Source organism: Talpa occidentalis, unplaced genomic scaffold, assembly GCF_014898055.3.
Source record: "Talpa occidentalis isolate TD23 unplaced genomic scaffold, MPIMG_talOcc4v2.1 talOcc4.3, whole genome shotgun sequence".
In the NCBI taxonomy this organism is placed as follows: domain Eukaryota; kingdom Metazoa; phylum Chordata; class Mammalia; order Eulipotyphla; family Talpidae; genus Talpa; species Talpa occidentalis.
The window spans coordinates 34,775,040-34,919,218 of NW_023603184.1; the positions used below are offsets into that span (position 1 = coordinate 34,775,040).

General features: G+C 42.8%; 1 protein-coding gene, 1 long non-coding RNA gene and 1 pseudogene across 3 annotated transcripts; 1 reads left to right on the top strand and 2 right to left on the bottom strand.

Annotated features, from left to right (window-relative positions):
• Positions 1-23,153: 23,153 nt before the first annotated feature.
• On the bottom strand, positions 23,154-50,546 carry LOC119255547 (interferon-induced very large GTPase 1-like). Of its 2 annotated transcripts, none has more exons than XM_037522795.2 (2): positions 50,463-50,546; positions 23,154-30,605 (listed from the first exon to the last, which is right to left on the bottom strand). In XM_037522795.2, the coding sequence occupies exon 2, from the start codon at positions 30,601-30,603 to the stop codon at positions 23,305-23,307; it is 7,299 nt and encodes a 2,432-aa protein (XP_037378692.1). In that variant the 5' UTR covers positions 30,604-30,605; positions 50,463-50,546; the 3' UTR covers positions 23,154-23,304. The 2 variants fall into 2 exon arrangements, with proteins under 2 accessions (XP_037378692.1, XP_054555413.1); XM_054699438.1 differs by lacking the exon at positions 50,463-50,546 and adding an exon at positions 38,674-38,697.
• Positions 50,547-70,775: 20,229 nt separating this feature from the next.
• On the bottom strand, positions 70,776-117,280 carry LOC119254969 (interferon-induced very large GTPase 1-like; annotated as a pseudogene).
• A 20,519-nt stretch (positions 117,281-137,799) lies between these two features.
• LOC119255553 (uncharacterized) lies at positions 137,800-141,669 on the top strand. The gene is made up of 3 exons (XR_005127494.2): positions 137,800-138,000; positions 138,087-138,183; positions 141,477-141,669. It is a non-coding gene; the product is annotated as an uncharacterized LOC119255553 (long non-coding RNA).
• The last annotated feature ends 2,510 nt before the right edge of the window (positions 141,670-144,179 follow it).

Consider the following 144,179-nt stretch of genomic DNA (forward strand, 5'->3'; position numbering starts at 1 on the left):
ATAGAACACCTAAACAGACCAATTACAAGCAGCGAAATTGAAATGGTAATCAAAAACCTCCCCAAAAACAAAAGCCCAGGACCTGATGGATTTACAAATGAATTCTACCAAACATTCAGGGACAAATTAGTGCCTATCCTTCACAAACTCGTCCAAAAAATTGAGAAGGAAGGGACAATACCAAACACGTTCTATGAAGCCAACATTACACTAATACCAAAACCGAACAAGGACAACACAAAAAAGGAAAACTACAGGCCAATCTCCCTAATGAACACTGATGCAAAAATCCTCAATAAAATTTTAGCTATCAGAATCCAACAATGTATCCATAAGATAATTCACCACGACCAAGTAGGATTCATTCCAGGGACACAAGGATGGTTTAACATCCGAAAATCAATCAACGTTATCCAACACATCAACAAAAAGAAATATAAAAACCATATGATAATATCAATAGATGCTGAGAAAGCTTTTGACAAAGTGCAACACCCATTCATGATAAAAGCCCTTGAAATTCTTGGGATACCTAAACATCATAAAGGCCATCTATGACAAGCCAACAGCCAGTATCATTCTCAATGGTGAAAAGCTGAAAGCAATTCCATTAAGATCTGGAACAAGACAAGGATGTCCACTCTCACCACTGCTTTTCAATATAATACTGGAAGTCCTAGCCAGAGCAATAAGACAAGAGAAAGACATCCAAGGAATCCAAATAGGAAAAGAAGAAGTCAAATTATCACTATTTGCAGATGATATGATAGTATACATAGAGAACCGCAAAAACTCCACAGAAAAACTAATTCAACTCATCAATCAGTTCAGTAAAGTGGCAGGATACAAAATCAACATGCAAAAGTCAGTAGCCTTCCTATACACAAACAATAAATCTGAAGAAGAAGAAATAAAAAAAAAAACCATCCTTTTTTTATTGAAACAAAAAAAATCAAGTATTTGGGAATAAATCTAACAAAAGAGGTAAAGGACCTATACAAAGAAAACTATAAAACACTGTTAAAAGAAATAGAAGAAGACACAAAGAAATGGAAAGACATCCCCTGCTCATGGATTGGAAGAACAAACATTATTAAAATGGCCATCCTTCCAAAAGCAATATACATATTCAATGCTATTCCAATCAAAATTTCAATGTCATTCTTCAAAGAAATAGAACAATTATTGATGAAATTCATATGGAATCACAAAAAACCCCGAATAGCCAAAGCTCTCCTGAAAAAAAAAGAAGGGAATGGAGGCATCACACTCCCAGACTTCAAACTATACTACAAAGCCATAATCATCAAAACTGCATGGTATTGGAACAAGAACAGACATACAGACCAATGGAATCGAATAGAAAATCCAGAAATAAACCCACAGATTTATGGTCAACTAATCTTTGACAAAGGAGCAAAGACTATGCATTGGAGCAAAGAAAGTTTGTTCAATAAATGGTGCTGGGAAAACTGGGTCGCTACATGCAAAAGAATGAAGCTTGACCACTACCTCACACCATACACAAAAATCAACTCAAAATGGATTAAAGAACTAGACATAAGACCTGAAACCATAAAATACATAGAAGGAAATATAGGCGTAACACTACGTGATTTGCACATCAAAGACATCTTTACAGACACATCACCCAAAGCAGTGATAGTGAAGGCAAAGTTAAACAGCTGGGACTACATCAAATTAAAGAGCTTCTGCACAGCAAAAGAGACAATAACAAAAACAAAGAGAAACCCCACCAACTGGGAGAACATTTTTGCACCCAACACTAATGATAAAGGACTGATCACAAAAATCTGCAAAGAGCTGATGAGACTCAACAACAACAAAGAAAATAATCCAGTCAAAAAATGGGCAGAAGAGCTAAAAAGAAACTTCTCTGAAGAGGAAATGCAAATGGCCAACAGGCATATGAAAAAATGTTCAACATCACTTGTCATCAGGGAAATGCAAATCAAAACTACCATGAGATACCATCTTACACCAGTGAGAATGGCACATATTAAAAAAACTAGCAACAACAAATGTTGGCGAGGGTGTGGAGAAAAAGGAACTCTCCTGCACTGCTGGTGGGAGTGCAAACTGGTCCAACCACTATGGAGAGCTGTGTGGAGATTTCTGGACCTACTAAACATAGAGCTTCCATATGATCCAGCAATTCCACTCCTAGGTATTTATCCAAAGGACACAGAAACATCCATTCCAAAGAGCACCTGCACCCCTATGTTTATAGCAGCACTGTTTACAATAGCTAAGCTTTGGAAACAACCCAAATGCCCAAAAATAGATGACTGGATCAAGAAGATGTGGTACATATGTACCATGGAATATTACTCAGCATTCAAAAAGATAAACAAATGCAATTTGCAGCAACATGGATGGCGCTGGAAGGGATCATGCTCAGCGAAATAAGCCAAAAAGAAAAAGAAAAATACCGGATGGTCTCACTCATAGCAGGAATCTAGAAAACTTAAATAAGGGACCAGGAAAATGAATAACTATAAGAAAGTGAAAATCAAAATCAACAAAAAACTATGAACCAGAGACACTTTTTGGGGGGTGGGGGCGGGAGGTGAGGGATTGGGGTCAGAATGGGGGGGCTGCAATTGTATGGGGAATATAAAAATAAAATTTATTATTTAGAAATAAATAAATATATAAATAAATAAATAAATAAATAAATGGGCAGACGAACTTAAAAGACTTTTCTCCAAGGGGGAAATGCAAATGGCCAACAGGCATACGAAAAAATGTTCAACATCCCTTACCATCAGGGAAATGTAAGTTAAAACCACATTGAGATACCACCTTACACCAGTAAGAATAGCACATATCAAAAAAAAAAAAAAAGAAAAAGCAACAACAAATGTTGGCGAGGATGTGGTGAAAAAGGAACTCTCCTACATTGCTGGTGGGAGTGCCAACTGGTCCATCCACTATGGAAAGCTGTCTGGAGGTTCCTCAGTCTACTAAAAATCAAGCTACCATATGACCCGACAATTCCACTCCTAGGGATCTACCCAAAAGACACAAAAACATTGATTCGAAAGAACACCTGTACCCCTATGTTTATTGCAGCACTATTTATAATAGTTAAAACCTTGGAAACAACCCAAATGCCCAAAAATAGATGACTGGGTCAAGAAGATTTGGCATATTTATACAATGGAATATTATTCAGCAATCAAATAAAGATAAACTTATGCCATTCACAGCAACATGGATGAAACTAGAAGGAATTATGCTCAGTGAAATAAGCCAGAAGGGAAAAGAAAAAAAAATTGGATGGTTCCACTTATAGCGGGAATATAGGGGAACCTAATAAGACATCCCAATAAGACTAAAAAAAAAATAGTAACAGTATAAAACACAACAAAGCAAAAATGGAAATTATAAATCAGAGACATCCTGCAGGGGAGGAGGAGGGAGAGGGGATCAGAGGGAGGGAGGGAGAAGCACGGGGGTCTGAGGTGATGGTGCACCCGGGGAGCCTTGGGGAATGAAACTCTATGGGGACTACACCTGAGGGGGTGGGGGGAAGCAAATATTGCTTAAAAATGAACAATGATATAAAAAATTCAAAAAATTAATAAAAAACAAAACTAAACATACTTTTTTATAATTCAGCAGTTCTGCTCCTTGATTTTACCCAAATGATATGCAAACTTCTGCACTCACAAAACCCTATGCACGGATGTCTCTGGCAGTTTTATTCATAATTTCAAAACTGGAAGTAAGTAATATGTCTTTCAGTAGGTGAATGGATAAATAAACTATGATTCATCTAGACAATGGAATGTTACTCAGTTCCAAAAAGTAATGTAAAGACATGGCAGAAACTTAAATACTACTTAAATATTACTAAGTGTAAGAGCTAGACTGAAAGCTATATGGGAAGGTCCATTCAAAAGAAAGCACATTTTGAAGAATTATTCGGTGAAATTTATAATCTCCAACTACTTTACAAAGACTCAGTCTGCCTTTTTAGTACCCGATAAAACAAGCCGACAACAATAGCAACAAAGTCAGTAAATAGAGATTCAACAATAGGGCTAAAACATCATTTAACATTGAGAGCACTGCTTATGATATTGTTGTCATTGTGTCTGAAATGATTTAAAGAAAAGCTGATGCTGGGCACAAGGGAACTGAACATTTGGTCAGGGGCAGCCAAGTGGTTGGGGATTATTGGTGGATAATTAAGGTGAAGGGAGGAGGAGATGCTGAAGGTGTAGGTGAGGGCATGAAGACATGCCCTTGGAGAGCCTGTCAAGGGGTCAGCCTAAGACAGAACCGTCTTCACTAGTCACAACTCTCCTCAGGGTTGGATCGAGATAAGATGATTCAAGTTGCCCTCGTCTCCTGCTTTCTAAACTTCTTCATCCCTTTATTTTCTCAAGACACTTACCCTATTCAGTATTTTCAGCACTTGGGGTTTCAAATAGTAATTTTTGATTTCTGCCTTTAACTCCTTACAGACAGCTATCACAACTTCGTCTCGTATCCAATTTAAACACATTTCTCACTGGCTGTGTGCCAGGTGCTCTTGTGGAAATGGATTACAGGCATGAATAGGATATGGTCAGGGAGGGTCCTGCATCAGTCTAGGAGCAGGGAAAAGCATAAGAATATTCTAGAAGTTGTGACTGGAGCTGCTCTGAGTCTCAGATGACTTAACTTTCGGGTTCTACAGAGAATAGGGAAGCTCTACCCACCTTCCTGGAATCATGCTCTTCCATTTATCCTTTCTTTCATTTGTGTCATCAGTCTTGCTCTGCTGGTTGTTTTCATACCAACCTCTAAACATGCTCAGGTGCCCCATTCTAAATGCAGTCTGGTTTCTGTGTCCTTGGGCTCCCAAACCTCTTTATTCTTTTCACTTCTATAATTCCAAAAAGGGGTCCTTTCAAATCCATTCTTTTCCAAATACTTACCTCATGCTTTTCCTTAGAATCCAAACCCTGACACCTTCCTTTATTTTCATGGCATTTCTAGACTCTAAATGTTACACTGCATAAGGCTTTCCCCACTTTCTCTGCTAGGGGCTCTGTACCCCAGACCTAGCTCTAGTTTCTCCTCATTTATGAAGCTAGTAGTTCTCTTCTCTGTGCTTATAATGGCACCCATTACGTATTGTGAATCATAATAACAATTTTAAGCTTTTCCTCAGGTTTTTAACTCCTGGATAATAGTGGTGGTTAAAGAAATCCATGCACCCTGGTATGCTGTAAAAAACTGCTGCTGCATGAACCACACTTTCTCATGAGACATAGATGAAACTCTGCACTAGGGACTCTGCACATTCAGCATAGACTGTCCTTAAAGAGCCCTCCTGTGACCAGAAGGTCTCTGGAAAAAAATTCCCTGATGATTCTGCTCCCTCCCTAACCTGTTTTCTGAGCTGTTGGACCTTCCCCATAAAAGAAAATTCCTGTCTGGCCTTGAAGAAGATTGCAACTCTGTGACAAACTGTTTCCCCTATTGAATAATCTCCCCTTACTGCAGTAATGCTTTCAAATACAGTTTGGTTTTAAACCTGTCCCTATTTTTTTTTTTCTTTTATAGAGGCATGTTTTATTTATTTATTTGTTTGTTTGTTTCATTTATACATGCACTGGGTACAGTCAGAAGCGCGGGAGGGTGAGAGAATTCACCAGAGCCAGAGCGGGGAGCAGAGCAGGCAGAAGGACCGAAGTACACTGCTGAGGGGAGCAGCGGGCGGCAGGAGGGGTCTGCGCACCATGTGGGACCCTCCTCTGGTGGCCGGGGAGCAGCCAGGAATCGAACCGGCGCCGCAGAGGCTGCGGGCAGCTTCGCAACCCAGGGCTCAACCGCTGCGCCACCGGGGAGGCCCTGTCCCTATGTTTTGTTTATCTGTCTGGGTAGATATGTACACCTTTCCTCCCAGATTTGGAAATGGGTTTTGGAACAATGATAATTAGAGTCACTCTTACGTTCTAGTATGTCCTGCCCTGCCTGTGTGTCTTTTGCTCCCATGACAGTTTCCATCAGTTTGTTGCTATTTCAGTCTCAGAGTCTGCTGTTGTAGCTCCCTGTCTACCCCGTCTCCCTCCTTCCTCACCTACCTGTCTCCTGGACAGCAAACTCCAGACTTCAGCTTGATCCAGAGAGACCTGCCTGTAGAGTAGATTCCCTCAGAGTGTGGAGTCTGGCAGGCTTCTGACTCATGTAGGAAGCACAGACTTGGATTTGCTGTGAAAGAGGAACTGAGCTTATCCTCTGGGCAGGGAGTGGTTTGACTATTGTGTTTTGGGGGGGGAGGAGAAGGGGAACTGATCTAAAGGAATTGTGTTAGTCTGCTTATTTATTTTATTGTGATTTTCTGAGTTTTAATATACTGCAATTTGAAGACTAATATTGGTGTGCATGCGTGTTGGTGTGCGTGTGTGTGTGTGTGTGTGTGTGCATGTGTGCCAACGGTGGGGCTGGGGTGAGCACAAGATAATGAACATAGCAGAAACAGGATAAGGAAAGAATTTGGGAGAACAGACCTGGGCACAGAGTGTGTCTTCCTCAGGGAAAGCGCTTTAAAATGCTCCCCCACTGTTCGCCTTTTCAGGTCACCCAAGGACAAAGGGGGAGGCTCATCCCAGTGCTGAGACAGCAGGTTAGTCTTTATGTCCCTAAAAAGGGCCTTTTTACTGGAGGTAGCTCTTTTCCACAGTGGTTGTTTTGGAAATTAGCAAAGTTTCTATCCGTGTGTTGGCTGACCTGGGTGCTGTCCACAGGTAAAGTGAGAACAATCTAAGAGCATACTGTGTTTTTATGGCGGGAAAGTGAACTTCCCCATTCTCTTTGACTTTAGAAGTTTCTGACAATGTTATTTCTGACAGTTTTGCCTCCACCATACTTTCATGCAGAGCTTTGTTTTGTTGGTTACTGTCGTTCTCCATGTTCTTAGGCCTCCTGATGTTGCTTGTAGATCAACGCCCCTGCCCACGGTTCTGTTTCCACCTTCAGATGTCTACACACGCCTGCTTCCAGGGAGACTCCACTCTCACTTTCCCAGTTGCTCCGGAGATCCTCCCCACGCCATCTGTGTCCTGCTCCTACCCTGGGCACCTGCGTACCTGGCCTGTGAGGACCCGCCCTGTGCTCCTCTGTGCTGCGCTCCCAGAGCTCTCCCCTTGGTGCAAAGCCCCTCTCACAGGCCGCACTGTGGGGTTTGCGGGCCACCTGATGTCTCCAGGCCCCAGACTTTAGCCCTCCCGCTTTCCTAGGCCCTCCCAGTCGGTTGTGGGAGACTCTGTCTCAGTCATCATCACACCTCAGTTCCCACACGGTGCCTGCAACAGATGAGCAAGAAATGTGAGATAAGTGAATATGGACATGAGCCTGTCTGAGCTGGTTTCCTCCTGTGCCCGTGCATGCGTGGCTGTTGATGGGGTCACACGAATAAATGGGACAATCAGGAATGGGCAGAGTCTTACCAGTGAGATTTCCCTTAGAGGGGGAGCACAGGTGTTTTCTACTAAGCAGGAGTTTTCATGTCAGTCGGAGATTTAAATCTAGGATCCAACAGCTTTATTTATTTATTTTTATTATAAATTTTATTTTTATATTCCCCATACAATTGCGACCCCCTTATTTTGACCCCAATCCCTCCCCTCCATGCCCCCATCCTCCACAGAGTGTCTCTGGTTCATAGTTGCTTGTTGATTTTGATTTTTACTTTCTTACAGTTATTCTTTTTCCTGGTCCCTTATTTAAGTTTTCTAGATTCCTGCTATGAGTGAGACCATCTGGTATTTTTCTTTTTCTTTCTGGCTTATTTCGCTGAGCATGATCCCTTCCAGCACCATCCATGTTGCTGCAAATTGCATGTGTTTATCTTTTTTGAATACTGGGTAATATTCCACAGTGTATATGTACCACATCTTCTTGATCCAGTCATCTATTTTTGGGCATTTGGGTTGTTTCCTAAGCTTAGCTATTGTAAACAGTGCTGCTATAAACATAGGGGTGCAGGTGCTCTTTGGAATGGATGTTTCTGTGTCCTTTGGGTAAATACCTAGGAGTGGAATTGCTGGATCATATGGAAGCTCTATGTTTAGTAGGTCCAGAAATCTCCACACAGCTCTCCATAGTGGTTGGACCAGTTTGCACTCCCACCAACAGTGCAGAAGAGTTCCTTTTTCTCCACATCCTCGCCAACATTTGTTGTTGCTAGTTTTTTTAATATGTGCCATTCTCACTGGTGTAAGATGGTATCTCATGGTAGTTTTGATTTGCATTTCCCTGATGACAAGTGATGTTGAACATTTTTTCATATGCCTGTTGGCCATTTGCATTTCTCTTCAGAGAAATTGCTTTTTAGCTCTTCTGCCCATTTTTGACAGGATTATTTTCTTTGTTGTTGAGTCTCATCAGCTCTTTGCAGATTTTTGTGATCAGTCCTTTATCATTAGTGTTGTGTGCAGAAATGTTCTCCCAGTCGGTGGGGTTTCTCTTTGTTTTGTTATTGTCTCTTTTGCTGTGCAGAAGCTCTTTAATTTGATGTAGTCCCAGCTGTTTATCTTTGCCTTCACTATCACTGCTTTGGGTGATGTGTCTGTAAAGATGTCTTTGATGTGCATATCACGTAGTGTTTCGCCTATATTTCCTTCTATGTATTTTATGGTTTCAGGTCTTATGTCTAGTTCTTTAATCCATTTTGAGTTGATTTTTGTGCATGGTGTTAGGTAGTAGTCAAGCTTCATTCTTTTGCATGTAGTGACCCAGTTTTCCCAGCACCATTTATTGAACAAACTTTCTTTGCTCCAGTGCATATTCTTTCTCCTTTCTCAAATATTAGTTGACTATAAATCTGTGGGTTTATTTCTGGATTTTCTATTCAGTTCCATTGGTCTGTGTGTCTGTTCTTGTTCCAATACCATGCAGTTTTGATGATTATGGCTTTGCAGTATAGTTTGAAGTCTGGGAGTGTGATGCCTCCATTCCCTTCTTTTTTTTTCAAGAGAGCTTTGGCTATTTGGGGTTTTGGGTGGTTCCATATGAATTTCATCAATAATTGTTCTACATCTTTGAAGAATGACATTGAAATTTTGATTGGAATAGCATTGAATCTGTCTATTGCTTTTGGTAGGATGGCCATTTTAATAATGTTTATTCTTCTAATCCATGAGCAGGGGATGTCTTTCCATTTCTTTGTGTCTTCTTCTATTTCTTTTAACAGTGTTTTATAGTTTTCTTTGTATAGGTCCTTTACCTATTTTGCTAGATTTATTCCCAGGTATTTGATTTTTTTTGTTTTGATAATAAAAGGGATTTTTTTTGATTTCTTCTTCTTCAGATTTATTGTTTGCGTATAGGAAGGCTACTGACTTTTGCGTGTTGATTTTGTATCCTGCCACTTTACTGAACTGATTGATGAGTTTGATTATATTATCATGTCATCTGCAAATAGTGATAGTTTGACTTCTTCTTTTCTTATTTGGATTCCTTGTATGTCTTTCTCTTGTCTTATTGCTCTGGCAAGGACTTCCAGTATTATATTGAAAAGCAGTGGTGAGAGTGGACATAGGATCCAACAGCTTTATAACCTGAGTCTTGGGTGTGGAGACTGGGTGACCTACGTAGTTTTGGGGGAATGTTTTTCCCATTCTATGCTGAGTCTTGTATCCTGGCCTGTTTTTCCTATTTGCTGTGCTGGACGCTGTAGATGATAGTCTGCTCGAAAGTACCCCATATTGTCTAATGTGAGCATATTTTCTGTAGATGGTAAACTCTCAGGAACTGTTGGAAAAATTAACAAAGATGGTAAAGCAATCTCTTGGCCTCAACATCAGACTCAAAGACAAGTTCATTTCGATACAGTTGGCACCAGCTCCTCATGTCAACCCTCAATACAGGGAACAACTTTCGGTTTCCTTTCTCCGTCCTGTTTCACTTCCCAGAAATGTTTTTTTAATTAGTTTCCTTCCTTTGTTTTTTTAACAAGAAGAATGTCGGCTCTGTGATTAACGATTTTTTTTTAAGGTGTTTTTGCTAGACCTTCTGGTTCTTCTGATAGTTTTTAATATACCTCAGTTCATCATTTAACACTACCAACATAATTCATAATTCATGAGCATGTACATTGATTTTCTGTTCTATTTGTGTCTAGATAGGCCAGAAATGGCAGGCTGTCTACCCCAGAGAGTGTCTGTAGTGTTGAGCTGTCCAAAGGCTGCTTGTGCAAGATGGTGCTGTCCCTTTCACAAACTCTTGGTGCTGGTGGCACACTGGTAAGCAGTAGACTGGAATCCATCCAACTCACGGTGGCAGATGGAGGTGTTGCCAGGTGTGGCTGCTGAGGTGACACTGCAACTTCTAAGGGGAAACCATTAAAAAAGTAAAAAGGTTAATACTTTTCATTATTTTTTAACTTAATCAAAAAAGCCCCACTTTTTTCTTTTTTTTTTAAATAAATTTTATTTTTATATTCCACATGCAATTGCAACCCCCTTATTTTGACCCCAATCCCTCCCCTCCCCGCCCTCCCGCCCCCCATAGAGTGTCTCTGGTTCATAGTTTTTTGTCGATTTTGATTTTCACTTTCTTATAATTATTCATTTTCCTGGTCCCTTATTTAAGTTTTCTAGATTCCTGCTATGAGTGAGACCATCCGGTATTTTTTCTTTTTCTTTCTGTAAGCCCCACTTTTTTCAGGGCCTCAAGTTCGGTAAATAATACTATCCTTCTATGATTTCACTTCTCTTCCTTAAGAAGTGAGTTAGAGATCTTTTGAATTTGGTAAACAGTATAATCTCATCAATTATAAGTTTATATATTTGTACAGTGAGATAACTAAAATAAGACCTTGCTTTCAAAGATCTTATAAAATATTTTTTAAAGTTCAATTTAAAGGGTTGACTTTTTAGTCACTTACTCTGAAAATAAGGTGCTGTAAATGTGCTGAGCAGAATAGTATCCTCCAGCAACGGTCTGAAGGCCGGGCTAGACTTTAACTGGATGCTAGATCAGCACCAGGAGGCGTTGTCAGAGGATCAGGGGTGCTGGGAAGCATTCAAAGGTGGCCAGACACTGGTTGGCAGTGCCAGCAGCAGACAGCACTGGTGTTAGAGCATTTAGAGAGCTGTTGGTAGAAATCAACAGCAGGCAGGCATTGTCAGAGGCAGAGCCAGAACCAGGTGCAGTGGTCAAGGCTGCAGATCAAATAGGAAGGTCTGTGGCAGTCTCAGAGGTCTCGGAAGGATGCCACAAAGGTCTTGAAGTTTGCAGAGGTCTTTCTAGGAGTCCTGACGAATATGATCTGAAGCCATCTGATGAACTGCTCCAGCTGGACCCCTCCAGGGTCCCTGCCCTTCAAGCCTGAGTCTTCTGTTCACAGTGTTCTGTCCAGCTGTTTTGATTGGTGCCGGTCAAATTCCATTCAGGATTGGTTCATTTATAATCCTGACTGCTCTCCAAAACCTTGAATGGCACCAGTGAAAGCTTGAACCTGATTGGTCCATTTAAAATTCCACTACAGTATCCATAAGTGGAACCCTATCCTGTGCGCCCAGACTGAGCCTACAGTACAGTCAAGTACAGGAGTGTAGGCTGCAGTCTTCAGAGGCTGCTAGACTGGCCCACGGGCTGTATGTGTGCAGGCCTCTCTCCTGGAGGCACAGGAACTAGCTTTAGCTGGGCACCCCTTACCTAAGCATCTGGAGGATGTGTATCACATTTGGAGCCCCAGAGGCTGGCCCATAGGGGCTGCTGGTACCAGTCCTCAAGCCTGGCTGCTGAGGAGCTGCAGTGGGTAGGCAAACACGGTCATGCCCTCTGGCATTAGCTGCCAGCCTCCTATATCACCTCTGCTGAAGATGCAAAATGAGACCCCTAAGTGTTCTGTGCCTGCTTCTGTCCTTTGTTGTGTCCTCCCCTTTTTCCATCCCATGAATGTGCTCATTCTTCCAGTGCCTCTTCACGAGCTACCTAACAGTCCCTCAGGAATTTACACATGGACTTTAAGTATTTGCCAAGTATATGCTCAGTCTAATTATTACTCTGCAGGGTGGTAACCAGTTTTACAATAACCAGTCAAATGTACTGTTCTTGTATCCCTCATATTCTTCAAATGTCTGAATCATCACTTTGGTAAGGGTATTCTGAGATCACCACCAGTAAAATCTTCAGCCATTTGCATGCCATCTTGAGTGAGGGACTGTGTCCCCGTCACATTCTGTCAGGATGGGTCCTTACCAGCTTGGGGTGGGAGGTGAATCAGTCATTCTCCAAATTCCATCTTATCTCCTGTTTTCCAGGACCACACCATTACCACCTATATGAATTTGAGCCTTTCAAGATATACTCTAAGATGGGATTAGACGTGTAAGTAATTTAAAGGGAGACATGCCTGTTTAAGATTAAGTGGTGGGAGAAAAAATAGTCAGGGAATTTTCCAGATCACCATGCCAGTCTAACACCTGTGAAGGGGAGAGGGAAGAAAGGATGAGGAAAGACAAGTTTCAGACTACAGCTCTCTTCTGAAAAAGTCTCAGGTCCTTAGCAAAGGTTACTTGCTGGAAGAGAACTGCAGTGTGTAGGGACAGGCCAGCTCTAATCACCTGACCATAGTCAGTTACTGGCTTGGACAGCCTAGGGAGGGATGCCATGTGGGCATGACGAGCACCTTGGTGGTCCATCGGTTGAGCAGCACAAAGCTGTTCTGTGCAGCTTCTCCTGACGGAGAGCTAAGTGTGAACATCGTGCAGCAGGAGGGTGCGCCATTGAATAGGAGCCAGTATGTAGGTTTTGGTTCATAACCAGGTATTGTGTGAAAGAAAAAACAAGTGGAATGAAAGGAAGGAAGATGAATTACTGGAGAACTTGTGAGAATGAAGCTCAGGGAAATAGGCAGGCTGATGAGTAGAAGGCCCGTGCAATAATCCAGCAGAGAACATGAAACTCAGAATGTTGTCAGTGGCGCTCTTCAAGCCTTTTCTTACACATCCTCCAGGGCTGTTCCCTTTAGAGGAGTGCACTTCTGGAATGGCCGTGTGAGGGGCCACACAGACCCATCCTTCAGGGAAACAGCACATGTGAGAATATCTCAATTATCAACCAATGAAAGTTTCTCAGGCCATTAGCCATGAAAGAATATTTATCCAGGAAAATCTATTTAAACTCTTACTGCTCTCATCTATGTTTATGCTTGCTTGTTATGCTTATGCTTAACTTAGGAAGTAGGGTTAATAAAAGCCAAATGAAGTGTCAGGTCACTCATTTATTTTTTCTCTTCTTACACAGTTGATCATTTTTGTACAGTATTGGGATTCTCCCCTCATGTGTAGTCCCCACAGTTCTCCCACCACCACACCCCCGTGACTACCCCCGTAGTCCCCTGGGCTCTATCTCCCCCTGTTTTGACACCCTCAATCCTCCTTCCCTTGTGTATGCCTAAGATACATGGCCAGCTTGCTAGTGCTGTTTTTTTCTCTGTCGCCCATTGTTATTTACCATCTCACTTTAATATAGTCTTAACTTTAGATAATGATGTTTTCCTAATGATTGATGTGGCTATATACATGCTGATGGAAGTTCTGTGCATGTATCTGTTCACTCCAAAAGCATCACGGCCCCTATATCAGTAACTAGTGAATTACTTAAGAGACACTTGCGTCATATCTAAATAAGAAATTTTAATGATTGTAGTAGAATTTCATATGCATTATTATAATTTTTAAAAATGCCAAATGTCATTGACTCTATATAAACTACCAAAATTAATAGAGTTCTATTAATTAAATACCTGCATCCCTATCGCAAAACTGTGATTGTGAGAATAGATCTCCTAAGAAAAATAACACACAAAACTTTTATTTTATTTAAACATTTTTAAAGCATATTCACAAGCCCAATCAGGATAAAAGAACCAAAAGATTGTACTGCATTATATTCATTTGCATTTCAACTTTAAAAAGAATGAAAAATAACTGGATTTTAAAATAAGAATGAAATGATTTCATTTTAATAAACGACACACCCAACATAAGGAACAGGATTCTGCAAGATTGAGATGAATAACGGAAAGAATGTTTGTGTGAAGTGTTATTTTGAAGAATCACCTTGTACTTCCTTAAGAAATATTGATAGTCCTTTAGTAATTCCTGGGCCCTGTGGAATCAGTGTTACAGAAATTTGCCAGGCCCCTATACAATGCTAGAAATAAGTTCTGTCTAACTGAAATAAATGAAATTTGTTTCACACACATAAAACAACAACAATAAAACTAACTCTGAGCACTGTGCAAGAGTCTATGGCATGAGCCATAACTTACTGCTTTCCTCTACTCTGAGCAGGTATAGTAAGTTCTGGCTCCTTCCTCGGTTCCTGTGAAGGGATATGGTATCTTACTGGGAGGGTCAGGCAACTGGTGGTTCTCATCCCCTCCAATTCCAAGTTGCATGAGACTGCTGTTGTGGGTTAGGGTTCCTATTGTGCCAGCATGCACAGGACAGGTTCACTATTCAGTAGACAGATAAAGGAGACTCCTGGAGCCCTTGGTCTATTTTTCAGGCTCTAATGTTCTCTCAGGGAACTAGGAACACAGGCACACCAGGCAGGGAGGCCCTCAGTGTGCAAGGAGGCAGACACGGGCCATGCAGTGGGACCTGGGAGGCCGGCAGCCAATTGAACCTTCCAGAACCCCCATAAATCTTTATGCTCTCTTTTTCTCTTTGGCCTCTGGCTTTCTCTCTCACATCCTTGTGTGGGCTCATACTCTGGTATCAACCTGTCTCTGAATGATGCCACCTTATATCCCTGTCCACTAGGCTCAGGTGTGCACATGAGCACATGCACGTGCACACCCACATGCCAGATGTCCACAATCAGGCCCTCGTGCCTGGTAACCATGCTCCTGTGTCAAGACAATCAAGGACACAGGTGATAGCCATAGAGGCTAGTGGTGCAAAAAACCTGATTTATTACATTTACCCTACAGTTCCCTTCTTACTCCAAGTCCCACCCTTAGGCGTAGAGGTTCTACCACAGGGTTGGCAGCTGCAAATGCTGGGGTCTCAATGGACCTTGTCTCAGATCACTTGGAGGCCAGAGAAGCTTGATACCTAGCAAGAATGGCCAATTAAGAAGATTAGTCTCACTCAGTACTTGTATATCAGTGTAGGGTAAGGTAAAAAGTATCAGGCTTTTCTGCCCTCCCACCATTAGGATTGATGATAGATCCCTGGGGTCCTGAATGCATGCCTGATGGCGGGTACCTGGAGTAGGTTGTGGGCATGAGTTAGTGGGTACACCTGGGCTTAGAGACTGAGCTTATAAGGGCGGCATCACGGGGACGCCAGAAGAGCGAGAGAGAAGCAGAGAACCATGAGGAGAGCAGAGAAGAGGAAACCATCGGAGAACGCCGGAGAGCCCTGGTAGAGTGAGGACTTGTTGGACTCTGGGAGGCCTGCCAACCCCCTGTCCCCCCAGCACCACTGCCTGCTGAGTACCTGGCAAATCCCAACAAAATCCTGCAAAAGCCACTGAGGGCTCCAGGACTCTCTCCTACTTTACCCTGTCTGCTCGCGTCATAGGGATCCTGCTCCGTGTCCTTTCACCTTTACAATAGGCAAATCAGGATATATCCCAGGTTAAAAGGCAGTTCATCAGGGCCTCCCCGTTGGTGCAGCAGGTGCCGTGGAGCTGTCCGCAGCCTCTGCAGTGCCAGTTTGATTCTGCCTGCCAGGGAGATTCCCACATGGCGTGGCAGACCTCTCCTGTCACTCCTGCTGCTTCCGCAGCAGTGTATTTCAGTCAGTCTGCCTGTTCTGTTCCCCACTCTGTCTCTGGTGAAATCTCTCACCCTCCCGCACCTCTGGCTTGTACCCCAGTGCTTGTATAAATAAATCTTAAAAAAAAAAAAAAAGGGGGGGCCTCCCCGGTAGTGCAGCGGTTGAGCGCTGGGTTGTGAAGCTGCGTGCAGCCTCTGCAGCCCTGGTTCGATCCCTGGCTGCTCCCCGGCCACTGGAAGAGGGTCCCACATGGCGCGCAGACCTCTCCTGCCGCCCGCTGCTCCCCTCAGCAGTGTACTTCGATCCTTCTGCCTGCTCTGCTCCCCGCTCTGGCTCTGGTCAATTCTCTCACCCTCCCGCGCTTCTGACTGTACCCAGTGCTTGTATAAATAAATAAATAAATAAATATTAAAAAAAAAAAAAGGGAAAACAGAATTTCAGATTGAGCAAAATTGAGTTCTAAAAAATATATATTTTACAGTGTATTTAAATTTATTTTTTGGTGGAACACATCTTTTTGGTTTTTTTTTTCACCATGAATTTTTATTTTACTTACCAGGCTGTATGCAGCCTGGCTTCTGTACTTCCTATTATATAGAATCAATTGCATGGAGAACATTAGGCGAGGCTTAGCATTTGAAAAGACACATGTGTTTGGCAACTAATATTTATTTTAAACATAAGTGGTGCCAATTACCTTTCCTTTGTTAGTTTCTACAAGCCCATGTTGAGTGTTTTCCTTTCTGTTTCTCTGCCATCTAATTTTACATCAGTTCATGATGTTTATTTATTTGCCTACACATAATGTTTGAATTTTAAAATATTTTGTTTTTAATTAATTAACTTTTCAAAATGAGGTAACATTGGGATCCTCTCATAACATATCACCACCTCATTTGCTCTTTAAATGTGCTCAGAGATATTAGCATCATGGTAGCTAAGATTTTCCTATTTTTGGCCCCCTTGTCTTTAAACAAATAATTAGAATTTTATTCACAACACAAGTGTCCCCTTGGGAGATGTGGGTGTAGCACCAAATGCCTAAGGACCTGGGAGGAGTCACGCCTCTCTGTGTATCCCATAATAAACAGGAGACCTTGATACAGGCTATAAAAACAGAAGAATCAGTGAACCTGCCTCAGCCTTTCCTTGTGGTTGGGAAAATGTGGATAATGGTGACCTGAGCAGAGAACTACAGATGAGTGAGAAGTTACAGAAGTTCAGTCTCTCTAAGCAGGTATTCCAGCAGGAGGTTGGTGACTGCATGAGACTGAACTGTTCAGTGCGTGACCTCTCCGGTGGGGCTAAGGAGAGTGCTCACTGAGTGTATAAACACTCCAGTTGTGTGGGACATAGCTTTGGGGACACATGTCCTCCTAGCAGGACCCAGAATTCTGAGGGAGGATGTCTGTGATTAGGAGGATGAAAAGGGTTGTGACAGAGGAGATCAGACTATCTAAGGTCAGGAGGAAAGGGAACAGCTAAGCAAATCTTTCCAGCTCCCTGCTAAAGGGTCTTAGGCCTGATGCAGATAATAATCCAATGCAATTGTAAGTAACAAGTTTGCTTAATAAATCTTTCCTTAGAGAGCTTGCTATCTAAGTTTTAGCTTATCTAAACAAAGTTACATTTTTAACAAGGTCAGGCAGCCGGCCATGCTGGTCTCTCTCTCCAAGGCCATCCCTGAATGCCTGCATCATTCTCCCTTTTGCCCGCCCCCTTGTCTAGGAACTTTGCAGCAAATGGTTGTGCCTGCTAAAAACTGACGTCATCAATGTAAGATAGTGGTGTATAAAAGGAACCCTTTGTCTTTAAACAGGTGCTCAGACCTTATGGGACTACCCAGGTCTGGGACCTCATGCATGAGTAATAAAGCTTCTCCTGACCTCACCATTCCTGAAGTACCGCTTGTTCTTCCTCTGCCTGGGTAAGTGGCTAGAATTTATTTCTCCAACAACTAAGGGACATTGATTTCTGTCAGTTGAGCCAAGGTCCTCAGCACAAGATCCATCCATGAGCCTCTGGAAAAACACGCCCACGAATCTCTCCAATTGGTCTGTGGGTTATCGAATAGCCTTCCTTTGTGGCCAGCTGCTTCTAATAGCTTTTAGTTAGCAGAGAAAGCAGATATGATAAATGGAGCGCTATTAGTAAAACAGACCAGTTACCTGTGGACTATGGAGAAATCACCAACTAGATCGATAGCACCATCTTCTGGAAAAGGAAAAGATAATCTTCCAATAGACAGTGGTTATAAGTACCAGAGAAGAAATAATAGAAAAATAAATTCTTAGAAATAATAGAAAATAATAGAAAAATAAATTCTAAATAATAGAGAAATAAAATTTTCTGCAAGAGATAATAAGAGTGGAGCTGGTGTACCCATGCTTAATAACCACATATCATACCCTGATATAATAATTCCAAAACTAACACCACATTTTAAGGTAACTAATACAGAGTGCAGGAGGTGTCTCCTGCAGTGAGAAAGCAGAAATGCAAAACTACAAAAAACATGAAAAATCAAGAAAACATACTATAACCAAAAGATAATAATTCATCAATCACTAGCTCAAAGGCATAGAATTTTGTGGCCTGACTGATGCATCATTCAAAATAGTTATGTTAAAGAAACTCAACAAGGTACAAGAAATCTCAGAAAGTTAATATTGTGAAATGAGGGGCAAAATATATGAAAAAAATGAGGTATCCAAGAAACATGAATTGTTAAAAAGAAACACTAATCCTGCAGCTGAACAATTGAATGACAAAAGCAAAATAAATAAGTAAAAACCAGTAGAGAACATCTGAATCAGAGTAGAGAAATGAAAGGAAAACAGAATAAACAGGTTAGATGGTAGATAATTCTAGAGAATTAGAGGAGGACAAAGAGAAAAGCTTGAAAAGAGAAAACAAAGGCTACATGATTTATAGGATTCCATAAGATGAACAAAGATTAGAATACTAAGAACCCAGCGGAGAAATTGGGAGCAGAATGTTTATTTAAAGAAATAATAGGTGCACCTTTCCCAATCATGGGATAGGAACTGGACATCTAAGAAAACATACAAGAAATGCAATTTTCTCTCAGTGCATGAACAATTTCTATAGGAGCCTTTGTAATGAAAAACAAAGATAAGGAGAGAATCTTGAAGACATCCAGGATACAAAAGATATAACCTACAAAGGAATCTCTATCAGGCCATGAAAGGAAGCCCATCATCAGTTCTTTACACTGAAATGAGAAATGTTAATTGGTGACATGAAAACTTATGAAAACATGAAACATACTGGCAAACACAAAGGTAAATTTTTAGAATATTCTAATCTGTAATAGGGATAGTTTGTTAATCATGTAACTATAGTATGAAGGTTAAAGGAAAGAATGCTAAAAATAACTATAACTCTTATAATGGTTAATGTATATATAACTAAAGGAAGCAAATTTTGAGCCTAAATTTTAAAAGGGGGAGTGAAATGGTGGGGTTTTTGTATGTGGCAAAGTAAGTTGCTGTAAACTTAAAATGAACAGTTTTATCAATGAGATGCTTTATGTAAGCCTCATGGTAACCACAAAATAGAAACCGAGATTAGATTCACAAAACATAATTAGGAATGGAAAACAACCTATGATCTTGGAAAATCACCCATTTAGAAAAGGTGGGAGAAACAGAGGGAAAAAAATGGAAATACAAACAACCAGAAAGTAATTAATAAGGATGACACTTGTAAGTCCTTATCAATAATTACTCCAACTGTAAATGGATTGAATTCAGTAACCAAAAGGCACTTAGTGGCTAAATGGATTAAAAAAACAAGACCAGCTATATGATGCTTACAAGAGACTCATTTCAGCTTTAAGGAAACACAGAGTCTCAAAGTTTAGGGATGAGAAAAGTTTCCATGCAAGGACAAAACAGAAGAAAGTAAGAGTAACTATACTCGTACCAGGCAGAATAGACCTTGAGCCAAAAATGGTAAGAAGAGACAAAGAAAGTTAATATGTAATGGTATGGGGATCAATTCATGAGAAGTTACAATATTTACAAATATACGTGTACCCACTATTGGAATCCCTAACTATATTAAGCAAACACTAACCAATTAAGGGAAAAATAAACAATAATATAATACAGTGGAACTTCAGTACACCATTTGGATCAATGGATAGATCATCCACAGACAATCAATGAGGAATTGTTTTTTCAACCAAATATTAGACCAAATGACCAAACAGATATAGACAGAGCCTATTATGCAATAATAGCATCAAAAAGTTGAGATATATTTACACAATGGACTATTACCGTTCAAAAAAGGACAAATTCGTGCCATCCGCGACAACATAGATGCAGCTGGAAGGGATTGTGCTAGCCGAAATAAGTCAGAAGGAAAAAGATAATATTGGATGCTCTCGGTTATATGAGGAATGTAGAGAAACTGAACAAAAGGTCAAGAAAAATGAGCAAGTTGACCATCGATCTCAGGCAGATAGCATAGGAAGGAGAGAGAGAAGCCACAGTAGGGCGGGACCGCATGGAAATATGGTGATGTTTCATGGGTGATATATTGGTGGGATAACAATGAGGACAAAAAAAGATGTAAAAATTATGCAATGGTAGAATACATTGTTTTCAAATTCACAGAACATTCTCCAGAGTAGATCATATGAAAGAAAGGATCCAACATAAGTCTCCACAACTTAAGAAGATAGAATATCCCCAGAAGTTTTTCCTATCATGGTGGTATGAAACTGGAAATGAAAAAAATACATACAAATAGTTGGAAATTATACAACATAATCCTGACAAACCAGTGCATCAAAGAAAAATCAAAGGGTAATAAGAAGTACGTTGAAACAGATGGAAGTACAAAATATCAAAACATATGAGGTGCTGGAAAAAAACTTCTAGTTGATGTTTGTGGTGATAAATGCCCTGGCAAGATGATTCCAGGGGTGAGCACAGACAGGATTGCAGGGACAGGCCTTATTAGCCTGGCTCCTGACATCCTGGAACAGCTTTTCTTCCTGTCCCCAGTGTTACCCTCATTGTTTTGTAAACTTCCAATTCCTGATCACCGTGGGGTTTTATTGGACTGTGTAATAGAAAGTGTCTCTCTGGTTCCTAGTAAAAGCCATTGTTTTAGTTAAAAAAGGTTTGGTCGCTGGTGAGCTCTGTCTTCCTGGCTTGCAGGGAGGGAGGGAGGAAGGGAGGGGAAATTGGGAGGGGGAGAAGGAGAAGCAGGAGATGGAGAAGAAGAGGAGGAGGAGAAGTAGTTGTGGGGAAGGAATGACTATCTCTGGGTCTGTTCCCATGAGGGCACTTACCCCACCATGAAGGCCTTCACCATGAGCTCATCTCCCCTAATGATCTCCCAACACACTCTCTCAATCACCCCGGAATTAGGGCCTCAGCAAATGAATTTGATGGGAGGGGGACACAAACCTTTAGTCCTTAACACACCCCCTCCTCTATTCGTTCTCATTTTTTATATCCTGTTCCTCAGAGAGAGACTTTCTTCTCTGTCAGTGCAATTTTACATCTTCATTTAACCAATTCCCATTTTATTCTTGTGGTTTGGTCTTGCCTTAGAATCCATCGCCTTCCATCCCTATCCCTTAAGGGACATTCTTTCCCATTGCATTTGGGGTCACTTATCCTCTTATTCTGGAAATCCCCTAAATCTGTTGATAAGGTGACCTCCAATTTCTGGGTTTCTGGGAGCTCCACTTTCAATGACTCATTCCACTCACCATGTGAACATAACCTTTACCAACCTTATAATTCGGGACGCCTCTAATCTTGCTCCTATCCTTGGCTCACTGTCCCCCCATGTTGATGATCTTGTGATTCCCATCCCTACTCCCTTCATTCCCTATTACTTCATTGTTCCTGAGGTCCCTTAGCAACTGTTACCTCGGACACGTGTGTAATCCTTTAATCCCGACCCTGCTTTGATGGCAGCTTTTCTCCCGCTACTACTATCACAGAAAACCCTGTTCCTGCATAATCACATTCTCTATCCCGATTTGCTTCTTCCCAGCTTTTTTTTTTTTTTTTGAGATCCATTGAGCATAGCCTCTGAATCTCATTTAATAATCATACTGCTTAAAAGTCTGAGGCATTTATCAAAACTTTTTATTCATACACAGCAATTTTAGCTTGAAAACAAACTTTAATCTTTGGTATATGATACTTCTCAGTTAAAGGCAATTATAGATCCATTAAACAAATATCCAACAAAGAGTATTCAGCAAATGTTAACTAGACATTGTGGTTTTCAGGGCACAGCGTAGTGAGAGGCAGGCATGATGCTCTGTGGGGTTCAGCTTCTATTACCATTTTAACTTATCACATTAGGACATCCTCCAGCTCTTACTTCCAGTATTTTCTAGGTGACAAGGGCGAACTTGCCCTTCAAGAACTGTGTCTTTTAAATAGGATTTCTTCTGCAGATAGGGTCATTTGAGCTGACACTGGGATAGGCTTGAAGTCCGTTGGGGACAACGACAGCACAGGCAGCACTCCTGTCTTCCACGCTGAAGAGCCAAGTCCTGTGACTGCTGTTCCATGGACTGTTGTCACTGCTATGGAGAGAGTTACTGTAAATGGAAGCCAGTGGATGATGCGCTTAGGTCCAACAAAGTAATTTCATTTTTGTTTAGGATTCAATATAAAAATATTGATTTGAAGAAATATGTGTACTCCTATGTCAATTGCAGCACTATTTACAATAGCCACCTTACGGAAACAAGCTAAGTACCCCATAGATGAGTGGGTAAAGAAGATGTGACATCTATACAGAATGGACTACTACTCAGCTAGAAAGAGATGAAATCTTGCCAGTTTGTTGAAACAACCAATAGCTATCTTTTGGAATGCTATAGCAGTCTGTAATGACTTGATTTCCCTCTATGAAAACTACATTTTCTGATAATTTATGATGTGCTAGGGAGGATGGGGAGTTTGGCATGGGTTTTAGAAGAATCCTTAGACCTAGAGGTCAGAAGTAAAGCAAATATTTATTGAGAGTATTTTCTGAGAGGACAGGGCAGAGGTCAAATTGCCTGCCTGCACGTGAGTAGGGGCAGGATCTAGCATTTACAGTCAAGCTTATTCTGCCTTGTGTTTTCTGGCTTTGCTTAGTTAGCAAGCTCTGCATGCATCCCCTTCCCAGAATAAAGGAGCAGGAACTTTCTGTGAGAACTGTGGGATAGGAAATGTTGCCGGTGGTTGGGGTACTGATAGGGCAATAGCTTTTGACCCAGTTTAACCTCATCAATTTATATAAAATTGCATATTTAAGAAAATAATATTCTGTATAATAGTTTAAACTATGAAGAATATATATATATAGTAAAATGTTTTTAAAGTAGAAGGAATCATGACAAAGTAAAGTGAAGACCTTTCACAGAAAATATTTAATTCTTGAAATATTAGTTGATTTGTTTTTAGATGTTTCATTGGATAAGTGGAAATAATGGGATCTCATTGTGAGGAGATGTCTGAGCATTGTTCGTACTGGGGCTTTTTTGTGGTCACTGAATATTATCTTTCAAGTCATTGAGCACAACCTGCTTTGTGATTTTGGTCCAGTCATCAGGGATTTCACCCCTCCCAGCAAACTTGTTCTTATATTTTTCTTGTAACTCTGATCTGAAGTGACAGACAAACCATTTCCAGTATGACTGGGAGGATAAGTCTGGGGTGATGCTCCATGTGGCATATTCCCCTCCTGCCTGTCGGTAGGCCTTATATGGGATTTCTCTGCCATCATGCAGAACCAATGAACATTCACTTGCTACCAAACTAGTACAGAAATCGATGACAAAGTGGTCTGTCTCGTACCATGCCACTCCTATGACAGCCTGAGGACGGTGGAAGGGAACACTGTGGTCTCCTTCATGTGCAGAGATTGTGTTCGTACAAATTGCCCCACAGGCGGGACACCGTTTCCAGCAGCCACAGAGATGTTCAGAGAGCTTTTCCGCGATTGCAGGAACCATTTCTTCTGCAGACTTGCTCAGACAATTCTGTTCCACTGTCTTCATTGCGGGATCCAAAGCTTCACTCATGGCTTCTTTGAGGAAATCATTATCTTTTATCTCCTGGTGTTCAATGCCTACCAAGTCCTTTCGAGGCAAGATCAGTTTCTCGCTCAGCTGATCACAGAACATATCCAGCCACTCAGACACGGTGCTGCCTTTATCTTTAGCTATTTCTGTGGATTTGTGAATGGCTGAGAGAATGGTATTTTTTATTTCATCTAACCTTAGTTTTAACATATCCTTCACTTTGTTACTTTCTTTGTCTGAACAGTATCTTTGAATATGACTTTCAATGTAATTCCTGAAAAATGATTGTGGATGATGAAGGTACTGCCAGTAGTTATCAAAATTCTCTTCTTCTGCTAGAGAGATGAGAATGTGTTTCTCCAGGTTGGCCCTGTTTCCATTGAAAGCGGAACAAGTTGCTCGAATATCACCTGAAATGTCACGAACCATTAGTCCATGGATGGTAGTTGAGACAGCAGGAGTGATCTTGTTCCAGAGAAAATCAACAAATGTTTTGATTGAAGTTGCTCCCTGACAAGAGATCTTAAAACTCATGAAGAAATCTTCTTTCTTGCTCTCCAGGTAGTTGACAGGATCATTTGCTCGCTTGAATGCCCTGTGTATCTCCTTAAATTCTACTGATGCACTTTGGAATAAACTTGAAGACAAATCCATTTTATATCTACTTGTAAATGTGTATCTCTCCTTAGTTGGTGCAGATTTCACCTCTTCATCTATTATTGTCAGGATTTCGTGGAAATAACTTGAATTGTAATCATGCTGTTGCTTCCTAATGTTGGCGATAGCTTCTTCATATCTTGAGACTATGTGAATAGTCGTCATTTTAATGGATTCTATATCTTCCACATTTAAGCGCTTTGTAATGATATAGTAACTCTTTCTCATTTGAACATGTTTGTCATGATCTATTTGAAACTTCCTCCCAGAATTTTCTTTCAATATGTTCACCACATTTTTCTCCTTGTTGAAATGTTGCAAAAGGATGTTTTCTGCATCCACATCAATTTGTGGCTCTGGAATTGGCTGGTGTGTTGAGGACACTTCAGAGACCCATTTTTGCCAAAGTTCATTGAATTTTTCACATAGTTCATTCTCACTCAGTTGTTGGCCCTTTACAGTTAAAGCCAACTCTCGACTTCTTTTTAATAATTCCATTTCATAACTTGATTTTTTGTTATCCAGTTTTTCTTGACTTTTTTTAAAACTGATCAGTTCATTCACTTTTCTTTGGCTCTCTAAAATAAGTTTCTCTCTAAGGATTATTAACTTATTCTCAAAATTTGCTTTCCACTGAACCAGTATTTCGCTATCTGGATCTTCATTAAAATATTTTTCAAATTCTTGCTTGATGGCTTCACATTTTGCTGCGACAGGAACATGAAGTTCTTCTGTCATGAGTATTTTGGTTTTCCCATTCTGAATCTGGTTGATCAGCTTGTCCTGCAAGCCCAGCACATGACTCCTCAGCTCCCAGGTCCAGGAGTTGTACATGGTCTCCAGTTTGCTCATGGCCACGACCTCTTGGGTGTTCCTGAAACTGAAAATGAAGTTCTCACTCACGAGTGCTCTCCACAAGTCTTGAACTCGCAGTTTTACATCCGATATCTTCATGATGCTTCCCCTGGCCTCCTGCTGGGCGGTCAGGAGAATTCTGCTCTTCAGGTCCTGGACATTGTGACTGTAGCGAGGATTAGGAGGGGCCATTGGGGGGTTGCCGTCCCAGAGGTGAGCGAAGTAGCAGACATGAGTGTTAACATCAAACTTAATGACATCGCTGAAGTGGGTCACATCTGAGCACTGTTCCTGCTCAGCTGCTGTCGCCGCCATCTCATCCAGTCTCTGCTCTAGCCGCCTCCGCCCTTCCATGGTCTGGTATTCAGCTGTGATTTCCCCCACGTTCTGATGGACAAAGAGGCAACTCGGAGAGATTTTCACTTGTTTCATCCTCAGAAAGGCCTGGACAACTATCTGTAGAATGTCTTGCATTTCTGATGGATTCTCTCCAAAAATATTGATCAGAGTCAAGTTTGCAAGTCCAATGACAAAGGTTGCCAACTCATTGTCCCGATTCTGGGATTTGTTGTTGAGTTCTGGGGCTCGAAGGCCTTCTGTGTCCACCACCAGGACAAAATCAAAGCCAAGTTCTTCTGTGAATGTCTCCTCCACCCTCAGGAGCTGCATGTAGGCTCCTCGAGTGCACCTCCCTGCACTCACCGTGAACTGCAGCCCAAAAAGGGCATTCAGCAGGGTGGACTTCCCTGAGCTCTGCAGGCCAAGGATAGAGAGAACAAACAGTCGTTTGTCCCCAAGTTTCTCAGAGACCTTGTCAAACACAGCTGCCACCCACTTCAGAGGCACATAGGAAGCATCCCCATCCATCAGCTCAATGGGAACCCCAGCGATCATCAGATTCGCAGCAATCTGGGGGAGAAACAGAAAAAGTTTATCCTTTGTGGAGGAAGCTTCTTCCAGAGCTTCATAGATCTGGCCCACTTCTCTGAGAAGTTGCTCAATCCCCAGAGAACAGTCATTAATCTTTCTGGAGAGAGCTTCTATCTTACATTCCCAGTCTTTTAGATGGCTGCTCTTTGGTACATTTTGCTTTTCTGTTTGTATCTGTGACCACAAAGTCTTTTTCTTTTTATTCAGTTCTTCCAAGTGTCCAGCTGTAATATTGTCCAAAAACACACTCATCCATTGGAGGAAATAAAGTTTAGTATGAGTTTCTGAATACAGATGAAGAATTTCAAGAATAGATCGCATGAAATCATTGAAAGGAAAGGCTCTGGTCAACTGTTGTTGCCGTATTCTTTGTTTCTCCTTCTCAATTTCACTCTTGTGTTGTTCAATGCTCCGATTCCCCTTCTCTCTCAGATGGTACAGTTCTTTGTCCTTCTTACACCAAAGGTGCCAGAGTTGTCCCTGAAGGGGCAGTAGGTTTTCCTTCATCTGCGAGATCTGCATCTCCCTCAGTAGTGCCATTAGAGTCTCTGCCTTTTCCTTGGCCTCCTTGCAATCTCTCTGGTCCTCATCAATGAGGAATCCCTGCTGGCGAGCAATCTGGGCACAGGCCTGTAAGCTGAGAGCAGCATCAGATCGCTCTAGCAAACCCTGGATTGTAGTTGCGAGCTCTTCTGTTAATTCTGCCTCATTTCTGTTTCTGATTCCTATCTTCACTCTTTGGGCAGACTTACTGCCCATTATTTTTTCTTTGTCATCAAGCAAAAAGATCAAAGGTTTTGATGACTGACACAGGTCATTGACAGTTTTTCTGTTTTCTTTATTATTGCCATCATTGGTTGACATGAGGACCACAAGGAGAGAAGAAACCTTCTGCAGGAAGGTGAGTTGCTCCTCGTGTTCCTTTGCATCTCCATGGAGATTGGTGAAGGTCAGGCAGGTATGAAATCTGTCCTCCTCTTTCCCCCCGGGACAGAACCAGCAGATTTCCACCACACCTCCCATCAAGAGACAGTCTTTGCTGCTCCCTCTGCAGTGTCGGTGAAAAAAGACATCATGTTTCCGTTTACTGACAAGACAGTTCATGATCTGAGATTTGGAAGCAGAGAGGCCATTTCCAACTCGAATAAAGGACACAATGGGGGTAGAGACCCGGCACATCTGCTGATTCCTGTAATTGCTCTTCTCGGTTGCTGATGTCCTTGACTGTTGCCAGGTTTTCCTAATTTGACTGAGAGACCAGAGAGAGAATTCAATTTGAGAAGTGCAGGGGTTAGGTATTAGAAGGGGAAGGGCAAACTGACAAATGGCAAGTTTGCCCAAAATATATTGTCTGGCAAAATCATCTGCACAGTGAAGAATTGCCATCTGAATATCCATAGGGTGGATGTGGGGCCTGGGAGTAGGTGCTGAAGAACTAGTGGGACCTTCACTATCTTCAAAAAGGTCTGCATATGGATCAAAAGGCTCATTTTCATGACTTGTGGTGCTTGGGCAGTCTTGCATCTCTGTGTTTCCATCATCTTTGAAGACCAGGTATCTCAGCCCATAATCCAGCATGAGCAGCTTCTGTAGGAAGTAGAAGGGAAGGTCCTGTTCAGAGCTGGGCTGGGTGTTATTCACAGAAGCTCTGTAGATCAAATGGAAGTCAGCTCTGCTCATCCTTTTTGGGTAGTAATGCTCTAGGCCTAGACGCTGGAGTAATTCTAGCAAGGGCCTATTTTCTGTGACTTCCCTTTTGTTAATTTCATTTTCTTGCGATTCTTGGGGTGGGTTCTTTTCATGGAAGATATTTTGCAATTGTTTCATCACCTCTTTCACTTGCAATGGAGACCTGGTGGCTTCATAATTGCCATCAATTAGCAATTTCAAGTCTTTCTCCAGGTTTTCCCAGTCATGAAATGCTCCATATTTGGTGAGCACATGTGCAACTTCTTCAGATAATGATTGTCCCAGGTGCTGTCTTATTAATTCCAAGTGTTGTATTTTCTCTTGTGGAGAAAGAGCTGTGACTCTAGCAGTGGCTGTCAGCCCTGTGAGCACCAGGAACGCATGAGCTCTGTAGCTGCAAGTACTTTTGAGTTCCTGGTATTGCTTGTGTGTTCTTTGCATTTCATTCACTAAGAAGTCTAATTGTGTATACTCTAAAATAGATTGAAAAGTTTTGTTTACCGCATGGTATCCTGCACCCATTGCAATGCAAAGTAGCAAGACTTGTATGTCTGGCTGCTCATTTTCTTGGAGCTTATTCAAGAAACAGCCAAGAGCCAAGCTAACCTCATAAGTAGCCTTTCTTTGCACTTCCTCTACTGTTTCTAGAGACTCCGATTCGGTCTTCACTTCCATGATATCATTCTGGGCTTCTTTTAAGATTTTTATTAGTTCAGAAAATTGGGAGATGTTGACAGGCTCTTTTGCTGACTCTGACTGGAAGATCCATTGCATGATGGAATGAGCCTGAGGAAAGTTTGTCACGCTGTAGATGTGGGGATCCAGGAGGATGCGCAACTGAGATTTAACAAATTTGGTGTTATAAGTGGAAACGTTTTTGCAATGGCTGACAGTGTTTAACAGAAAATTCTGCAAACCCCCATCTGTAAGGCATATGTTAATCCAAGTGCCATAACTTCTTACTTTTTCATTCAACATTTCCTTGAAATCTATCAGTCTCTTTAGTTGCACTTCAGGATCAGCCACCTCCCAGGATTCCACATGCTCTAGGAAAGCCCGAGCCTGTGCCCCAGCACTCAGTGATTCTTCCCCCTCCTGGATGTGGGCTTTGAGGCCAGTCAGTGCAGTGTAGCAGTCTGTCAGGAATTTCGCTACCAGAAGCGGGTCCTTGAAATCACTCCTGTGGCTGGAGAGGATGATGTCCCAGACGGGCACCAGCTGAAGTCCCCTGTCAATGACACACCAGGTTTGATTACTGGCCACGAGGCCAGCTTTCCACTGAATGAGGCTGTTTGCCTCTGGTGGGCCCCCTGTCTGTGCAGTAAATAATTGGACTTTAGTTTGGAGGCTTTGGAAGGTGGTTTTCTGAGAAACTGCTTTTGAATGTGATGCTGACACATCCACCCCTGCGGCACCATGCACTCCAAAGCCACTGAAGCTGCCCCTTATGTAACTATCCAGGGCCTCTGCTGCCTGCTGTTTCACTTCTGCCAGCTGCTGCCTCTGGAAACCCTCTGCAGTGGCTTTCCACCAGTAGATTCCTCCCAGATGCAGAGGGCCCTGGTTAGCATGAGAGCCAAACCTGTGGAAGAAGGTTTCAGCCTTGTCTCTCAGCTGGAGGTGTCTGTCTGGGCCTGCAGGCTGACCCAGGAGGCCTTCAATGCATTGCAGTTCCTGGAGAGCAGCCTTGGAGAACTGAAGCTGATGAACAGGAAAGTGGCAGGAGGCCAGGGGGACATAGCTGAACTTGGTTGAACAAAAATAGGAATGCTGAGAATGTGATTGTCCGGTTGCCTTGGAATCTGAGTGTTTGCTGTAATCTGTACCGGCTTCCAGGCTAAATCCCCAACCTCCACCCTTGGCTGTAGCAGTTACACTGAAGCCCAGTTTTTCCATAGTCTGCGTGAAGGTGGATTCGTCTTTAGAAGATGTAAATTCTTTTGTTTCCATGCGTGGGCCCTGCTCAGGGCCAGCAAGTGAGAACTGTGTGGGGACACTGAGTAGCTCTTCTCTCTTCTCTAACAGGCCTCTTTCAGAGCTGGTTTTGTAAATTCCCTGCAGCGCCAGTCCTCCGGATGCCCATCTCACCAGCTCTCTGTCCGGGAGGTTTTGTCTGTGGGACAGTGTCCCCTCTATGAGGTGAAGTTGTCTCTGCATGTTTTCCATGACTTCTTTTAGGGATGTTTGTGGTGGTGGCCAGTACTCTTTGGGGATGTCCATTGCTTGCCTCAGCTCTGCCTCTTTACTCCTCACTGCGTCTTCCTGTCGCTGCCTCCCTGCTGACATCAAGCCTCTCAGCTCCTGCAGCGCCTGCTCCGCCTGCTTCTGCTGCTTTCTTATCATTTCCACCTGAGCCTCCTGTGACTCTGGAAGCCTCTTTGAGTGTGACTGGTTCAGCAGTTTCTCCAGGGCCCTTGTCTCCCAGGGATGTTGTGCCTGGGCCTTTAACCTCCGGAGGTCCTTTGCGTCTAGGTGTTCTAAAGCCTGGGCACAGGTGACGCCAAGATGTTCCTGTAGCTGGTGCAGCCAGTACTCAGGTGCCAGCCCCACTTCTCTCAGCATCTCTTGGAGCTCTTGCCCTCTTTCCCCTGGGAGCTGAGGGTCCTCTGGGGTTTTCCATGCTGTGGCCATGGCTGTGGGAAGATAAAACTCTCAGTTTAGCTGGATTAGGACCTCACAAATTACCTTCCACATGGTCAAAATGGTGAAATGTACTAAGGGTGGTGGTTGGCAGTGTTTTTTTTTTTTCATTTCCACCTGTCATTGTTTTAAGAAATATATTTTATAGCATTGATTAATTTCTTTTTTGTGGAGGGCATCTCTGTAGGTTTTCTCAACATGGATTTCTCTATGCAGTCTGACTTTTTAGCTTCCTTTTCCACAGATTCAAGAGGATAGAGAATATTACACCAAACTTTAGCATTTGAAAATATGCATGAGCCTGGCAACTTTATATTTATTTGAACATAAGAGTGGCACCAAGTATTTTTTCTCTATTAGTTTCTACCAAGCTGGGTTGACTGGTACCCTAGCTCTGGCACTTAATTTTAGATAATTTCATGATATTTATTTATTCTCCTATACTTTATTTTTAAATTTCATTTTTCATCTTTTAATTTATTTTATTTCTTTTTTAAGATTTATTTATTCATGCATACAAGAACCAGGGTACAGGCTAGATGTGCAGGAGGGTGCGAGGATTCACCAGAGACAGAGCGGGGAACAGAACAGGCAGATTGACCGAAATACACTGCTGAGGGGAGCAGCGGGTGACACAGGAGAGGTCTGCTGCGCAGTGTCGGTTTCTTGCCAGCTGGCCGGGATTGAATCTGCGCTGCAGAGGCTGCAGACAGCTTTATACCACTGCCCTCAGCTGCCTGTGCCTCCAGGGGAGACTCTTATTTCTTAATTAATTTTTAAAAATGTTTGGCATTAGAATCTCCTCCATTAGGTATTGCAGCGTCGCCTATACTTTAAAATGTCCTTGAAGATATTTCCATCTAGGTAACATAAAAAATTCCATCTTTTTAGGTCCATTGTCTTTAAACAGCTATGTGAAATTTTATCCACAAGCAAAGTGTCCCTGAGAGATGTGGGTGCAGCACCAAATGCCAAAGGACCTGGGAGAAGTCACGCCCCCTCTGTAGGTCCCATAATAAGCAGAAAACCTTGATATAGACTTAGAACCAGAGGGTAGTTAACCTACCCCAGCCTCTTTCATTATGGCTGGATAAATGTGGATAGTGGTGAACTGTTCAGAGAACTACAGATGAGAGTGAATTTATAGAAGTCCAATCTTTCTGAGCAAATATTCCAGCATGGGTTTGGTGACTGCACTGGTCAGTGCCATGACCTTTCCGGTGGGGCTAAGGAGAGTGTTGACTGAGTGCGTGACTCTCCAGTTGTGTGGGATATGGCTGGAGGTGATAAGAGTTTGGGACAGAGGCAGATAAGAATATCAAAGGTCACTGAAGAGAAGTGATTTCTATTGACTGAGCCAAGGGCATCAGCAAGGAATCCACCCTCGAGCCTCTGGAGAACCTCCGCCATGGATCTCTCCAGTGGTTCTGTGGGTGACTCAAGTCCCCGTCCTTTGGGGTCAGCTGCTGCTACATGCGTTGAGTTCAGCGGGGAGAGCTATTATGATAAATGGACACTGTCAGAAAACACTTTTAGAGTCTGTGTGCTAGGGAGAAAGCACAGCCTTGAGCTATAGCACCATCTTCTGGGAAAGGAAAAGATCATCTTCCAAATGTCATCAGGTGGGTTACAAAAAGTAGAGAAGAAATAAAAGTTTAATAATACTATCACAAGAGACACTTAGGTGGTTTCCATAGTTTAGCTGTAGCAACTAATGCTGCTATAAACATGGGAGTGCAAGGATTAATGGAAGAGCTAAAGAACTTTGGGAAAAGCAGTGAAAGCAGAATAGATGAAATGGAAGAACGAATAAGCATTCTCGAAAACACAGAAATAAGAATAATCAAAACAGAAAAGGAAAGAGAAGTACGAATGAAAAAAGAATGAAGAAAGACTTCAGGAACTATCTGACTCCATGAGGAAAGGAAATATAAGCGTTACAGGAATCCCCGAAGAAGAGGAGAGAGACATAGGAACAGAGAAAATATTCAAGGAAATAATGGAATAGAACTTCCCAAACATGAAGAAAGAGCTGAAAATAGACATACAAGAAGCAAGAAGAACACCAAATTTCCATGATGAAAGAAAAAATACAACAAGACGTGTAATAGTAAAGCTCCCAAGAATCCAAGACAAGGAAAAAATAATGAAGCTGACAAGAGGGAGGAAACAAATAACATACAAAGGAAAACCAATCAGGCTGACATCAGACTTCTCCAAAGAAACACTACAGGCAAGGAGAGAGTGGAGGGACATGCTCAACAAACTCCAAGACAACAAATGCCAACTGAGATACTCTATCCAGCAAAGCTTTCCTTCCTCTATGAAGAAAGAATAAGGACCTTCCCAGACAAACAGAAACTCTGTAATTTCATTACAACTAAACCTCCACTCCAAAAAATACTACAAGTCCTAAAGCCAGAACCATCAGAGTGATGAATAAGAACGAAACAAGACAAAAAAGAAGTTAAAAAATAAATTAGAAAAATAAGTAAATAAAACCAGAGAAAAGACAAACAAAATGGCAAATATAGATGCTAACATATCAGTATTAACTCTGAATGTAAATGAACTAAACTCTTCAATAAAAAGACACAGTTGCAGGATGGATGAAGAAACAAAACCCAACCTTTTCTTGTCTCCAGGAAACACATTTAACTACAAAAGATAAAAATAGACTGAAAGCAAAAGGATGGAAAACAATCCTACAAGCAAATGGACCCCAAAAAGAAGGCAGGAACAGCTATACTTACAACAGATAAAACAGATTTCAAACTCAAAAAGGTAAAAAGAAGACCCAGATGGACACTACATTATGATCAAGGGGACAATACTTCAAGAAGAAATAACACTCATTAACATAAACTCATCAAATGAGGGAGCACCAAAATATATCAGACAACTATTATCATCTCTGAAAACAGACATCAGGGAAAACACATATGTAATAGGAGACTTCAACTCACCACTATCAACAGTGGGTAGATCAAAGATTAGTTGACCATAAATCTGTGGGTTTATTTCTGGATTTTCTATTCTATTCCATTGGTCTGTGTGTCTGTTCTTGTGCCAATACCATGCAGTTTTGATGATTATGGCTTTGTAGTATAGTTTGAAGTCTGGGAGTGTGATGCCTCCATTCCCTTCTTTTTTTTTCAGGAGAGCTTTGGCTATTCAGGGTTTTTGGTGATTCCATATGAATCACATCAATAATTGTTCTATTTCTTTGAAGAATGACATTGAAATTTTGATTGGAATAGCATTGAATCTGTCTATTGCTTTTTTTTTTAATTAATAAATTTTATTTTTATATTCCCCATACAATTGCAATCCCCCCATTCTGACCCCAATCCCTCCCCTCCCGCCCCCCACCCCCAAAAAGTGTCTCTGGTTCATAGTTTTTGTTGATTTTGATTTTCACTTTCTTATAGTTATTCATTTTCCTGGTCCCTTATTTAAGTATTCTAGATTCCTGCTATGAGTGAGACCATCCGGTATTTTTCTTTTTCTTTTTGGCTTATTTCACTGAGCATGATCCCTTCCAGCGCCATCCATGTTGCTGCAAATTGCATGTGTTTATCTTTTTTGAATGCTGAGTAATATTCCATGGTATATATGTACCACATCTTCTTGATCCAGTCATCTATTTTTGGGCATTTGGGCTGTTTCCAAAGCTTAGCTATTGTAAATAGTGCTGCTATAAACATAGGGGTGCAGGTGTTCTTTGGAACTGATGTTTCTGTGTCCTTTGGGTAAATACCTAGGAGTGGAATTGCTGGATCATATGGAAGCTCTATGTTTAGTAGGTCCAGAAATCTCCACACAGCTCTCCATAGTGGTTGGACCAGTTTGCACTCCCACCAACAGTGCAGAAGAGTTCCTTTTTCTCCACAACCCCGCCAACATTTGTTGTTGCTAGTTTTTTTAATATGTGCCATTCTCACTGGTGTAAGATGGTATCTCATGGTAGTTTTGATTTGCATTTCCCTGATTACAAGTGATGTTGAACATTTTTTCATATGCCTGTTGGCCATTTGCATTTCCTCTTCAGAGAAGTTTCTTTTTAGCTCCTCTGTCCATTTTTTGACTGGATTATTTTCTTTGTTGTTGTTGAGTCTCATCAGCTCTTTGCAGATTTTTGTGATCAGTCCTTTATCATTAGTGTTGTGTGCAAAAATGTTCTCCCAGTTGGTGGGGTTTCTCTTTGTTTTTGTTATTGTCTCTTTTGCTGTGCAGAAGCTCTTTAATTTGATGTAGTCCCAGCTGTTGATCTTTGCCTTCACTATCACTGCTTTGGGTGATGTGTCTGTAAAGATGTCTTTGATATGCAAATCACATAGTGTTTCGCCTATATTTCCTTCTATGTATTTTATGGTTTCAGGTCTTATGTCTAGTTCTTTAATCCATTTTGAGTTGATTTTTGTATATGGTGTGATGTCTATTGCTTTTGGTAGGATGGCCATTTTAATAATGTTTATTCTTCCAATCCATGAGCAGGGGATGTCTTTCCATTTCTTTGTGTCTTCTTCTATTTCTTTTAACAGTGTTTTATAGTTTTATAAAACAGTGTTTTATAGTTTTCTTTTATAGGTCCTTTACCTCTTTTGTTAGATTTATTCCCAAATATTTGATTTTTTTTTGTTTTGATAATAAAAGGGATTTTTTTTTGATTTCTTCTTCTTCAGATTTATTGTTTGTGTATAGGAAGGCTACTGACTTTTGCATGTTGATTTTGTATCCTGCCACTTTACTGAACTGATTGATGAGTTGAATTAGTTTTTCTGTGGAGTTTTTGGGGTTCTCTATGTATATTATCATATCATCTGCAAATAGTGATAGTTTGACTTCTTCTTTTCCTGTTTGAATTCCTTGTATGTCTTTCTCTTGCCTTATTGCTCTGGCTAGGTCTTCCAGTATTATATTGAAAAGCAGTGGTGAGAGTGGACATCCTAGTCTTGTTTCAGATCTTTTTTTTTAATATTTATTTATTTATGCATACATGAGGTGGGGTAAAGGCCAGAGATGCGGGTGGTGTGTGAGGATTGACCAGACAGAACAGGGAGCAGAACAGGCAGACTGACTGAAATACACTGTGGAGGGGAGCAGTGGGCTAGGCAGGAGAGGTCTGCCTTGCCATGTGGGTTTATCCCCGGCTGGTTGGGGATCAAACTCATTCTGCAGAGGCTGTGGATTGCTTCATAGTGTGGTGCTTAACCCTTGCGCCACCAGGGAGGCCCTTGTTTCAGATCTTAATGGAAATGCTTTCAGCTTTTCACCACTGAGAATGATACTGGCTGTTGGTTTGTCATATATGGCCTTTATGATATTGAGGTATGTTCCTTGTAGCCCAAGAATTTCAAGGGCTTTGACAGCAAAGAAAGTTTGTTCAATAAATGGTGATGGGAAAGCTGGGTCACTACATGCATAAGAATGAAGCTTGACTACTATCTCACACCATTCACAAAAACCAACTCAAAATGGATTAAAGAACTAGACATAAGACCTGAAACCATAAAACACATAGAAGGAAATATAGGCGAAACACTACGTGATATGCACATCAAAGACATCTTTACAGACACATCACCCAAAGCCGTGATAGTGAAGGCAAAGATAAACAGCTGGGACTACATCAATTAAAGATAAACAGCTGGGACTACATCAAATTTTGCTTCTGCACAGCAAAAGAGATAATAACCAAAACAAAGAGAAACCCCACCAACTGGGAGAAAATTTTGCACACAACACTAATGATAAAGGATTGATCACAAAAATCTACAAAGAGCTGATGAGACTCAACAAAAACAAAGAAAATAATCCAGTCAAAACATGGGCAGAAGAGCTAAAAAGAAACTTCTCTGAAGAGGAAATGCAAATGGCCAACAGGCATATGAAAAAATGTTCAACATCATTTGTAATCAGGGAAATGCAAATCAAAACTACAGTGAGATACCATCTTACACCAGTGAGAATGGCATATATTAAAAAAAAACTAGCAACAGCAAATATTGGCGAGGTTGTGGAAAAAAAGGAACTTTCCTGCACTGTTGGTGGGAGTGCAAACTGGTCCAACCACTATGGAGAGCTGTGTGGAGATTTCTTGACCTGCTAAACATAGAGCTTCCATATGATCCAGCAATTCCACTCCTAGGTATATACCCAAAGGACACAGAAACATCAATTCCAAAGAACACCTGCACCCCTATGTTTATAGCAGCACTATTTACAATAGCTAAGCTTTGGAAACAGCCCAAATGCCCAAAAATAGATGACTGGATCACGAAGATGTGGTACATATACACCATGGAATATTACTCAGCATTCAAAAAAGATAAACACATGCAATTTGCAGGAACATGGATGGAGCTAGAAGGGATCATGCCCAGCGAAATAAACCAGAGAGAAAAAGAAAAATACTGCATGGTCTCCCTCATAGCAGGAATTTAGAAAGCTTAAATAAGAGACCAGGAAAATGAATAACTATAAGAAAGAAAAAAAAAATAAAAATCAACAACTAAGAACCAGAGACACTCTATGGGGGAAAGGGGGCAGGGAGTGGAGGGATTGGGGTCAAAATAATGGGGTTGCAATTGTATGTGGAATATCAAAATAAAATTAAAAAATAAATAAATTTTAAAAAATGGAAAAAAAAAACAGTGGATAGATCAATGAGACAAAAAATAAGTATGGACATTAAAGCTCTGAAAAAGGATCTAGACCTCATGGGCTTAACAGACATCTATAGAACACTAAACCCCCAAAATTCTGACTACACATTTTTCTCAAGTGCACACAGATCATTCTCCAGGATCGATCACATACTGGGACACAAGATAAACATCAACAGATATACCAAGATTGAAATAATACCAACCATCTTCTCTGACCATGAAGGCATCAAACTAGAAATAAACCATAAAAAGAAGGCATGGAACTCTCCTGCCTCATGGAGATTGAAACCCACACTACTGGAAGACCACTGGACTAATGAGGAGATCAAAGAAGAAATTAAAAATACTTTGTGTTGAATGTCAAGGAGGACACTAATTTCCTAAATGTATGGGATGCAGCAAAAGGAGTAATAAGAGGAAAATATATAGCAATACAGGCTTGCATCAAGAAACAAGAAAGAACTCAAAGAAACAAACTAATCTCACATCTCAAAGAACTAGAAAAAGAATAACAAAAACCCCTAAAATCAGTAGAAAAAAGGAAATAATAAAAATCAAAGCAGAAATAAATGAAACAGAAACTTAAAAACCAAAAGATCAATAAAACGAAAAGTTGGTTCTTTGAAAAAATAAATAAAATAGACAAACCTTTAGCCAGGCTCACAAAGGAAAAACAGGAGAAAGCACAAATAAATAGGATCACAAATGAAAGAGGAGAAATCACAACAGACACAGCAGAAATCAAAAAAATTAATCAGAAACTACTGTGAACAGTTATATGCAAACAAGCTCAATAATCTAGAAGAGATGGACAAATTCCTACAACTTTGCAATCATCCGAAGCTAGATAAAGAAGAAATAGAACACCTAAAGCGACTTATTACAAGCAGTGAAATTGAAATGGTAATCAAAGCTCTCACCAAAAACAAAAGCCTGGGACCAGAGGAATTTACAAATGAATTCTACCAAACATTCAGAAATGAATTAGTGCCTATCCTTTATAATCTCTTTCAAAAAATCAAGAAGGAAGGGATAATACCAAACACATTCTATGAATACACTAATACCAAAACTGAACAAAGACAACACAAGAAAAGAAAACTACAGGACAATATCTCTAATGAACATTGATGCAGAAATCCTCAATAAAACTTTAACTATCAGAACCCAACAATGTATCCGTAACATAATTCACCCCAACCAAGTAGGATTTATTCTAGGCACACAAGGATGGTTCAACATCTGAAAATCAATCAATGTAATTCAAAACATCAACAAAATAAAATAAAAACCATATGATAATATCAATAGATGCTGTGAAAGCTTTTGACAAAGTACAACACCCATTTATGAAAAAGGCCCTTGAAATTCTTGGGATCAAGGAACATACCTTAACATTATAAAGGCCATACATGACAAGCCCATAGCCAATATCATTCTCAAAGGTGAAAAGTTGAAAGCATTTCCATTATGTCTGGAATAAGACAAGGATGTCCACTCTCACCACTGCTTTTCAACATAATACTGGAAGTCCTAGCCAGAGCAATAAGACAAGAGAAAGACATATAAGGAATTGAAATAGGGAAGGAAGAAGTCAAACTACCACTATTCGCAGATGATATGATAATATATATAGAGAACCCCAAAAACTCTGCAGAAAACTAATCAAACTAATCAGTTTTGTAAAGTAGCAGGATACAAAATCAACACACAGAAATCAATAGCCTTCATATACACAAACAATAAATCTGAAGAAGAAATCAAGAAAACCATCCCTTTTATTATTGAAACAAAAAAAAATCAAATACTTGGGAATAAACCTAACAAAAGAGGTAATGGGCCTATACAATGAAAACTATAAAATAATATTAAAAGAAATAGAAGAAGACACAAAGAAATGGAAAGACATCCCCTGCTCATGGATTGGAAGAATCAACATTATCAAAATGTCCATCCTACCAAAAACAATTTACAGACTCAATGCTATTCCAATAAAAATTTCAATGACATTCTGCAAAGAAATGGAACAAATATTGATGAAATTCACATGGAGACACCAAAAGCCCCGATGAGCAAATGCACTCTTGAAAAAAAAAAGTAGGGAATGGAGGCATCACAACTCAAGATTTCAGACTGTAATACAAAGCCATAATTATCAAAACTGCATGGTATTGGAACAAAAACAGACACACAGACCAATGGAACTGAATAGAAAATCCAGAAATAAGCCCACAGATTTACAGTCAAATAATCTTTGACAAAGAAGCAAAGAATATGCAATGGAACAAAGAGAGTTTGTTCAATAAATGGTGCTGGGAAAACTGGGTCGCTAATGCAAAAGAATGAAGCTTGACTACTACCTCACACCATGCAAAAAAACCAACTCAAAATGGTTAAAAGAACTAGATATAAGACCAGAACCATAAAATATATAGAGGAAAATATAGGCAAAACACTAAATGATATACACCTCAGTAACATCTTTAAAGACTCACCACTCAAAGCAGTAATAGTGAAGGCAGAGATAAATACCTGGGACTACATCAAATTAAATAGCTTCTGTACAACAAATGTTGGCGAGGTTGTGGAGAAAAAGGAACTCTCCTGCACTGTTGGTGGGAGTGCAAACTGGTCCAACCACTATGGAGAGCTGTGTGGAGATTTCTGGACCTACTAAACATAGAGCTTCCATATGATCCAGCAATTCCACTCCTAGGTATTTACCTAAAGGACACAGAAACATCAATTCCAAAGAGCACCTGCACCCCTATGTTTATAGCAGCACTGTTTACAATAGCTAAGCTTTGGAAACAACCCAAATGCCCAAAAATAGATGACTGGATCAAGAAGATGTGGTACATATACACCATGGAATATTACTCAGCATTCAAAAAAGATAAACACATGCAATTTGCAGGAACATGGTTGGAGCTGGAAGGGATCATGCTCAGCTTAATAAGCCAGAAAGAAAAAGAAAAATACCAGATGGTCTCACTCATAGCAGGAATCTAGAAAACTTAAATAAGGGACCAGGAAAAAGAATAACTAAAAGAAAGATAATATCAAACCAGAGACACTCTATAGGGGGTGGGGGTGCTGGGAAAGAAGAGACTGGATTCAAAAAAGGGGCTTGCAATTGTATGGGGAATATAAAAATAAAATTAAAAAAAGAAGAAAAAAGACAAAAAACAGAAAAAAAAATAGCTTCTGTACAGCAAAAGAAACAGTAACAAAAACAGAGACCCCACCAACTGGGAGAAAATTTTTCCACACAACACTAATCATAAAGGACTGATCACAAAAATCTACAAAGAGCTGATGAGACTCAAAAAATCAAAGAAAATTATCCAGTCAAAAAATGGGCAGAAAAGCTAAAAAGGAACTTCTCCAAAGAGGAAATGCCAATGGCCAACAGGCACATGAAAAAAATGTTCAGCATCACTTGTAATCAGGGAAATGCAAATCAAAACTACAATGAGATACCATCTTACACCAGTGAGAATGACACATATTAAAAAAAAACTTGCAACAACAAATGTTGGTGAGGATGTGGAGAAAAAGGAACTCTCCTGCACTGCAGGTAGGAATGCAAACTGAACCAGCCACTATGAAAAGTTGTGTGGAGATTCCTCAACCTGCTAAAGATGGAGCTTCCATATGATCCAGCAATTCCACTCCTAGATATTTACCCAGAGGACACAGAAACAGTAATTCAAAAGGGCACCTGCACCCCTACGTTTATAGCAGCACTGTTTACAATGGCTAAGTTTGGAAACAACCCAAATGCCCAAAAATAGATGACTGGATCAAGAAGATGTGGTACATATACACAATGGAATATTACTCAGCAATCAAAAAGATAAACTCATGCAATTTGCAGCAACATGGATGGAGCTGGAAGGGCTCATGCTCAGCGAAACAAGCCAGAAAGAAAAAGAAAAATATGGGATGGTCTCACTCATAGCAGGAATTTAGAAAACCTAAATAAAGGACCAGAAAAAAGACTAATTGTAATAAAGTAAAAATCAAAATCAACAAGCAACTATAAATCAGAGACACACTGCAGGGTGATGGGAGAGGGAGTATGATCAAAACAAGAGGGGTGGGAATTGTATGGGGACTATAATCAAGATGAAAATGCATACATTGTGCAAAAATTAAAAACGATGCAAAAAATACAAAATAAAATAAAAATGGCTAAACAAACAAACATACAAAAAGAAACTAAGAACATTGAAATGCCTGAGTCCAGAATAAGTCCAGATATTTGGCTACAAAGAATTATTATCATTTTAATGAGTAGCATTAATAATAAAGACTTTTAAAGTAGTTTTCAATCTATTGCTTCAATCTATTGTTTCAATCTTGGGAAACAAGCTGAAGCATCAGTACAGGTTAGATGTTTCTCATGTTACTGGAGTTATTTCAGTGTATTTAAGCTTAACTAAAGTTGACAACAAATTTTAATTAAAAATTAATCATTCACATCTAAAACTCCCTTATGTTCATGGAAAAAGTCATATAAGAAACAACAAGAAAAGCTCCCTATGTTTCTAAGCAGAGTGACAGCAGGCAATATGAATCCAGAAGTTAAAGAGTTCACAGCCTAAGTCTTGGGCTTGGCAAACAACTTAAGTTACAAATTGATTCTCTCCTATTAAAATGTAAGCCTTTAAAAAAGAATGTACCTGCATGTATATGTGTGTGTCTTCTTATACATATAATATAATATATATATAAAAGTAATCAAACAATCTTTAAAGCAGCTTTAGTGTTTCCTTTACATCTGTCTTTGAAATGACCATAGGATTAGCTCATGGAAAGGATAAGCCAGCTTCCGGTCTAAGGCTACCACGGTGATATGTATCTAAGTCTCAAAAGGTACTAATGATGTAAACCATAAGGAGAGAGGAAGATATGAGGGCTTTTCCTGGCAGCTGGTAGCTAGATCTCAAGGGAGTCTTAGAATAGGACACAATGGCAGCCTTTCCTGTCTTTTTCTTTCTGCTCTGGTTCTGTGAAGGAGGATATTCCTGCTCTTGACTTTATAACCTGGACGAGTTCATGAAAGCTTGATCTACATTGGTCTGTATCTTTGCCTCCATGTGTATTACCTTCAGGTGTGCTAAATGTTGTCCTTCCCGTGTCCCTGTCTGTGATGATCCAGATCCGCTTCATTACCAGTTACAGTCACTGGAAATGCATCATGATCCTTTACTCTGAGGATCCGTCTTTGAAATGCACAGATTTCTTCAAAACTCCCTCTATCTATAACTGAAAAGACCAACAGAACTCAGCCTATTCTTGTCTGCAATTCAGTCATAACTGGAAGCTGTCTTGTCCTGCGGTATACAGATTATCTAGCTGGGCTCTGCTCTGTCACTCATCATATACAGTTTTGTGCAGGATTCTCATGGTTGGATCATGATCTGTCACAAAATAGACATGAATGAACTGGATGGTGCACAACCACTTGTCCACACTGCCTCCACTGAGCAGCCGAAGCCGGTACTTATCAGAACTTCCCTGACAATTGGTTGTGGCCGTGGAGACGCTGTCAAGCCCAGCCTGGTCACTCTGTGCTGCTGCCTGCCCAGGCAGGACTCTGGGGCCGTGTTTGACCCCAGCACAGGGTATTGGGGCTGGCTGGTCCCATCCCACAAGCAGGAAAGTAAGCTAAAGGCGCCAGGGTCACCAGTGGCAGGGATCATGGACCTCTACAGGTCTCTGCAGTGCCTGCTGAATGCAGCCTCTGGCACTGCCATCTACCATGGAATCCTCAATCAATTGAAATAAAATTTAAAAATTAGAATTTTATCAAGAGATAGATGTCCTTATAATTGTGGTAGAAAAGCAATGATTAGAAACAACAAATTCACAATTTGCCACTAAGCGATACACACAGAAGGAACTACTAAAGTGTGTTTTTCAAAAGGAAAATGTCACCAATGGAATTCAGAGGTGCAGGAAGAAATGATGAGTGAGAAAAGGGAAAATATATAGAAAATTACATAAATCAGAGGATTTGAAATATTTGATATTGTTGCATGCAATTTGGAATGTGTAGAGAAGCAATATATGGGAGGGAGGTCAGAGATCTTGACTTTGATATCTTTTGTCAAGTTGCAATTTCACATGCAATACATGTTGCAATTTTTAGTATAGTTTCCAAAAAGAAAAGAATGTATAACTGTCACACGAACAGAGGAAAAATGAAATGAAATAGTAAAAACACTTTGTTTCATAATTTATCAAAATTTCTGTAGTATAGTCAAACTATACTAGAAATTAACAGCATTGAATGTACTTACTGAAAAAGAATAAAGATCTGAAATCAATATCCTGAAGCTTCCACCGCAGGGAATGAAAATTAATTTAAAACAATTCGAAAAAGAAATAATGAGGGCTTCCCCGGTGGTGCAATGGGTTGAGTGCAGCACTGTGAAGCTGTTCGCAGCCTCTACAGTGCAGGTTTGATACCTGGCAAGCCAGGGAGATTCCCACATGGCAGAGTAGACCTCTCCTGTTGCACCTGCTGCTTCCCTCAGCAGTGCTTTCCGTCTGTCTGCCTGTTCTGTTCCCTGCTCGGTTTCTGGTGAATCCTCTCACCCTCCAGCACCTGAGACCTGTACCCCAGCTAATGTATAAATGAGAAATAATTCCTTAAAAAAATGAAAATTAAATCAGAAATCAATGAAATTGAAAGAGGAAAATGATAAAGAAAAGTAATGAAAACAAAATCTGGTTCTCTGAAAAGATCTACATTGGTGATAAGCAAACTAGGAAAAATCACACAAATTATTGTACTAACATAAAAGAATAGTGTTAAAGCCACTGATCCTAGAGACATTAAGATTAAAAAAAAAATGGCACTAGGAAGAACTCTATGTTATGAAATGATCCAATTCCTTAGAATCTACCAAACTTGACAGGAAAAGAAAACTAACTTGAATAGGCCTGTGCCTACTTAGAATTTTGAAAAAATGATAAACAACTTTCAAAACAGAAAGCATCAGCCCAGATGAGTTCACTAGTGATCTCCACCAAACCTTTACAGTAGAAATAGCACCAATTTTCTACAATCTCTTTCAAGAAGAGAAGTGGAGGGACTATGTACTAAATAAATGGCTCTATGAAGCCAACATTACCCCAGCACCAAAGCCAGAAAAAGACACTGCAGGAAAGGAAACATAAACCTTTAATTTTCATGAGCAAAGTATTTGCAAGTTGAACCCAACAGTGTATAGATGAGTTATACCCCAGGACTAGTGAGATTTGTATCAGGTAAACAAGCTGATACCACTTTTGAAAATCAATTAATGTAATACGTCACAACATCAAGTTAAGGAAGAAAAATCACATGGTCGTATCAATAGTTGAAGAAAAACATCTGACAAAATCCAGTACCCATTCATGATGAAAATATTCAGCAAACTAAAACTTGAGGGGAGCCTTCTAATTTTGATAAGGTTTCACAAAACCCTCCAACGAACATTATAATCAATGGTGAGAAATTGAGAACTTTATCCCTAAATCTAGACTGTCCCTTCCATCATTCTATCAGCATCCAACTAGTTTAGCTAACAGATTCCAAGACTAGAAAAGGAAATAAAAAATACACAGATTGGGAAAGATGAAATCAAACTGTCTTTGTTTGCATATAACATGCTTGTCTATGTAGAAAACTCAAAGTATTATTTCATGCATAATAACATAGCAAGATTGAAGATCAAAGGTTAATAGTCATAAACATTGTTTTCCTACATACCAGCACTAAATAAATGCAAATTTGAGATTAACAACACAGTATTATTTATACACACAAAATATGTAATTAAAAACTAAACAAAATGTGTATGAGATCTATTTAAGATTAACTATATATACTAAGGAAAGCTACAAAACTGATGGAAGAAATCAGAGTTTTACATAAATGAAGGGAAATTTCTTGTTGAGTAGATTAGTCAGTTCTTCCCAACTTGATCTAGAGTCAATGAAATCTCAGTCAAATCCCCAGCAAGTTATTTTCTGGATAATGTGCCTCCCTGGTAGCACAGCGGGTTGAGCACAGCACTGTGAATCTGTCTGCACAGCCTCTGCAGCACGGATTCGATTCCCGGCCATCCAGGGATATACCCACATGGCATGGCAGACCTCTCCTGTCTGGTCCACTCCTCCCCTCAGCAGTGTTTTTGGCCCATCTGCCCGTTCTGCTCCCCGCTCGGTCTCTGGTGAATTCTCTCACCCTCTCTGGCCTCTAGCCGGTACCCCAATGCTTGTATAAATAAATAAATCTTTTTTAAGAAAAGGTATTTTCTGGATATCAACAATTTGATCCCAAAATTTATATGGAAAAGCAAAATGCCTAGAATAGCCAACAAAATACTAAAGGTGAAAGACAATGCTACTACAGATACCTCAAGGCTTACTTTAAAGTCATAAAGAATGAAGACAGCATGGTAATGATGAAAGAATACATGAGCGGATTTGACATATAGTATAGAGGATCCCAAACTAGACCCACACAGGTACAGTCAACTGATGTCGAGAAAGAGTAAAGACAAGCCAGTGGGGAAAAGGAGTTTTTTAAACAAATGGTGTGAGGATAACTTGCACATGAAGAAAAAAGAACCTAGACGGACATTCCCTGTGAGCAAACTGGCAGTGGTCCTCTACCCTGCCTTATATCTCCTTTTTAATTAATATATAATTAAAACTATTGTAAATAATAAGGAAAACCTGTCTATATGCAAGAAAACTAAGGTATATGTTTCCAGAAAGAGAAGCAATACGGAGCACATTATGTTAAAGCACATTATGTTAAAGAAGGTGGTTTTGTCCTTACGTAAGGAAAAATATGGAAAAAATCTGAACATGAAAAAAAATGGAAGAAGGTTTATGGAAAAGGAATTATATTTTTTTCCAAACTGGATAAGATTAAATAAGTTTGTTATAAGGGTTTCAAAAATAAGTTTTAATATCAATAGTATACTTGTGTCAAATTAAACTTTAATTTCTTTCAGCTGTTAAAGGGCAGGGTTTTCTTGGGCTATGGTCTGCTCTTTTTTTTTTTAAAAAGTTCTATTTAATTGCAGGTGTCTCTGGTTCATAGTTTTTTGTTGATTTTGATTTTCACTTTCTTATAGTTATTCATTGGAATATAACAATAAAATTTATTATCTAATAAAAAAAAAAAAGTACTACTGATTTCCTGGAAGTCATACCCCTTGAAAGTAAATGTATATTTATATATATAAATTATATGTAAATATATATAATTCATATAAATATAAATTTATATAATAAATATGTAATCTATAAAAACAAACAAAAAAAAAAGTTCTATTTATACAAGAACCAGGGTACAGGCCAGATTCGCCGGAGGGTGAGAAGATTCACCAGAGACAGATGGGGAACAGAACAGGCAGACTGACGAAATACACTGCTGAGGGGAGCAGCAGGTGAGACAGGAGAGGTCTGCTGCGCCATGTGGGACCCTCGCCAGCCAGCCGGGATCAAACCGGCGCTGCAGAGGCTGTGGAAGCTTCACAGAGCTGTGCTCAACTGCCTCCGCCACCAGGAGAGGCCCATTCTCTTGATAACATATTGTGAAAGGTGTTTCCTTAGTCTTTTAGGTAATCAGCCTAAAAGGGAAAGATTTTGTGTTTGATCAAAATAATGCACTATGCTATTTTTATCATCAGGTCTTTGCTTATTTGGGTAGACCTAGTGTTCTTAATATCAGAAGAGCTAATTTTTATTTATTACTATGTATGCTTCCATATTTGGCTTTAGACTTACTTGTCACTTTGGATGCTACTCTTTCAAACGGATTTAATGATTCTCATAGATCAAGTGTCTTAAAACTGTTTGATGTATTGATAACCTTCCTCCAAACCAAATTCTAAATGAAGTCTTTTGACATTGAACTCATCTTGAGGCATACCAAATGGTTCTTCTATCTAGATGATTTGCTTTCTACCTTTATAAAAGAGATATTAAGCCAAATAAACTCATTTGGTTGCTGAATTGCATGAGAAATACTGTGAAATACCAAGATGTTAAACATTCTTCATTTAAATTTGTATGGATAGGAATCAATCCAAGTGCCATCAGAGGCTGTTTCTTGCTTTGCTCCCCAGAGGCCATCTAAGAAGTACACAGATGGACAATATCCCAGGGGTCCCGTGACTTGGGGCAAACCTGAAGCACCTCTGGGACATCAGAGACCAGCACAGTCTACACTAGAAGGGTCATAGAAGAATTTTATGTAGCACTGAACAAGAGATGGGTAGAGAGAAATGTCTGGACACTATCTTGGGCGGGAGACCGCTGTTCTAATTGTGCCACGCTGCTCAGCCAAGGTCCTTGCAAGGGGATAATTAAAAGGTGTGGGGGTCCACACCCTTGACTAAGGGGGTACAAGTAGGGAGGAGCAGGAAGGTCCTGAATGGTAAGAAGAAGGACATCCTTGGGAGGTGCTGTCCCTCCTGCAATAACCCTTGGGACTGGTACTGGCCTCATGACAGCCACTGACACATCTCGGGTGGGAACCCCAGAGAGCAGGGATATCACAGACATGAGCTAGCACTGTACACCCACAGCACATGTGCTGCAGCTACCAGGAGACATCTTGCCCCAGGACTTATCTCCTGTGGCACTTCCGTACCTCCTGATTAGGAGTAAATATAAAGGAGAATCTGATCAGAAATCTCTCCTCATTCTTGAAGGTATTGCCAATACCATTGTTGTGTCAGTAACTGATCTTCAGTTTCACCTAAGTCTAAGACAAGATAACACTGGATTCTGACAAAAGTTGTTCTTGAAAACAGGATAGTCCTTGATTATCTTTTAGCAGAGCAAGGAGTCTGAGCTGTAGCCAACTTCACCTGGTGCACCTGGATTAACACTTTGAATAAGCCACTTTAAAGGGTGAATTCTTCAATGGGGATCTTTTTTGACTTACTTGATTTTAATTGGTTCGAGTCTTGGGGACCATGACTCAAGCGCACTTCAAAATCGGGATTTATCCTGCCTATTATAGTCATAATAGTCCCCTTGGTGTGTTGTATTCTGCCAAGACCTCTAATGGATGCTACCGTTCTTGAACCAGCATGCAAGTGGTCTCTCTAGGACAGGAACATGAGAAAAGAAGGGAAGAGAATGACCAGCTTAAAGATATGAACATGAAGCTATGACCTGTGGCTATCAGAGAAGTTAAAAAAAATGTTATAACTTAAGGATACTACACAGTCTTGACACAAGGCTGCAAGGATTATGCCGTGGCAGCTCAGAGTGGCTCTAGTGCCTTCAATTTTGATCACATCTCTCAATTCAACTTCAAGTCTGACCAAAGTTACAACCTCCCTTAGGAATGTTGTCTTAAGTACACATGTGATATGTTTAGAAATTTCTCGTCATCTCCAATGAGGGAATTCTTTCCATCTGCTGAAGGAAGAAGGGGTAACCTGCCCCATAGAGCCCTTACCTGCTCCATAGGTTACCTGAATCGGAAGAATCCTTTTTTTCATTTATGATTCTTTGTGTTGCCTTGAGAATCTTTCTCATTCAGTAGCTCCTGGGAGCTCACTCCAACATTCTAGAGGGACACTATTTATGAATAGTTTAATTAAGCCAGTCAGATCTTTAAGTTATTGTTTGTATTTTTGTTCCTATTATTTAGTACTTCACTTTCTTTCCTTAGAAGTCCCATTCTGTCATCTTTTTCCAACCTCAGTTTTCTTTTTTTAAAATTTTTTTGTTTATATCATTGTTCATTTTTAAACAATATTCTTTTTTTTTAAAGATTTATTTATTTATTTATTATTTATTTATACATGCACTGGGTACAGTCAGAAGCGGGGGAGGGTGAGAGAATTCACCAGAGCCAGAGCGGGGAGCAGAGCCAGCAGAAGGACTGAAGTACACTGCTGAGGGGAGCAGCGGGCGGCAGGAGAGGTCTGCGCGCCATGTGGGACCCTCGCCGGAGGCCGGGGAGCAGCCAGGGATCGAACCGGTGCTGCAGAGGCTGTGGGCAGCTTCGCAACCCAGCGCTGAGCCGCTGCTCCACTGGGGAGGCCCTATTTGTGCAATCTTCCATTAATCTTCCAGGTCAAGTTAGTACCTGTCTTCTCTGTGCTTACAGTAACACCTGTCATCTACATGATCCATTATAACAGTGTTCAAGTTTTCCTGAGCCATTTACTCCTAGACTTAATTAAGACTCACTTCCCTTTTTCACTTCTAATTGGACCAGATACAGATCTTAAATTTCCATTCTTTGCTTCAGTGAAGATTAGCTGGACTCTTTGTCCACCTTAATAAATGAAGCAAAATTCTTATAACTGGAATAAACATGAATCAATCTTCTCTCCTATTTCCAGAGCCTTAAGCATTGACTTACCCCTCTTTACCAAGGAAATAACCCTTCGGAGTTTCCTCCTAAGAAGTAGCAACATTGGCACAAGGATTAAGCACAGCTCTGTGATGCTATCCGCAGCCACTGCAGCACAAGTTCAATCCTCTCCCAGCCAGGGAGCTACCCACATGGTGCAGCAGACCTCTCCTGTCTCACCCCCCACTCCCCTCAGCAGTGTATTTCAGTCAGTCTGCCTGTCCTGTTCCCCACTCTGTCTCCGGTGAATCCTCTCACCCCCAAACCCCGTACCTCTGGCCTGTACTCCAGTACTTGTATGCATAAATAAATCTTAAAAAAAAAAAAAACAAAGAAGCAGCAACCTTCCCTAATTATCACACTCTTACCATTACCTGCTTTTTTAACTTTGTTGGCCCTTCCCCATAGAAAAAATTCCTCTCTATGTGGACTTTGAGAGGCTTGAAGCTGTGTGATTGGGTTGCTTTCTCTTTGCATTGATCTATTTAGCCATTTGCAAAAATCCTTTCAAAGAAATTCTCTGTTCACCTGAATCCGTATTTACCTTTATTTGACAATAGAAATGACCAAATTGTCTGCTTTGATACTGCTCTTCTTTCTCCTTCACCCCCAGATTAGGAGCTGTTTTGTGGAACAATGACAAAGTTGATTCATGCTTGTCAGCATTTCCTGTTCTGCCTTTGCCTCTGTTGTTCCCTATGGCTGTTTCCATCAGTTTTTTTACTATTTTAGTCTCAGTCTGTTGTAGCTCTCTGTCTACCCAATTTTCCTCCTTCTTCACCTACCTGTCTCCAGAGGCCAATCTCCTGACTTCAGTTTGTTCCAGAGAGACTTGCATGTAGGTCTCTCCTAGGTCTGGCAGCTGCTGCTTCACCACTGCAGCCCAGGCTTTGGCTCCCTCTGTGGTAGAGGAGCCCTTATTTATCTTCTAAGTGGGAAATGAAAAGTAGTTTCACTTTTGTTTTTGCTGCTTTTTAAAAAATTTTTAAAAATTTTTTTCCCCCCAAAGTCAAAGGCGCCGGAGGGTGAGAGAATTTACCAGAGACAGAGCGGGGAGCAGAACAGGCAGAAGGACCAAAGACACTGCTGAATAGAGCAGCGGGAGAGGCAGGAGGGGTCTGCCACACTCTGTGGGTTTCTCCCTGGCTGGCCGGGAATTGAACCCGCACTGCAGAGGTTGCGGACAGCTTCACAGCGCTGCGTTCAGCCCGCTGAGCCACTAGGGAGGTCCTATTGTTTTTTTTTTTTTTAAGATTTATTTATTTATGCATACAAGAACTGGGGTACTGACCAGAGGTGCAGGGGGTGAGAGGATTCACTAGAGACAGAACAGGCGGATCTACTGTATACACTGCTGAGGGGAGCCATGACAGGAGAGATCTGCTGGGCGATGTGGGTTCTCTCTGGCCAGCTGAGGATTGCACTACTGCCTCAGGGGCTGGTGATAGCTTGATAGTGCTGTCTTTAACCCCTGCATCACCAGGGAGGCCCTTTGTTGCTTTTTAAGAAAAATATTTTTAGTTGCGTTAATGGTTCACACTGCTGTACTGGTTTCAGAAGGAACAGATTAGCACCTATTGGGCTGTGTTATCACACCATCCTCGTATGCAGATTTCACTCAGGGAAGTAGGCATCACTCAGAGAGGAGGAGGGAAGCTCTTTATGCTGGCCTGGCGGGCTTTACACTGGTGGGCCCAGAGATCTCTCCAAAGCCTGAGCCTCAAGCAATTAGATCACAGAGTATTTATGGACTAAAGCAGCAGTACTGCCAGCTGGGATGCAGGAATCAGGGTGCGCGTGGCGTTGAGGGCACTTACAGCTGTTCCCTGAAACTGTCAGTCCACAGGCCATGTCCCAACTTCAGCTACTCAACAGGTCAGCCTGACATTTTCCACTTGACTCCCACCCACCATAGTCTTCTGAGAAAATCCATTTGTTTTGTTCTTAAATAAAATTCATCAGATCAAAAGGAGTCTGTTTTTTTCTCTAATTCATTTCTGTTTTGATTCTTGGGTTTTATAATCGCTAAAAATGTAACTGGTGGCCAAAGCCAAAAATACTGTTGTGAGGGTTGCTGGTGAGGATAGATAGCCCCAGGAGTAATGCTAGAAGTATCAGGGAGAGAAAAAAAAAGTATGGCATTTTCAAAAAGAAAAAGAAAAATACCGGATGGTCTCACTCATAGCAGGAATCTAGAAAACTTAAATAAGGGATCAGGAAAATGAATAACTATAAGAAAGTGAAAATCAAAATCAACAAAAAACTATGAACCAGAGACACTTTTTGGAGGGTGGGGGGTGGGAGGGGAGGGATTGGGGTCAGAATGGGGGGGTTGCAATTGTATGGGGAATATAAAAATAAAATTTGTTATTTAAAAAAAATAAATAAAAACAACTATTAAAAAATTAAAAAAAAAAAAGTATGGCATTTTTTGGTGGAACAATAGATAAGTAACATAAGGGACTACAGAAGGTGCTTCAGATTCATTCAGTCTTTGGGGTTTGTTTTCTGCTCTTTGGTGTTTGGGGTTGGCAAATTTTGGCCTCCACCATGCCAATCTTCTGGAAGGCTCTTGAGGGCCTCTGAAGATGGAGACCTCCAGCAGCCAACCTCAGAGAGGAAAAGTTTGTAGGCTTTGTAATTAGCCAAGCCACCAAAACTGTTCCCGGTTTTGCTGCTGTCACAGCCTGGCAGAGAAAGCGAAGGTCCAGAGCCAGGGACCTCGCTGAGCTTCGTGAGTGTGGCTGTTAGTCAGTCGTTCAGCCACTGCAGCTGCTGTTTTGAGTGTCACTTGTCTGGTGCTGCGCTGGGGCATCCCCGCATCTTCCGTTGTGTCTTCTGTTGTCTTCATGAGTTGAAACCTGGCCTAGTGTCTGGCTGCCCTGTGCTCCAAGTTGGCAGAGGCAGGAAGACACCATCTTGGACATGTGGCCTATTGTTCAGGAGAGGATCTCCGTGTTCTCAGTGGCAGGAAGATGCCATTTTAGCTGCTTTTGTTTAGGACTTGAAGACACTGGACACTGCTGTGGGTGAGGTAATGCTATTTTTGGCCTTAGTAACTCTTTGTTTTTCCCTGGTTTGTTAAATAAACCATTGTTTTTGTTCTCTGAGCCTGAATAGTCTTGCAGTTGTGCGCATGGGTGAAGAACTCAGACAGAGACCGGTACACTATTTGGGCAGTGTCCTTGGCCAGTTTTAGTGCCCCTTGCTGCCTTGTATCAAAAACAAAAGACTAATGTTGATGTGTGTGTCTGTGTGTGTACCATGGTGGGGTGGGATGAGCACAGGATAATGAACACAGCAGAAAACCAAAAAATAATGAAACATCATGTAAACAAAAGAAAGCAACAATTAAGAGGGTGCTCCCTACTTTCCCTCACCCAGATCTCAACTAAGGGGTACAGGCCTAGTCCAGTAAAGAGGCTGTAGTACCTGAAGACGGCCATCTCAGAAAAAAAAAAAATCAGTAACTTCAAAGAAAAGCAGACTTTCAAGATTTATAGCTTTCTAGTTACCAGGAGATAAGGCTCTCCATAGATGGAAATAAATTTTGCAACTCTGTTTTTTTTTACATCTTTGTTTTCCTCTATGCATAGAAAAACATCAGATAAATATATTAGTTGCACCCTTACCCAATTTTTCTTTGACTCTACAGAAATCTTTGAAAAAGTATGTAAAACTCACTGAAAAACAGAATCCAGGCAGCTTTCCACAGAGCTGTCTGGAGGCTTTTCCCAGATTCCAATCCTTACTCTTGGTTATTTAATAAACTCATGAAATTTTGCTGGCCTCAATTCATTTTTAGTCAATACAGAATAGGGAAAAAAAATTGGGAGTGGAGAGCTGGCACATTAGGGCGTTTTACTCAGGAAAAGTGCTTCAGCTTTTCTAGTTCTCAGCTCACCCAAGGGCCAGCAGAGAAGCTGCTCCCAGTGTAATGACAGCTTGTGTGTTTTCATTTCCCATTAAGTCCCTTTTGTGTCATCATCATTGTTTTTTTCTACAGTGGTTGTGAAGCCAGTGCCTGTTAGCATGATTCCAGCTGCTGTTGCTGCTACTTTTCACCCCAGTAACATTAAACAGTCACAAGTTCTTGTCCCATGAAGCAGTCAAAAGGAAATTGTAGACAAACCCTCAGATAAATAAGCTGAGAGAAGCAAATCTTTATTTAGAGAGTAAGGAGAAGTTTATTTAGAAGAGAAAGAACAAAAGCAAAGACTTGAAGGCAAGCAATGCCAAATCGGGGCAAAAGACCCCAAATGGGCCTCTGTCCAGGGGATATTTAACCTTTTTCTCTATTCTATTTTATTTATTTATCTATCTATCTATTTATTTATTTATTTATTTATTTATTTAAATAGAGGCATGTTTTATTTGTTTGTTTGTTTGTTTGTTTGTTTTGTTTATACATGCACTGGGTACAGTCAGAAGCGCGGGAGGGTGAGAGAATTCACCAGAGCCAGAGCGGGGAGCAGAGCAGGCAGAAGGACCGAAGTACACTGCTGAGGGGAGCAGCGGGAGGCAGGAGAGGTCTGCCCGCCATGTGGGACCCTCCTCAGGTGGCCAGGGAGAAGCCGGGGATCGAACTGGCGCTGCAGAGGCCACGGGCAGCTTCGCAACCCAGTGCTCAACCGCTGCACCACCGGGGAGGCCCTTTTTCTCTATTCTAAACTGTCATCATCCTGCTCTGTGATTGGCGCTCTCTCCTACTGGCTCTACTCCTCTGGGCAGATGTGCCCATTTTTCCAGAGCCTATCTCAGAGTTTGCTTTTACCTCCCCTGTGCAAGGCCTCTTAAACTTTACTGCCCCCATTAGCCCTTCTGGATTTCTGACCTCATCTCTGAAGTATGTTTGGTTAGCACGTCTTAGAATTTACTGTCCTTATCTCTGGAGTATGTTTGCTTCGCACTTCTCTAACACTCCTGAAGTTCCTGCCTGCACTGCCCCTGAAGCTGCCTAATCAAACCTATCTTGCCCTGGGACTCATTTCTAATGAGGTGACTCTGGGTGAGTTCCTGGATGGCTCCCGGACAGGGGCCGGTCACCAGAAAGACAAAGCCGTGATGACAGGCCTGGTATTTTCAGTCCCCACCTGCATCTCTCCAGTCTCCAGAGAGGGGGGAGAGGCTAAAAATGGAACTCACAGTAGATGTGCCTGTGTGAGGAAACCTCCATAAAGTGTCACCTTCATGGGATTTGAGAACTTCCTGGTTGGTGCACACAGCCATGTATCAGGTTGAGACACCCCCAACTCCATGCTGACCGAAGATTTTGCACTCATGATCCCCTACCCAAGAACTCACTGAGGCAGCTCTTCATCTGGCTGTTCATCAACAACAATCCAGCTGTTCATCTGTGTCCTTTAGCACATCCTCTGATGAATGGGTTAACGCAATAAGTGTCCTCTGAGTTCTGTGAGCCAAGATGGCAAGTTACCTGAACCTGAGTCATGGAACTTCAACAGATTGGTGCTAAATCTGACAGAAGTTGGGGGTAACCCAGGACCTACACTTGTGATGGGCATCTGAAGAAGTGTCAGGGGCGAGTCTCAGAACAGAACCCCCAAACTGGGGGGTCAGACATAAAATCTGTATTTAGACAAATTGTAGGGCATGTGGCTGGTGTCCAGAAGTAACCGTATGTGGGGAAAACATTCCCACTTCTGGTGCTGATCTAAGGAAAACTTAGCTATCCTAACACAACTGGGGTATCTGGCTTTTCTTTCTCTTTTCCCTATCTTTCTTGGTTGGCAAGAATCTCCTACCATATTTCAGAAGAGGAGAACAGAGTCCCATAAACATATATTCTCAAGCTGAAAAGAGCCATTTGGAAGGAAAGGGTCAGGGGGAACCACCAGGCAGGAGAGACCTGGGGATGTCACTGTCCTTTGTCTTTATTTAATCAGTGGGTGAGTGTCTGGGCCACTGCACAGGACTTTAGTCAAAGGTACGAGGGCCTGAACTAGGGTGAGGCTCCTCTCCCCCCTCTCCCTTGTCCCAGTTGCTGGCGCCTTCTATTTCCTGGTGAGTCTGAGTGAATTGCTTTTCCCTCAGATTAGTCAGAATAAAGCTAGATGTCTCACCAGGAACTTCATTTAGGAAACTGGTAGGAAACTGGAAAACCTAGAGAAAACAACATGGAAGGACCATTCATTATTCAGTGAATGCTCCTTAGTGTTATGAACAAACATTTTTGGGAATTGAGATGAAACTGAGAAATGAAACTGAAAGTCTCTTGTCAGTGGGATTGACCTGAGGACCAGGAGGTGACTGTGGTGGGATGACTTCTCAGATCTGATAAGAGGCCATGGAAGGCTTTACCCCCTTCATTAGTTTATACATTTACTGTAGCCCATCCCCTTGTCATAGGGGATACGCTACAAACTTCCAGGGCATGCCTGTAACCTAATCTTTTTTTCTATGCATACACCCTGTGACAAAGTTTATGTATAAATAAGGCACATGCAGAGCTAACCCAGAATGACTAGTAATAGAATTGACCCTTTATGGAAATATATGTCATAAACTTCATGGGGATGTGGCCTCCCTCTCTAAAATATGTTCCTGTACACACCATTTTTGGGCTGCTGTTGACCTCAGGAGACTGAAAACATAGATATGGGGGAAACTACTGTAGAGAAAATGTGCTCACATGAGGGAGTCTGAATGTCCTCTGTAGACTCTAGCACAGCAACAGAGGGGACACAAGAAAGATACAACACCCAGCTCAGAATGCAAAAGAAAAGAGAAAAGAAAAACCCCTTAAGCTATAAGAGATTGGCATTTGTCCAGAAAATCATGGAGGTTCGAATTGCACATGTGAGGGACCCATTCCCCTGGATGCTCCTTGTTCTCACACATTTGATCTTGAAACCAAGGAAGTACTGGGAGAAAAGAATTCCCGTTTGAACAGCTACTCAGGCCAAGCACTGGGAGAGACTGACCTGCCTCACAGGCACCTCCTGACATTAGGTTTGGCGGATGGTTCTTCCCCCACCAACCTTTCCTGTAGCTGTGCCTCCCACAGGCAAGACTTCCGTGAATCTATTAGTAAAGGTTGGCTCCTAGACTCAAACCTGTCTCAGACTGACAGTAAGACTCTTGCTTTGTCAGAAACACTTATCCTACTCTACGTTCACCACCAGGATTGTGAGACAACTATCCAAGGAATGGAGAACATTTATCCTTCTGTCATACACCTCTCTCTGAGTCTGTCTCTATCCAGAGCCTTTTCATCATCCCCAAAAGAAAATTTCCAGTGAGCAGGAGCTCCTCATTTCACCTGCACTCCCTTTCCTGGAAACCACTGATGGACTTTTCTGTCTATAGTTTACCCATTCTGGACGTTTCATAGAAATACAACAAACACATTGTAGCCTTTGGTGTCTGCCTTCCTCACTCTTCCCATCTCCAGGACCATTCATGCTGTAGCAGGTATCAGCGTGACATGCCTTTTTTTTTTTTTTTGACCAAATAACATTCCAATATCAGGATAGGACATTTTGCTCATGCAATTATCAGTCGATGGGCATTTGGGGCTGTTTCCACTTTTTGGTTATTAAAAATTGCTGTAACAAACTTTTTTGTAAAATTTTTGTGCAACATATTTTTAAATTCTCTTGGAACTGAAACCTGAAGTGAAATTGCTAATTCATGTTTAAATTCTACATTTTGCTTTTTGAGGCACTTTTTTTTTTTTTTTTTTGCTGTTTCCCACAGTCTTTGCAGTATTTTACATCCGTACCATAATGTTAGAAGGTTTTAATATCACCACATCCTCTTGTTTGTTGCCTTTATTTTCATCCCAGCTCTTTACATCATTCCTTTCATAGATATAACATGTAACGGGTTTGCAAAGGAAGGGCAGACAATGGCAGACTTTAAAGGCAACCCTTGAAAAGCCAACCCCTGAGAGCTGCCCATAGACCTGAGGTGCCCAGCAGGGGAGGGTGATGCTAGCATAAGGGGGAGGGCACAGTGGGCTGCGTGGAGGCCTGTGGGTGCTCTGGAGGTGGGAGAGCTACGGGGACCACCCCTGAGGGACAAATCTTCCACCGTTCAGTATTAACAAGTGTAAAACAATGGTGCTTCCTTATATGAGAAAGGTATATACCCACGCTAGCTTCCCCTCTGCCTACCTACCACCTCCTTATCTCTCTCACTGTCTTCCAGGAAACATGACTGTTCCACTCTGTGAGTTTGGAATTTTGATCTTCAGAGTGCTAAGAGCCTCATGAACAGTGTACTTTTCACATCCCCTAAGGTCCTTGTCTACACATTAGATCTCATATCTGAGAAAGGGTCCCCAAGTCAAGGAATGAGGGCATATCAGTCTTATGTTGTAGCTCCTTTGAACAATCACCTCAGAATAAAATCTTCGGAGTGCCAGGTAGGCACCTGTTGATCCATATTAACTAGTTCTATGACTCTTTGGAGTGTAAGTTCTTTTCATCTTTAACATGCCACTAGCTGGGTACTTCTTGAATTTAACCCTAAAAATGGCCTTGCAACATGGGGGGGTCAATAATGTAAGTGCTTCCCAATGGAATCACTTATAATCTTGCAAAGGTGAGGCTTCTGCAGTATTCTAGGCAAGAGAAGTGCCAGCTTTTCTATGGAGGGTGGGCTTCCTCTGCAGTGTTTTAGGTGAGACGTCAGATCTAATATCCTTGGAGGTTTCCACCAAGATACCCCGTTCTCTGTTCCAGGTTTCAAGTTCTAGTCCTTTCAACAAGGGCCCTGATATTAGCATTGCAGTCCTGCCTTGGCTGAGTATCTCTGGGTGGTGTCTCCAGCTATAAAGACCCTTGTCTGCCCATGCATATGCTCACTCTTCCGTGCAGGACATAAAGGGCTCTTTGTAAGCTACCAAACAACCCCTCGGGTATTTACAGGACATCAAGTATTTGCCAACTACACCCAGTCTATTACTCTGCAGGGTTGTAACCAAGTTTCACAATAACCAGTCAAATGTACAGTTCTTGTATCCCTCATAGTTTTCAAATGTCTGAATCATCACACTGGTAAATGTATTTTGAGATCACCACCGGTAAAATCTTCAGCCATTTGGGTGTCATCTTGTGTGAGAGACTGTGTCTGCCTCACATGCTCTCAGGATGGGTCTTTCTTCCAGCTTTGGTGGTGGGAGGTGAGTCAGTCATTCGCCAAATTCTTTTATCTGCTGTTTTCTAGGACCACACCATGCCACCTATGTAAATTTGAGCCCTTCAACATGCACACACTAAGATGGGGTTAGATGTGCAAGTGATGTCAAGGGAGACGTGCCTGTGAATGATTAAGAGGTGGGAGAAAGTCAGGGAAATTTTCCAGATGATCATGCGAGTCTAACACCTGTGAAGGGGAGAGGGAAGAAAGGATGAGGGAAGACAAGTTTCAGACTACAGCTCTCTTCTGAAAAAGTCTCAGGTCCTTAGCAAAGGTTACTTGCTGGAAGAGCACTGCAGTGTGTAGGGACAGGTCAGCTCTAACAACCGTACCATGGTCAGTTACTGGCTCGGACAGCCTAGGTAGGGACGCCATGTGGCATGACGAGCACCTTGGTGGCCCCCAGGAGTGCAGCACAGAGCTGTTCTGTGCAGGTTCTCCTGACGGAGAGCTAAGTGTGAACATCGTGCAGCAGGAGGGTGCGCCATTGAATAGGAGCTGGTGTGTAGGTTTTGGTTCATAACCAGGCGTTGTGCGAAAGGAAATACAAGTGGAATGAAAGGAAGGAAGATGAATTACTAGAGAACTTGTGAGAATGATGCTCAGGGAAATCGCAGGCTGCATCAGGCTGATGCAGTTACCTAGCAGAGAACATCAAACTCAGAATGTCTCAGTGGTGCTCTTCAAGCCTTCTCCTCACACATCCTCCAGAGCTGTTCCCTCCTCACACATCCTCCAGAGCTGTTCCCTTTAGAGGAGTTCACTTCTGGAATGGTCGTGTGAGGGGCCACACAGACCCATTCTTCTGGGAAACAGCACATGTGATAATATCTCAAAGAGCCAATGAAAGTTTCTAGAAATTTTCTAAGGCCATTAGTCATGAAAGATTATTTATCCAGCAAAATCTGTTTAAACTCTATTGTTCTAATCTACCTTTATGCTTGCTTGTTATGCTTATGCTTAACTTGGGAAGTAGGGTTAATAAACGTCAAATTAAGTGTCAGGTCACTCATTATTTTTTCTTTTCTTTCCTTGCACGATTGTTCATTCATGCACAATATTCGGTTTCTCCCCTCATGTGTAGTCCTCACAGTTCTCCCACCACCACACCACCAGTGACCACCCCCATAGTTCCCTGAGTCCTTTCCTCCCCTGTTTTGATCCCCTCTTTACCCTCCCCCTGCGTGTGCCTCACATGTGTGGTCAGCTTGCTGGTGTGTATTTTCTAGGTCACCCATTGTTCTTTACCACGTCATTTTAATGTAGTCGTAACTCTGGATAATTCTATTAAGAACATTATGTATTTGCCCTTCTCCCAAATTATTTCTTTTTCAGTGACATTAGCAAATAGAAGGGGCACCTGATGATTGATGTGGCTGTACACATGTGGCTGGAAATTCTGTACCTAAATCTGTTCACTCCGGAAGCATAATGGCCCCTATGTAAGTTAACTAGTGAATTACTTAAGGGACATTTACATCATATCTAAATAAGTAATTTTAATGATTGTGGTAGAATTTCATATACATTATTGTAATTTAAGAAAATGCCAAATACGTTATTGACTATATAAACTGCTAAAATTATTAATAGAGTTCTAGTAACTAAATACCTGCATCTTTTTTTTTAATAATAAATTTTATTTTTATATTCCCCATACAATTGCACCCCCCCCCATTCTGACCCCAATCCCTCCCATCCCACCCCCTAAAAAGTGCCTCTGGTTCATAGTTTTTTGTTGATTTTGATTTTCACTCTCTTATAGTTATTCATTTTCCTCATCCCTTATTTAAGTTTTCTAGATTCCTGCTATGAGTGAGACCATCCGGTATTTTTCTTTTTCTTTCTGGCTTATTTCGCTGAGCATGATCCCTTCCAGCGCCATCCATGTTGCTGCAAATTGCATGTGTTTATCTTTTTTGAATGCTGAGTAATATTCCATGGTGTATATGTACCACATCTTCTTGATCCAGTCATCCATTTTTGGGCATTTGGGCTGTTTCCGAAGCTTAGCTATTGTAAACAGTGCTGCTATAAACATAGGGGTGCAGGTGCCCTTTGGAATTGATGTTTCTGTGTCCTTTGGGTAAATACCTAGGAGTGGAATTGCTGGATCATATGGAAGCTCTATGTTCAGTAGGTCCAGAAATCTCCACACAGCTCTCCATAGTGGTTGGACCAGTTTGCACTCCCACCAACAGTGCAGGAGAGTTCCTTTTTCTCCACACCGTCGCCAACATTTGTTGTTGCTAGTTTTTTTTTTTTTTAAAGATTTATTTATTTATTTATTTTTATTTATTTATACAAGCACTGGGTACAGTCCGAAGCGCGGGAGGGTGAGAGAATTCACCAGAGCCAGAGCAGGGAGCAGAGCAGGCAGAAGGACCGAAGTACACTGCTGAGGGGAGCAGCGGGCGGCAGGAGAGGTCTGCGCGCCATGTGGGACCCTCCTCTGGTGGCCGGGGAGCAGCCGGGGATCGAACCGGTGCTTCAGAGGCTGCGGGCAGCTTCGCAACCCAGCGCTCAACCGCTGCGCCACCGGGGAGGCCCGTTGCTAGTTTTTTTAATATGTGCCATTCTCACTGGTGTAAGATGGTATCTCATGGTAGTTTTGATTTGCATTTCCCTGATTACAAGTGATGTTGAACATTTTTTCATATGCCTGTTGGCCATTTGCATTTCCTCTTCAGAGAAGTTTCTTTTTAGCTCTTCTGCCCATTTTTTGACTGGATTATTTTCTTTGTTGTTAAGTCTCATCAGCTCTTTGCAGATTTTTGTGATCAGTCCTTTATCATTAGTGTTGTGTGCAAAAATGTTCTCCCAGTTGGTGGGGTTTCTCTTTGTTTTGGTTATTGTCTCTTTTGCTGTGCAGAAGCTCTTTAATTTGAGGTAGCCCCAGCTGTTGATCTTTGCCTTCACTATCACTGCTTTGGGTGATGTGTCTGTAAAGATGTCTTTGATGTGCTTATTACGTAGTGTTTCGATTATATTTCCTTCTATGTATTTTATGGTTTCAGGTCTTATGTCTAGTTCTTTAATCCATTTTGAGTTGATTTTTGTGTATGGTGTGAGGTAGTGGTCAAGCTTCATTCTTTTGCATGTAGCAACCCAGTTTTCCCAGCACCATTTATTGAACAAACTTTCTTTGCTCCAATGCATAGTCTTTGCTCCTTTGTCAAATATTAGTTGACCATAAATCTGTGGGTTTATTTCTGGATTTTCTATTTGATTCCATTGGTCTGTATGTCTGTTCTTGTTCCAATACCATGCAGTTTTGATGATTATGGCTTTGTAGTATAGTTTGAAGTCTGGGAGTGTGATGCCTCCATTCCCTTCTTTTTTTTTCAGGAGAGCTTTGGCTATTTGGGGTTTTTTGTGATTCCATATGAATTTCATCAATAATTGTTCTATTTCTTTGTAGAATGACATTGAAATTTTGATTGGAATAGCATTGAATCTGTCTATTGCTTTTGGTAGGATGGCCATTTTAATAATGTTTATTCTTCCAATCCATGAGCAGGGGATGTCTTTCCATTTCTTTGTGTCTTCTATTTCTTTTAACAGTGTTTTATAGTTTTCTTTGTATAGGTCCTTTACCTCTTTTGTTAGATTTATTCCCAAATATTTGATTTTTTTTGTTTTGTTAATAAAAGGGATGGTTTTTTTGATTTCTTCTTCTTCAGATTTATTGTTTGTGCATAGGAAGGCTACTGACTTTTGTGTGTTGATTTTGTATCCTGCCTCTTTACTGAACTGATTGATGAGTTGAATTAGTTTTTCTGTGGAGTTTTTGGGGTTCTCTATGTATATTATCATATCATCTGCAAATAGTGATAGTTTGACTTCTTCTTTTCCTATTTGGATTCCTTGTATGTCTTTCTCTTGTCTTATTGCTCTGCCTAGGACTTCCAGTATTATATTGAAAAGCAGTGGTGAGAGTGGACATCCTTGTCTTGTTCCAGATCTTAATGGAATTGTTTTCAGCTTTTCACCACTGAGAATGATACTGGCTGTTGGCTTGTCATATATGGCCTTTATGATGTTGAGTTTAAATACCTGCATTTTCATAGACAAACATTGTGACTGTGAAAATAGACCTCCTTAGAAAAATAAAACACAAAAAATGTATCTCATGTCATTTTAAAAATGTTAAAGCGTATTCACAAGCCCAATCAGGACAAAGAATCAAAAGATTGCACTGCATTATATTCATTTGCATTTCAACTTCAAAAAGAATGAAAAGTAATAGTTCATAATATATTAATATAATGTGTCTAGTTTCCACCAAAAAAAAAAGGCAAGGCATTCAAAGAAACAGTAAAATATGATCCCTACTCAGGAAAAAGGCAGGCAGGAGCAATCCCCTGCAAGAATAATCCAATGTCGGATTTAAGGGTAGAAGACTTCAAATACACCATAATAAATATATTGAGAGAACTAAAGAGAGACCAAGATTAGGATGTAAAGGTAGGTGTGATGACAATTCACATCTGTAGTGGAAGCAGCCAGGAGCAGAGCCAGCAGAGGGACAAAGGAGGGCCTGAGGCCCGGAGACAGGAAGGCCTCCCCGCCCCCTCACAAATCTGTACTCATTCTTTGGGCTCTCTCTAGAGTTCTCCTGTGGTCCTGCCTCTCTGTAGTCACTTGGCCTCTGGTAGCCATTCGCCACCCTCTCACTGCACCATCTCTGAGTGACGCGGCCCTTTGGCCTCAGCCTCCAGGCCCAGGTGTGTCCACTCACTCATGCCCACACCATCCTGCAGGTGACCCCCATCAGGCCCGGGCTCCCAAGTGCTCCTGCATTTAAGGCCACAGGTGATAGCCACAGAAGCTAGTGGCATCAAAGCCTGACCATCTATTTACCCTACAACATCATGTAAGAAATTTCCATAAAATGAAATTATTAAAAGAATCAGATGGTATAGTCAAAAAGATTAACATCTGATGTGAAAATTTCATTTGAGTCACTCAACATAGATTGGAACTGGAAGAAGGAATTAGAGGATTTAAAGATAGAGATTATTCACTTGTGCATAGTCTGAAGAACAAGGATAAATGGAATGGGTAATGTGCAAGGAACCTTAAGGAAATATGGGAAACCACAAGGCATGGCACCACACACATGGTGGGAACCTGGAAGGAAAGGAAAGAGAGAAAGGAGCAGAGAAAATATCTGCTGATATTGGCTGAAAACTTCCCCAATTTATTTATAAAGATCAATCTGACCCTCCAAGAAACTAAATGAATTATGAATTCAAAGAGATCCATAGACAGAAAATTGAAGTAAAACTTTTGAAACTAGAAGCAATAAGAAAATCTTGAAAGCAGTAGGAGAAAAGTGACTCACTTCATACAAGAGATCTCCAATAAGATGGGCAGAAACGTCTTACCAGTTCCCGTGGGGGTGGGAGGCAGTATGATAACAGGTTCAAAGTGCCAGCCAAGAACCCTCTATCTTTAAGTAAACAAAAGCAAAATAAATTTCTATGTAAAGAAACATTGAGACAATTTGTAACTAGCAAACACAACTTACCAGCTGTACTAAAAGGAGTTCTTTATGTTGAACACAAGTAATGTGATTTGAAATACTAGTAATGATTTCTATGAAAATTTCACTACATAAAAAAAATCCCTTAATTTAAGGAGATCATTCATTCATTTATTGAATAACTTTTATTGAGCGCCCACATTGAACCTGCATTGTGATGGTGCAGGGATGTCACAGTGAGCAAGAGTCTCGTGCTCTAATGTTTGTTTTATCCTAGACAATAAGAACAAAATAAAAAAAGAATAATTAATGGCATCCCAAAGGTGAGAAGTCATATGAAAAACAAGCATGTGAAGAAGTGATTCAGAAGGAGCTGAATGCCAGGTGTTGGATAGGGGTGCAGACCGCAGCTCTGCTTAGGATGGTTTAGGAAAGTCTCATTGATAAGGTGAAGTATCAGTAAGGACTTGAAAATATTTAGGAGTACACGGGAACTTATACCGTGGGGATCTGGGGGAAGAATATTCCAAGCAGAGGTTCCAAGTAGAGCCAGGGACCCGCAGCAGGAAGGCAGGAGAGCTTGAGGAGCAGCAGGTGGTGTGAGGGAGGGAGAGACCAAAGGACAGAAGTAAGGGAGTGACTCAGGATGGTTACTCGGGCTCTGTCACAGGGGGCCTCAGTGACTCTTCTGCTGCCCTTGGTTTCCACACTGAATGAAAAATGAATCTATTTCATGTTTGTTTGTTTTTTACCAAAGATTTAAGTAATTAGCTTACATTTTAAAAAAAGCTTTCTGACTGGTATGCTGACAACAGACTGCAGAGTTGGTGTTTTGTCTGGAGTCTATGAAGCCTTGGTGTCTCCACTGGATGGTGGTAACTGGTTGCATTTAAGTGATAGTCTGAAAGTAGATTTTTACAAGTTTTACCCACGATGAGGGGGTGAGAGGAGTTATGAATAATTCATAGGATTTTTTGATGCAGCAGATTAAACAATGGATTTTCCTTTAATTGAGATGAGAAAGGTCATTGATAAAGCAGGTTTTGGGTGAGTGGGTATCAGAATCCCGTTGCAAGTATATTCATTGTGAGATGTCTCTACTGCAGGGGGAGGAGGGAGAGGGATCTGAGGGAGGGAGGGAGGAGCACAGGGGACTGAGGTGATGGTGCACGGGTGCACTGGGGAAGGAAACTCTATGGGGACTACACCTGAGGTGTGGGGGGAAGCAAATGTTGTTCAAAAATGAACAATGATGTAAAAAATAAAAAAATTAATCTAAAAAGAAAAAATAAGTTTGAGATGACCAAGATGTTCAGATACGGGTGTTGAGTGAGCAGGTGTGTGATATTTGTAGAGAGGTGTGAGTGATACATATATTAAGCATCATAAAAAAATAAAGAGTCATCAATGTACAGGTAATATTTATTGCCATAGGGACTGGTGAAACTTGAGAGAGAGAGAGAGAGAGAGAGAGAGAGAGAGAGAGAGAGAGAGAGAGAGGGAGGGAGACAGGAGGGAGAAGAGGAAGGACGTGGGGGAGAAGAGCAGGGGGAGGACACTAGATCTTGAAGGAGGACCAAGGACTGAGCCTTGGAGTGTGGCCGCAATGGGAGCTATAACAGAAGAGTGCTGTGGGAGGAAACAGGGTGCAGTATCCTCAAATTCAAGTGAGCAAAGTGTTTTAGGGAGAGAGTAATAAGTGATGCAGGTAATTCAAGAAAGATGATTGAGAAAAGAAAATGTTGTAGCAGATTAGATATCACTGGCAACCACTTATTTAAATTAATGTTACTTGCATTATCCCTGTATGAGACAGAACCATCTTTGACTTATTTCTTCCTTCCAACTGTCACCACCTCTGATGCAAAATCTAGCCAACTTGTCCAGTAGCAGCAATTTCCCCTTGGCTGTACTGCATACACTGTGCAAAGCACCATTGTAGATGCTGAACATAAGGACATGAACACTGTTCCTCATGACCTCACAATGGGGAATGCAGGTGTGACTCCATCTCCTTATAGCCATGAGAATGTTTACAACTGTAAATATTTCTATTAGCATGGCAGTTGCTTCTCTTCTTGCTGTACCACCACCACCTGGCTTTAGTGCAATCATCCTCTGTGCCAGGCACATGCGTTATCCTAGGTAGCCCTCACACCTTCATGAGGGGCTGTCATTTTATAGATGAAGAACATAAAGCACAGGAGTTTGGCGAACTCATTCCATTTCACAGAGGCAGTAATGGTGGACATCCTCTGTAACATCAAGCCATCTAACATTTGAGATAGTGTTCTTTAACACTGCAAGCTGGCATTACCTAACTCTCCAAACTTGATCTATACTCACCAATCTATTCCCTTTAAGTTACCTTCTTTTTGCTTCCCCATATTCAGTTTGACTGAGAGAACTTTTTTTTAATTTTTATTTTTTATATATTTCTTACATCATTTTTCATTTTTGCACAATGTATGCATTTTCATTTTGCTTATATTCCCCATGCAATTGTACCCCCCTTATTTTGACTCCAATCCCTTCTCTCCCCCCAGGGCCTCCCCCCTGCCCTCGCAGTGTGTCTCTGGTTTATAGGTGCTTGTTGATTTTGATTTTTTCTTTATTATAGTTATTCTTGCTCCTGGTCTCTTATTTAGGTTTTCTAAACTCCGCTATGAGTGAGACCATCCAGTATTTTTCTTTTTTCTTTCTGGCTTATTTTGCTGAGCACGATCCCTTCCAGCTTCATCCATGTTGCTGCAAATGGCATGAGTTTATCTTTTTTGATTGCTGAGTAATATTCCATTGTGCATATGTAACACATCTTCTTGATCCAGTCATCTATTTTTGGGCATTTGGGTTGTTTCCAAACCTTAGCTATTGTAAATAGTGCTGCTATAAACATAGGGGTGCAGGTGCCCTTTGGAATGGATGTTTCTGTGTCCTTTGGGTAAATACCTAGGAGTGGAATTGCTGGATCATATGGGAGCTCTATCTTTAGTAGGTTGAGGAATCTCCATACAGCTGATTGGACCAGTTTGCACTCCCACCAGCAGTGCAGTAGAGTTACTTTTTCCCCACACCCTTGCCAACATTTGTTGAGAACTTTTCTAATAAATCACTTATGTGTGAATCTGTCTCGATTGTGTATGCGAATTTAGTCTCAATTCTGAGGTACCTAATACATGCTAAATAATGGTTAGGCCACTTTGTTAAATTTCAGTTTGATTTGTGCTTGAAATAGCTGTAAGTATTGATGAAGGACATTGTTATCTTGAGATGCATATTGTGCTGTAAGATACAATCACACTTATTGAGACCTTACTGTGTTCTAGCCCCACCTTGATGGCAGCTTTCTTCTGTCCAGCATTATCACAGAAAAAACATTAATAATTGACTTATCTCTCTAGTCCAATTTAGTTCTTTCCAGTAATTTATTTTTTTTATCTCAAGCACAGCCCATGGATATCATTTAATAAGTACACAGCTTAAATGCCTGTGGAATTAATCAAAGATCTTTTTTATTGATACACAATAATATGACTTGAAAATCAAATTAATATATAGGAAACTTGTTAGTCAAAGGCAATTATGAATGCATTAAACAAACATAAAAAGTATTCAGCAAATGTTAAGCAAGCATTATAGTTTTCAAGAACACAAAAATACAGGTATGCTTTGCAGGGGACCTGTTTTCGTTCCCCTTTCAATCTATATCTTTAGGATATAGATTTCCAACTCTTACTGAGATTATTTCCCAAAGAACAAAAGTAAAATGATACTGTCGACAACACCTGATTCTTTGTGATTTTTCTGTCTAAGATTGTTCTGGAAACAGGGATCATTTGAACTAAAACTGAATGTTTGCATGAAGCTGTTTGAGGGAACAAAGACAGCAGAGTCAGGACTCCCATCCCCAACCCTAAAGTCCAAGTCCTCTAACTCCTTTTCTCTGGACTGTGAGTTTTCCCTGGAGGGGCAGAGCTCGAGCCTGCACATGGAAACCTGTGAACGCCCGCATTTCAATGTAAAGGATTTGTCTCCTTCCTACTGGAATTCCTTTAGCTCATCAGCTGGGGACACTGCATATGTCACTGTTTCAGAAGGTGCGGGTTTGCCCAGTGTTGACACTTGCCCATATCAGGTCCTTGGTGGGATTCAGCGTGTTCTTCATTTTTATTATAATCTTGACCTCATGGCAAAATAGGGTGAAAATCAAAAGCACACATGATTTGGAGATAGTATTTTCTTACATAAAAACAAATTCTATTGGGGGCCTCCCTGGTGGCACAAGGGTTAAGATGCAACCTGTGACTCTGTCCACAGCCACTGCAGCACGAGTTCGATCCCCAGCCAGGGAGATACCCACATGGCGCTGCAGACCTCTCCTGACTCGCCCGCTGCTCCCTTCAGCAGTGTATTTCAGTCAGTTTGCCTGTTCTGTTCCCCACTCTGTCTCTTGTGAATCCTCTCATCCCCCACACTTCTGGCCTGTACCCCAGTTCTTGTATGCATAAGTAAATAAATCTTTCAAAAAAATAAATTTTATTAAAATATCAGAATCTGAGTGCCGAAGACCAGCTCTGGCAAAATGTCATCTCAGGGGTTCCTGAAAGGATGAGACAGCATTAGCCAAACTTGAGGGAAGAGGGGCAGGGGAGTGAGGCAGACACAGACACTCTATCTGGTGCAAGTATCTCCTGCTGAGGATCTCAGCTGTCTTTATTTATACATTAAGGCAAGCCGTGGGATTACATCATCATATGCATAGAAGCAAAACAGAAACAATGGGTACATTCCTTTCCCATAGATATTTGGCGCCTATGTGTTTTGAGAAAAGAGGTGACCTTTAAAGTTAACAGATAATTAAAGCTTATACTCATTATTTCAGCCTAAACAACTACCTAAGACAGCTAATAGTCCTTGGTACATCCCTATCCATCAAGGCTACAATAGCAGGAGACTCCTCTATCTATGTGGCCTGCAGCTAGAGACCACTTGCTTCCCAGTTACCAGTTATTAGAATGTTTTCTACCTAGAAACTCATAGCGCAATCAACTTTATGAATCATTAGAAGGCTTCTTTACGGAACTTCCATATAAGGAAAATTGCGGCCAGCTCTGGGTTGCTTACCAGGTATGCCCTTGCACAGAAATGATTACCTATTATCAAGTGGGCCAAATTATTCAGTGGTTAATTTTTAAGCAAGTAATCTTCTGAGCCATGTACTTACAATATTCTTATATGTATAATGTATTGCCCAATGTATTTACTGAGAAGTTCTTTCTTGTTATGACCAAGAACAAAAAAAACAAAGGGATGTTTAATCTTCAGCCTCACGGTGTGAGGCACAAGGAATCTTCAGCCCCAGGGTGGGAGGCTCTTTAAAATCTTCAGCCCCATAGTATGAGGCCCTTTTTCTTCAGCCCCATCGTGTGAGGCCCTTTTCTTAGTTGCTTGCCAGCATCTTATCTGGCTGGGGCAGCAAGACCCCCTGCAGCATCTGAGACTATAAATTTTTGTTATTTTATTCTGGAAGGAATCAATTTTTCAATCATTAATGGCTTACTCAAATTTGACCTTATCCAGTCTTTATTAAATAGCACTTTTTTGAACTTTTTTAATTTATTAAGATTTATTTAATCAATTAAATAAATTAATTTATTTTTAAAAAGCTTAATTTATTAAGCTTAATTAAAAGCTTAATTTATTAAGATTTATACTGTTGTCAACAGTATCATTTTACCAAGTTTAAAAGAATAAATATTTATTATTTAATAATAATAAATATTTAATAATTTATTGTTTAAATTAATCTTAATTTATTAAGATTTAAATAATCCAAAGGTTATCCTTCTCAATGTGTACATTGCACCAGACTTCAAATACCTGTGCTAATGTGAGTCATTTTATTATTTTTTTAAGATTTATTTATTTATGCATGCAAAGATTGGGTTATAAGCCACAGTTGGGGGGCAAAGGGAGGTGAGAGGATTTACCAGAGATTGACTGGGAGCAGAACAGGCAGATCCACTGAAATACACTGCTGAGGGGAGCAAGACAGGAGAGGTCTGCTGTGCCATGTGGGTCAGCTGCCTGGCTTTTCCTGGATCGAATTCCAGCTGCAGTGGCTGCAGATAATTTGATAGCACAGTGTCTTTAAGCCCCACACCACCAGGGAGGCCCTAATGTGAGTCATTTTAAAGATGTCAATAATTTTAAGGGCCTCCCTGGTGGCCTAGGGGTTAAGCCTCAGTACCATCATCCCTAATGTCTGAATCCCAGCCTGATCCCCCGCCAGGGAGCTGGCCCACTTATGGCGGAGCAGACACACTGCTCCCCTCAGCAGTGTATTTCAGTCAGTCTGCCTGTTCTGTTCCCCACTCTGACTCTGGTGAAGCCTCTCACTGCATCTAACCCCTACCTCCCCACCACCACCACCACATCTCTGGCTTACACCCCAGTTCTTCTCTGCAAATAAAAATAAAGTTGTGAAAATTTTTAAAAATGCACTGAGTACTGAAAATGCCAGGGAAGAAAGTGATGAAAGGAAAATGAGAATAAAAAAGAATGAAAAAAAATATTTGTTTTCTTTTTCACAGTTACTTGGTTATGATTTTTCTGAATTGTCACAGGCCTTATCCTGGTAAAGTCTTTGCTTACTCTTTCCTAGAACAGGATACATGAAATATTGTATGGCCTGGGAAACAGGAAATTCCATGATTATTTTGTAATTTAAAGTTTAGAAACTTATATTCGCAATTTCAGAGGGTGAAAAAATGCACTCATATTAAAATGCAGTTTGTAATTTCAACCAAGAACTGTATCTTAGTTGAAATATTTTTTTTTTCATATGTAAAGAACAGGTTTATTAGGGAAAGGGACAGATTAAAGGACACTTGCATAGACACCAGTGGTCAGGAAGAGCCTCCCCAAAAGGCACAGGTTTGCTAAGAGAAGGCTGCATGGTTGCTGGCAGGCTGCCTTGAGGAGAGCTGCCTCTGCAGAGGGAAGTCAGTGAATGTGAAAAGAGGCACCTGCAGAGTCACAGGTGGGCAGATGGAGTGCCTGAAATATTAAAATAATAAAAATTTGTCATAGTCAGCAATGATTTTGATTTCCCATTATGAACCTTATTTTCTATGACTTCATATAGTATTGTGTATTTTAAAATTAAAAGCATTCAGAATAATTTAAAATATGCAGTAAGATTTTAAAATGAATTTGATTTGATTTGATGATATTTCATGTATATGTGTCTATATATATTTTAATGCAGAAAGAATTAAAGTAAAAAAAAATGAGCCGTCACAGAAAATCTACTCTTGAAATGTTATTTTCAGATGTATTACTTGAACAATGGAAATAGGGAGGATTATGATGTGAGGTGGAAGTACATCAGGATGGCTCAGGCACTGTCACTCTAGCTCTGATGCTTGGGCTCCTTTGTGCTCACTGAATATTATCGGTTTTTCAAGTCATCAAGCACGTCCTGCTTTGTGATTTGGGTCCATGAGTCAGGGATTTGGCCCCGGCCTACAAATTTATACTGATGTCATTCTTCTAGCTCTGATCTGAAGCGATAGACAAACCATTTCCATTATGGCTGGAAGGAGAGGTCTGGGGTGATGCTCCATGTGGCATATTCCCCTCCTGCCAGGCGGTAGGTCTTCCATGGGAAATTTCTGCCATCAAGCAAGCTAAATGTGGAATCACTTGCTACAGCAAGTGTACAGAAATTAATTGAAAAAATGTCTGTTCCAATAAAATGCCCTCCATTGACAGCCCGAGGACGGTGGAAGGGAACATTGTGATCTCCTTCTTGTGCAGGGATTGTGTTCCTATGAATTGCTCCACGGAAGGGGCACTGTTTCTAGCAGCCACAGGGAGGTTCAAAGAGTATTTCTGTGATTTCAGGAACCATTTCTTTTGCAGGCATGCTCAGAGAGTTCTGCTCCACTAACTTCATTACGGGATCCAAAGCTTCACTCATGGCTTCTTCAAGAAAATAAATATCTTTTATCTCCTCGTGTTCAGTGCTTACCAAATCCTTTCGAGGCAAGATCAGTTGACTTTCCAGCTGATCACAGAACAGATTCAACCAATCAGACACAGTGCTGCTTTTTTTAATCTTTGGTTTGTGCTGTTCATTCATGAATAGCTGAGAAGATGGAATTCTTGATGGCACTTAAATTTATTTTTTAAAATATCTTCATCTTTTCAGTTCCATCCTCTAAAAAATATCTTTGAAAATGATTTTCAATGTACTTTCTAAAAAATGACTCTAAATGAGAAATATACTGGATGCGCAATTTTTTTCTCTTCTGCCAGAGAGTTGAGAATGTGCCTCACCAGGTCGGCCCTGTTTCCATTGAGTGCTGGGCAGGTAGCCCTCATGTCCCCAGCAATTTTAAGGGCTATTTTCCCTCTTATGGCAGTGGCAATAGCAGGAGTGAGCTTGTTCCACAGAAAATCAACAAATGTTTTGATTGAAGTTGCTCCCTGACAAGAGATCTTAAAACTCACAAAGAAATCATCTTTCTTGCTCTCCAGGTAGTATACAGGATTATTTGCTTGCTTGAATGCCTTGTGCAGCTCCTTAAATTCTCTTGATGCACTTTGGAATAAACTCATAGATAAATCCATTTTATATCTACTTGTAAATGTGTATTTATCCCAAGTTGGTGCAGATTTCACCTCTTGCTTTATTACTGACAAGATTTTGTGGAAATGGCTTGCATCGTAATCCTGCAGTTTCTTCCTAATGCTGGCAATAGTGTCTTCACATCTTGAAACAATGTGACTAGTCGTCATATCTATGGACTTTTGATCTTCCAACATTAAGCCCTTTGCAAACAGCACATAACCCTTGTACATTTGGACATGTTTGTCATAATCTGGAAAATTCCTCCCAGAATTTTCTGTCAGTATGTTGACCACATTTTTCTCCTTTCTGAAATGTTGCAAAAAGATGTCTTCTGCATCCACATCAATCTTAGGCTCTGGAATCGGCTGGAGTGTTGAGGGCACTTCAGAGATCCATTTTTGCCAAAATTCATTGAATATTTTACATAGCTCCTTCTCACTGAATTGTTTGCCCTTTACAGTTAAAGCCAAGTCTCGACTTCTTTTGAATAATTGCCTTTCATAAATTGATTTTTTGTTATCCAGTTTTGCTTGACTTTTTTTAAAACTGATCAGTTCATTGACTTTTCTCTGGGTCTCTGAAATAAGATCCTCTTTAAGGATTAGTAACTTATTCTCCAAATCGTCTTTCCATTGTATCGGCATTGTACTAAATACTGGATATGCCGTAAAACATTTTTCAAATTCTTGCTTGATGGCTTCATATTTTGCTGCAACAGGAACATGAAGTTCGTCTGTCATGAGTATGTCGGTTTTCCCATTCTGAATCTGGTTGATCAGCTTGTCCTGCAAGCCCAGCACATGACTCCTCAGCTCCCAGGCCCAGGAGTTGTACATGGTCTCCAGTTTGCTCATGGCCACGACCTCTTGGGTGTTCCTGAAACTGAAAATGAAGTTCTCACTCACGAGTGCTCTCCACAAGTCTTGAACTCGCAGTTTTACATCCAATATCTTCATGATGCTTCCCCTGACCTCCTGCTGGGCGGTCAGGAGAATTCTGCTCTTCAGGTCCTGGACGTTGAGACTGTAGCGAGGATTCGGAGGGGCCATTATGGGGTTGCCATCCCACAGGTGGGCAAAGTAGCAGACTTGAGTGTTAATGTCAAACTTAATGACATCACTGAAGTGGGTCATATCTGAGCACTGTTCCTGCTCAGCCGCTGTCACTGCCATCTCGTCCAGTCTCTGCTCTAGCCGCCTCCGCCCTTCCATCATCTGGTCTTCAGCTGTGACTTCCCCCACGTTCTGATGGACAAAGAGGCAACGTGGAGCGATTTTCACTTGCTTCATCCTCAGAAAGACTAGGACAACTATCTGTAGAATGTCTTGCATTTCTGATGGATTCTCTCCAAAAATATTGATCAGAGTCAAGTTTGCAAGTCCAGTGACAAAGATTGCCAACTCATTGTCCCGATTCTGGGATTTGTTGTTGAGTTCTGGGACTCGAAGGCCTTCTGTGTCCACCACCAGGACAAAATCAAAGCCAAGTTCTTCTGTGAATGTCTCCTCCACCCTCAGGAGCTGCATGTAGGCCCCTCGGGTGCACCTCCCTGCACTGACCGTGAACTGTAGCCCAAAGAAGGGCATTCAGCAGGGTGGACTTCCCTGAGCTCTGCAGGCCAAGGACAGAGAGAACAAACAGTCGTTTGTCCCCTAGTTTCTCAGAGAACTTGTCAAACACAGCTGCCACCAACTTTGGGGCACATAGGAAGCATCCCCATCCATCAGCTCAATGGGAACCCCAGCAATCATCAGATCCGCAGCAATCTGGGGGAGAGACCCGAGAAGATTATCTTTTGTGGAGGAAGCTTCTTCCAGAGCGTCATAGATCTGGCCCACTTCTCTGAGAAGTCGCTCAATCCCCAGGGAACAGTCATTAATCTCTCTGGAGAGAATGTCTATCTCATATTTCTCATCTTTCAGATAGCTGTTCTTGGGTACATTTTGCTTTTCTGTTTGTATCCATGACCACAAATTCTTTTTCTTTTTATTCAGTTTTTCCAAGTGTCTGGCTGTCATATTGTCCAAAAGCACACTCATCCACTGGAGGAAATAGACTTTGCTATCAGTGTCTGTATATTTTTGGAGATTTTCAAGGACAGATTGCATCAAATCATTGAGAGGAATGTCTTTGGTCAACTGTTGATGCTGTATTCTTTGCTTCTCTGTCTCAATTTCTGTCTTGTGTTGTTCAATGCTCTGATTCCCCTTCTCTCTCAGATGATACAGTTTTCTGTCTTTCTTACACGATAGGAGCCAAAGTTGTCCCTGAAGGGGCAGTAACTTTTCCTTCACCCAAGATATCTGCCTCTCCCTCAGTCAGGCCATTAGAATCTCTGCCTCTTTTTTGGCCTCCTTGCAATCTCTCTGGTCCTCATCAACAAGGAATCCCTGCTGGCGAGCAATCTGGGCACAGTCCTGTAAGCTGAGAGCAGCATTAGATTTCTCTAGCAAACACCGGATTGTATTTGCGAGCTCTTCTGTTAATTCAGCCTCATTTCTGTTTCTGAATCCGATTATCACTCTTGGGCCAGAATTATTATTCACAGGGTTTTCTTTGTCATCAAGCAAAAAGATGAAACGTTTTGAGGACTTCCAAAGGATTTCTAAAATTTGTTCATTTTCTTTGTTGTCATCAGAATATGACATGAGGACTACAAGGAGAGATGAGACCTTCTGCAGGAATGTGAGTTGCTCCTGGTGTTCCTTCGCATCTACATGGAGATTGGTGAAGGCCAGGCATGTGTGAAATCTGTCCTCCTCTTCCCCCCCCGGGACAGAACCAGCAGATTTCCACCACACCTTCCATCAAGAGACAGTCTTTGCTGCTCCCTTTGCAGTGTCTGTGAAAAAAGACATTGTGTTTACGTTTACTGACAAGACAGTTCATGATCTGAGATTTGGAAGCAGAGAAGCCATTTCCAACTCAAATAAAGAACCCAATGGGAGTAGAGACCCGGCACATCTGCTGATTCCGTAATTGCTCTTCTTGGTTGCTGTTGTCCTTGACTCTTGCCAGGTTTTCCTAATTTGCCTGAGAGACCAGAGAGAGAATTCAATTTGAGAAGTGCAGGGGTTAGGTATTAGAAGGGGAAGGGCAAACTGACAAATGGCAAGTTTGCCCAAAATATATTGTCTGGCAAAATCATCTGCACAGTGAAGAATTGCCATCTGAATATCCATAGGGTGGATGTGGGGCCTGGGACTAGTGGTTGATGGAGTAGTGGGGCTAAAATTGTCCTTTAAAAACTCTTTAAAAGAATCAAATGCCGTATTTTCCTGATTTGAGTCACTTGGATGAACTCGATTCTCTGTGTTTCCAGCATCTTTGAAGACCAGGTATCTCAGCCAATAATCCAGCATGAGCTGCTTCTGCAGGAAATAGAAGGGAAGGTCCTGTTCACAGCTGGGTTGGGTGCTATATACAGAAGCTCTGTAGATCAAATGGAAGTTAGCTCTGCTCATCCTCTTTGGGTAGTAATGCTCTAGGCCTAGACGCTGGAGTAATTCTCTCAAGACTTCATTTTCTGTGACCTCCCATTTGCTCTTTTCATCATTATGTGGATCATGGAGCTGTTTCTTTTCATGGAAGACACTTCTCAACTGTTTTCCCACCTCATCTTTGGCAACATAATCATGGTGGTTTCATCATCCTGCTTGATGAGCAACCTTAATTCTTTCTCTAGATTTTCCCACTCATGATCTGCTCCAGTTTTGGTGAGGACTTGTACAACTTCTTCAGATAATGATTGTTCCATGTGCTGTTTTATACATGCCAAGCGTTGTGTTTTCTCTTCAGCAGAAATAGGTATGTCTCCTGCAGTGGCCTTCAGTCCTGTGAGCACCAGGAATGCATGAGCCCTGTAGCTGTGAACAGTTTGAGTTGCTGTTATTTTTTGCATGCTGTTTGCATTTCTGTCCAAATAAAGTGTAACTCACCACATCCCAAGAGATACTGAAAAGTTTTGTTTATTGCATGGTATCCTGCACCCATTGCAAAGCAAAGTAGCAAGACTTGTATGTCTGGCTGTTCAGTATCTTGGAGATAATGCAAGAAGCAGCTAAGAGACACGCTGACTTTATCAGTAGCCCTCCTTTGAACTTCCTGCACTGCTTTTGGGGACTGAGATTGGCCCTTCAATTCCATGAGATCATTCTGGGATTCTTTTATGGTATTAATTAAATCAGAAAATTGGGAGATGTTGCCATGCTCTTCCAGCCCCGCCAACTCTGAGATCCATTGCATTATGGAACAAGCCTGAGGAAAGTTTGTCACTTTGTGGATATGAGAGTCAAGGAGGATGCACAACTGCAATTTAATAAACTTAGTGTTATAAATGGAAGAATTTTTGCAAAATTTGACAGTTTTTACTAAAAAATTCTGTAGATTCCTATCCATGAGGCATATGTGAATGCAAGTGTCTTATTTTTTTACTTTTTCATTCAACATTTGCATGAAATCTATGAGTTTCCTTAGTTGCTCTTCAGGATCAGCTACCTTCCAGGATTTCACATCCTCTAGGAAAGCCCTACCCTCTGCCCAAGCACTCAGTAATTCTTCCCCATCCTGGATTTGGGCTGGGAGGCCAGTCAGTGCAACATAGCTTTCTTTCAGGCAGTGAGCTACCTGAACTGGGTCCTTGAAATCACTCCTGTGGCTGGAGCGGATGATGTCCCAGATGGGCACCAGCTGAAACCCCCTGTCAATGACACACCAGGTTTCATTACTGGCCATGAGGCCATCTTTCCACTGAAAGAGGCCGTTTGCTTCTGGTGGGCCACCTGTCTGGGCAGTAGATAATAGCACATGGGTTTCAAGGTTTTGGTAAATGGTTTTCTGAAAAACTGTGCTTGAATGAGAGTCTGATACATCGAAGCTCGAGGCACCTTGCACTCCAAAGCCACTGTAGCTGCCCCTTATGTAACTATCCAGGGCCTTTGTTACCTGCTGTTTCACTTCTGACAGCTTCTCTCTTTGGAAACCCTGTGCAGTGGCTTTCCCCCAGTAGATTCCTCCCAGATACAGAGGGCCCTGGTTAGCATGAGAGCCAAACCTGTGGAAGAAGGTTCCGCCCTGCACCTCAGCAAAAGGAGTGTGTCTGGGCCTGCAGGCTGACCCAGAAGGCCTTCAATGCATTGCAGTTCCTGGAGAGCAGCCTTGGCGAACTGGAGCTGATCAAGAGGAAAGTGGCAGGAGGCCAGAGGGACATAGTTGAATCTGATTGAACAAAAATAGGAATGCTGAGAATGTGATTGTCGGATTTCCTTGGATTCTGAATGTTTGCTGTGATCTATACCAGCTTCCAGGCTTTTTCCCCAAATTCCACCCTTGGCTGCGGCCGTTACACTGAAGCCCCATTTTTCCATAGTCTGGGTGAAGGTGGATTCGTCTTCAGAAGATGTAAATTCTTTTGTTTCCATGCGCGTGTCCTGCTCAGGGCCAGCAAGTGAGAACTCCATGGGGACACTGAGTAGCTCTTCTCTCTTCTCTAACAGGCCTCTTTCAGAGCTGGTTTTGTAAATTCCCCGCAGGGCCAGTCCTCTGGATGCCCATCTCACCAGCTCTCTGTCCAGGAGGTTTTGTCTGTGGGACAGTGTCCCCTCTATGAGGTGAAGCTGTCTCTGCATGTTTTCCATGACCTCTTTCCGGGACGTTTGAGGCGGTGGCCAGTACTCTTTGGGGATATCCATTGCTTGCCTCAGCTCTGCCTCTTTACTCCTCACTGCCTCTTCCTGTCGCTGCAAGTTTTTCAGCTCCTGCAGCGCCTGCTCCGTCTGCTTCTGCTTCTTGTTCATCATTTCTGCCTGAGCCTCCTGTGACTCTGAAAGCCTCTTTGAGTGTGACAGGTACAGCAGTTTCTCCAGGGCCCTTGCCTCCCAGGGATGTTGTGCCCAGGAGTGTAGCCTCTGTAGGTCCTTTTCTTCTAGGTGTGGTAAGGCCTGGGCACGGGTGACTCCGAGGTGTTCCTGAAGCTGCGGCAACCAGTACTCAGCTGACAGCCCCACTTCATTCAGCATCTGCTGGAGGTCTTGCCCTTTCTCCCCTGGGTGCTGGGAGTCCTCAGGGGTTGTCTGTGCTGTGGCCGTGGCTGTGGGAAGAGAAAACTCTCAGTTAAGCTGGATCAGGACCATATAAATTACCAGCCACATGGTCAAAATGGTGAGTGTACTAAGGATGGAGTTTGGCAATTTTTTCATTTCCACCTGTCATTGTTTTAAGAAATATATTTTATAGTATTGATTCATTTCTTTTTTGTGGAGGGCATCTTTGTAGGTTTCCTCAACATGAATTTCTGTATGCAGCCTGGCTTTTATGCTTCTTATTACACAGAATCAAGTGGAAGGAGGACATTATGCCAAGTTTTCACGTTTGAAAATATGCATGAGTTTGGCAACTATATTTATTTGAACATAAGAGTGGTACCAAGTACCTTTTTCTCGATTAGTTTCTACCAGCCTATGTTGATTGGTGCCCCTCCTGTCTCTGCCATTTAATTTTAGATCACTTCATAATGTTATTCATTCTCCCTTAAATTTAATTTTTAAATTTATTTTATTTCATAATTTTTAAAAAATGTTTGACATTAGAATCCTTTCCATTAGGATTTGCCATCTCTCCTACACTTTAAAATGTCCGTGGAGTTACTCTTATTGTGGTAGCATAAGCAGTTCAGTCTTTTTATCCATTGCCTTTAAATAACTAAAAAATTTATCCACAAGCAAAGTGTCCCTGTGGGAGATGTGGCTGTACACCAAGTGCCCAAGGGCCTGGAAGGAATCATACCCTCTGTTGATCCCACAATAAGCAGATGAACTTGGTAGAGGCTGTAGAACCAGAGGAGTAGTTAACCTGCCCCAGCCTCTTTCATTATGGCTGGAAAAATGTGGGTAGTGGTGACCTGGGCAGAGAACTACAGATGAGAGAGAATTTATAGAAGTCCAGTCTCTCTAAGAAGGTATTCCAGCATGAGTTTCGTGACATGCATGAGACTGAACTGGTTAGTGCCATGACCTTTCCAGTGGGGCAAAAAGAGTGGTATCTGAGTGCCTGACCACCCCATTTGTGTGGTTCATGGCTGGAGGAGAAAAGGGATCGAACAGAGGCAGATGAGAATATCAATGGTCACTGAAGAGAAATGATTTCTATTGAGTGAGCCAAGGGCCTCAGCAAGGAATCCACCCTCGAGCTCTGGAGAACCTCACCCATGGATTTCTCTAGTGAGTCTGTGGGTGACTCGAGTCCCCTTCCTTTGGGATCAGCTGCTGCTACATGCATTGAGTTCAGTGGGGAGAGCTATTATGATGAATGGACACGGTCAGAAAAACAGACCAGTGTCTGTTTGCTAGGGAGAAAGCACAGTCTTGAGCTATATCGCCGTCTTCTGGAAAGGAAAAGATAATCTTCCAAATATCAGATAGTAGGTTTCAAGAACTAGGGAAGAAATGAAAGTTAAATAATACTAGAAGAGACACTTAGGTTGTTTCCATAGTTTAGCTATAGTAGCTGGTGCTGCAATAAACTGGGAGCGCAAATTTCCCTTTGATTTAGTGGTTTCGGAAAGATGCCTGGGAGTGGAATTATTGGGTCGAATGGAGATCCACATTTAATGTTTTGAGACACTGCCATGTGCCTTTCCATAGACTGGCTGGACCTGATTGCATGCAATGTAAAACCCGTTGCAGCAATGTAAAACTATAATACAAGAACATGAAAATCAAGAAAACATCATTGAAAGATAATAATTCATCAATAACTAGATCAAAAGCATAGAATTTTGAGACCTGGGTGATATATAATTCAAATACAGTTGTGTTAAAGAAACTGAACAAGTTATCACAAATCTCATGATAGTAATATAGGGGAAAATTCATGAACAAAACAAGGTACCCAAGAAATATGAATCATAAAATAGAAAGAGACACCAATTCTGGAGTTGAGCAATTGAATGATGAAACAAAGAATGCAGTAGAGAACATCTCAAAGAAGAGCAAATGAAAGAGAAACCCTGAGTTGTACATTTCCTTAACCCCCTTTCCCTTGTAAATAAGGCTTTTATTAACCTTTTGTGTGTGCCTGTAGTGGAGTATTAATAAGTCCCTTTTAAGTGCACAGGTGAGGACCCACAGCCAGGCAACCCGTTTTATATCGGGGTTGCTCCATAACAGTAGAATTTCACATACATTATTATAATTTTTAAAAATACCAAATATGTCATTGACTATATAAACTGCCAAAATTAATAGAGGCCAATTAACTAAATACCTGTATCTTCATAGATAAACATTGTGATTGTGATAATAGACCTCTATAGGGTAAGGAAAATGTCAGGCTTTTCTGCCCTCCCGCCATCAGGATAGATGATGGATCCCTGCGGTCCTGAATGCATGCCTGATGGTGGGCACCTGGAATACGGTGTGGGCATAGGTAGATGGGATTCACCTGGGCTGAGACTGTACTTTTTTTTTAATAGAGGCATGTTTTTATTTATTTATTATTTGTTTGTTTGTTTTGTTTATACAAGCACTGGGTACAGTCAGAAGCGCAGGAGGGTGAGAGAATTCACCAGAGCCAGAGCGGGGAGCAGAGCAGGCAGAAGGACCGAAGTACACTGCTGAGGGGAGCAGCGGGCGGCAGGAGAGGTCTGCATGCCATGTGGGACCCTCCTCTGGTGGCTGGGGAGCAGCCGGGGATCGAACCAGTGCTGCAGAGGCTGCGGGCAGCTTCGCAACCCAGCGCTCAACCACTGCGCCACCGGGGAGGCCATGAGACTGTACTTTTAAGGGCAGTGTCACGGGGACGCCAAGAGAAGCCGAGAAGCAGCAGACACCAAAAGAGAAGCCAAGAAAGAAGCAGCAGAAGCCGAGAGAGAAGTAAAGAACGCCGGAGAGCACAGATAGAGTGAAGACTTGCTGGTGGCTGGGAGGCCTGCCAGCCTCCCGGCCCCCCAGCACCCTTGCCTGCTGTGTACTGGGTAAATCCCAATAAAAGACCTGCAAAAACCACTAAGGACTCTGACTCCCTTTACCCGGTCTGCATGGGATCAGAAAACCGGCACAGTGTCCATTCCTGACCCTACAATTGGCGTAAGTCGGCAAGATGATCCATGCAGACGGGTATGGAGCCCTCCGAAGACCTGGAGGGACTAAGGAGTAACAGACTGTGTGAGCCTGTGACAGCACTGGAGGCGCCATGGCGGCACAGAGGGTGGACAAGGTCCAGGAGCTACAGGACGAGATCTGGCATGAAGGAGATGCCCGAGAGGACCAGCCAACGACCCCCAAGAGAACCAGCCAACAACCCCCAAGGCAGCAAGAATCATCGGCGAAGAGAGGACCACAATTCAGAGCTTGCCAGTGCTGATGCAGGGAGAGGCCAATGAACTTGGCCTAATGGACTTGGACTGAGGGACTCGGACTGATGAACTCGGACTGATGCACTTGGACTGACAATCCTGCCAGAAGGCGGAGGACCTTGGCACATTATGTTTTTTTGTGAATCTGGGGGTGGCCAATGGGTCTTGATGGCCAAAAGCAGCCTGTGTATGCCTAGCAGCCAGGCAGAGGAGAAAAGGCAACTAAGAAGGCAAAAGCTGGTGCTGATGCTAAATTTGAGAAGCCCTGAGCGACTGGTAAGCAGCCTGGGTATGCTGAAGACCTGTGAGTCTCATAAAATCACCTGTGGGTGATGCCCTGCTTGTTGTCGAGTGAGGGTGAGGAGCTGAGGAACCCCTCCTTGGGGGACGGGTGGGGAACGTGGCTTGGAGTGGAGCCCAAGCCGAATGTAGAGTTTACATCCCTGACCCATGTGCTTGTGCAGTGTATTGGCCTGAGTGCAGGGGTCTACAAGTCACATTGGTGGCTATGAAGGCCAAATGTTGGAGCAACTGCAGACAGAAACCCTGAGGGTTGGCGATTACCCCCAACAGAATAGAATGCCAGTCTCAGAGCTAGTGCATCCTGGGGGTGGATGCTGTGTGTGGCTTGTAGCTGAGACTAATGTATTGCAATGTATTTGCTTTTGTGGGCCATGGCTGCATTGTTTATGTTTGCTAAGAAAATTGTATATATGAAGATTGTATGACAGAAAACCCTAAGGGGGTGGACCATAGGGTAAGGAAAAATGTCAGGCTTTTCTGCCCTCCCGCCATCAGGATAGATGATGGATCCCTGCGGTCCTGAATGCATGCCTGATGGCGGGCACCTGGAATACGGTGTGGGCATAGGTAGATGGGATTCACCTGGGCTGAGACTGTGCTTTTAAGGGTGGCGTCATGGGGACGCCAAGAGAAGCTGAGAAGCAGCAGGCACCAAAAGAGAAGCCAAGAAAGAAGCAGCAGAAGCCGAGAGAGAAGCAGAGAACGCCAGAGAGCCCAGATAGAGTGAAGACTTGCTGGTGGCTGGGAGGCCTGCCGGCCTCCCAGGCCCCCAGCATCCTTGCCTGCTGTGTACCGGGTAAATCCCAATAAAAGACCTGCAAAAACCACTGAGGACTCTGACTCCTCCTTTGCCTGGTCTGCATGGGATCAGAACCTGCACGGTGTCCATTCCTGACCCTACAACCTCCTTAAAAAAATAACATAAAAAAATTATCTCATTTCATTTAAAAAATGTTAACACATTGTAGGGTAAGGTAAAAAGTATCAGGCTTTTCTGCTCTCCCGCTATTAGGATTGATGATGGATCCCTGCGGTCCTGAATGCATGCCTGATGGCGGGCACCTGGAGTAGGGTAAGTGTGTACACGTGTGCTGAGAAACTGAGCTTATAAGGGCAGCATCATGGGGATGCCAGGAGAACCATGAGAAGAGAGAGAACAGAGGCCATGAGAGAGCATGGGAGAGCCCAGATAGAGTGAAGACTTGCTGGGGGCTGGGAGGACTGCCAGCCTCCCAGCTCCCCAGCACCTCTGCCTGCTGTATACCTGGTAAATCCCAATAAAAGCCTGCAAAAGAGCCACTGATGTCTCCAGGACTCCTCCTTCCCCAGTCTGCTGAGGTCATAGAAAACCTGCTCTGTGCCCTTCCTGCCTCTACACGCATATTCAAGCCCAATCAGGACAAGAACCAAAAGATTGTACTGCATTATATTCATTTGCATTTCAACTTTAAAAAGAATGAAAAGTAACATTTTCATAATATATTAATCTAAAGTGTCTATTTTCCACCAAAAAAAATTTCAAGATATTCAATGAAACAGTAAAGTATGATCCCTGAACAGGAAAAAAAAGCAGGCAGGAGTGCTGCGAGCCAGCTGCAGCAGCCTGGGTGTCAAGGGTTCCTGAAGGATGGGACAGCATGGGCGCAATTGTAGAAAATGTGGGGTAGAGGGAGTGAGGAGAGGCAGACACCTGATCAGGGTGCAGACATCATCCTGCTGAGGATCTCAGCAGCCCTTTATTTATACATTTCAAGTAAACCATGAGTGCATAAGCATATGCATTAAGACAGGAAGATAACAATCATCACATCTCTTTCAAGAGCAGCCAAGGGTCTGTTTGCCTTCCTGCAGAGATCCTGACATTTATTATTCTTTGTTTTAAAGAAGGCACATTTGTTAAACAAAAGTGTTCTTAGAGTAGTCATTTACCTTAAACAGTCATTTTATTATTAGCAAAAAGCTTATGTGACTGAAACTAACATTTCCATGTTTGCCATAGTGAAGGATTAACTAAGGGCTAGGGGAAACAAAGGGCAGGAAGTTACCTGGGGGAAGGAAGATGCTTTGACTCTTCCCTAGCCCCAAGCTCTCAAGTAAGGGAGGTATTTTCCTAATCTAACAGAAGAGTTTTTCTACCTATTACTCCTCTGCTTATCTACTCAGCCTAGTTTCCATATGTAACTTTAAGATCAAGGGAAAATTCCTTTTTCTGTAAGATTGCTGATTGTTGTTTGTAGTTGTAAGGAACTACAAATATTTTATCAGAGGCAGAACAGAAGATGGTTATTTAACAGGGTGGTCCCCAGGAAAAGGGGAGGTTCCAGGTTTCCTGCCCCACCCAAAAGGATGGTGGAGCTGAGCAGAGAGAGAAGAAGCTGCAGAGGAGACTGAAGAAGGAAGGAAGCAGGATGGAGAGCCAGGAAGAGACCTGGAGGAGGCACATGGAATGGAGAGACAAGTGAAGAAACTGCGCTTGCCTTTTGGCCGTAGACTGGGTGACACAGATGTGGGTAAGACCCGTGGGGAGCTGATCATGGTGGTTTTTGTCTTGATTTTGATTTTGCTCTTTTCCTTCTGTTGTAGAGCAACCCCGATACAAAACGGGGTGCCTGACTGTGGGTCCTCACCCGCGCGCTTAAAAGGACTTATCAATGCTCTACTGCAGGCACACGTGAAAGGTTAATAAAAGGTTTATTTACAAAGGGAAGGGGAATGAGGAAATGTACAGCTCAGGGAGAAAAGTGGGAGACAAAGTTTTAAATGAGTCCTACCCGATCCGCCGATCAGGAATCCCAAAATGGCACTCTCAGAGTTGGCCGCCAGCCAGGAGCGGTGAAGCCAGGAGGCGAGCGATCGTGAGCCAGAGAGCCCAAGGCCCACGTGTTTGGTTTTTTATATCCAATCTGGCTGCCCAACTCCACCCTCAGGTCCCAGCCATCCTCCCTTGGTGGTGATGGGATTTGTCTTTCCCAGAGTCTTGATGGCTTTAGTCTGGAGTGGGGGTGGAGTCCACAAAGTTAATCCTGTATGGGATTAACTCAGGACATCACTTCCCCCTAACACTTCCACTCTTGTCTGGTGGTTTTTGATCCTTTTCTGTGGGTCCTCACTGAGAGATACTTTAGACCTGGGGGCTTTGGGGCCTTGCTCTGGGCATTTCCTGCTTGGGTGGACTTTTACCCACGAGGGGACGGGTAACTTTGGGTGCTTGATTTAGAAACTATATTCGTTGCCTTTCCTGTCTTGTTTCCTAGTTGTATTAAAGTTCCTTCCCATTAAAGTCTCATATGTTTTGTGTTGATGTGGCAGATGGCAGAACCCATTTAGAATAGGCAGGTTTGCAGGATTTGTGCTGCCCCTCTCCCTGTCCTGTAACAGTTATAGCTTTTGGTTCCCAGAATGGTTAATACATGACATTTCAGTAGTTGTAACATTGACTATTTCCAACTGTTGTAGAGCAACCCCGATACAAAACGGGGTGCCTGACTGTGGGTCCTCACCTGCGCGCTTAAAAGGACTTATCAATGCTCTACTGCAGGCACACGTGAAAGGTTAATAAAAGGTTTATTTACAAGGGAAAGGGAAATGAGGAAATGTACAGCTCTGGGAGAAAAGTGGGAGACAAAGTTTTAAATGAGTCCTACCCGATCCGCCGATCAGGAATCCCAAAATGGCACTCTCAGAGTTGGCCGCCAGCCAGGAGCGGTGAAGCCAGGAAGCGAGCGATCGCGAGCCAGAGAGCGAGCAAGGCCCACGTGTTTGGTTTTTATATCCAACCTGGCTGCCCAACTCCACCCTCAGGTCCCAGCCACCCTCCCCTTTGTGGTGATGGGATTTGTCTTTCCCAATGTCCTGATGGCTTTAGTCTGGAGTGGGGGTGGAGTCCACAAAGCCTGTATGAGATTATCTCAGGACATCCTTTATAGGACAGGGAGAGGGGCAGCCCAAGCCCCGCAAACCTGCCTATTCTAAATGGGTTCTGCCATCCGCTGCATCAACACAAAACATAGGAGACTTTAATGGGAAGGAACTTTAATTAAACTAGGAAACAACACAGGTAAGGCAAAGAGTCTAGTTTCTAAATGAAGCACCCAAAGTTACCCATCCCCTCGTGGGTAAAAGTCCATCCATATGGGATCGGCCCAGAACAAGGCCCCAAGGCCTGCTACAAGTCTAAAGCATCTTCCAGTGGGGACCCACAGAAAAGGGTCACAAACAACTGGACAAGCCCGGAAGGAAAAGAGCAAAATCAACATCAAGATAAAAGCTGCCATTGTCACCTCCCCACGGGTCTCACCCACATCTGTGTCACCCAGTCCACGACCAAAAGACAAGCGCAGTTTCTTCACGTGTCTCTAGGCTCCATGCGCCTCCTCCAGGTCTCCTGGCTCCATCCTGCTTCCTTCCTTAGTCTCTTCAGCTTCTCCTCTTCCTGCTCAGCTCCACCCTTCCTTGGGTGGGGCAGGGAACCTGGAACCTCCCCCTTTCCTGGGGACCACCCTGTTACACAAGTGCATTATTTGTGCTGTCATGGTTCTTAGCTCAACCAGTCAAAAAATTGCTGTTGACTTGAATGCACACTCTAATAGCTACCATACCAATTGTCACATCCAGGGGAATCAGCCCTAAACAAATAGGAAGAATTTAGCAGGAGCTATCTATGGAGCCTCCTGGCTTATCAGGAATTTTCTTACACTTGGAGCATGGCTCCCATCTGCCACCCAACTGCTATCTTTAACTTTAAAGTAAGAGAATTTCCTTCTCCATTTAGCCCTTGCCTCAAAAGACCACATCTCCATATTAAAGACTTGGCCAAGGGATGTTTACAGCCTTTTGTTCCCCGAAGTTTTTCACTTGCTAATCTAAGGCCAAATGTTGAATTACTGCCTTTTGGCAGAGAATTACTAATTTTATAAAAGATGCAATATTTGTATCATGCAGTGCCATTTGCCATCAAATTGGTTATTCAGTAATCGATCAAACAGCATGTACAGTTTTACTTTTAAATGCATATTTTGACAATGGTAGAAATGGAGATTTCTTGACCTGCTAAACATAGAGCTTCCATATGATCCAGCAATTCCACTCCTAGGTATTTACTCAAAGGACACAGAAACATCCATTCCAAAGAGCACCTGCACCCCTATGTTTATAGCAGCACTGTTTACAATAGCTAAACTATGGAAACAACCCAAATGCCCAAAAATAGATGACTGGATCAAGAAGATGTGGTACATATACACCATGGAATATTACTCAGCATTGAAAAAAGATAAACACATGCAATTTGCAGGAACATGGATGGCACTGGAAGGGATCATGCTTAGCGAAATAAGCCAGAAAGAAAGAAAAATATTGGATGGTCTCACTCATAGCAGGAATCTAGAAAACTTAAATAAGGGACCAGGAAAAAGAATAACTATAAGAAAGTAAAAATCAAAATGAACAAACAATTATTAATCAGAGACACACTATCGGGGTGGGGGGGAGGGGAGGGATTGGGGTCAAAATAAGGGGGTCCAAATTGTATGGGGAATATAAAAATAAATTTTATAATAAAAAAATTCAATGTAAAAAAGAAAAAGAAAGAAAGACTTGGGGACCAGTATATTAAAATCCAAACAGGACTCTCTGAGGTGGGCAGAGATTTTTCACAGACCAGCCCTACTCCACCACGGACTTGCTCAGCTGGAAAACCCTCACAACTTCCTACTCCAGTAAGCCCTACGCTATGATCAATCTCAGTCCCACAGCCAGCACACCTAGGATCCAGTGTCACCTTGGGATTCTTACACAGTGTCAGCCCAGCTAGAATTTCCCCTTTTAAAAATCCTCTACAGATGGCCACCACGCTACCTCCTCCTCTAACGCAAACTCTACAGGGTGACCCTAGCTAAATTGAAAACATTAATATCACCCAACCGATGCAGGCTTTGGATACCATTCTCTGCGAATTAAGTCACTGCGTACAGAAACAAAAAGCTACAGTGGCTATCTATCTTAAATTTGTGTGTTTTCATCATTGTTTAGATGGTGTTAAATTTCCTTATAACACTAAGGTTTTGCTAAGTGTAGTAAATGCAAGTAAGGTGAGGTATGTGTGTTTAAAAAAATGTATTAAAGATGGATATTCTGAAGGTCCTTAAAATAATTTAAAGCAGGATGGATAAAATAAAATGGTATTAGAAAGAAAGAAGGCAAAAGAAAGTGTTGAAGGTCTGAGAGAGGTTTTTGGTGAGAAATCATGTGTACTCAGGTGTCTCCATTACCAGAATTGGGTCAGCTCTCCCTTACTACCATGAATTCTGCCCTTAGTAGGCCCGGTGAAAATAATCATGCTTTTCCTTGTTTCTAAACCCTGTTTTCTCCCCTTATCCAGGCCAAGATCTCTGAGATTGTTAGGGGGAAAGGATGTCCTGAGCTAAATCCATGCAGGCTTTGTGAACTCCACCCCCACTCCAGACAGAAGCCATCAAGACATTGGGAAAAACAAATCCCGTCACCACCAAAGGGAAGGTGGCTGAGACCTGAGGGTGGAGTTAAGCAGCCAGATTTGGTATAAAAACCAGACAATTGGGCCTTGGGGGGTCTCTTGCTCTCCGGCTTGCCTCCTGGCTTCAGGGCTCCTGGCTCGCGGCCAGCTCTCAGAGTGCCATTTGGGATTCCTGATCGGCGGATTGGGTAGGACGCATTTAAGACTCTGTATCCCACTTTTCTCCCAGAGCTGTACATTTCCTCATTTCCCCTTCCCTTGTAAATAAACCTTTATTAACCTTTTGCGTGTGCCTGCAGTAAAATATTAATAAGTCCATTTAAGCGCGCGGGTGAAAATCCACAGACAGGCAACCCGTTTTGTATCGGGGCTGCCCTGTAACAAGATGAGCCTTAGCTCTCCCAGACCCGTAAAAGCCATTCCTGTAATTGACAGATGAGCAACAGGGTCCTGTGGACAAGCAGTGTGTATGTGAGCGCTTGGGCCCAACTTGGGTACGCATCACTGTGCCCCTGGTCCAGGTTCCACTGAGTCTCCAAAGCGGAGGCCCTCTGGTACTCCCTCGTCTGTTTCTAATCCCATCTCTTAAAGCCACTTCCCGTTCTTCTGTCTATGCCTGCAATTCCAGATCGGCACAGCCTTAGACAAGGTATTACCATTCATAGGGCCTCTAACTGGGGGCTCCAACACTGCGCTGACATGTTTTCAAAATCCTATAATGTCATGGCTCCTCCCACTTATAGGGCCAATATTAATGATAACCTTATTTTTTTCGTTTTTTTGCTCCTTGCCTCCTAAAATTCATACAGTCTCGCATTCGGGAAATGTCTCTATCCCACCTTTAACCAACTCCTTCTCCACCCATATCCTCGCATCCCTGCAGAAGACCCTCATACCCAGGCCTGAGCCCCCACCCTGGTCTTCGCCCCCCTCCAGAAAGAAGTAGGCAAAAAAAGAACCGTCGCCCTTTTCCTATCAACAAAAGGCTGAATGAAAGGTCGATGCAGGGGCCAGGAATGAGGAAGCCCACACCGAAAAAGACAACATGGCCCTGACACCAGGACCACTGATACCATCAAACCGAAACTGAAGCCATAAACAGGAGAAAAACAACTCGGTTCCACCCAGAACAACTTTGTTCCGCCTAAACCTGTTTCCCCCCAGCCAACCCAGTTTTCCTGCACGAACTCCCCTCTCCCTGGAAAAGGGACATTTCTCCCCACAACGGGGGCGGATTCACGGACCACAACTTGGGTCCATGAGGCCCACCCGGGGCACAATAAATTTTCCCTTCTTTTGAGAAATTTAGCCTGGCTCTCCTTTTCTTTACCGGGCCAAACCTTTCAGGCCCCTCACACCCTTGTAAGTTCCTAAGTTGTAGGATCACTAGGAAATCCTCTTGTTCTAATGCGGTGACGCTGGGTGAGCTCCTGGGTGCCTCCTGAGCAGGGGCCGCTCACCAGAAAGACAAAGCCGTGATTCCAGCCTGGTAGTGTCAGTCCCACCCGCATCTCCCTGTTCTCCAGAGAGGGGAGAAGTGCTAGCGGTGTAGCCCATAGTAGATCCTGCCTGTGTGAGGAAACCTTCATGAAATGTCAAATTCGTGGGATCTGGAGAACTTCCAGGTTGGTGAGGTGCCCCAGCTCCCTGCCGACAGAGGCTGTTACACTCACGACCCCCTTCCCTAGAGGGCACCTCAGTAGCTATTCACCTGGCTCTTCATCTGTATCTTTCATCTAATCCTCTAATGACTGGGTTAGCCCAATTAGTGTCTCCTGAGGTGTGGGGGCGCAGACAACAAGCTAAGCAACCCTGAGTCACAGGACTCAGATGGGTGCCAAACTGGACAGAAGTTGGGGGTAACCTGGGACCTACACTCGTGATGGGCTCCTGAGAGGTATCAGGAGTCAGGCTGTGACAGAGCCCTAACCCTGGGGGATCTGACAGTGTCAGAATGTGGGCACGTGGCTGGTGTCCCAGAAGTTGTCTTGTGTGTGGGGAGCACCCGCCCATCTGGTGCCGAAGCAAAGGAAAACTTGGCTCTCCTACCAGGCCCGGGCTATCTGCCTCTCCTGGCCCTTTTCCCTCTCTCTCGTGTTTGGCAAGAATCTCCCAGCAGATTTCAGAAGAGGACAACAGAGTCCCTGAAAAATGTACTCTCCAAGTGGAAATGAGCCATTGGGAAGGAATGGGTCAGGGGCATCCGCCAGGCCGGGGATAACAGGTCTGTCATAAGCATTGACAAGATCCCCCCTGTTTGACAGGTGTGTCTTCTTGCATTCCAAGGAAAATGGAGTTGAACAGCAGTTGCTGACATAAGCCAGTTGGTGGGCCTCCCGGGTGGCAAGGGTTTAAGAGGCAACCTATGAAGCTATCCCCAGCTATTGCAGCACCAGTTTGATCATGGGCCCGGGAGCTACATACATAGGGCAGCAGACCTCTCCTGCCTCGCCCGCTGCTCCCCTCAGCAGTTTACTTCAGTCAGTCTGCCGGTTCTGCTCCCCACTGTGTTGCTGGTGAATCCTCTCACCCCCCGCGCTGCTGGCCTGTCCCCCAGTTCTTGTATGCATCACTCAATCACTCAATCTTTAAAGAAAAATCCCCTGGGTGCCCACCCTGCTCCATGCCAGCCACATCCCCCCTCCTTTGCAGACCCTTGCCCGTTGTCCCCCCTTTGCTTCTTTGGTTTGAATACCCCTGCACTCTGCAAAAGAGCAGGGCCATGGTCTCTCACACACGAGTCTGCTGCCACCCACATTTGTTGACAAATTCAACCACTCTCCTTGTCCTCCAACTCTGTTTCCCTTTACTGGCCGGGGGAAACCGAGGCCGGCGTTGAGTGTGGACACTGTGTAAGCCTGTTGCGTTCCTGGGGAGAAACAGAGCCTGTCACTCATCTCTGTCTCTGACATCTTCCGCATAATGCTATTTCTGAACATTCTCTCTCAAACCTACCTACGTCCCATATATATCATTTTGATTTGTTGATCTTTATCTTTTTCCATGACCTCACTGAGTATGCTATTGCTCGTTGACCAGGACCTCCTGCCCCATTGTGCTTCCATTTCAAACGGCAAAATACGCCACAAGCTTGTTTTTCCAGGTGAACCTCAATGGTGACTTTTTTAAGTTCCTCTAGGAATCCCACCCACATGGATGGGGTGAGTTCAAACCTTAGAATGAAAACTGGGGTCTGGACTGAGCACTCCCCTGGTGCGCTGCTCAGCAGCAGCGGTTCCCGGAAGCTCCTGCTCACACCACACTTGGACCATCTGTCCTGCTTCCTGTCCCACAGGCGGACAGAAGGGGTTCTTTTACTCCTTTTCTCAGAAAACCCAAGTACCCAGTACTTGCTGGCCCAGGCTTGCTTAGTGAGCCAAAAGAAAGAGCCCTGCAGAGCAAGCTGAGAGAGAGAGGCAAGTTGTGCTCTGGCCCCAGGTGAGGTTTTCTACCTGACACCTGACCTTTCCTCCATTGTCAAGCACTGCCAGTCAACTTGGCTTCCCACCTCTCAGTCTGAGCCCTTTGCTTTCTTCCAAGCAAGCCAAGCAGAGCTCACCCGGACCCCTGTACACTGCCTGACACATCACCCCAGCTCAGCACCCACGTGACCCCCAGCCCCAGCACATCGCTCAGCTCTCCTGCGTCTGCATGGGCCTTGAGCTTTCCCCACACGAAGCAACTCCCTGACACCAGCCCAGTGTCCGATATTTAGACTGAACCTGACAGTATCCCCTGGGCCTTGGGAAGGAAGAAAGGAAAGGGAGGTACTGCGGGTTGCAGGGAGAAAGGGAGGGAAGGAAGAGGAAGTGAGATCAGGGGGAAGGAGTGGGGGGAGGGCAGGAGGAAGGGACAAGGGAGGAAGGAAGATTAGGACAGGAGCTGGGTGGAGAGTGGAGGCCGGCAGGGAGGGGGCGGGGAGGAAGGACTCCCAGTCCCTTACATGTAGATCATATGGCTTTAAGGGCAGGAATGTTCAGGGCTCTCTGTTACCAGGAAAATTGAGCCCAAATTCTCATCCCTGTTTTTGCAAGATGTTTTCTGCAATGGACTGGGTGGAGGTATGATCAGATCAAAGCAGAGAAAAACCAGGGTGTCGAGGAGCAAGGAAGAATATACGCTTCCTCCCTGCATCTCCTGCAAGCCCCGGCCCAGGGGTTGCAGCGGGGCATGACCTGGGAGGCAGAGAAGGCTCCAGGGAGGCAGGACCTGATCCTCTGTGGCTTTCCTGAGTGATAATAGGAGTTACAGAGTTACAGTGAGAAATGCACTTGCGGTCTCTGTCCTGGTTCCTGACAGAGGCCCTGAAAGGTCGATGCAGGGGCCAGGAATGAGGAAGTCCACATCGAAAAAGACCAGATGGCCCTGACACCAGGACCACTGATACCATCAAACCGAAACTGAAGCCATGAACAGGAGGAAACAACGCGGCTCCACGAAAAACAACTTTGTTCCGCCTAAACCTGTTTCCCCCCAGCCAACCCAGTTTTCTTGCCCGACCTCCCCTCACCCTGTAAAAGGGACATCCCTCCTCACAACGGGCGCGGATTCACGGACCCCACTTTGGGTCCACGAGGTGCGCCCGGGGAACAATAAATTTTCCTTTCCTTGGAGACATTTAGCCTGGCTCTCCTCTTCTTGACCGCGCCCAACTTTTCATCTGGTGTGTTGGTCGGGAATGGGGTCCAGTCCCATGTGGCGACCCTGCCCGTCCTGATCCCTGATCCCTCCACTCTCCCTGTCCTGATCCCTGATCCCTCCACTCTCCCTCTCGTTCGCTCTCTCTCTTTCTACCTCTCCCGGTGCAACTGGAAGCCAGGAACCCCTCCCTGCTCACTAAGGCTTAATGGTCGCCGGTACATGACCCGGGCCCCCTCCCTGCGGGAGACCGGGCCCCGCTGCCTCTCATGCCGCCTGAGCAGACCAGGGACTTGCTCTAGTCCCTTAATGGGCTTCCCTGGTAACTCCAATCCATGGGGCCACCTCCACCTCAACAACTTCTCATCTCCCCTGGAGGGGCCACCCTCCTCTTCCTCCTCTTGGCCCACCACCTTCTCTTCCTGCGGCACTTTGCCAGATAATTGTGAGGAACGAAAGACCCGGCCGGCCTGTGGACCACCAGCGCTTGGCTTGACTCTCCCAGGGGGAGTTGTTGCCTCTAGGGTCCCTCGGATCACGGAGGTCACTTCTTTTTTCAGCGATCGCTGCCCCCTCCTGATCCGCACTTTCCATTTGGGGCTTCCTCTGAGGTGAGACTTCTCCTCAGGGGCACGACCCATCCTATTTCTTGGAGGTAAAGAGGACTGCGGGACGCCACCTTCCCCTTTCACTCTCCTGCTCAATTCCCTGAGGATCGGGCAGGGACGCTGGGACGCCGGCCTCCCCCCGACCCTCCATTTGAGATCCTAAGAGGGACACTCACTATGGGATCAACGCAATCCCGCATTCAGGCAGACAACCCCTTGGGGTGCCTCCTAAAGGCCCTTGGCCCTCTACATTTAAAGCAGATGTGAGACCTAAGCGCCTCATTTTTTATTGCACCACGGCCTGGCCCAAACACGAATTGGACAATGGCTCTAGGTGGCTGGAAATGGGCTCTTTTGACCCCAAATTCTAACCGACTTAGACAATTTTTGCCATAGGCAGAAGTAGTGGCCCGAAATTCGCTTAGGGCCAGGCTGTCTTTCACTTGCGCTCCGCCCCTTCCCTCCCTCCTGAAAACCTGCCATATTTTCAAAGTCTCCAGACTCCTCACTCTTCACCCTCTCTGGACCCCTTTTCAAAATTCTCTAATCCTCTAGATTCTCAGTCTCCACCTCCTTCAGCTTCCCAATCCAGCCCCTCCCCCCTTTCTTTTCATCTCCCAGCAGCCACACCCTCTCTAGTGCTGATCCTCTTCTCTATCCCCTTAGGGTAATGGTGGAGACTGAAAGAGTAGGTAGAGTCCATGCTCCGTCCTCTGTCTGATCTCTCCCAAATTGAAAAGAGTCGCGACTCTTTCACTACCTACACCCAAAAATTTCGTTATCTTACCCAAGCCTATGGCCTTACAAGTCATGATTTACATGTTATCTTCTCTTCCACCCTGACCTCTAATAAAAGGGAACATGTTTTTAGGTCTGCCCAAGACCATGTGGATCAGGCCCATTTGCCTGACACAACATGCCCCCAGGCTCTGAAGCAGTTCCCCGGGGTGAGACTACCAGACTGACACAAGTAGGGTTGCCAGGGCTGGGCTCAAAGAGACCATTTTATTACCTGTCCCCTAGCTTTTCTCCAAGCAGAAGTGCATAAACCTGTAAACTTTAATAAGCTCAGGGAGATTACCCAGTCTGCCTCAAAAAACCCTGCTGCCTTCCATCGCTATACCACGCTTGACCCTGACTCGCCTGGAAGCGCCATAGTAGCCACTTTTTATCTCAGTCAGCCCCAGACATTAACAAACAGCTTAAGAAGGCTGAGGATGGTCCTCAAACCCCGATCCGGGATCTGCTGAACATGACCTTTATAGTATTTAACAACTTGGAGGAACAGGACAGGGCAGAGAGGGAACTCTGTAGTCGCCAGAAGGCTGAGCTTTAAGCTCAGGCCCTAGTAGCTGCCTTGAGACCACCAGGCCTGCTCCTCCAGGGACCACAGTGCCTGCAGCCCGACAGAGGACAACAATGGGCCCCATAGGCACCAACCGACTGCCCCTGGGAACCTGCTTCAAGTGTGGCCTGGAGGGCCACTGGTCTAAACATTGCCCCAACCCCCGTCCTCTGCCAGGACGGTCTGGGGTCACTGGAAAAGTGACTGTCCCTCCACGCTTGGCCATGGTGGGCCTGGCCGTGGTGGGCCAGTCCTTCCAGTCCCTGCAACCCTGCCACTGGTGAGCTTGGGTTTTCTAGTTGAGGACTAAAGAGGCCTGGTCTCATGGACCCCGATAACCTTCGAGGAGCCCAGGGTAACAGTCAAGGTAGCAGGTAAGTCCATCTCCTTTCTGGTTGATACGGGGGCTACCTTCTCTTTCCTCCCCTCTTATTCCTGTCAAGTTTATCCTTCTCAGGCCTCAGTTACGGGTATTGACAGCCATCCTCCTCAGCTCAGGACCACTGGTCCACTCTTTCCTAGTCATGCCTTCTTGCCCCACACCAATCTTGGGTCGTGTCCTCCTAGCCAAACTCAGGGCTACTCTCTCATGGTTCCAAGACCCTAGCGTTGCTCTAACCTTCCCACTGCTCCAAACATCTCCTAACCCTTCTCAGGACTACCCGCTGTCTCCTTCCACTGTCCACCCCGTGGTCTGGCATAACTCTGCCCTGGTTGTGGCCACTCACCAGCCCCTACAGAGTGGTCATGGGCAACCCAGGTCACCTAGACCAAATTTCTATGTATAGCCTCCTGGCTTACTATAGTCCTTTCTCAGCCACCTTGGTTAAAAGTTTCAGTACAACTTCCTTCTGTTTTACAACCTCAATGCAACCTCATATCAAAATGAGTCTTCTTATCCACTGATGATAAAAAAAACAACCACAACCATATGCCTGGGCACCCTGGAGGCCCCCCTTGTATCCTCCTCTACCAGCCTCCCAGGAATCCCACTTGAGTGAGCCCCATCTTCCTGCATCTGCATCTAAGTCTCAGCTGTCTCCTGCTAGTCCTGACTCTCCAGAGCCACTGCTTCTTACGCCCCAGGTGGTAAAATGTGTAGGTTGCAAGGAGCAGATAGAGAGGCTCTACAACTCCCCTTAAGAAGTACTTGGGGAGACTGGGAGCGCAGGGAGTGCGTCCTGTATCAACATTTTAGAAGAGGGACATTTCTTCAGTAAAGACTTCTTGAAACCAGCAGAAGGCTCCCAGAGGAGCTAGAGGTGAGCTGGGAAGTTTGCCCATGCCAGGCCCCCTCTGGCCTGCTGTCTGAGCCCAGAGGAGGAGTGAGAACCCACTGCCGGGTCAGACCGGGCTCGCAGGAGTGCGTCCCGCATCGCCATTTTAGAACAGGGACATTTCTTCAGTAAAGACTGTTTGAAACTGGCAGAAGGCTCCTCGAGGAGCCAGAGGTGAGCTGGGAAGTTCGCCCAAGATGCCGACCAGTACCAGTAACACAGTGTCCCAATGCATATGGCAAATTAGAAAACAGAGAGTAAGGAGTAGAAAAACCACATGCAACCCAGCAACTCCTCAGGAAAAAAGCACACCACAAAGAGAAAACCACCCCCTGGATTGCAACAACAGTAACTTGGAAGAACTTATAAGCCTTCCAGAAAGAAAATTTAAAATTGCCATGATTAAAACTGACAGAAGTCATAAAGGAAAACAATGAGAAGGGAAAAATAATCAACGATCAGAAGAATGAAATTGAGTCCCTAAAGAGGGAAGTAAAAGAAATGCAGGAGATCAAAGAAATAATGGAGGCGCTAAAGAACTCTGGGCAAAGCAATGAAAGCAGAATAGATGAAATGAAAGAACGAATAAGTACTCTTGAAGACACAGAACTAAAAAGAACCAAAACCGTAAAGGAAAGAGAAGTACGAAGGAAAAAGACCAAAGAAAGGCTTCGGGAACTATCTGACTCCATGAGGAAAGGAAATATAAGAGTTATAGGAATCCCAGAAGGAGAGGAGAGAGATGTAGGATCAGAGAAAATATTCAAGGAGATAATTGAAGAAAACTTCCCAAACATGAAAAAAGAGCTGAAAATTGATATACAAGAAGCAAGAAGAACACCAAACTTCCACGACGAAAGGAAAAATACAGCAAGACACATAATAGTAAATCTCCCAAGAATCCAGGACAAGGAAAAAATAATGAAGCTGACAAGAGGGAGGAAACAGATAACATTCAAAGGAAAACCAATCAGACTGATATCAGACTTCTCTGAAGAAACACTACGGGCAAGGAGAGAGTGGAGGGACATAGTCAACAGACTCCAAGAAAACAGATGCCAACCACGAATACTCTATCCTGCAAAGCTCTCCTTTCTCTATGAAGAAAGAATAAGGACCTTCCCAGACATACAGAAACTCTGGAATTTCATTACGACTAAACCCCCACTCCAAAAAATACTACAAGGAGTATGAGAGCCAGAACCTCAGAGGGACGAATAACAACAAAAGAAGGCCCAAAAAAAAGTTATTAAAAGAATTAATAAATAAAATCAAAGGAAAGACAAACAATGGCAAATACAGATGCTTACATATCTATATTAACTCTAAATGTGAATGGACTAAATTCTTCAATAAAAAGACACAGAGTCACAGGCTGGATTAAGAAACAAAATCCAACCTTTTTCTGTCTCCAGGAAACACATTTAGCTACAAAAGATAAAAATAGACTCAAAGTTAAAGGATGGAAAACAATACTACAAGCAAATGGACCAAAAAAGAAAGCAGGAACAGCTATACTTATATCAGATAAAACATATTTCAAACTCAAAAAGATAAAAAGAGACCCCAACAGTCACTACATTATGATCAAGGGGACAATACTTCAAGAGGAAATAACACTCATTAACATATATTCACCAAAGGAAGGAGCACCAAAATACATCAGACAACTATTGTCATCTCTGAAAACAGACATCAGAGAAAACACATACATAGTGGGAGACTTCAACACACCACTATCAACAATGGATAGTCAATGAGACAAAAAATAAGTAAAGACACTAAAGCTCTAAATAAGGATCTAGAGCGCTTGGGCTTAACAGACATCTATAGAACACTAAACCCCAAAAAATCTGAGTACACATTTTTCTCAAGCGCACACGGATCATTCTCCAGTATCGATCACATACTGGGATACAAGACAAACATCAACAGATACACCAAGATTGAAATCATACCATCCATCTTTTCTGAGCATGAAGGCGTCAAGCTAGAAATAAGCCATAAAAAGAAGGCAAGGATCTCTGCTACCTCATGAAGATTGAAAACTACACTACTGGAAGACCACTGGACTAACGAGGAGATCAAAGAAGAAATAAAAAAATTCTTTGAACTGAATGACAAGGAGGACACCAATTTCCTAAATGTATGGGAAGCAGCAAAAGCAGTAGTAAGAGGAAAATACATAGCAAGTGAGGCTCACATCAAGAAAAAAGAAAGAACTCAAAGAAACAACCTAATCTCAAAGATCAAAGATCTAGAAAAAGAACAACAAAAAACCCCCAAAACCAGTAGAAAAAAAGAAATAATAAAAACCAAAGCAGAAATAAATGAAATCGAAACTAAAAAAACAATCCAAAAGATCAATGAAACCAAGAGCTGGTTCTTCGAAAAAAATCAATAAAATAGACAAACCCCTAGCCAGGCTCACAAAGGAAAAAAGGGAGAAAGCACAAATAAACGGGATCATGAATGAAAGAGGAGAAATCACAATGGACACAGCAGAAATTAAAAGAACAATCAGTAACTACTATGAACAGTTATATGGAAACAAGTTAAACAATCTAGAGGAGATGGACAAATTCCTACAACTCTACAATCACCCAAAGCTAGAGAAAGAAGAAATAGAACACCCAACAGACCAATTACAAGCAGCGAAATTGAAATGGTAATCAAAAACCTCCCCAAAAACAAAAGCCCAGGACCTGATGGATTAACAAATGAATTCTACCAAACATTCAGAGACAAATTAAGGCCTATCCTTCACAAACTCTTCCAAAAAATTGAGAAGGAAGGGACAATACCAAACACGTTCTATGAAGCCAACATTACACTAATACCAAAACCGAACAAGGACAACACAAAAAAGGAAAACTACAGGCCAATCTCCCTAATGAACACTGATGCAAAAATCCTCAATAAAATTTTAGCTATCAGAATCCAACAATGTATCCATAAGATAATTCACCACGACCAAGTAGGATTCATTCCAGGGACACAAGGATGGTTCAACATCTGAAAATCAATCAACGTTATCCAACACATCAACAAAAAGAAATATAAAAACCATATGATAATATCAATAGATGCCGAGAAAGCTTTTGACAAAGTGCAACACCCATTCATGACAAAAGCCCTTGAAATTCTTGGGATACAAGGAACATACCTCAACATCATAAAGGCCATATATGACAAGCCAACAGCCAGTATCATTCTCAATGGTGAAAAGCTGAAAGCATTTCCATTAAGATCTGGAACAAGACAAGGATGTCCACTCTCACCACTGCTTTTCAATATAATATTGGAAGTCCTTGTCAGAGGAATAAGACAAGAGAAAGGAATCCAAATAGGAAAAGAAGAAATCAAACTATCACTATTTGCAGATGATAATATACATAGAGAACCGCAAAACCTCCACAGAAAAACTAATTCAACTCATCAATCAGTTCAGTAAAGTGGCAGGATACAAAATCAACATGCAAAAGTCAGTAGCCTTCCTATACACAAACAATAAATCTGAAGAAGGAGAAATCAAAAAAAAAAATCCCTTTTATCATCAAAACAAAAAAAATCAAATACTTGGGAATAAATCTAACAAATATGTAAAGGACCAATACAAAGAAAACTATAAAACACTGTTAAAAGAAATAGAAGACGACACAAAGAAATGGAAGGATATCCCCTGCTCATGGATTGGAAGAATAAACATTATTAAAATGGCCATCCTACCAAAAGCAATAGACAGATTCAATGCTATTCCAATCAAAATTTCAATGTCATTCTTAAAGAAATAGAATGATTATTGATGAAATTCATATGGAATCACTAAAAACCCAGAATAGACAAAGCTCTCCTGAAAAAAAAAAGAAGGGAATGGAGGCATCACACTCCTAGACTTCAAACTCTACTACAAAGCCATAATCATCAAAACTGCATGGTATTGGAACAAGAACAGACACACAGACCAATGGAATCGAATAGAAAATCCAAATATAAACCCACAGATTAATGGTAAAATAATCTTTGACAAAGGAGCAAAGACTATGCATTGGAGCAAAGAAAGTTTGTTCAATAAATGGTGCTGGGAAAACTGGGTCACTACATGCAAAAGAATGAAGTTTGACCACTACCTCACACCATACACAAAAATCAACTCAACATGGATTAAAGAACTAGACATAAGACCTGAAACCATAAAATACATAGAAGGAAATATAGGCGAAACACTATATGATATGCACATCAAAAACATATTTACAGACACATCACCCAAAGCAGTGATAGTGAAGGCAAAGATAAACAGCTGGGACTACATCAAATTAAAGAGCTTCTGCACAGCAAAAGAGACAATAACAAAAACAAAGAGAAACCCCACCAACTGGGAGAACATTTTTGCACACAACAATAATGATAAAGGACTGATCACAAAAATCTACAAAGAGTTGATGAGACTCAACAAAAACAAAGAAAATAATCCAGTCAAAAAATGGGCAGAAGATGGGCCTCCCTGGTGGCGCAGCAGTTGAGCGCTGGGTTTCGATGCTGCCCACAGCCTCTGCAGCGCTGGTTGGATCTCTGACTGCTCCCCGGCCACCGGAGGAGGGTCCCACGTGGCACGCAGACCTCTCCTGCCGTCTGCTGCTCCCCTCAGCAGTGTAATTTGGTCCTTCTGCCTGCTCTGCTCCCCACTCTGGCTCCGGTGAATTCTTTCACCCTTCCGCACTTCTGACTGTACCCAGTGCATGTATAAACAAAAAACCAAACAAATAAATAAATAAATAAAACATGCCTCTATTAAAAAAAAAAAAATGGGCAGAAGAGCTAAAAAGAAACTTCTCTGAAGAGGAAATGCAAATGGCCAACAGGCATATGAAAAAATGTTCAACATCACTTGTAATCAGGGAAATGCAAATCAAAACTACCATGAGATACCATCTCACACCAGTGAGAATGGCACATACTAAAAAAACTAGCAACAACAAATGTTGGCGAGGTTGTGGAGAAAAAGTAACTCTCATGCACTATTGGTGGGAGTGCAAACACTCCAACCATTATGGAGAGCTGTGTGGAGATTTCTTGACCTGCTAAACATAGAGCTTCCATATGATCCAGCAATTCTACTACTAGGTATTTACCCAAAGGACACGGACATCCATTTCAAGGAGCACCTGCACCCCTATGTTTATAGCAGCACTGTTTACAAAAGCTAAGCTTTGGAAACAGCCCAAATGCCCCAAAATAGATGACTGGATCAAGAAGATGAGGTACATATACACCATGGAATATTACTCAGCATTCAAAAAAGATAAACACATACAATTTGCAGCAACATGGATGGAGCTGGAAGGGATCATGCTCAGCGAAATAAGCCAGAAAGAAAAAGAAAAATACCGGATGGTCTCACTCATAGCAGGATCTAGAAAACTTGAATAAGGGACCAGGAAAAAGAATAAATATAAGAAAGTAAAAATCAAAATTAACAAACAATTATGAATCAGAGACACACTATCGGGGGTGGGGGGCAGGGAGGGGAGGGATTGGGATCAAAATAACGGGGTCGCAATTGTATGGGGAATATAAAGATAAAATTTATAATAAAAAAATTCAGTGTAAAAAAAAAAGAAAGACTTGGGGACCAGTATATTAAAATCCAAACAGGACTCTCCGAGGTGGGCAGAGATTTTTCACAGACCAGCCCTACTCCACCACGGACTTGCTCAGCTGGAAAACCTTCACACCTTCCTCCTTCAGTAAGCCCTAGGCTATGATCCATCTCAGTCCCGCAGCCAGCACACCTAGGATCCAGTGTCACCTCGGGGTTCTTACACAGTGTCAGCCCAGCTGGAGTTTCCCCTTTTAAAAATCCTCTACACACGGCCACCACCCTACCTCCTTCCCTAACGAAAACTCTACAGGGTGACCTTAGCTAAATTGAAAACCTTAATATCACCCAAACGATGAAGGCTTTGGACACCATTCTCTGCGAATTAAGTCACTGCGTACAGAAACAAAAAGCTACAGTGGCTATCTATCTTAAATTTGTGTGTTTTCATCATTGTTTAGATGGTGTTAAATTTCCTTATATCACTAAGGTTTTGCTAAGTGTAGTAAATGCAAGTAAGGTGAGGTATGTGTGTTTAAAAAAATGTATTAAAGATGGATATTCTGAAGGTCCTTAAAATAATTTAAAGCAGGATGGATAAAATAAAATGGTATTAGAAAGAAAGAAGGCAAAAGAAAGTGTTGAGGGTCTGAGAGAGGTTTTTGGTGAGAAATCATGTGTACTCAGGTGTCTCCATTACCAGACTTGGGTCAGCTCTCCCTTACTACCATGAATCCTGCCCTTAGTAGGCCTGGTGAAAATAATCATGCTTTTCCTTGTTTTTAAACCCTGTTTTCTCCCCTTATCCAGGCCAAGATCTCTGAGATTGTTAGGGGGAAAGGATGTCCTGAGCTAAATCCATGCAGGCTTTGTGAACTCCACCCCCACTCCAGACAGAAGCCATCAAGACATTGGGAAAAACAAATCCCGTCACCACCAAAGGGAAGGTGGCTGAGACCTGAGGGTGGAGTTAAGCAGCCAGATTTGGTATAAAAACCAGACAATTGGGCCTTGGGGGTCTCTTGCTCTCCGGCTCACCTCTTGGCTTCACGGCTCCTGGCTCGAGGCCAGCTCTCAGAGTGCCATTTGGGATTCCTGATCGGCGGATCGGGTAGGACGCATTTAAGACTCTGTCTCCCATTTTTCTCCCAGAGCTGTACATTTCCTCATTTCCCCTTCCCTTGTAAATAAACCTTTATTAACCTTTTGCGTGTGCCTGCAGTAAAATATTAATAAGTCCATTTAAGCGCGCGGGTGAAAATCCACAGTCAGGCACCCCGTTTTGTATCGGGGCTGCCCTGTAACAAGATGAGCCTTAGCTCTCCCAGACCCGGAAAAGCCATTCCTGTAATTGACAGATGAGCAACAGGGTCCTGTGGACAAGGAGTGTGTATGTGAGCGCTTGGGCCCAACTTGGGTACGCATCACTGTGCCCCTGGTCCAGGTTCCACTGAGTCTCCAAAGCGGAGGCCCTCTGGTACTCCCTCGTCTGTTTCTAATCCCATCTCTTAAAGCCACTTCCCGTTCTTCTGTCTATGCCTGCAATTCCAGATCGGCACAGCCTTAGACAAGGTATTACCACTCAAAGGCCTCTAACCGGGGCCTCCAACTCTGTGCTGACATGGTTTTGTAACAGGGTGGTCTCCAGGAAAGGGGGAGGTTCCCTGCCCCACCCAAGGGAGGGTGGAGCTGAGCAGGAAGAAGAGAAGCTGCAGAAGAGACTGAGGAAGGAAGGAAGCAGGATGGAGCCAGGAGACCTGGAGGAGGCACATGGAGCCTAGAGACACGTGAAGAAACTGCGCTTGTCTTTTGGTCGTGGACTGGGTGACACAGATGTGGGTGAGACCCGTGGGGAGGTGACAATGGCAGCTTTTATCTTGATGTTGATTTTGCTCTTTTCCTTCCGGGCTTGTCTGGTTGTTTGTGACCCTTTTCTGTGGGTCCCCACTGGAAGATGCTTTAGACTTGTAGCAGGCTTTGGGGCCTTGCTCTGGGCCAATCCCATTTGGATGGACTTTTACCCACGAGGGGACGGGTAACTTTGGGTGCTTCATTTAGAAACTAGACTCTTTGCCTTACCTGTATTGTTTCCTAGTTTTATTAAAGATCCTTCCCATTAGTCTCATGTGTTTTGTGTTGATGCGGCGGATGGCAGAACCCATGTAGAATAGGCAGGTTTGCAGGGTTTGGGCTGACCCTCTCCCTGTCCTATAACAGATTCAAAATCCTATGGTGTCATGGCTCCTCACACTTTTAGGGCCAATATTAATGATAACCTTATTTTTTTCGTGTTTTTGCACCTTGCCTCCTAAAATTCATACCGGCTCGCATTTGGAAAATGTCTCTATCCCACCTTAACCAACTCCTTCTCCACCCATATCCTGGCATCCTTGCAGAAGACCGCCCATACCCAGGCCTGAGCCCCCACCCTGGTCTTCGCTCCCCTCCAGAAAGAAGTAGGCAAAAAAAGAACCTTCACACTTTTCCTATCAACAAAAGGCTAGAATGAAAGGTCAATGCAGGGGCCAGGAATGAGGAAGCCCACACCGAAAAAGACAACATGGCCCTGACACCAGGACCACTGATACCATCAAACCGAAACTGAAGCCATAAACAGGAGAAAAACAACTCGGTTCCACCCAGAACAACTTTGTTCCGCCTAAACCTGTTTCCCCCCAGCCAACCCAGTTTTCCTGCCCGAACTCTCCTCTCCCTGGAAATGGGACATCTCTCCCCACAATGGGCGCGGCTTCACGGACCCCCAACTTGGGTCCATGAGGCCCACCCGGGGCGCAATAAATTTTCCCTTCTTTTGAGAAATTTAGCCTGGCTCTCCTTTTCTTTACCGGGCCAAACCTTTCAGGCCCCTCACACCCTTGTAAGTTCCTAAGTTGTAGGATCACTAGGAAATCCTCTTGTTCTAATGCGGTGACTCTGGGTCAGCTCCTGGGTGCCTCCTGATCAGGGGCCGCTGACCAGAAAGACAAAGCCGTGATTCCAGGCCTGGTAGTGTCAGTCCCACCCGAATGTCCCCGTTCTCCAGGGAGTGGAGATGGGCCAGGGGTTTAGCCCATACTAGAAACTGCCTGTGTGAGGAAACCTTCATGAAATATCAAATTCGTGGGATCTGGAGAACTTACAGGTTGGTGAGGCGCCCCCAGCTCCCTGCAGACAGAAGCTGTTGCACTCATGACCCCTATCCTAGAGGGCACCTCAGTAGCTCTTCATCTGGCTCTTCATCTGTATCCTTCATCTCATCCTCTAATGACTGGGTTCACCCAATTAGTGTCCCCTGAGGTGTGGGGGTGCAGACAACAAGCTAAGCAACCCTGAGTCACTGGACTCAGACGAGTGCCAAACTGGACAGAAGTTGGGGGTAACCTGGGACCTACACTTATGATGGGCTCCTGAGAGGTGTCATGGGGTGTGTGTGACTGAGCCCTAATCCTGAGAGATCTGACAGTGTCAGAAGGTGGGCACGTGGCTAGTGTCCCAGAAGTTGTCTTGTGTGTGGGGAGCACCCGCCCATCTGGTGCCGAAGCAAAGGAAAACTTGGCTCTCCTACCAGGCCCGGGCTATCTGGCTCTCCTGGCCCTTTTCCCTCTCTCTCGTGTTTGGCAAGAATCTCCCAGCAGATTTCAGAAGAGGACAACAGAGTCCCCTAAAAATGTACTCTCCAAGCTGAAATGAGCCATTGCGAAGGAATGGGTCAGGGTGATCTGCCAGGCTGGTGATGACCGGTCTCTCATAGGCATTGACAAGTGTGTCTTTCATGAATTTCTTGCAATTTCCCCCTGTTTGACAGGTGTGTCTTCTTGCAGTCCAAGGAAAAGTGAGGTGAACTGCAGTTGCTGAAATAAGCCAGTTGGTGGGCCTCCCGGGTGGCAAGAGTTTAAGAGGCAACCTATGAAGCTATCCCCAGCTATTACAGCACCAGTTTGATCATGGGCCAGGGAACTACCCACATGGGGCAGCAGACCTCTCCTGCCTCACCCTCTGCTCCCCTCAGCAGTGTACTTCAGTCAGTTGCCAGTTCTGCTCCCCACTGTGTCGCTGGTGAATCCTCTCACCCCCGCGCTGCTGGCCTGTCCCCCAGTTCTTGTATGCATCACTCAATCACTCAATCTTTAAAGAAAAATCTACTTGGTGCCCACCCTGCTCCATGCCAGCCACATCCCCCCTCTTTTGCAGACCCTTGCCCATCGTCCCCCCTTCGCCTCTTTGGTATGAATACCCCTGCACTCTGCCAAAGAGCAAGACCATGGTCTCTCACACAAGAGTCTGCTGCCACCCTCATTTTTTGACAAATTCAACCACCTTCCTTGTCCTCCAACTTTGTTTCCCTTTACTGGCCTGGGGAAACTGAGGCCGGCGTTGAGTGTGGACACTGTGTAAGCCTATTGCGTTCCTGGGGAGAAACAGAGCCTGTCACTCATCTCTGTCTCTGACATCTTCCGCATAATGTTTTTTCTGAACATTCTCTCTCAAACCTACCTACGTCCCATATATATCATTTTGATTTGTTGATCTTTATCTTTTTCCATGACCTCACTGAGTACGCTATCGCTCGTTGACCAGGACCTCCTGCCCTGCTGTGCTTCCATTTCGAATGGCAAAATACGCCACAAGCTTGTTTTTCCAGGTGAACCTCAATGGTGACTTTTTTAAGTTCCTCTAGGAATCCCACCCACATGGATGGGGTGAGTTCAAACCTTAGAATGAAAACTGGGGTCTGGACTGAGCACTCCCCTGGTGCGCTGCTCAGCAGCAGCGGTTCCCGGAAGCTCCTGCTCACACCACACTTGGACCATCTGTCCTGCTTCCTGTCCCACAGGCGGACAGAAGGGGTTCTTTTACTCCTTTTCTGAGAAAACCCAAGTACCCAGTACTTGCTGGCCCATGCTTGCTCAATGAGCAAAAAGAAACAGCCCTGCAAAGGAAGCTGAGAGAGACAGGCAAGTTTCGCTCTGGCCCAGGGGAGGTTTTCCACCTGACACCTGACCTTTCCTCCACTGTCAAGCACTGCCAGTTAGCTTGGCTTCCCACCTCTCAGTCTGAGCCCTTTGCTTTCTTCTAAGCAGCCCAAGCAGAGCTCACCTGGACCTCACCTGTGCACCACCTGACACATCACCCCAGCTCAGCACCCATGAAACCCCCAGCCGCAGCGCATTCCTCAGCTCGCCTGTGCCTGCATGGGCCTTGAGCTTTCCCTACACGAAGCAATTTCCCTGACACCAGCCCAGTGTCTGACAGACTGAACCTGACAATATCTCCTGGGCCTTGAGAAAGAAGAAAGGAAGGGGAGGTACTGCAGGTTGCAGGGAGAAAGGGCGGGAAGGAAGAGGAAGTGAGATCAGGGGGAAGGGGTGGGGGGAGGGAGGGAGGAAGGGACAAGGGAGGAAGGAAGATTAGGAGAGGAGCTGGGTGGAGAGCAGAGGCCGGCAGGGAGGGGGCGGGGAGGAAGGACTCCCAGTCCCTTACATGTGGATCATGTGACTTTAAGGGCATGAATGTTCAGGGCTCTCTGTTACCGGGAAAATTGAACCCAAATTCTCATCCCTGTCATTTGCAAGATGTTTTCTGCAATGGACAGGGTGGAGGTATGATCAGATCAGAAGCAGATAAAACCCAGGGTACACAGGAGTGAGGAAGAATATACCTGTGGAACCAAGCATAAGTATTTATAGCCATTGCTTTGTGTAACTGCCATTTTACAATTTAAGGTTTTGCTGGGTAAAGACTGCATTTCAGAGATAGTTTGGACCCTCACTCCACCCTTACTCTCTGGTCACCAATGAGGGCGAACTTGCTGTAATTGGAGCTGCAGGTTGGAGCTGCATCTTGGCCTGGCCAGTCAGCTTAGAATGATAGCCTGGCAAAGTTGGAGAACTCATCTTTGTAGCCAATGAGTAACTGCCAGCATAATTTAACCTTATTAAAAGACCCCTGCTTCCTTTGTTCGGGGCTCTCGGTATCTGCCACTGCGTTGGTAGGTGCCTTGAACCCGGACTCGAGTCTGAAATAAACTCCCTTTTGTGTTTGCATCAGCTGTCTTTGGGTTCTTGGAGGCTATGCTCGCTGAGTCTGCTGACCTTGGGCACAACATTTTGGGGGCTCGTCCGGGATCGGCTAGCACAACCCCAACCACCAAACAGCTGAAGGGAACCATTAAAGCGCGCAGGTGAGTGGTGAGGTTTTAGTCTGCAGACCTGTAGTATTGAGTACCTGTATTTGTATTGTTATAGGACAGGGAGAGGGGCAGCCCAAACCCTGCAAACCTGCCTATTTTAAATGGGTTCTGCCATCCGCCGCATCAACACAAAACATATGACACTTTAATGGGAAGGAACTTTAATAAAAACTAGGAAACAATACAGGTAAGGCAAAGAGTTTAGTTTCTAAATGAAGCACCCAAAGTTACCCGTCCCCTCGTGGGTAAAACTCCATCCATATGGGATTGGCCCAGAGCAAGGCCCCAAAGCCTGCCACAAGTCTAAAGCATCTTCCAGTGGGGACCCACAGAAAAGAGTCAGAAACAACCAAACAAGCCCGGAAGGAAAAGAGCAAAATCAACATCAAGATAAAAGCTGCCATTGTCACCTCCCCACGGGTCTCACCCACATCTGTGTCACCCTGTCCACGACCAAAAGACAAGCGCAGCTTCTTCACATGTCTCTAGGCTCCATCCTGCTTCCTTCCTCAGTCTCTTCTGCAGCTTCTCCTCTTCCTGCTCAGCTCCACCCTCCCTTGGGTGGGGCAGGGAACCTCCCCCTTTCCTGGGGACCACCCTGTTACAGTATCATTTGTGCTCTTTACCTGTAGAAGTACTGAGTACCTGTATTTGTATTGTTTGTGCTCAGTATCTGTGGAATTGTTTGCAAACCTGTAATTTTGGTAGCCAGGCGCTTAAGTGGACGCGCTGGTAGGCGTCTTGGTGTGGACCAGGGGAGAAGTCCCTGTACCACCTGATTGGCTATCCCCTGTGGGGCAGCACTGGGGTAGCATTTGTGTTGGGCCTTTTGAAAAATTTGTTTTTGGTTCGTTTCTTGTGTTTGTTATTCTTAAAACTTTGGTGTTTGTCTTTACCCAGGGAACTCTGGTTTTGTTCCTGGTGTTTGTCGTCCCTGTTGCTTTTGTGTGTTCGTAATCATGGGTCAGGCAATGCCTACTCCACTGTCTTTGGTCACAGTCAAGGCTAAAAGTAAAATGCTGGGCACTGCAAAGCAACTATGGCTGGCTGGTGAGAGACTGCCTATGATCTCAACGAGCAGCTGCCTGTGTTATAGAGCAACCCCGATATTAAACGGGTTCCTGGCTGTGGGTCCTCACCCACGCGCTTTAAAGGGACTTATGAATACTCTACTACAGACACACGCAAAAGGGTTAATAAAAGGTTTATTTACAAGAGAAAAAGAAATAAGGAAAATATACAACTCAGGGAGAAAATAGGGAAATAAAGTCTTTAATGTGCCCTACCCGATCCGATGACCTGGAAACCCAAAGTCACTCTCAGAGCTGGCCGAGAGCCAAAAATGCAGAGACCTCCAAAGCCCACGTGTCTGCCTTTTGTATCCACCTGGCTGCTTAACCCCACCCTCAGGTCCCAGCCACCTTCCCTTTGGTGGTGATGGGATTTGGAGTTCCCAGTGTCTTTGGCTTTGGCCTGGGGTGGGGGTGGAGTCCACAAAGCCTATATGGAATTTGCTTTGGGACATCCTTTTCCCCCTAACACCTGGACATTTTCTCCAGTGTTGAGATCATTGGTATATCTCTGCTGCCTTCCAACTGTGGGGGAATTAAAACTCTCCCTTTGTCCACCTTTAAAAAGAAACAAAAAAACTGCTGAGTTACTTTGCACTTGCTAACTGAAAGGTTCCACGTGGTAAAAAAAAAAAAAAAAAAAAGAGAGCCAGGCTGAATTTCTCAAGGGAGAGAAAAATTTATTGCACCCCAGGCAGACCTCACAGACCCAAGGTGGGGGTTAGCGAAGCCCGCGGGAAAAAGTTTATAGGGCTGAAGGAGTTTCTTTGTCTGAACAACAACAACAAAAAAATAGTAGGGAGATGGAAGTTTCATTGTCTGAATCCTCTAGGCAGGCTTCAGCATTCCTGTTCCCAGGTGGAATTCCTGGAAGACTTTTGCATTCCAGTCTCCTGCATGGACCTTTCACTAACAAGCTATAAAAGGTAATTTTTGGTTAAGTAAAAAAAAATAAAGACTTCTAAATTACTTATTGGACATGTAAAAGTTTAGTTTCTTATTAAGACTAACTTCTGATAAGAGTCTGAAAACAGGCAAACTGTAAAGGAAGATCTTAATCTTCCTCTTCTGTCCTCCCCATACAAGGTTCTGGGAAAGAAAAAAAAAAAAGTCTTTTGTCTTAAAAATGTGCTTGCTCTCAGTGAGACAGAACTAAAACAATGTAAAGATAAATAATAATTACTTAAAAATACAAACTCAAAATGTTTTTCTTATTTAAGAAAGTTAGTACAAACTGCTTAATTTTGAAATTGTTGTGGTCTTTGTTGGACCCTAGGTTTTAAATAAGGGTTAAAATTGAATACTTGCTCTATAAAAGGATTCTAACTTCTGTTATTAAAACCTGCTTGATATAAAAAGGATATTAAAAACATGCCTACATGGATGTGTCAAACTTTTAAAAAAATTGTTATTAAAAAACTGGAGTTTACTAAATTGTAGTTTCTCAGTGTTTTTGCAAATATAGGTAAAAATAACTGTTTCTTAAAATTGCATGTGGCCAAAAATTTTAAATAAAAATTAAAATATCTCTTTGTTCTTGCTTTTGCCTCTGGAGGATTAATTATAAATGGCGCCTATAAAAAATCCTAAATTTTAAAATTGCAATCGAAAATTGTGGTTAAAAAAAAATACTAATTCAAAATTTAATGGTTTAAAGCATACATGCCTTAAGGTTTGAGTGTTAAAAAATTTGGTGCTTTGCTTTGTTTGAATGTGTTTACTTGTGCTGTACAAAGAAAATAATCATTAACCTGGCTTATGCTAACAAACAAACTTACTTCTAGGCTTTTATCTAAACTTCTCTTGATAAGATCTTGTTCCAGGAAGACTGATCTACTTGTCTTTTCCCCTTGGAGAAAACAACATATTCTCCCAGTAAATGACTAGGTTTCTTTACAAAATTCAAGGTAACATCTAAAGCCATATAAACAAGTTACTGGAAAAATGTATATGGTATTAGGTGTCTTTTTTTTTTTTTTTTCTTTCTTGCTTTTGTCAATCTATCTGTAACAGAGTGGTCCCCAGGAAAGGGGGAGGTTCCAGGTTCCCTGCCCCACCCAGTAACATTTATTATTCTTTGTCTTAAAGAAGGCACAGTTGCTAAACAAATGTTTTCAAAATAGTTATTTACTTCAAACAATCCAACAGTTATTGTATTACTAGCAAAAAAGCCTATGTGTCTGCAACTAACATTTCTAAGTTTGCCAGGTGAACAATTAACTAAGGGCTGAGGGAAACAAAGGGCAGGAAGTTACCTGGGGGATGGGAGACAAAGAGATTATTTCTAACTAACCTATAAAGTTTAGACTAACATATAACTAATTGATTAAAGTAAAAAACAGAAGGCTTTTGTATAGAAATCATCATCCATAGTATATTGTTTTAATATTGATTTGATATTAAGGAACCAAGGGCCTGGAGGGCGTTAATGCCAGGCGAGCTGCACTGACTCTTCCCTAGCCCCCAACTCTCAATTAAGGGAGGAAGTCTCCTAATCTAAACAAAGAGTTTTCTACCTATCACTTCTCTACTTTATCTAGTCAGCCTAGTTTCCATATTTAACTACAAGATCAAGGGGCAATTTCCTCTTCCATAAGGTTGCTGGTTGTTGTTCTAAAGAACTACAAATATTTCATCGGGGCAGGAGTGGAGATGGTTATAGCCTTTGATTCTCAAAAATGGTCAATATGTGACACATCAGTAGTTGTAACATTGACCATTTCCGAGCGCGTTATTTGTGCTGCCGTGATTACTAGCTCAACAATTCATAAAATTGCTGTTGACTTATTCTTGAATGCACACTCTAACAGCTACCATACCAATTGTCACATCCAAGGGAATTAGCCCTAAACAAACAGGAAGAATTTAGCAGGAGGCAACTATGGCTGTCTCCTGGTTTATCAGGAATTTTCTTATACTTGGAGCATGGCTCACCTCTGCCACCCAACTGTTATCCTTAACTTTAAAGTAAAGGAATTTCTTTCCCCAATTAGCTCTTGCCTCAAAAGACCACATCTCTATATCAAAGACTTGGCCGATAGAGGTTTACAACCTTTTGTTTCCAGAAGTTTTTTCACTGGTTAATGTAAAGCCAAATGTTGAATTGCTGCCTTTTTGGCAGAGGACTACTAATTTTATGAAAAATGTAGTATTTGTATCATGCAGTGCCATTTGTCATCGAATTGGTTATTCAATGATTGATCAGTATTTGCAGTTTTACTTTTAAATGCATATTTTAGCAATGGTAGAAACTAGCCATAAACAAATGAGGAGAATCTTGTAGTCAGCTAATGAGATTCCTGATTTTTCAGAAATCTGCCCCATGCCCGGACTTTTGTCAGACGACATGAGTAGCACGGCTCCCCATAAGGGCATTATAGTAAAAATTGCCCGAAATAATCTCTGTGCCGCCTCCAGCTTTGCCTCAAAGGTCTGACAGGCTTCTCACAACAAATAACAGTGTGATTCCTTCTCAAATAATGCTTCCAAAAACTCTTTGCCCGCGTTGTAATAAAGAATTTCATTGACAAAGAGCGTCGGTCTAAATATCATAAAAATGGTGCGTTGCTGCCACCTAATGGACCATTTACTGCGGGCACCACTCCGACTGTTTTTTCAAAAAATTCTTCACAGTGGGTAAACTGGCTAAGGGTCCTGACCCGGGCCCCTCAAATAATTGGGGATCTAGACGACCACAGCAGTGAACAATCTCAGATCTCGCCTGCAGAGCCTCAGGCTTGGACTTGCATTCCACCTCCGCTGCAATATTAACTTCTCATCAATCTTAGACCATGCTGGCAATGGGAGTGTATGGGCCCCGACCCGCCGAGCACAATGGGGTTGTTTTTGGCCGAGGCTCTATGTCTTTACAAGGCATAAAAGTAATACTGGTTGTTATTAATTCTAATTTTAGTGGTAAAATAAAAGTCATGCTAGAGCCTCCTTGTGAGTAAGCTGGCAGTGGTCCTCTGCCCTGCCTTATATCCCCTTTCTAATTAACATTAAAACTATTAGAAATAATGAAGAAAAGCTGTCTATAGCAAGAAAAGCAAGGCACATGTTTCCAGAAAGAGAAGGAATATGGAGCACATTATGTTAAAGGAAAAGAAGTTGGTTTTGTCCTTAAGTAAGGAAAAGTAAGGGGAAAATCTGTACATGAGAAAAAAAAAATGGAAAAAGGTTTATGGAAAAGGAATTATATATATATCGCCAAACTGGGTAATATTAAATGAATTTGTTATAAGGATTTAAAAAGTAAGTTTTAATATCAATAGTATAGTTACATAAAATTAAACTTTAAGTTCTTTCATCTGTTAAAGGTCAAGTTTTTCTTGGACTGTGGTCTGCTCTTGATAACATATTGTGAAAGGTTTTCCTTACTTTTTTTTAGGTAATCTGCCTAAAGGGCAAAAGTTGTTCATAATAACAGGACAGTCCTGATTATCTTTGAGCAGGGCAAGGAGTCTGTGCTGTAGCCAGCACCACCTGGTGCACCTGGATGAACACTTTGAACCAGCCACTTACCTTAAAGGGTGATTCCTTCAGTGGGATCTTTTTTGACTTAATTGATTTTAATTGGCTCCGGTCTTGGGCACCATGGCTCAAGTGCAATTCGAAGATTGGAATTTATCCTGCCTATTATAGTCATAATAGTCCCCTTGGTGTGTTATATTCTGTCAAGAGCTCTAGTGCAGGCTACTGTTCTTGAACCAGCATGCAAGTGGTCTCCCCAGGACTGGAACATAAGAAAAGAAGGGAAGAAAATGACTAGCCTAACAATATGGACATGAATCCATGAGCTGTGACTATCAGAGAAGGAAAAAAAAAAAAATGTTACAGCTTAAGGATCCTACATAGAGTCTAGACAAGGCTGCAAGGACTATGCCGTGGTAGAATAGAATGACTCTAATGGTTTAATTTTGATCACATCTCTCAGTTAAACTTCAAGTCTGATCAAGGTCACAACCTCCCTGAGGACTGTCGTCTTAAATACACATGTGATAAGTTGAGAAATTACTGGTCATAGCCAATGAGGGAATTCTTTCCAACTGCTAAAATGAATCATTACAAATGACTGGCTTCTCAGACAAGAATTAACAAGTTTGTCTTTCCCCATCTCTTGCAATTTCCCTCTTATTTGACACATTTGCTCTCTTTGTGACTTTCTCTCAGAGAAGCATTAACAAGTTCATCTTTCCAGTATTTATTGCAATTTCCCACTTGTTTGACATGATTGTTGTAGGGTAAGGAAAAATGTCAGGCTTTTCTGCCCTTCTGCCATCAGAATAGATGATGGATCCTTGTGGTCCTGAATGCATGCCTGATGGTGGGCACCTGGAATAGTGGGCATAGGTAAATGGGATAGGTAAATGGGATAGGTAAATGGGATAGGTAAATGGGCATAGGTAAATGGGATTCACCTGGGCTGAGACTGGGCTTTTAAGGGTGGTGTCACGGGGATGCCAGCAGAAGCCAAGAACAAACAGAAGCCAAGAGAGAAGCAGAGAATGCCAGAGAGCCCAGAAAGTGTAAAGACTTGCTGGGGGCTGGGAGGCCTGCCAGTCTCCCAGCCCCCCAGCGCCGCTGCCTGCCGTGTACCTGGTAATCCCAATAAAAACCTGCAAAAAGTCACTGGGGGCTCCAGGACTCTGACTCCTCCTTTACGCGGTCTGCTGGATCCTAGAAAACCTGCCCTGTGTCATTCCTGCTGCTACAATTGGTGTAGTCGGTAGGATGATCCATGCAGACAGGTATGGAGCCCTCCGAAGACCTGGAGGGACTAAGGAGTAACAGACTGTGTTTCTCTGTGACGACGCCGGAGGCGTCATGGTGGCACAGGAGAAGGACAAGGTCCGGGAGCTGCAGGACGAGACCTTGCATGGAGGAGATGCCCGAGAGGACCAGCCAATGACCCCTGAAGCAGCAGAATCATCGGAAGAGAGGACCTCGATTTGGAGCTCACCAGTGCTGATGTAGGGAGAGGCTAGCGAACTTGGACTGATGGACTGACAATCCTGCCAGAAGGCAGAGGAACTTTGGCAAGTTAAGTTTTTGGGACCCCGGGAGTGGATGCTATTGTTTGTACACCCCAGGATATGGGAATCTGGGGGTGGCCAGTGGGCATTGATGGCCAAAAGCAGCCTGTGTATGCCCAGCAGCTAGGCAGAGGAGAAAAGCCAACTGAGAAGGCAAAAGCTGGTACTGATGCTAAGTTTGGAAAGCCCGGAGTGGCTATTAAGCACTCAGTAAGCTGAGGAAGGCCAGTGAGTCTTGTAAAATCACCTGTGGGTGATGCCCTGCTCGTTCTTGAGTGAGGGTAAGGAGTTGAGGAACCCATCTTTGGGGGATGGGTGGAGAACGTGGCTTGGGGTGGAGCCCAAGCCGAATGTACAGTTTGGATCCAAGGATTCCCGACCCATGTGCTTGTGCAGTGTGTTGGCCTGAGTGCAGGGGTCTGCGAGTTGCATTGGTGGCTATGAAGGCCAAGTGTTGGAGCGACTGCAGACAGAAACCCTGAGGGTTGGTGATTACCCCCAACAGAATAGAATCGCCAATCCCAGAGTGAGTGCATCCTGGGGGTGGATGCTCTGTGTGGCTTGTAGCTGAGACTACAGCCAGAGAAGGCCAGGAAGCCTGACGGCTCCTGGTGTGTTATAGTAGATGCCGTAGTGGTTCCCCTCCCTCGTATGAGCAGTGCCTTTGGCAGCAGATTTGGTGGCTCATCTGCTGGTACCAATAATTGTCTTTTGCCACTATTTTGGGGCCCTGCCTGGACTTATTTGTGTTCTGTTGTATTTTGTTGTTATATTGTGATGTATTTGCTTTTGTGGGCCATGGTTGCATTGTTTGTTTGCTAAGAAAATTGTACATATAAAGACTATATGGCAGAAAACCCTGAAGGGGTGGACTGTAGGGTAAGGAAAAATGTCAGGCTTTTCTGCCCTCCCACCATCAGAATAGGTGATGGATCCTTGTGGTCCTGAATGCATGCCTGTTGGCGGGCACCTGGAATAGGGTGTGGGCATAGGTAGATGGGATTCACCTGGGCTGAGACTGGGCTTTTAAGGGTGGTGTCATGGGGACACCAGCAGAAGCAAAGAACGACAGAAGCTGAGAGAGAAGCAGAGGACGCCAGAGTGCCCAAAAGGAGTAAAGACCTGCTGGGGGCTAGGAGGCCTGCCAGTCTCCCAGCCCCCCAGTGGCCCTGCCATGTACCTGGTAATTCCAATAAAAATCTGCAAAAAGTCACTGGGGGCTCCAGGACTCTGACTCCTCCTTTACTCGGTCTGCTGGATCCTTGAGAAATTGCCCTGCCATTCCTGCCGCTACAATTGTCTTCTTCCATTCCAAGGAACAGAGAGTTTAAATATCAAGCTTGGGCGCACCTGTCTCCTTGCTGACCCCTTCCCCTCCCCTTTGCAGGCCCTTGACCATCTTCCCCTTTTCCCCCTTTGTGTAAATACCCCTGCCCTCTGCCAAAGAGCAGGACAGTTGTCTTTCAGACATGAGCCCGCAGTCCTCCTCATTTGTCCCCAAATTAAACCACTTTCCTTTTCCTCAAACTCTGTTTCCTTTCATTGGCTGAGGGAAATTGAATATCAATTTTCAGCATTCAGTATCAAAAGAAAGAAGGGGTAAACTGCCCCTTGCCTGATCCACAGGTTATCTGAATAGGAAAAAATCCCTTTTTCATTTATGATTCTTTGTGTTGCCTTTAGAACATTTCCCATTCAGTAGCTGCCGGGAGCTCGCTTTGACTCTCTAGATGGGCACTATTTACGAATGGTTTAATAAAGACAGTCAGGTCTTTAAACTTATTGTTTGTATTTTTGTTACCATTATTTACTACTTCACTTTCTTCCCTTAGAAATCACATTGTGTCATCTTCCTCCAACCTCAGTTTTCTTAACTCTTTATATTACATCTTTTCTCAGGAGGACGCCATACTCGAGACCCCATCAAGTTTCTCATTTGAGAAATTTTCATTGTTCCCGGTCAAGTTAGAACCTTTCTTCTCTGTGCATACAGTAATAACACCTGTCATCTACATGAACGCCAATAACAACTTCAAGTTCTCCTCAGCCCTTTACTCCTGGAAGACAGTGATGGTTTAAGAAGTCGACCCACCTTTTTGTTTTCCGAGAAATTGGTTCTTTGCTTACTACATTAAATTTTGGTCACTCACTTGTGACTTCCCCATTTGACATAAAAGAGACTCACTTCTCTTTTTCACTTCTAATGGGACCCCTCCACCCCCACACACAGATCCTTAAATTGCCATTCTTTGCCTCATAGAAGACTTGCTGAACTGGTGGTCCACCCTCATCAGTGAAGCAAAATTCTTGTGACTGGAATAAACATTAGTTAAGCTTCTCATCTATTTCCAGAGCCCTAAGCATTGACGGACCCCTCTTTACAAGCAGATAACACTTCAGAATTTCCTCTGAAGAATTTGCAGACCTCAGGGAAATTATCACACCCTTACCATCCCCTGCTCTTTCTAACCTTGTTGGCCCTTCCCCATAGAAGAAAATTCCTCTCTGTGTGGCCTTTGAGAGGCTTGAAGCTGTATGGTTGCATTGCTTTCCCTTTGCAATGATTTCTTTCCCCATACTGCAAAAATCCTTTCAAAGAAAGTCTCCATTTACCTAAATCTCTATTTACTTTTATTTGACAACACAAGTGACCAATTTTTTAATTTCCTGCTTTGATGCTGCACATCTTTCCCTCTCACTCCCAGATTAGGAGCTGTTTTGTGGAGCAATGACAAAGCTGATTCATGCTTGTTAGCATTTCCTGTTCTGCCTTTGTCTCTGTTGCTCCCTATGGCTGTTTTCATCAATTTTTTTCCATTTTAGTCACAGTCTTTGTAGCTCTCTGTCTACCCCATCTCCCTCCTTCTTCACTCGCCTGTCTCCTGCAGGCAGAGCTCCTGCTTCAGTTTGTTCCAGAGAGACCTGCCTGTAGGTCTCTCCTGAGTCCGGCGGCTGCTGCTTCACCCACTGCAGCCCAGGCTGTGGCTCCCTCTGCGGTAGAGGAGCTGAATTATACTCTACGCGGGAAGGCCAACATAGTTTCACTTTTGTTTTTGTTGCTTTTTTAAAAACATATTTTTGTTGAGTTAATGGTTCACACTGCTGTAAGAGACTCAGAGGAAGAGACTAGCACCTCTGGAGTTTTGGTGGAGCGTGGGATTCTCAGATTCACTCTGGGAAAGATTTCACCAGAGCTCCCGTTTCAGCGACATGCAGTGAATTTCCTAGGCAAGTTTTTCCATGAGGCAGAGATGTTAATTCTGTAAGGGCAGGTTTATTAGGGGAAGAGACAGAAGAGTAAAAAGCACTTGCATTGACACAAGCAGGCAGGAAAAGCTGTCCCGAAAGGGCCAGGTTTCCTGAGACACCTGTATGGTTGCAGGCGGGCGGCCTTGAGGAGAGCGGCCTCCACTGTGGGAGGTCAGTGAAGAGAAGTCCCGGCATGGTACAGGTCACGGGGAGGCAGGAGGCTGCTGCCCTGCAAAGGGAGAGAGTTGGTGAGAAGAGGCACCGCACAGTCACAGGTGGGCAGTGGGAGTGCTGCCCCGAGCCTGTGCAGAGACTGCCCTGATAGAGTCCTTTTCTCTTTGGGAGGGGTCACTCCTCCGTGGAGTGGCCTGTTTGTTGCTGATGGTGGATAACAAGAAAGGGACGAGAGATTCCAGAAGGGTCTAATCTCCCTATCCTTACCCTCAGGTCTGTGCTCTACTCTCTATAGCTCTCTGATCCTGCTTGGGTCTTATGCCTTGTGATAAGGCACTGGTGCCTGAGGGTCATGACCTCTACAGCTGGGTTAAGGGTCATGTTATTTCCCTCTACCCCCACCTCCTTGTGAGTCAGGTTCTGGTCTTGGGGCACCTCCTGTCCAGTCTGTCTATTCCTGTCCTCCATCAGTTTGACAGTTACACATTCTTTTACTTTCCATTTTGGAAACTATTCTAAATTTGCAACATGTGTAGTGACTCTACAAAAGGCCAAAACCAACAGGGTTTTGACCTTCCTCCCAAATATTGCAGGGACCAGGAGACACTGTCAATCTGCTTCTCTACACATGCCAACTTGCACGCAATTACTATCAAATATTTCAAACCCACTCCAGCCTCTTTCCTGGACTAGGCCTGTACCACTTAGCTGAGATCTGGGTAAGGGGCAGTAGGGATCACCCTCATAATTATTCTCTTTGTTTACATGACAGTTCACTATTTTTTTTGGTTTCTGCTGTATTCCTTATCCTGTGCTTGATGGAGGACTAGAATAGCAAAACCGGGGAAAAGGAGGCGCCACCAGACCAGAAACCTGGCTCCCACAAGGAGGTGGCTCTTTTGTTTCTATGACGTTTCACTTATTTTTGGTTCCTGCTGCGTTCGTTATCCTGTGCTCATCCCGCCCACCAGGTACACACACAGACACACATATCAGCATTAATCCCATGTTTTCAGCAATTTTAAAACCCAAGAATCAAAACAAAAATGAATTCGATAAGCAAACAGCCAGATTCCTTTCACTCTGATGAATTTTATTTAAGAACAAACAAATGGCTCATGTCAGAGGACTGTTGGTGGGTGGGAGAGAGGATGTGGTGTTGATGGAGGACAAGAATTGGTACACATGGCCAGAACTTTAAATGCAAATCCAAAGATATCTTGTTTTACCTCTGGAGGGTTAATTATAAACTGGCACCTATATAAACTTTAACAAAAACAAATTTTGAGATCGTGACCTAAGATTTTTGGTAATGAAAAACTAGTTCAAATCTAATAATTCAAAATGTACCTTAAGGTTATAATGTGTATTATCACTTTGTCTAAATGTTGTTTAGTAAACAAGCTCATGGTATTCAGATTAAAAAAAAGGTAATAAATCTGGTTTGCTTTTCAATGTCTATACCTAGACATTTCTTAACCAAGTTCTTTTCCACGAATACAAATTGGCTTATCTCTTTAGAAGGAACTTTTGTTTTTCCTCAGAGAGAATGTCTTAACTTTCTTTCTCTTGGTCCTAGCCAAGCTCCAGATGACATCTAAAGTCAAGTGGACAAACTACTCAGTCGTACTGAGTCAATTAAATCTCTGATTTTTCTTGCTCTTACCATCCTGTCTGATGCTTGTTCGATTATTTGCCAACCTGGAAAACCTTGGTGTGTGTAATTGTTCCATTAACAACCCTGCAATTTGGAATTCCAGTTCTAAGAAAAAGTAAAAGCTACAATTGGTTGCTATCTTAAATTTTTTTCTTTTCTTTATTATTTAGATGGTGGCTAAATTCCTTATAAAACTAAGGTTTTGCTAAATTTATTTTTTTTAATTTAAAAAAAAATTATTTATTTTTAATACAAGAACTGGTGTACAGGTTAGATGTGTGGGAGGGTGAGAGCATTCACCAGAGACAGAGGGGGAACAGAACAGGCAGACTGACTGAAACACACTGCTGAGGGGAGCAGCGGGTGAGACAGGAGAGGTCTGCTTCACCATGTAGGATTCTCACCGGCTGGCAGGGATTGAACCCACACTGCAGAGGCAGCAGACAGCTTCACAGTACAGCGTTCAACCTCCTGCACCACCAGGGAGGCCCTGCTAAGTTTAGTAATAAAAATTTGTTTATCATTTACTAAATTTTCAGGTTTACATTTTGCTCCATATGGTAGGGAAACTTAACTTTCAGGTCTACTTTTTGCTCCTTACTGTAAGGAAGACAAAACAAAGTGTTAAATGTCTAAAAGTAATTTATTAACTTTAATAAAAACACTGTTTAAGTAATCTAATAATCTTGTTACTCTTATACTCTCAAATTTGGTTTTACAAAATCTTATCCTATTGTTACAGGGCAGGGAGAGGGGTACCTCAGTACCCCCAAACCTGCCTGCTCTAAATAGGTTCTGCCATCCATCCCATCAACACAAAACATGTAACACTTTAATGGAAAGGAATTTTAACACAATTAGGGAACAATACAGAAAAGATGAAGAATGTAGTTTCTAAATCAAGCACCCAAGTTACCCATCCCCGTGTGGATAAAAGTCCACCCAAGCAGGATTGGCCCAGAGCAAGGCCCCAAAGCCTGCCACAAGTCTGAAGCAACTTTCAGTGGGGATCCACAGAAAGGGTCAGAAACAACCGACAAGTCTGGAGGAAAAAGAGAAAAATCAAAATCAAGACAAAAACTGCCATTGTCTCCTCCCCACGGGTCTCTCACCCACATCTGTGTCACCCAGTCCACGACCAAAAGGTAAGCGCAGTTTCTTCACGTGTCTCTCAGCTCCATGTGCCTCCTCCAGGTCTCCTTCTTGTGCCTCATCTTTCTTCTTTCCTTCCCCTGTCTCCTCTCTAGCTTCTTCTCCTCTCTTTAGCTCCACCCTCCCTTGGGTGGGACAGGGAGCCTGGAACTTTCCCTTTTTCTGGGCATCACCCTGGAATACTATCCATATGGCTAAGTCTTATCAACAAATAGACGTTCTCAAATCTTTGTCACGCTGGGTCATTCTTTTATAAAAATCTGCTAATACTAATGTTTAACTTCTAAAATACTGATGTCTGTGTCTTAAAAGGACTCAAGACAGCCAAGGAGTGTTTTCCTTGTAAAAAGCTTGTTCAATTTATTTTTTTCTCCAGCATGATAATACTTAATTTTTTTTTTATATTCCCCATACATTTGCAACCCCCTTATTTTGACCCCAAGCCCTCTTTTCCCTGCACCCTAGCCCCCATAGAGTGTCTCTGGTTCATAGTTGTTTGTTGATCTTGATATTTTCTTTCTTATAGTTATTCTTTTTCCTGGTCTCATTTAAGTTTTCTAGATTCCTACTATGAGTGAGAACATCTGTTAATTTCCTTTTTTCTTTCTGGCTTATTTCGCTGAGCATGATCCCTTCCAGTGCCATCCATGTTGCTGCAAATTGCATGTGTTTATTTTTGAATGCTGAGTAATATTCCATGGTGTATATGTACCACATCTTCTTGATCCAGTCATCTACTTTTGGGCATTTGGGTTGTTTCCAAAGCTTAGCTATTATAAACAGTGCTGCTATAAACATAGGGGTGCAGGTGCTCTTTGGAATTAATGTTTCTGTGTCCTTTGGGTAAATACTTAGGAGTGGAATTGCTGGATCATATGGAAGCTCTATGTTTAGTAGGTTGAGGAATCTCCACACAAGCTTGTTCAATTTAAATACATTCATACCTCAGGTGACATTGTCATCAACATAAGTATAAATAGATAAAAATGTTCTCAGGTATGTAAAACTTCCTAGTGACTAATGTATTCTGGTACAGTATCATTGGACAAATCTAATTATTCTACATATATATGTCACAGTATTAAACATGCTTGCCTACTAACTAGTACTCATGTTACAGGGCAGGGAGGGGCACCCCAGAACCCCCAAACCTGCCTGCTCTATATAGGTTCTGCCATCTGCTGCATCAAGACAAAACATACTTTATTGTATAAGGCCTTTTAAGGAAAATGTTGTAGAGTCTCCCCATAGACACAGACCCGAGTCTAAATCAAATTTAGAAAAAGCCTTTATTAGCTGGCCGGCAATTGTCCCCATTATAGGGAACAGCCCTGAGCAGGGGGTGATAAGGGTTTTTAAAGCCAAAAACCACACCTGGGAGTTTGCAGTTGCCATAGCAAGCAGGAGTACAGAAGCCAAACTGTGCTGTTACAAGCAGCGGAGGTTTTCACCGCATCCCATGTTTCAAGTAAAGAGGGTCCATACATCTTCTTTTTGACAGGAACCCAGCCTCTATTGTTTTGGCCTGAATTTTCCACAGCCCTAACTTGTCCTCCTGAGATAGCTCAAGCATAGGCCTTACATGCCTGCTACATTTTGCATTGCCCCCTTTTCACAAAAGGAACTTTAATACAATTAGTGTGCAATAAAGAGAAGGGAAAGAATGCAGTTTCCAAATCAAGCCCCAAAGTTACCCATCCCTCGTGGCCAAACAGGATTGGCCCAAAGCTGGGCAACTGAGGCCAGAAAGTCTGCCACAAATCTAAGGCACCTCCTGATGGGGACCCACAAGAAAGGGGCAGAAGGGGGCCAACATGTCTGGGACAGAATGAGCAAAATCAAAATGAAGATAAAAGCTGCCATTGTCACCTCCCCATGGGTCTCTCACCCACATCTGTTTCAACCAGTTCAGGGCCAAGAAGCAAGTGCAGCTTCTTAACATGTCTCTCGGCTCCATGTGCCTCCTTCAGGTCTCCTTCTGCCTCTTCCTCCTGCTTCCTTCCTTCTCAGTCTCCTCTGCAGCGTCTTCTCTTTAGCTCCACCCTCCTTGCGTGGGGCAGGGAACCTGGAACTTCCCTTCCCTTTTTCCTGGGGGGCCACCCTGTTACATTGCCACTGAAACAATTTCATATACTAAGTTTCTTCTTAGGCAAGCACTAGATAGATCGACAAAAGCAAGAAAAAAATCAGAGTCCTAATTCCATATACACTTTCTGTATATATGTGAGGGTCTCAGTGACTTGTCCATATGGCTTTAGATGTCACCTTGAATTTTTTTAAAGAAGTCAAGTTATTTACTGGGAGAAAAATATTTTTTCTCCAAGGGGAAAAGACAAGTGGATGAGACTTCCTGGAAAGAGACTGTAAGGGCAGGAACTGGACCACAGTGCAGGTTTTCTGATTCCATGCAGACCGGGTAAAGGAGTCAGAGTCCTCAGTGGGTTTTTTGCAGGTCTTTTATTGGGGTTCACCAGGCATAAGGCATATGGCAGGCAGGGGTGCTGGGGGGCTGGGAGGTTGGCAGGCCTCCCAGCCCCCAGCAAATCTTCACTCTATCTGGGCTCTCTGGCGTTTGTTCTGCTGCTTCTCGGCTTCTCTTTCGGCTTCTGCTTCAGCTTTTTTCTCGGCTTCTTGGCTTCTACTGTCGTCCCTGTGACGCCACCCTTAAAAAAGCACAGTCGTAGCCCAGGTGAATCCTATCTACATCTGCCCACACCCTATTCCAGGTGCCCGCCATCAGGCATGCATTCAGGACAAGGATCCATCATCTATCCTGATGGCGGGAGGGCAGAAAAGCCTGATATTTTCTTTACCCTACAGAGACCTTATCAAGAGAAGTTTATTTAAAGATTTATTTATTTATGGATGGTGACCTGGGATAAGCAGCCTGGGGACCTTAGAAACAACCTTTAGCTCAGTTCCTGGTATGCAACTCACTCCCTGATATGAATCTTAGACCATGTACTGCCATGAGGCAGGATGGACCTGGGAGGCCCCATGACTACTGACTACTCACCCTTGGTATGCAACTGTGCGACTCACCTCTTGGTATGTAGCCACATCCTATCTGACCATGTACAGCTGCCGATGCAAACCCACCCGGAACCTTGTAGAAACTGTGTTGGGAGCCAGCCGCAGCAGTCTGGGTGTCAGGGGTTCCTGAAGGATGGGAAGGCGTCGGCGCAAATGTAGAGAAAATGGTAAGGGAAGGGAAAGGAGAATGAGGAGACGCAGACACGTGATCAGGGTGCTGACATCATCCTGCTGAGGGTCTCAGCAGCCCTTTATTTATACTAAGTAAATCGTGAGTGCACAAGCATAAGGTAGGAAGATAATAATCATCACATGTTCTTTTTCAGGAGCCGCCAAGGGTCTGTTTGCCTTCAGGCAGAGGTGTAACATTTATTATTCTTTGTCTTAAAGAAGGCACAGTTGCTAAACAAATGTTTTCAAAATAGTTATTTACTTTAAACAATCTAACAGTTATTTTATTACTAGCAAAAAGCCTATGTGTCTGCAACTAACATTTCTAAGTTTGCCATGGTGAACCATTAACTACGGGCTGGAGGAAAACAAAGGGCAGGAGATTACCTGGGGGAAGGGAGACAAAGAGATGATTTCTAACTAACCTATAAAGTTTAGACTAACATATAACTAATTGATTAAAGTAAAAAACAGAAAGCTTTTATATAGAAATTATCATCTATAGTATATTGTTTTAATATTGATTTGATATTAAGGAACCAAGGGCCTGGAGGGCGTTAATGTCAGGCAAGCCACACTGACTCTTCCCTAGCCCCCAGCTCTCAATTAGGGGAGGAAGTCTTCTAATCTAAACAAAGAGTTTTCTACCTATCACTCCTCTACTATCTAGTCAGCCTAGTTTCCGTATTTAACTTTAAGATCAAGGGGCAATTTTCTCTTCCATAAGGTTGCTGGTTGTTGTTTTAAGGAACTACAAATATTTTATCAGGGGCAAAAGCAGGAGATGGTTATAGCCTTTGATCCTCAAAAAAAATGGTCAATATGTGACATATCAGTAGTTGTAACATTGACCATTTCCGAGTGCGTTATTTGTGCTGCCGTGATTACTAGTTCAACCATTCACAAATTGCTGTTGACTTATTCTTGAATGTACACTCTAACAGCTACCATACCAATTGTCACATCCTAGGGAATTAGCCCTACACAAACAGGAAGAATTTAGCAGGAGTCAACTATGGCTGTCTCCTGGTTTATCAGGAATTTTCTTATACTTGGAGCATGGCTCGCCTCTGCCACCCAACTGTTATCCTTAACTTTAAAGTAAAGGAACTTCTTTCTCTAATTAGCTCTTGCCTCAAGACACCACATCTCTATATCAAAGACTTGGCCGATAGAGGTTTACAACCTTTTGTTTCCAGAAGTTTTTTCACTGGTTAATGTAAAGCCAAATGTTGAATTGCTGCCTTTTTGGCAGAGGACTACTGATTTTATGAAAAATGTAATATTTGCATCATGCAGTGTCATTTGTCATCAATTTGGTTATTCAGTGATTGATCAGTATTTGCAGTTTTACTTTTAAATGCATATTTTAGCAATGGTAGAAACTAGCCATAAACAAATGAGGAGAATCTTGTAGTCAGCTAATGAGATTCCTGATTTTTCAGAAATCTGCCCCATGCCCGGACTTTTGTCAGACGACATGAGTAGCACGGCTCCCCATAAAACTGAAAGTGTATATTGGTCCCTGACTACCTACAGACAGGGCTCAGCCTTGGGATACGAATCCGCTGAGTCAGCACCAGTGCATTAAACCTGCTTCTTGTTAGCCCTGGTGTCCATGTTTCCTCTGTGCCATATAACAGTAATAGTCCCCTTGGTGTGTTCTATTCTGTCAGGAGCTCTAGGGATGTTACCATTCTCGAACCAGCATGCAAGTGTTACCGAACGCCGGCCTCAGTTTCCCTCAGCCAATAAAAGGAAACTAAGTTTGAGGAAAAGGAAAGCGGTTTTATTTGTCGACAAATGAGGAGGGCGGCAGACTCATGTCCGAAAAACCACCGTCCTGCTCTTTGGCAGTGGGCAGGGGTATTTATACAGGGGGAGATGGGTAGGCATCCGCGAAGGGGAGGGGGAAGGGGTCCCCACAGAGACAAGTGGGCGCCAGCTCAACAGGGAGATGGATGGGTGTCAGCTCATTCATCTTAAGGGAAGGGGAAGGTGTCAAGGCACAGAGACGGGTGATCGCCAACTTGTTTTCCTTAAGGGTCTACAGGGAACCCGGTGGGCGCCAGCTTTTTTTTCTTCCCAAGGGGAGGGGAAGCTGCAACAAATGGGAAAGACAATCCATCAATCCTGTTAATGCTAGATAAGGGGAATTGCAAAAAATGGGGGAAAGACAAACTTGTTAACTGTATCATAATCCCCACTCTCAGTTATGACCTTCCATTTCTATGGGAAAAGGGGCGTCGTGTCATCTGGCTGCTTCCTGCTGAACAGGGTCGTCGTGGTGGGGGGTTTACGATGGAAGGCCTGCACTTATTGGTGCCATAGTTCCCGACAGACATGATGTTAAGGTCTTGGTGCTGGTGTGGCAGCGACAAGATATACAACACAGCGTAGTCCTAAATGTAAGAGGGATTACTTTTTCTCTTCCTCAAGATGATGACATTAAGGTTATAGCCCTCACTGGAGAGGACCAGAGAATAATATAGTTACGGAAACATAATTTTTCTCTACCCTCATCCCAATTCTGTAAAATAGTAAACCAAATCTAATTTTAACAATTTTCCCTATATTTGCATAAACTCATAGGGCAGAGTAAACAAGTAGAGTGTTGTTGGCTTTGTTGAAAATTCCACAGGCCTTAGCGTGAGCTTTTTAACATCCAGTCCATGCCGGCTTTATCAAAGTCACAGTCTCACCAATCTTCACCTGAGATTTCCTCTTCTCAAGGTTCCCAGGACTTTTTCCAGGGTTTTCCTCAGTCCTGTCCATGGAGGCAGCTTCCTCATTTTTCATGGAGGTCTCTGGAACCCAGTAAGCAAGGTGACAGGATCTTCTTGGCTCGCTCTTCTCAGCTCAGCACGGTTTATTCCCAGAAGAATTTCAATCAAAGCCTTTTAACAAAACATGTTTAATTTACCAGGTTAAGGAGAAATAAATAAAATTCCCTATTGAGATTATGCAAAGATAGACATTGTCCTGAGAAGTACAAATATTGCTTATAAATTTTTGGGATGAGACAAGAGAAAAGCAAATGCTTCAGTTTGTTCATAAAAAGATGCAAATTGTCATTGTTAAGATCATAGCCCAGCTTAAAGACAAGGTTTCTGGAGACCCAAAAAACCAAAACATTAAAAACTAATTTTTTTTTAAAAAGTCATGAAATATTATTCAAATCTTCCTCAGTGTACTTTCCATATATTAAGTCTCCATCTTCTGTTGGTAATTTTCATAAATCAAATTTTTATAGGCTCAGTAGGTCTTTTCAGTTCCAAAACATATCTATGTTGTCAGTCTCTTTTTGTGAGTTTTTTTTAAAGACAAAGCTCAGCAAATAAACTTTAGAAAGAACAAAAACTCGAAAATGACCATACCTAAAATCATGGCTTAAGGTAAAAGACAAGGATGTTTGCTCAATTTTGTGACACACATACACATATATATTTCAGTATAATCAGAACCATCCAATAATATTATACCAGAACATACTAGGTTTTAAAAATCGCATATATTTTAGAACACTTTAATCAATTTTATATATGCTGAAAAGGTATAACTTTTTCCCTCAATGACAATTTTTATGAAGTTTTAACATTTCTAGATTGGTCCAATGTGTTTTAGCATTTTGCTATAAGGAAAATAATTTATTAAGAGTCCTAAGACGCATCAAATAATTTTACTTGATTCAAAAAAAAACTTTACCATTTCTGAACTTTGACTCCAAGAAAAGTTTCTTCACAGGCTTAATAATATATACAGATTTTTATAAAACAACACTAAGGTACCCAGAGTGATAACTAGAGGTTTTTAAAAGTAGATATATTTTCACAGTGCTCAACAATGCTGACAGGACTATATTTTTCAGTTTACCAAGTCCAAGGGTAAAAGAGAACCAAGATTTCAGATTACCTAAACAGTTTTTAATTTGTCATCAAGAACTAGTAAAAGCAGTTTAAGAATACTTGAGCCTTTACTGCAGATGGAAAAGAAATTAAATTTTGGTTTTACGTAAGTACACCACTGATAATAAATTTGAATATTCCTAAAGCAAGTCATTCTAGCACATAGCATTTTACTAAGATACCTCTCTCAGATCTGCAAAGCTTTAACACCTTTTTTTTTTTTCAAGATAGCTATTTTGTTTTGACACTAAATTTTTCAGACCTTTAGCATATTTTTTTACATACATATCTTAACACAATCTCGCTTTATTTGCATTTAGAGTTACAACATTTTAGTTTTTAATTTTTAGATTGTAAGACTGTTATAGAAGACTTTTGTCTTTACTTATGCCCACAGGCCCAGAGATCTTTTTCCAAAGTTCAAGCCCCCAGCAATTAGGCAATAGAGCATCCATTGCCCCAGCAGAGGCACATTCGCACTTTAAAGCAAGCAGGGAGTACAGAAGCTGGAGACTCCCAAGAGGTCATCTGGGACACACAAGTCAGGCGCCTGGCCAGAGAAAGTCCATCAGTCACTCCCTGAAACTTTTAGTCCACTCAGGCCTTGTCCCAACAAAACCAGCTAATTAACAGGCAAGCCTCACATTTTTTACTTTAAGACATTGTTAGAGCTGTTATGCTATTATTCCTTTGTACTGGATAACTCATACATAAACACATGTTTTATTTTTTCCTGGATGATAACAATAAAGTTTTGTTTTCCTACTATAAGAAGCAAAAATACACCAAAAGCTCATCAAGCAGTCAACAAACTTTCGTTATTAAACTTAGTAAATCCTTAGTTTTATAGGAAAAATATACCACCATTTAAATAATGATAAGAAGAACAGAGATACCAACTGTAGCTCTAGTTTTTCTTAGGATACGAAGTTCAAATTGCAGAGTTATAAACGAAACAAATTTATATACCAGAGGTTTTTCTTTTTTTTTTTCCTTGGCTAGGACAAGGGAAAGAAAAATCAATTAAGTTGCTTACCTGGGGAACAAAGGTATTTCTTTCAAGGTAAATAAATAGTGGGCCAGTCTTTTTAGAAGAGAATTTTATCAAAAAGAAGTCCAGCTATAAACAAAATCACACTTATCTCTGTTAACATAGACCAGGTCAATATTTTTTCTTTTTTTTTTTTTTGACCACTCCAAATTTTTTAAAACACATTTAACATACAATATAACGTTTAACTCCCAACATTATAAATCTAAGACATATGTGCTTTAATTAAACCATTACATTTTGAACTAGTTTTTGTTTACCAAAAATTTTAGATCGCGATCTCAAAATTTGGGTTCTTTTCTATTAGAATTTATATAGGCGCCATTTAAAATGATTTTTTAACACAGTAACCCTCCAGAGACAAAAAAACACAAAGGCAAAGACATAGACACAGAGATCTCTTTCATTTAGAATTTTGGCCATTTGCACTAATTTTTAGAGATAGTTATTTTACCAATATTTCTGACAACACTGACAACAATTATTAATTTGCTTTTTAATATCTTTTCTAACTAACTCCTTCAGATAAGAAAACATTTCTCAAGTTATATTTGTAAGAATGCCCCTTAGGTTCTAAAGAAAGTGAGGCATAAAATTCCCTATCAGTTTTCTAAGGCCACATATTCCTTTAAATTCCTAGAAGAGATATTGGATGGGTAGACAGTTTCACCAAAACTATATTCCTTTCAATACAAAGATAGACTAATTCCTAAAACAACTTAAGTTTTCAAGTTAAGTTGATATAGCCATCTAAGTTCTGTTGGTTTTTTTTTTTGTTTGTTTGTTTTTGTTTTAATCAAGGAGGTTTCCAATAAGAGAGATGGAAGTTAAAGTCCTTACATGTTCTAATAAGCATCCCATTTTAATCATTTTAAAACCTCTAGAACCCAAGATTGGAACCATTTTTAAAGACAAGCATAGAAAACTCAAATTGCTTCACAGAGTCCTAGTTTCTGTTTGACCTCACGGATGAGGCCTGGTCCTAAGAAAGATAGAACATGGGCCATGAGATATACATGGGCCACGAGAAGGACAGCAGAAGAGGCAAATTAAGATCTTAACTTGGCAGCTTATTTGTTCTTAGATTCTTACTAGAAATTTGATAAGGAATATTATTTACAGAAACCTACTATGTAGTTTGATTAGTAAATTGATTACTTTAAGAGACTTAGATTTTCAAGGAAACCTAAAATTTTATGGTCAATAAGAAGTTTAGAAATTTTCCAACCAACTAGCAAGCTTCCTTTATAGCTAACTAGAAAGTCCAAAGTAATCTTGACAAAACCATCTGAGCCTGATCCCAGAAGTCTCAGCACGTGATCAGAAAAAGCCTGCAAATTTAGAGGAAGAAAACACCTCCTTAAAGTGGAGAACACTCTCTTCAGCTTACTTTACATCCAATTATTACAGTGACTGGTAAATACTGAGTTAGGTATCTGACTAAAACATAAAAAGCAGAAAAATACCAAATTTTTAAATTATCCAAGACCTGATTCCAGATACTTGCTTGAATTCCTTACACAGGCACAAAGATCAGATTCACAAATCTATTTGCATAAAATGGAGAAAAGGTAAGGTAAGACAAGAATAGAAAAACTGAAAAAGAGGTGTCCACAAGACCAAAAACCTGGCTCACAAAATGCCAAGAGCTGGAGGCCTGGGTAGAAGGGATTAGCATAGCCATTGACACAGCTATGGAAACAAGATCCTCAGTCTCCAATGCCCAGATTACAAAGCATAACACCCAAGCAGGTATAAAGATATGGAGATTGGGCCTATTGTAGAATTGGGCCTATTGTAGAATCTCTGGTCACTTTCAGATTCTACATAATTATCCAGAATCAGCAACTAACCCGAAGGCTCACAAGGGGCGAATCCCTCCCAAACAGAAGACAACTATATCCATTCAATCTCTGCACAGGCTCCGGAGAGCACTCCGTCTGCCCACCTGTGCCTAAGTAGCTTCCTCTTTTCACCAACCCTCTCCCTCTGCAGGGCAGCAGCCTCCCTGCCTGCCCATGACCTGTCTCTCTGGGGCCTCTCCTCACTGACCTCCCTCAGCGGAGGTCACTCTCCTCAAAGCCACCCACCTGCAACCACGCAGGCCTCTCTCAGCAAACCTGTCCCTCCTGGGGCAGCTGTTCCTGCCCGCTTGTGTCTCCTTTACTTTCCTTGTCCCCTTTCCCTAATAAACCTGCCCTTTCAATATAACTAATGTCTCTGTCTCATGGAGAAACTGGTCTGGGAAGCTTGCTGCAGGTCCCTGAAACAGGAGCTCTGGCAACACCTTTCCCATAGTGAACCCAAAGACCCCGCACTCCAGACCCACTAACTCCAAAAACAACATCAAGTAGAAGTCCTGATCCAAGCCCAGTTTTCTCTCTGGAACAATTACAGTCCTTCCAGCCATCTGCCAATGTCCTAGAAGAGTCAGAATAATCTTAGGTTGCCTAAAGCCAAAGCATCTGGACTGACACTGAATGTCAGGGTAAGATTTTAGCAGAGCATAGATAAAAGGAGCTCACAGGTGAGCCAGCCAAAGTGGAAAAGGAGAGTATATTGCCTGGCTCTTGTGCTAAAAAAAAAAATCAGTCTGTTCCCCACAATCAGTTTTTCCTGGGCTCCTGCAGGGAAACCGTGATAGGGGTTGCTTCTTAGACATAGGTTTGTAGCTACAGGTCGACCACTCAGTTAATATTTTCCCCAAGGGGCTTTTAGATGGAACAATACGGCACCTCTCATAAGTTTAACTAAATCCCTGGCTTCCAAAAACAAACGGGAAACTCCAAATACCAAATACCAAATAGATATCAAGTGACAAAAACACCAAATGTTTCCCAATTCCCACTCAACCGGGCCTAACACACCAAAGAGCGCTCCAAATTGAGGGAGACTCATAGACTCCCTCCCAAATGAGGAGACCTGAACTCCCTCCGCGAGGGGACTCAGATTCCTCCCGAATGTGTGAAGGCCAAGGTCTTGGCGTGCACGCCAGGGGAACTTACACCAAACGCCAGGGGACCGCGGTTTTCCATCCAGTTTCCATCTCCTCAAAGGTAAATCCAGGGTGCAGAGAAGAGCTGTGCCTCTCCCGAGGAGGACTTGGGAAGTTCCCCGGAGGAAAAAGAACTCCGGCAGCTGCTGGGACTCTCCCTCATCCTCCTGGAGAGAGGGCGCTCCCTCTCAGCAGGAGGGTCAGGATGCCACCCGGGATGCCCAGGCCCCTCTCTGACAGCACAGACCAGCATAGATAGGTGAGCCCTGGTGCACAGCAGCAGGCAACAGCTCCGTCAGTTGGAAGTCAGAGTTGGGGTTGGGAGAGCCGAAGTGGCATCCACCTCCTGGCTGGCTCGCCAAAATTGTTACCGAACGCCGGCCTCAGTTTCCCTCAGCCAATAAAAGGAAACTAAGTTTGAGGAAAAGGAAAGCGGTTTTATTTGTCGACAAATGAGGAGGGCGGCAGACTCATGTCCGAAAAACCACCGTCCTGCTCTTTGGCAGTGGGCAGGGGTATTTATACAGGGGGAGATGGGTAGGCATCCGCGAAGGGGAGGGGGAAGGGGTCCCCACAGAGACAAGTGGGCGCCAGCTCAACAGGGAGATGGATGGGTGTCAGCTCATTCATCTTAAGGGAAGGGGAAGGTGTCAAGGCACAGAGACGGGTGATCGCCAACTTGTTTTCCTTAAGGGTCTACAGGGAACCCGGTGGGCGCCAGCTTTTTTTTCTTCCCAAGGGGAGGGGAAGCTGCAACAAATGGGAAAGACAATCCATCAATCCTGTTAATGCTAGATAAGGGGAATTGCAAAAAATGGGGGAAAGACAAACTTGTTAACTGTATCACAAGTGGTCTCCCTAGGACTGGAACATCAGAACAGAAGGGAAGAGAATGACCAGCTTAAAGATGTGAACCTGGAGCTGTGTCTATCAGAGAATTTAAGCCAAATATTAAACTTAAGGCTGCTACACGGAGTCTTGACAAGGCTGCAAGGACTATGCCGTGGTAGAATAGAATGACTCTAATGGTTTAATTTTGATCACATCTCAGTTAAACTTCAAGTCTGATCAAAGTTACAACCTCCCTTAGGAATGTGTCTTAAGGACACATGTGATAAACTTAGAAATTTCTGGTCATCTCCAATGAGGGAATTCTTTGCATCTGCTAAAGGAAGAAGGGGTAACCTGCCCTTTCCTGCTCCATAGGTTACCTGAATAGGAAAGAATCCTTTTTTCATTCATGATTCTTCGTGTTGCCTTAAAAACCTTTCCCATTCAGTAGCTCCTGGGAGCTCGCTTAGACATTCTAGATGGACACTATTTACGAATGGTTTAATAAGCCAGTCAGGTCTTTAAACTTATTGTTTGTATTTTTGTTACCATTATCTAGAACTTCACTTTCTTCCCTTAGAAGACACATTCTGTCCTTGTTCTCCAGTTGTGAATCAGTTACAAATGACTGGTCTGTCAGCTAAGCATGAACAAGTTTGTCTTTCCTGTATTTCTTGCAATTTCTCCCTTGTTTGACAGGTTTGTCTTTTTGCCTTCCAAGGAAAAGGGAGCTAAAAAGCACGTGGTGCCCACCCATCTCCCCACAGACCCTGGCCTCCTCCCCTTTGCAGACCCTTGCCCAGCTTCCCTTTTTTTCTTATTTGTATAAATACCCCTGCCCTCTGCCAAAGAGCAGGATGGTTGTCTTTCAGACATGAGTCTCCTGCCCTCCTCATTTGTCCACAAATTAAACCACTTTCCTTTGCTTCAAACTCTGCTTCCTTTTATTGACTGAGGGAAACTGAGGCTGGCATTTGGCACACAACTTCAGTTTTCTTAGCTCTTTTTTTAAAAAAAAATTTATTTATTGGGCCTTCCTGGTGGCGCAGCGGGTTGAACACTGCACTGTGAAGCTGTCTGCAGCCTCTGAAGTGAGGGCTCGATTCCCAACTGGCCAGGGAGATTCCCACAAATGCACAGCAGACCTCTCCTGCCTCACCCGCTGCTCCCCTCAGCAGTGTCTTCAGTCAGTCTGCCTGTTCTGTTCCCCACTCTGTCTCTGATGAATTCTCTCACCCTCCTGCACTCTGACCTGTACCCCCATTCTTCTATAAATAAATCAATCTTTAAAAAAATAAATTATGGATCCAGATTTGACCAGATGCTTAAAAACTATTTCTTTAAAAAAAAAAAAAAGATTCATTTATGCATACAAGAACTGGGGTCCAGGCAAGAGGTGTGTAGGGGGTGAGAGGATTCACCAGAGACAGAGTGGGGAACAGAACAGGCAGATTAACTGAAATATACTGCTGAGGGGAGCAGTGGGAGAGTAAGGAGAGGTCTGAGTGCCATGTGGGTCACCTCCCTGGCTGGGGATCAAACTCGTGCTGCAGTGGCTTCATAGTGCAGTGTCTTAACTCCTTGTACCACCAGGGAGGCCCCATAACTCTTTATATCACATCTTCTCTCAGGAGGACACTGTGCTCTGGACCCAATCAAGTTTCTCATTTGTGATATCTTTCTTCTCTGTGCTTATAGTGACTCCTGTTATCTTCATGAACCACAATAACAATTTCAAGTTTTCCTGAGTCTTTACTATTGGAAGACAGTGATGGTTTAAGAAGTCTACCCACCTTTTTGTTTTCTGAGAAACTGGTTGAAAGGACTGGTGTTGTAAAGAGGAGAGCCAGGCCAAGTTTCTGACAGGCAGGAACTTTATTGAGCCCCACGTGGGGTTCGCTGGTTAAGCTCCTGGGTGGTTCCTAGACAGGGGCCGGTCACCAGAAAGACACATCCATGATTACAGGCCTGGTAGTTTTAGTCCCACCCACACCTCCCCATTCTCTAGAGAGGGTAGAAAGGCTAAAAATGTAGCTCATAGTCGATCATGCCTGTTTGAGAAAACCTCCATGAAATATCAAATTCATTCGATCTGGAGAACTTCCAGGTTGGTGAGGCACCCCCAACTCCATGCAGACAGAAGCTTTTGCACTCACAACCCCCTTCCCTTGAAGTCACCTAGGTAGCCCTTCATCTGGCTGTTCATCTACAACAATCTGGCTGTTCATCTGTAACCTTTATCACATCCACTAATGAATGGGTTTGCCCAATAAATGTACCCTGAGTTCTGTGAGCCCAGATGGCAAGTTAAGTGAACCTGAATCACAGAACTTCAGATGGGTGCCAAATCGGACAGATTTGGGGGTAACCTGGGACCTACACTTGTGATGGGCATCTGAAGAGGTGTCAGGGAGCAGTCTGTGACTGAGCCCTAAACCTGGGGGATCTGACAATAGCCCCAGACATTGTCAGAATTTAGTCAAATGTAGAACATGTGGCTGGTGTCCCAGAAGTTGCCTTGTGTGGGGAAAAGACCGCACATCTGGTGCTGAAACAAAGGAAACGTGGCTTTCCTAACTCAGCTGGGATATCTGGCTTTTCTTTCTCTTTTCCCTGTCTTTCTTGGTTGGCAAGAATCTCCTACCAGATTTCAGAAGAGGAGAACAGAGTCCCCTAAACATATATTCTCTAAGCTGAAATGAGCCATTTGGAAGGAAAGGGTCAGGGGGAACCACCAGGCAGGAGAGACCTCAGAATGTCACTGTCCTTTGTTTAATCAGTGAGTGAGTGTCTGGGCCATGGCACAGGACTTTAGTCAAAGGTGAGAGGCCTGACCTACGCTAGGGTCCTCTTGCCCCTCTCCCTTGTCCCAGCGTGGGAAGCCCCTTGTGCCTTCTAGGTCCCAGGGAATCTGAGTGAATTGCTTTTCCCTCAGATTAGTCAGAATAAAGCTAGCTGTCTCACCAGGAGCCTCATTTAGGAAACTGGTAGGAAACTGGAAAACTGGGAGAAAACAACTTTCAAGAAACCTTCATTTTTCAGTTCACTCTCCTGAATATTAACAAGAAACTTTTCTGAGAGTTGAGAAGAAACTGAGAAATGAAACTGAAAGTCTCTTTTCAGTGGGGAGTTGACCGAGGAACAGGAGGTGACTGTGGTGGGATGACTTCTCTGAATCTGGTAGGAGGCCACTGTGGCGTTTAACCCTTTCATTAATTTACACATTTACTGTAGCCCCTCCCCTTATCATGGGGGATATGTTACAAACGTCCAGTGTATGCCTGTAGCCTTATCGTTTTTTCTATGCATACACAAAGTGTAATGTATAAATTAGGCACATGTAGAGCTAACCAAGAATGGCTAGTACAATAGACCCATTACAGCAATATATGTAATAAACGTCATGGGGATGTGCCTCCCTCTCTAAAATATGTTCCTGTACACACCATTTTGGGGCTGCTGTTGACCTCAGGAGACAGAAAACATATATGGAGGAAATTACTGTAGAGAAAATGTGCTCACATGAGGGAGTCTGAGGTGGACCAGACAGACTGTCCTCTGTAGACTCAGCACAGCAGTAGAGGGGACACAGGAAAGATACAACACCCAGCGCAGAATGCAAAAGAAAAGAAGAGAAAAGAAAAACCCCTAAACTATAAGAGATTGACATTTGTCCAGAAAATCATGAAGGTTCAAATTATACATATTCCCCTGATGCCCCTTGTTCTCACACATTTGATCTTGAAACCAGTGATGTGCTGGGAGAAAAGAATTCCTGTTTGAACAGCTACTCAGGCCAAGCACTGGGAGAGACTGATCTGCCTCACTGGCACCTCCTGACATTAGATGAGGCCGAAGGCTTTTCCTCCACCAACTCATCCTGCAGCTGTGCCTCCCACAGGTGAGACTTTCGTGAATCTATTAGTTACGATTGGATCCTAGACTCAAACCTGTCTTGGACTGACAGGAAGTCTCTTGATTTTTCAGAAACACTTATCCTACTCTGCGGACACCACCAGGATTGTGAGACAACTATCCAAGGAATGGGAGAACATTTGTCCATCCATCATACACCTGTCTGTCTGTGAGTCTCTCTTTATCTAGCTGCTCTTCAGTCTTTCATCATCTGTTTCATCCAGAGCCTTTTCATTATCCCCAAAAGAAAATTTCCAGTGAGCAGGACTCCTCATTTCACCTACACCCCCTGTCCTGGAAACCACTGATGGACTTTTCTCTCTGTAGTTTGCCCTTTCTGGACATTTCATAGAAATACAACAAACACATTGTAGCCTTTGGTGTCTGCCTTCCTCACTCACCCTGTCTCCAGGCCTGTCCATGCTGTAGCAGGTGTCAGCACGACAAGCCTATTTTCGACCTAATAACATTCCATTATCAGAATAGGACACATTTGCTCATGCATTTATTAGTTGATGGGCATTTGGGGCTGTTTCACTTTCTGGTTATTAAAAACATGCTGTAACAAAGTTTTCTGTAAAATTTTTATGTGAACGTATATTTCAATTCTCTTGGAACTGAAACCAAGAAGTGAAATTGCCAATTCGTGGTGTAATTCCATATTTAGCTTTTTGAGGCACTTTTTTTTTTTTTTTACTGTTTTCCACAGCCTTTGCAGTAGTTTACATCCATACCGTAATGTTACAAGGTTTTAATATCACCACATCCTCTTATTTATTCTCTTTATTTTCATCCCATCTCTTCACATCATTCCTTTCATAGACATAAAATGTAACGGGTTTGTAAAGGAAGGGCAGACAATGGCAGACTTTAAAGGCAACCATTGAAAAGCCAACCCCTGAGAGCTGCCCATAGACCTGAGGCGCCCAGCAGGGGAGGGAGATACTAGCACAGGGGGGAGGGCACAGTGGGCTGCGTGGAGGCCTGTGGGTGCTCTGGAGGTGGGAGAGCTACAGGGACCACCCCTGAGGGACAAATCTTCCACTGTTCAGTATTAACAAGTGTAAAACAATGGTGCTTCCTTATATGAGAAAGGTATATACCCACGCTAGCTTCCCCTCTGCCTGCCACCTCCTTATCTCTCTCACTGTCTTCCCGGACACACGACTGTTTCACTCTGTGAGTTTGGAATTTTGATCTTCAGAGTTCTAAGAGCCTCATGAACAGTGTACCTTTCACATCCCCTAAGGTCCTTGTCTACACATTAGATCTCATATCTGAGAAAGGGTCCCCAAGTCAAGGAATGAGGGCATATCAGTCTTATGTTGTAGCTCCTTTGAACAATCACCTCAGAATAAAATCTTCGGAGTGCCGGGTAGGCACCTGTTGATCCATATTAACTAGTTTTGTGACTCTTTGGAGTGTAAGATCTTTTCATCCTTAACATGTCACTAGCTGGGTTCTTCTTGAACTTAACCCTAAAAATGTCCTTGCAACTTGGGGGATCAATAATGTAAGTGCTTCCCAATGGAATCACTTATAATCTTGCAAAGGTGAGGCTTCTGCAGTATTCTAGGCAAGAGAAGTGCCAGCTTTTCTATGGAGGGTGGGCTGATTCTGCTGTGTTTTAGGTGAGACCTCAGAGCTAATATCCTTGGAGTTTCTGCCAAGATACCCCATACTCTGTTCCAGGCTTCAAGTTCTAGGCCTTTCAGCAAGGGCCCTGATATTAGCATAGCAGTCCTGCCTTGGCTGAGTATCTCTGGGTTGTGTCTCCAAATATAAAGACCCTTGTCGTTCTGTGCATATGCTCACTCTTCTGTGCAGGACATAAAGACCTCTTTGTAAGCTACCAAACAACCCCCCAGGTATTCACACATGGACATCAAGTAGTTGCCAACTATACCCAGTCTATTACTCTGCAGGGTTGTAACCAAGTTTTACAATAACCAGTCAAATGTACTGTTCTTGTATCCCTCATAGTTTTCAAATGTCTGTATCATCACACTGGTAAATGTATTTTGAGATCACAACCAGTAAAATCTTCAGCCATTTGGGTGCCATCTTGTGTGAGAGACTGTGTCTGCCTCACATGCTCTCAGGATGGGTCTTTCTTCCCAGCTTTGGCGGTGAGAGGTGAATCAGCCATTCGCCCAATTCTTTCATTTGCTGTTTTCTAGGACCACACCATGCCATCTATGTAAATTTGAGCCCTTCAAGATGCATGCACTAAGATGGGGTTAGATGTGCAAGTGATGTCAAGGGAGACGTGCCTGTGAATGATTAAGAGGTGGGAGCAAGTCAAGGAAACTTTCCAGATCATCATGCAAATCTAACACCTGTGAAGGGGAGAGGGAAGAAAGGATGAGGGAAGACAAGTTTCAGACTACAGCTCTCTTCTGAAAAAGTCTCAGGTCCTTAGCAAAGGTTACTTGCTGGAAGAGCACTGCAGTGTAGGGACAGGTCAGCTCTAACAACCGTACCATGGTAAGTTACTGGCTGGGACAGCCTAGGTAGGGATGCCATGTGGGCATGACGAGCACCTTGATGGCCCAAGGGGAGAGCAGCATGAAGCTGTTCTGTGCAGCTTCTCCTGACGGAGAGCTAAGTGTGAACATCATGCAGCAGGAGGGTGCACCATTGAATAGGAGCCGGTGTGGAGATTTTGGTTCATAACCAGGTGTTTTGTGAAAGGAAATACAAGTGGAATGAAAGGAAGGAAGATGAATTACTAGAGAACTTGTGAGAATGATGCTCAGGGAAATTGCAGGCTGATGAGTAGAAGGCCCATGCAGTAATCCAGCAGAGAACATCAAACTCAGAATGTCTCAATGGTGCTCTTCAAGGCTTTTTCTTACACATCCTCCAGAGCTGTTCCCTTTAGAGGAGTTCACTTCTGGAATGGCCCTCTGAGGGGCCACACGGACCCATCCTTCCGGGAAACAGCACATGTGATAATATCTCAAAGAGCAACCAATGCAAGTTTCTAGAAATTTTCTAAGGCCATTAGAATATTTATCCAGGAAAATCTGTTTAAACTCTATCGCTCTAATCCACCTTTATGCTTGCTTGTTATGCTTATGCTTAACTTAGAAAGTAGGGATAATAAAAGCCAAATGAAGTGTCAGGTCACTCATTATTTATTTTTTCTTTTCTTTTCTTACATGACTGTTCATTCATGTACAGTATTCGGTTTTTCCCGTCATGTGTAGCCCCCACAGTTCTCCCACGACCACACCACCAGCGACCACCCCCGTAGTCCCTGAGCCCTTTCCTCCCCTGTTTTGACCCCCTCTTTACCCTCCCCCTGTGTGTGCCTCACATATGTGGTCAGCCTGCTGGTGTGTATTTTCTAGGTCACCCATTGTTCTCTACCACGTCATTTTAATGTAGTCGTAACTTTGGATAATTCTATTAAGAACATTATGTATTTGCCCTTCTCCCAAATTATTTCTTTTTCAGTGACATTAGCAAATCGAAGGGGGAGGACTTTTTTTGGCACCTGATGATTGATGTGGCTGTGCACATGCGGCTGGAAGTCTTGTACCTATATCTGTTCACTTCAGAAGCATAATGGCCCCTATGTAAGTTAACTGGTGAATTACTTAAGGGACATTTACATCATATCTAAACAAGTAATTTTAATGATTGTGGTAGTATTTCATATACATTATTATAATTTTAAAAAATGCCAAATTGTCATTGACTATATAAACTGCCAAAATTATTAATAGAGTTCTAGTAACTAAATACCTGCATCTTCATAGACAAATATTGTGACTGTGAAAATAGACCTCCTTAGAAAAATAACACACAAAAAAATTATCTCATTTCATTGAAAAAATGTTAAAGCATATTCACAAGCCCAATCAGGACAAAGAATCAAAAGATTGCACTGCATTTCATTTGCATTTCAACTTCAAAAAGAATGAAAAGTAATAGTTCATAATATATTAATCTAAAGTGTCTAGTTTCCACCAAAAAAAATGCAAGATATTCAAAGAAACAGTAAAATATGATCCCTACTCAGGAAAAAGGCAGGCAGGAGCAATCCCCTGCAAGAATAATCCAATGTCGGATATAAGGGTAGAAGACCTCAAATACACCATAATAAATATATTGAGAGAACTAAAGAGAGACCAAGATTAGGGATGTAAAGGTAGGTGTGATGAAATTCACATCTGAAGTGGAAGCAGCCAGGAGCAGAGCCGGCAGAGGGACAAAGGAGGCCCTGAAGCTGGGAGACTGGCAGGCTTCCCAGCGCCCCCCGCCCCCCCCACAAATCCGTGTTCATTCATTGGGCTCTCTCTGGAGTTCTCTTGTGGTCCTGCCTCTCTGTAGTCACTTGGCCTCTGGTTGCCATTCGCCACCCTCTCACTGCACCATCTCTGAGTGACACAGCCCTTTGGCCTCAGCCTCCAGGCCCAGGTGTGTCCAGTCACGCATGCTCACACCATCCTGCAGGTGTCCCCCATTAGGCCTGGGCTCCCAAGTGCCTCCTGCATTCAAGGCCATTGGTGATAGCAACAGAGGCTAGTGGCGTCAAAGCCTGACAATCTATTTACCCTACAACATCATGTAAGAAATATCCATAAAAAGAAATTATTAAAAGAATCAGATGGTATAGTTAAAAAGTATAATATCTAATGTGAAAATTTCATTTGAATCACAACATAGATTGGAACTGGAAGAAGGAATTAGAGGACTTAAAGATAGAGATTATTCAGTTGTGCATAGTCTGAAGAACAAGGATAAATGGAATGGGTAATGTGCATAGAACCTTAAGGAAATGTGGGAAACCACAAGGCATGGCACCACACACATGGTGGGAGCCTGGAAGGAAAGGAGAGAGAGAAAGGAGCAGAGAAAATATCTGCTGATATTGGCTGAAAACTTCCCCAATTTATAAAGATCAATCTGACCATCCAAGAAACTAAATGAATTATGAATTCAAAGAGATCCACAGACAGACAAATTGAAGTAAAACTTTTGAAACTAGAAGCAATAAGAAAATCTTGAAAGCAGTAGGAGAAAAATGACTCACTTCATACAAGAGATCTCTAATAAGATGGACAGAAACGTCTTACCAATTCCCATGGGGGTGGGAGGCAGTATGATAACAGGTTCAAAGTGCCAGCCAAGAACCCTCTATCTTTAAGTAAACAAAAGCAAAATAAATTTCTATGTAAAGAAACATTGAGACAATTTGTAACTAGCGAACACAACTTACCAGCTGTACTAAAAGGAGTTCTTTATGTTGAACACAAGTAATTTGATTTGAAATACTAGTAATGATTTCTATGAAAATTTCAGTACATAAAAAAAATCCCTTGATTTTATGTAGATCATTCATTCATTTATTGAATAACTTTTATTGAGCGCCCACATTGAACCTGCATTGTGATGGTGCAGGGATGTCACAATGATCAAGAGTCTCATGCTCTAATGTTTGTTTTATCCTAGACAATAAGAACAAAATAAAAAAATGAATAATTAATGGCATCCCAAAGGTGAGAAGTTATATGAAAAACAAACATGTGAAGAAGTGTTTCTGAAGGAGCTGAATGCCAGGGGTCGGATAGGGGTGCAGACCGCAGCTCTACTTGGGATGGTTTAGGAAAGTCTCATTGATAAGGTGAAGTATCAGTAAGGACTTGAATATAATTTAGGAGAACACGGGAACTTATACTGTGGGGATCTGGGGGAAGAATATTCCAGGCAGAGGTTCCAAGTAGAGCCAGGGACCGCAGCAGGAAGGCAGGAGAGCTTGAGGAGCAGCAGGTGGTGTGAGGGAGGGAGAGACCAAAGGACAGAAGTAAGGGAGTGACTCAGGATGGTTACTCGGGCTCTGTCACAGGGGCCTTGGGGACTCTTCTGCTGCCCTTGGTTTTCACACTGAATGAAAAATGAATCTATTTCATGTTTGTTTGTTTTTTACCAAAGATTTAAGTAATTAAATTACATTTAAAAAAAGCTTTCTGACTGGTATGCTGACAACAGACTGTAGAGTTGGTGTTTTGTCTGGAGTCTATGAAGCCTTAGTGCCTCCACTGGATGGTGGTAACTGGTTGGATTTAAGTGGTAGTCTGAAAGTAGATTTTTACAAGTTTTACCCATGATGAGGGGGTGAGAGGAGTTATGAATAATTTAGAGGATTTTTTGATG

Bases quoted from the DNA above. Each gene is read 5' to 3' on its own strand.
- LOC119255547 (XM_037522795.2), bottom strand. From the start codon at position 30,603: ATGGCCACAGCATGGAAAACCCCAGAGGACCCTCAGCTCCCAGGGGAA.